General features: G+C 40.3%; 6 protein-coding genes across 10 annotated transcripts in view; 3 read left to right on the top strand and 3 right to left on the bottom strand.

Annotated features, from left to right (window-relative positions):
* Positions 1–343: 343 nt before the first annotated feature.
* Positions 344–69,692, bottom strand: raph1a (Ras association (RalGDS/AF-6) and pleckstrin homology domains 1a). Of its 3 annotated transcripts, XM_041951149.1 has the most exons (20): positions 69,511–69,692; positions 51,203–51,267; positions 39,541–39,675; positions 39,189–39,297; positions 38,932–39,071; positions 38,427–38,678; positions 36,601–36,753; positions 36,149–36,325; positions 30,976–31,050; positions 22,970–23,047; positions 16,159–16,233; positions 15,066–15,150; positions 12,532–12,653; positions 12,313–12,378; positions 10,747–10,890; positions 10,527–10,637; positions 10,074–10,172; positions 9,757–9,877; positions 9,399–9,529; positions 344–5,196 (listed from the first exon to the last, which is right to left on the bottom strand). In XM_041951149.1, exons 3-20 carry the CDS (start codon positions 39,673–39,675, stop codon positions 2,815–2,817), a joined length of 4,455 nt encoding a protein of 1,484 aa, XP_041807083.1. In that variant the 5' UTR covers positions 51,203–51,267; positions 69,511–69,692; the 3' UTR covers positions 344–2,814. The 3 variants fall into 3 exon arrangements, with proteins under 3 accessions (XP_041807083.1, XP_041807085.1, XP_041807084.1); XM_041951151.1 differs by lacking the exon at positions 30,976–31,050; XM_041951150.1 differs by lacking the exon at positions 51,203–51,267.
* A 3,814-nt stretch (positions 69,693–73,506) lies between these two features.
* Positions 73,507–80,352, top strand: LOC121616290. The gene is made up of 5 exons (XM_041951015.1): positions 73,507–73,690; positions 75,474–75,607; positions 77,928–78,090; positions 78,208–78,362; positions 78,478–80,352. The coding sequence occupies exons 1-5, from the start codon at positions 73,624–73,626 to the stop codon at positions 78,568–78,570; spliced, it is 612 nt and encodes a 203-aa protein (XP_041806949.1). The 5' UTR covers positions 73,507–73,623; the 3' UTR covers positions 78,571–80,352.
* Positions 80,353–84,431: 4,079 nt separating this feature from the next.
* On the top strand, positions 84,432–88,857 carry cd28 (CD28 molecule). The gene is made up of 5 exons (XM_041951329.1): positions 84,432–84,674; positions 85,977–86,221; positions 87,444–87,600; positions 87,706–87,866; positions 88,253–88,857. Exons 1-5 carry the CDS (start codon positions 84,602–84,604, stop codon positions 88,352–88,354), a joined length of 738 nt encoding a protein of 245 aa, XP_041807263.1. The 5' UTR covers positions 84,432–84,601; the 3' UTR covers positions 88,355–88,857.
* Positions 88,858–96,887: 8,030 nt separating this feature from the next.
* Positions 96,888–104,568, top strand: LOC121616071. 3 transcript variants are annotated; one of them, XM_041950692.1, is made up of 7 exons: positions 96,888–96,934; positions 97,086–97,192; positions 97,506–97,626; positions 98,733–98,944; positions 99,182–99,306; positions 101,013–101,096; positions 102,214–104,568. In XM_041950692.1, exons 1-7 carry the CDS (start codon positions 96,921–96,923, stop codon positions 102,517–102,519), a joined length of 969 nt encoding a protein of 322 aa, XP_041806626.1. In that variant the 5' UTR covers positions 96,888–96,920; the 3' UTR covers positions 102,520–104,568. The 3 variants fall into 3 exon arrangements, with proteins under 3 accessions (XP_041806626.1, XP_041806629.1, XP_041806627.1); XM_041950695.1 differs by having other exon boundaries at positions 96,891–96,934; positions 101,013–102,348; XM_041950693.1 differs by lacking the exons at positions 96,888–96,934; positions 97,086–97,192 and having other exon boundaries at positions 98,738–98,944.
* Positions 104,569–109,530: 4,962 nt separating this feature from the next.
* LOC121616475 (trace amine-associated receptor 13c-like) lies at positions 109,531–110,692 on the bottom strand. The gene is made up of 2 exons (XM_041951253.1): positions 110,520–110,692; positions 109,531–110,341 (listed from the first exon to the last, which is right to left on the bottom strand). The coding sequence occupies exons 1-2, from the start codon at positions 110,690–110,692 to the stop codon at positions 109,531–109,533; spliced, it is 984 nt and encodes a 327-aa protein (XP_041807187.1).
* A 10,753-nt stretch (positions 110,693–121,445) lies between these two features.
* Positions 121,446–121,896, bottom strand: part of LOC121616511 (trace amine-associated receptor 13c-like) — a 1,162-nt gene continuing 711 nt past the window's right edge. The window contains exon 2 of the mRNA XM_041951309.1: positions 121,446–121,896. This exon is cut by the window's right edge and continues 360 nt beyond it. Coding sequence (XP_041807243.1) covers positions 121,446–121,896 — 451 coding nt within the window.

The raw sequence follows: 121,896 nt of genomic DNA, 5'->3' as shown, positions 1-121,896 counted from the left end.
AAAAACAGACCCAAGATCAGCTGGACATTAAGTGTATAAAGCAATGATAAGAAAATGTATTTAGGAAGCCTTTATTATCTGATCTGGACACAGATAAAACGGGGATGCTTGTCTAGAGCAGTAGATTAGCTAACTTAATTGACTAGGTCACTAGTCACTATTTTGATGTAGCCGAACCACTGAAAAATACTATCATTACTACCTAACTGACTGACAACATTTTTTCCAAAAACCACCACCATACTTGTCAGAAATTATATACTGACTCGCTAGCTAGTTCTCAGAGTGACTCAGGGTGGATCTATTAGGCATCTGTCTCTAAGTGCTTGTAACTGCCTCCTGCAACCAGGGTCTGTTTTTTTTTTTTTCTTTAAGAGTGCTCTTCCTTCTTTGTGTGGGAAATCTCCAAGCACTTTAGGTGGATGTCAGTACACTCAGGAAGAAAGTCGTGAAAAATGTGCATCACAATTTCCCAGAGCCTAGGTTGACATGTTTAAAAAAATAATTTTGTCCAAACATGAATCCAAAGCCCAAAGGTCTTCAGTTCACCATCATAGATGACAAATGAAACCAGTAAATGTTAAGATTTGAGACTAAATGACATTTTGCTTAAAAACATTACTTAAATAATTCTTAAACTAAACTGCAGATTCATTCCTGTCAATTGACTAATTAGTCAATCAACTAATGACTTCAACTCCAAATATCGGTTTAACATTACTTGGAAAAAAAAATTTGGAAAAAAACTCATTCATTCCTTACAATACCTACATATCACAGCAGAGGAGGCTGGAGATTACAGTTTAAACAACAAACAATTGTTCACATGGCAGAAACCGAAGTGAAACACTGAAAATTACCACTTGTAAGAAACAAAAAATTATAACTGGATATGGGGTTGCAACTGACTCCTGACAGGAGAATCGTGTAACTACCTGTTCTAACATGAGCTGTCATGACTATTTTCAGAATCACTGTTCCATTAATGAGAAATGAAGGCCTAACAAGAGGTATGTTCTCAAGCCTGACTGCTACTTAAGCCTAGTACTCTCAGCCATGTCAGCTGATGCTTGTTTTCCAACATCAGCTCCTCCCAGGCTTCCTTTTTGATCAAACTTGGATTTTCTGGCTGCAGTATCTGACAAAGATGGCAGTATGTGAATGGTAAACACCAACTCCTGGTTTCAAAATGGCAGAAGTTTAATTGCCGACATCATAGAAATTACCTGCTTTCTGCAGGGTATGATGCTACCACACACCTGTGAGCAGTTTGAGAGTTCAGTTTTTCAGGCACTTGTTCCCAGGATACCTTGGGCTTTTCTGATCATATAAGATGCTACCATATGTGGACACACACCTGTCATAACTAACTAGGAAAGTGACCGACTAGTTACTAAGATGACAAACAAGTGACTGATTGATGATCCCCTTCTTTTAGACAGAGTTCATTGTAGCTGACTAGCTGCTTGGTTTACTTGCAAACAATGACTGGCTGCAAAAATGACTGACTGATGGATTAGCAGAATAGTTTTTAGAGTTTGTTGAAAAAGGGTGGTAATCAAGTCTGCTACCAAAATGTGTCCAACTTGGTTTATTGTTGCTGACTGACTCATTCTGAAAATGAGCTCAGATTAAAGGAGGTTCTGGTTGAGTCTCTGTGGGTCAGGCCTGAAAATGCAAAACCGATCTATATTAACAATTTGAATTTTGGATGTTTTATTTGGAAAGATGGAATGAAGGACACATGGGTTTAAATGTGCAAACCTCATGTTCTTTGAGACATCTAACTTTACAGAAGTAACAGAAGATGTCTGGACCACCAAGTGTATAGGTCCCTCTTATGAGATCATTGTCATAATAATTTGTGATGCAATCTGATTTCAAACTGCTTAGCATTTCAAAATGTCTGTAATCTGAAAACAGATTACTGTCTGATTTCCAAAATGAGTAATGAGAGCTATTTGTTATGTATTTAAGTATTCTTTTTTATCCCTTGGAGTCACCAACCAATCAGCCATGAAGCTCTTAAGTTTAAAGAAATATGATTTGATAAAATGATCCAAATACAATCTCAGTAAAACAAGCTGTATACCAGTTTGGTTACCCAGATCAACACTTAGACAATACAGACCCATGTCCAGTCAAACTCCTTCTCTTTTGACACTTCTTTAAAACTTAAAATAATTATAATAATAACAACATATCTTTCCAGTATTAAATAATCTTAATATAAAACACACACAAAAAAGTTTGACATAAATGGCATTGCTCCAACCCCCTATTTCACAACATACATTTCTTTACACATCATTCCATTTTTGCATCACTTGTTCTTCCATTGATATCTCCTTCACTTCATCAGTAACTCTACTTCCATTGCCGCAGCTCCATGCAGTACCAGTTATTTTGCAGCAAATTGTCTCTGTTGCTGTTGTCGTTCAAGTCTCGTCCTCTGTATATTTCAATGCAAAGCTGCACAGACATTGTGAAAAAAGCTTGATAGGTGAATTTTTCTGGCTTGCTTGTATACAGATATATATACATATATATATTTTTATCATGTCATTGGATTAAACATGTACTTGTATGATAGCAAAGACGAGGGTGATAATAATAATGAGGATAGTAGGAACAATCATATTCTGATATTAAGAGTCGGAAAGACAGCTTGCTACTACTCAGAATCCAAGGGTGGATGGTTTAGGATGAGGAGAGATGGACAAGCCAAGACAGACATTGATTACATCTCTGCAGGAATGATGAGACCTAAATAATGCGTTCAGTTCTTTAGGCTCCACCCAGTGTCCTTACTCCCTACCATTCACTGGTCAGTTTGGTGCTTTGGTCCCGTTTTGGAGGTGCGGGAGGTGGGCCTCGCCGCAGCGTTGCATAGCCTGAGATGTTAGCATGTTTGGTGGAGTGGGAGTGTGTGTGGTGGCGAGACAAAGTGTGGGAGTGTCCTCGGACACCCTGCTGCTGCTGCTGCAGGAGCTCAGGGGGAGGAGGTGGGAGGAGTGCCATGTCGTCCATGGTGCCCATAGGCTCCATCTTAGAGGAGGAGATGAGGTGGGAGGAGGTGAGCGAGCCATGGCGGGACACTGACTTCCTCTTAAGGGTGCGATTGAGGTCTTCCAGGAAGAGAGGCTTTAGTGCCAGGGAGCCTGGCCCCACTGATTTCGGGGAGGTGGGGGGGGCAGGAGAGGAGGAGGATGAATAAGAGGACAGGGAGGGAGGGGGGGTCTGAGACATGGGAGGTGGCGAGAGGGGCATTGAAGTTGTAATGTCATACTGGTTTGTGTTGCTGGTCCGCCGATTCAACATTGGAGGAGGGACTACCCCCTTTTTCAGTGAGCCTTGTTTCCATGACGACGATGACAAGGAGGAGGTTGCCGATTGTTGAGGTGGCTGCATCTGAGGCTGAGGATTCACCACGGCAACCTTTGGGGGGTGATGGAACTCTGATGGTTGGGGAGGAGGAGGGAACAGCTCAGAGTCACTGGGGGGAGGCGGGAAGTAGTCAGGTGATGAGTCAACGTGAGGAGGCTGGGAGGGAGGAGGGGGGGGGGGAGGGGATGGGAACTCCGATGGTTGATGGTGCTGGCCTGTTTGCAGCCCCTGCAGCGCCAATGGAAGGTTTGCCAAGTTCAATTTCCCCGGCTTAGGGAGCGGAGCAGGAAGCGCGGAGGAATCTTTTGATGGAGATCCAGTCACTGACGAGGAGCTGGATGAGGTACCTGTTTGAGGAGCTTGGCCAAATTTGTTAACCAGGCTCTCCACCTTCTTTGGCCTCTCATCCTGGGTCTCACCTGACGACCGGATGGAGGAAGCTCTCTGTGGGGTTGGCGGCGGCCCTCGCTTGGTGGAACCTGTGGACGAGGTGGAAGGCGACTTCTTTATTGGGGAGCCTGTCTTGGAGGAGGATGAAGAGGGAGGAGGAGGGAAATCTCCTAAGGAGCTGTCAGGGGGAGGTGGAGGGAACTCTGGGGACTGTGGAGCCACAATGGCTCCTGGCTGCCATTTTGGTTTGGCCTTGACTGCTGGAGGAGACTGAGGAGCACTGAACTTAGATCCTTCTATGGAGTTGGAGGCAGGCAGAGAGGAAGAGACAGAGTTTCCAGGGAACTGATTAACAATCTGTTTGACCAGAGAGGAGGTAGCCACCGCAATGGAGACCGAAGAAGAGGAGGAAGAGGGAGAGAGGGCAAGGTTTTTTGAGGAGAGGCTGTGTTGCTTTGGCAGAGTGGGAGGTGGCTGATTTGGGGAATGTCCTGTTGAGAAACTCTGCTGCTTTTTAACTGACCCATGGCTGCTATATGGCTGTGGTGGTGACACAGGTGAGAGGGCAATTGGAAGGGAAGAGGGACCCGAGGGTTTGGGGGCAGTTTGAGGGGGAAAACCACCAGTGAAGGTTTTGGGAGGTGCAGGAGGGGGTGCATTGGGGGACAGAGGCTGGAGGACTTGCAAGGAGGTAGGAGGAGAAAGCCCAGCTGGAGGTGGGGGAGGAGAATGATCTTCAGCCACTGGTGGGCTAAAGTCGTACACCATGTTGGGAAACTTCTGTGCCAAGAACTGCTGGAGCCCCTTGTTGGAGAGTTGAGGGCAGGAGCTGAGGATGGGTTCTGGAGGTGGGGGCAGAGGCAACCCATTGGTCTCCTGGCTCTCAGGTGGAGGAGGTGGGAGGTAGTAGGCCTCCTGCACTTCCTCCTCCAGTGGGGGTGGGGGTGGGAGAGCACAGGGGCTTGATGGACCAAATTTCAGTGCAGCCATAGCTGAGCCAGGAGCTGGCACTGTGGGTGGAGGAGGAGGGGGAGGAGACGGTGGCAGATGAGGGGAGGTGCTGTAAGCAGCTGGAAGGGTATTGTAGTTGGGTTTGGTAAACTGGGTAGGAAGGGCAGGTGGGGCAGCTCCAGCTGGTTGTGTCCTTGACTGGTTCTGGCTCTGCAGGCGCGCCAGTGTGCTGTACTTAATGTATGAGGAGGTAGGTGCTGTCTGATGGGCCACACTTGAGACAGGGTGAGCAGGCGGAGGTGGAGGAGGCGAGGGCGGTGATGGGGAGGAATCATCAGATGGGATGAGGCCGTCAGTGTAGCTGGTCCGGGAGGGTGGGGTCTGAGGCTGAGAGACAGGGTGGGGCTGTGGGGAGAGGGAAGGTATCTGGAGAGGGATAGGCCTACTGATAGGGTCGATCTTCATCATCTGGCGAGATAATGGAGAAGAGGGAGAGAAGAAAAAGAAAAAGAAGAAGAAGAAAGCAACAAGAGAACAAGGGAAACAAAGAGTGGGAGGGCAGGTACCATGAGAGGAAGAGGGAGCATAGAGGTAGTGAGAGAAGCAGTGGAGGTGAAGAGAAACAAGAGAAAGAGATGATGAGAGAGAAGAAGAGAGACAGAGTTACAACAAGGGACAAACAACTCTACCACTGTCTTCTCATACCAAACAACAATCCAAGACAAGATGCAAGAAATCAAAAAACCAACCAGTGCAGTCTGAGAACACACAGCTGCTGAAACTTCACATTGGATCATAGATCAAGGTCAACTACAACCAGAACATGTAACTTTCTCACCCACAGTCAAAACTAAGTTCTGTGTTCTCAGACAATTAAACAGACAATTACACTGTTGTTCCTCAGAAACTTCTGTGCTGGGTTGATCTTAAAGCAACGTCATCATGCATTCAATTTAGCTGCAGTGTAGCTACAGGTCATCTGAACCTGTGCTTGTTTTTTGCCAATTCTGGATTAACTGGACCGGTTCTAAACAGCAGAGTGACAGAGCAACAGCCCCTATCAGACTGCCTTTTAGTGGTATCAAACAGGCTCTTAACTGTTCTGTAAACTGTCAAACAAAGCACTGCATGAAAGGTTGTAAACACAGCGTCAAACTGGTTATCAGGTTATAATCTGGTTAAAAACTGTGTCAAATAGGTTGTAAACTGGATCTATGACAAAAGTGTCCCTAATTGTGCCCTAAATTTCAGTAATATTATTTGTTGGTTAGGACATTCCATCACACCACGAGGTTAGAACAAATCAACAGTTCAGCTGCAGCCATTTATGAGTCAAGTTCACCTCAAATGTGTCATGACATGACAAGAGAAGAAACTGCACACAGTACATACAGTCAAGACCAACATTATTCACACCCCTGGCAAATTCTGACTTAAAGTTACTTTTATTCAACCAGCAAGTTTTTTCTTGATTGGAAATAACACAGGCGTCTCCCAGAAGATAATAAGACGATGTACAAGAGGCATCATTGTGGAAAAAAAAAATCTTTTTTTTTTTTTACATTTGAACAAAAAGTGGTATGTCCAAAATTATTTATACCCTTCTCAATAATCAATAGAAAAGTCTTTATCGGCTATTACAGCAATCAAACGCTTCCTATAATTGCTAAGCAGCTTTTTGCATGTCTCCATTGGGACTTTTGCCCATTCATCTTTAGCGACAAGCTCAAACTATTTCAGGTTGGAGGGTCTCCTTGCCATCACCCTGATCTTCAACTCCCCCCGCAGATTCTCATTAGGATTCAAGTCAGGACTCTGGCTGGGCCACTGCAAAACGTTACTGTTATTGTACGCTAACCATTACTTCACCACTTTTGCTGTGTGTTTTGGGTCGTTGTCATGCTGAAAAGGCTACTTGCCAAGGCCAAGTTTATCTGCAGACTGCCTGATGTTGTTGTTGAGAATCTCATTATATTGCTCCTTCTTCATGGTGCCGTTTACTGTGATTAGGTTCCCTGGACCATTGGCTGAAAAACACCCCCAAAGCATTAGGTTCCCATCACCATGTTTGACAGTGGGGATGGTGTTCTTAGGGTTGAAGGCTTCTCCTTTTTTACGCCCAATGAAGGATACATCACTGTGGCCAAACAACTAAATTTTTGTTTCATCTGACCATAAAAAAAGAAGACCAGAAGTCTTCTTCTTTGTCCTGATGAGCATTTGCAAAGGCCAAGCGGGCTTTTGTGTGCCTTATCTGGAGAAGTGGCATCCTCCTTGGTCTGCATCCGTGGAACCCAGCAGTGTGCAGTGTCCATTGGACTGCCTCCGTAGAGATGTTGCCACCAGCAGAGCCCAGATTCACCAGGTTGGCCTTGGTGGTGATCCTTGGATCCCTTTTCACCTCTCTCACTATCAGCACAGCTGTCACTTTTGGCATCCGACCACGTCTTCTGAGATTTTCCTTGTATTTTTTAATAATGTCCACTGAAGCCACTGGAACCTGAAAACATTTAGATATGGCCTTATAGCTCTTTCCTGACTTGTGAGCAGCCACAATGCATAGCCGCAGGTCCTCAGTGAGCTCCTTTGTCGTAGCCATGACTGTCCACAAACCAACTGCAGAGAGCTGCTGTTTTTTACCTGTTGAGTTGATTAAAACAGCTGTTCCCAATGAATCAGGGTAATTAGGAAGCTTTAGAACAGCTTGGACTATTTAGAATGGTATAGAACTTTGGATTTTCTCATAGACTGTGATAGTTTGCAAAGGGTATGAATAATTTTAGACATACCACTTTTTGTTCAAATGTAAAAAAAAAAAATGATGCCTCTTGTACATTGTCTTATTATCCTCTGGGAGACGCCTGTGTCATTTCCAATCAAGATAAAACTTGCTGGTTGAATAAAAGTAACTTAAAGTCAAAATTTGCCAGGGGTATGAATAATTTTGGGCTTGACTGTATATCCATCAAATACAACAAAGTGATTTGACCACTATAAGTAAAGCGCAACACCAGTCCAGTGTTTAGTTGCTTGTTAACTATTTGCTTTGTTTTTTGCCATCTTTACATTTATACAGTTTAACACTGGTAAAAGTATTTTATAAATACATAATTTAACACAGGGGGCTTAAAAACAGTTGAACAGATAAACTCTTTCTGGATTAATATCCAGAACAACAAACGGCTGCGTGTACACAAGTAGACGGTAGCTGGTGGTGTTCTTGTGGACAATGTTCATCAATGACAACAGAGGAGGAATGCCTCTGTTGCTCAGAGTGGGACTTGCAGCCAGGAGATACGCGTCTGGATGTGTCAATAAACGTCTGTATCACAACACTGGAGGATTTCAGCGCAATGACAAACCGGGCTGTGGTGGAGACTTTTTTTCGTGTCCCTAAAGTGAACTGGAAGACCCAGCCAAAGCCTGCAGGACCAAATGGGCAACTTTCGATTGAGTAAGTAGCTTACACGCATGTATAGATTGTTTATTTGTCTTGGTTTTGTTTGCTTTACGCATAAGCCTGACTTCATGAGTGCAAACTTTTCTCCCTCCTCTGAATTTACTTTATTCTAATCAACTCTCTCTCAGAATAAAATGTCATTTTGTTCGGACAACTCGGAAATACGCAATAACGAACCATAGCTGTGCCAAACTACAGCTAAACTAGCCGACCACCACAGAGTTAGCCGTGTTGTGGCTGGCTGCTCGCAGCACGCAGCATTCGGAAAATGACATCATCCACATCAGAGGTAGTTGTCTAGAGACGTTGTTGATAACATGCCACCATGGGCTCAGAGGGGAATAGCACCAGCATATCATAACAAAATATTGGAATATGAACGAGTTTCGCCGCAGATTATGCATTATATAGAGGCTGCGCATGGATGCCCCGAGTACTCGCATTATACGGATATACACGCTGCTCCTCTGGGGCTAATTTCTTCAAAACGACTCCAAATGCCACCAAAGTTGTCTGGGTGAGTAAATGGTCATATTTAATGCAACAAATAAGGTCCAGGTTGTAAAAAACGAAAGTTATCCTTTAAAGGTTGCGCGACAAATATGAAACAAAAAAGAAATCAGGAAGGGGGCAAGGCATCTTTTTTAAATTGTTTTTTAGATATAACTGCACTGCTCTACAGCTAACATTTGGATTTGTTATATTCTGCAGAGTGAGAGAGGCAAAAGTTGGTTTTCGTTGTTCAAAGAAATTTGACCACCAATGAATTTGCAGAATCAGATGAGAGTTTGATGTGAATATAGCAGTGTTTATGCTCAATCATTTAATGCAACAGGAAATATTACCACAAAGATCAAGAATTATGTTAACCCAGGTCTGTTTTTTTTTTATCTAAAGCACTAGATGGTGAACACAGCTTGCACAAGTTACCGATGGGAATACAAACTGGGTCAAACCCAGGTCACTTCAAAGCATCAACACGAACAGCTTAGCATTTTAAAGGCTGCAGCCAAACTGTTACCATGCCTGTTACATCACTTCCTGTCTAACCTCCACTCCCTCCTCCTCCTGCACAAAGAGGAACTGGCATACGTCCCTTCACCTTTGACCGCTGGCAGGGAAGCAGAAGGGACATATGGAAAATGTAGTCCACAGGTAAACATGACAGTGACAGCAAAGGACTGGACAGTGTGTTTGTGTGTGTCCACACCTCTCCTTGCGTTCCTCTCCTCCAGGCATCAGAGAAGATGGAGCTCACAACACTCTGGGAGCGGGTGTGGCCTGATGATGTCATCTCTGATACACCACTGTCTGACTGGCTGGAGTGGTTGGACTGGGACTCTGTGGTGTGGACACGCATGCAGAAGTGTGTTTCATTTAACTTTTACTACTGATAATACATACTCTTCTTTTGACTAACTGACATTTACTGATGCATATTATTAATATTGAAACTCTACTGTGGTTCAATAGTCTGTTTTTGTATAACCTGTTAAAAATCTCTAGAAGTCAAACATTTGGTCTTTGAACTTGCCAGAGAATGATCTCAAACAAAACAGAGAGCAGACCTGGAAGGCTGGAGGAGCTTGATCCTGACTTGATTGAGGAAGATGAGAGGGAGGACCAATCATAGGCTGCCTCTGTCCTTCTCATTGCCTCCTGGAAATTGATGTACAGCTGCTTCCCATACTAACACACAAACGGACAGACAAACAGGTTTTGGCAAATATGCAACTACACAAAAATGACAACAAACACAATTACTGCATTGAAGCAACCACACTAAGCATAGTGCAGTATGGAGAGTGTTAGTGTATAAATGACACTGTTTCTACAGGATCAGACTTTAGCATATGATACAGGAGGCAACATTTCACGTTACTACCTTGGCAATGCGAATGCTGTTGATCCATTGTTGGAGGGTTCTGACATCATCACAGCATAGGTACTTGATGTACTGAGACTTCTTCTGGATCTGAGGGTGCTACACACACACACACACACACACACACACACACACACCAAAGACACAGTATTTCTCTACTGGATACTATGCTTGTTACTAGTGCTATTACTACTACTTTTTTAATTACTACTAGTGTTATTACTACAACTCCTGTCACTATTGCTGCTACAAACACGAAAATATATGTAGTCGTACTTATTATCTGGATTTAAAATCAAACCAATGCAGTATGCACACAACATTTATACAACATATTTTTCTCTTTTCTGTGAAATAGATGTGTTACTACTCTGTTACACCACAAGGTGGCATTGGAAGTCTACGATGCCACAAAACATGTGTATGTGTATATGAATGTGTGTGAGAGTGTACCTTAAGCACCATGCAGTAGTCTGTAGGAGCCTTGTATTTGCTCTTGTAGTCCTGACCATTGTATACATTAACATGATCCAATTGGAGAAAACACACCAGGTCTCTGGATGCCTACGATAACACACATATTGAATTTCAAGTATTAATTATTAATGATTAAGTAATTTTTTACTGTTTTTTTCTCTGTATTGCCCCCTCATCTTATTTTCGTGAAAAACACCTTGGCCTTTCCCTTGGGAACATAGTAGATGCCAGAAGCCCTCAGCAGAAAGTAGCGTTTCTTCCATGACTTCTTCCCATCCTCTTTCAGCCACAACACTCCCTCCATCTCAGGGACAGACACAGAGCTGCCACCAAAACACTCCTGGCACAGGCACACAGGCACACACACAGACACAAAGAAACAACAGATACATGTTAGTACTTGTTCAATTTCAACCTAAGTCTAATTTTCACCAGTTAAACAATGTACAGTATGCACGCATTTTGTTGACAGAGTTGTGCAACCACATAATGAAGAATTATTCACCACTATGACACAGGTGTGTTTTCTGGATCTTCTACTAATTCAGATAAACTCAGATAGTTTGATTTCACTGATTTTCTGAGATTCATATCAATAAAATGTATTTTTACATTGCTATTAAGCAAAATTTAGCATGACGGAATAACACTGAAACAGCAGTCTGTTGTTTGTGACAACAATATCTACACTGACAGTGAGCAGAGCCAAAAAATTGATCATTGGTCAATCTGGATGGCAGTTCCCAAGATATTGAATGTTGGGCTGATCGAGGTATACGACTGGGGTCACCAGAGTTAAGACTAGTGCTCAGAAACCATGAATTGCAACAACAAATTTAATTTAGGGAGCAGTGAGTTTTCAAGATGTTCTGCTCTGGAGCAAAGTATTGGACTGAGGGAGACAAAGGGGGAGGTTTGGTTTCAGAAATGGGGGGACAGAGAAAAAACAACAAACAAAACTACTCCTAGCCAAAATCATGTTCACTTTCCTTGCTGGAGGCTGATATTTGCATCTCTATTTCAAAGAGCACTGTGCTTTACTGCCTTTTTTGACTGATGTTCAATTCTAGCATCTTTTAAGGAGAATATTAGCTGTAATTAGATTATATGATTTGTTTTTTGCCCCAGGCAACATGCAGAGGTGGTGAAATGTTTTTTTTTTTTTTTAAAACCAGAGTAATATGGTCTTCAGTCTCCATAAGGCCCTCCAACAACCTCCAGCAATAAGATAGAGCAGTTGTATGTAGCCTGTGAGGCCATCCCAAGGGCAAAGAGAGTCTATATTAAACCACTCACTGCTGCTTGTTAAACTCTTTGCTCTTTAATTAGCTTATCAACATTTTTATCACTATCTTTGTGATCTCATCTGGAATATGGTGGCTGAATGAGAAAAAGAGATATTTTAGTAAGAAGATTGACTTGAACAATAAAAGTAACACGTGAGACTTTGAAAAGTGAGGTATAGTCGTGAAATTTTAGGATCAGTCACAGCACTGCCAGACTACCACTTGCCATCAGCCTCTGTCCATATACAGCAGGTTGGCTGTAGTGCACCATGTCCCGTAAAAATGATAGTAATCACTGATAAAGGGCCAAATATTGTATGTGAGGACCAGACAGAGAATGTTGCTAACAGAATTAAATGGACAGTCCATTATCTCTATGGATGGTATGCTTGCTCAAGGTGAAAGTTTATCATGTATGAAACCGTGTGTGCATGCCACAGACATATATGGAATATCCACAATGGCTGCAAACTAACCTCCAACAGAGCCTCTTTGTTTCTTTCGGCCATCTCACATGTTTCCTTCCGCCCCAACAAATAGTTCTGTAGCAGACAGGGAGCAGGTATAAGATAGAAGGAACAGAAGAGATAAACAGACAACTGGTTTTCAATTTAAAAACACATCTATTGTCTTAATTATGCAAGCTGACTTTTGGTAAAGCCTCCCATATGTTTATGAGTGTTCCTGCATCTCACCTGTGGGTTTTTGAACAGAGCATACTTCTCGATGCGTTCTGTAAACATCAGGCGGTTCTGGCTGTCTCTGGTCCAGTTCAGCAGGTTCTCCACCAGGTTCTCGTGATCCTCAAAAATCCGCTCTGCCCAGAGTGAATTCAATATTTCAGTTAGCTCTGGGTTAAGTCAGGTGATCCAGGGTAATATATGTGCAGTAAATCAGAGAAATAAACCTGTTATTTTCTCTTGGGACATACGGCAACACAATGAAATCAGCAGGTAAAGCCAAGTATACAGCAATGAATTAATGTACAATTTATGTTTCACATTTTACATTACAGTGTTCTGTAGTCAGTGTGTTTCTGTTCCATTGTATTATCAGCATAAATCATAACAATGCAGCACTCCGAAAGCTAAATAATAAGCAGATAGGTCATCTATCTTCCTGTCTCTGTCAGGTTGTCTTGGCATGAAAATGGTAAAATATAAAGATTTTTGTTCAATTTTTTCAAGACAAAGAAAGAAAGACTTTTTGTTTCACTAATTATGGAATGTCAATTAGCGTTAGCTATTATGGTAGCCATGACTCTAATTAACTGTTCAGAGGTGACTCGTGCCATGACATCAAAACATTGCATCACTCGCTGAATTCACCCATAATCTTCACGTGAAAGGCTTCAAACAGGTCTTCAAGGTTCTGCCTGTAGCTGGATTACAATTTGAGGTTAACCCAATGTTACCACAATGCTTTCTGTGATTTTTCAGCACAGACTCCAATTTGCTTGGGAACGGCAAAATTAAGAAGACTGTCACTACAGAGACTTTCCCCGCTCACAACCGTGCATAACCCAGAGGCAACATGTCTTGTGGCGGTCTGCTGCCCTCATTCCCTCTCCCGCTCTGTCTACCACCCCAGCTGCTCTCAGTGGCTTTCAGATGTTTTCTTCTGAGGACTGAAATGGACAAAACCATGTCAGCTGAATTTGTGGACTACTGTGTTGACCTCACTATCAAAAAGTGCCTTTTTTATTTGGGGCCAGATGCATTTAGTCAGTATGGGAAACTAATAATTAGAATAATAAAATTACCACTATTACTGTTACTGTAGCAGCAAATACTGCAGCTTCTACTACTACTACTATGAATACTGCCACAAGTAATAATAACGATTGTTATTAATGATTATTTTTATATTATTATCATGCACTATAATGTGATCCTATCATTTTCTGCAGGGTACAGTGTGAGTCTGCAGTGTGAGGTCAGAGGTCATGATCTGACAGGAAGTCAGTATCTTGCCAAAGGGCACTCAGCAGGGAGGTGGTGCTAGTGGCACTGGTGTGTGTGTGTGTGTGTGTGTGTGTGTGTGTGTGTGTGTGCAGGGGGGTGTTGTCAAAGGGGTTGTCTCCTTTCAGCAGCAGACACAACTTATTCCCTTAATTAACACGGGCCAATTTTAGACGCACATGGAGTAGATTTGTGGAATGAAGAAAGGTTTGTGTTTGGCAGAACATGGCAGAACGAGCTACACTTTACCGTTTCTCTCTCTCTTTCATAACGTTGCTGACTGGCTGTTCAGCAGAAGCCCTGAAGATGTAGGTTAGGTCACACGCATCATTGCACTGGACCTACATAGACTGTGTGTGGGTGTGAGTTTGTGTGTGTGTGTGTGTGTGTGTGTGTGTGTGTGCATGTGTGCACGTACGTGTTTGTCAAAGAGTGTTAAGTAGATTTGAAGCTTGGAGTACAGTGTGCTGGCAAACACACATCTTGACCCCCAAAGGAGGTGTGTGTGTGTGTGTGTGTGTGTGTGGGTGTGTGTGTGGTGGTGTGGGGGGGGGGGGGGGGGGGGGGTTGCATTTTTCTGGCTGAATATCTGTGCTTCGTGATAGTAACTGGTGGGGCACAATGTTACTGCCTCCAAGTACAAATGTATTCAATGACGGTTTTCTCTGAACACAACTGGAAAACCTGGAATGAGATACAATACTACAAGTCTGTGTCACACTAGTAATTAACTAAATCAGGCTGCATCACTCAAAAGGCTTTTCGGTCAAAGCTAACAAGTCATTAGAAATGCCTTCAGTCTGTTGCAATAAACCACGACCAATTTCAAAACATAAATGACTCAACAATACAAACACTGAAGTCACTGTAGCAGTTTAAGTTACAACAGCACTTCAAATATGGAAGCCCAATGTGTTATACTACATTTAAACTTAGATTTCTAAAGCTAGCTCATCCAATTACATCATCTATCAGATATTACTAATTCATTTAATTAGCTAAAATATGCTATCTGTTCAAAACCTGTGACACAAAACCATAAGCATCACCAGCTTGTGGGGTGTAAAACCCTTATTATATTATATTATATTATGTATAGATCTTGACTTGATAATCACATTGTGGTTGAACTTATGAAGAGCTGGCCTGGTCCAACTGCTTGCTGAGATCAGCCAATCAATATCAACCAGCAATAACTGTGTATGTACTAAGTATTTTCAGTAGTTAAGAGAACAACAGTGTGCGTGCGTGCGTGTGTATGCACTTACCCATCTGCAGCTCACTGATGGTTTCCACCAATGACCAGTCTGGACTGTAACCACAGTGAGATTTCTCGAGCAAACTGTCCAAAACCTGAAGAACAGGAGACACTATGAGCTCAACACTGCACTAGCAGCGATGCCCCAGTTAATGGTGCTAATACTGTTGCTAATGATGCTATTACCAACTATTTTGACTAATACTAGTACTACTACTTATTAAACTATTAACTACTATTTCAAATGCCAGAAGTACTGCGAACAACACAACTACTACCACTACATCTTATGACACTACTAGTATTACTGCCACTGATATTACTGCTGCTACTACTACTACTACTAATAATAATAATAATAATAATACAACTGCTGTTAACAATAAAAGTATAACTGCTGCTACTCCTAATTGCTTTTATTACTTTAGCTTTAGTTCTGATACTGCACCTACAGCTATGACAATGTTAATAAAAAAGGTGAATACTACTAATCTTACAAATGTTACAACCATTTCCTCAAATAAAACCAATAGTTTTTAAAGCTGGGTCCGATATCCGATTTCAGTCGCAGCCAGTGTATGTGTGTTAATATCTCAAGCAAGTAAGGTGCAACGCCAAAAGATGGCTACATTTCAAGTTTGTATGAGAACCTTGCAAGTCACTGTGTTTTCTACAACAGGTTCCTACAAATGTTTCACAATATAAGCCTTTTTATGAAATAAAGGGTTTCTCTATTGAATTGCTAGAGGGCTTTCAATTTGAAATGGATACAGGAAAGAGCATTTCCTGCACGTCTTAACTGTGTACTGTCTTAACCTTAGGTGGATCAAAAGGAGGTTTCGTACTTAAATATGACCAATTATACTTATTGAACAAACAGAATTAGAAATATGGCCTGCCTCTAATACAACACTGCTTCAAAGGCCCTGGTCACTATTCGAGGAAATATGATAATATTATTATTGAGAATATTACCGTATCTATATACGACTGACACAGTAACTACTACTTCTACTATGACAGGTACTGCTTTTCAACTAACTGCTTCTGCTGCATTACTATTACTGCATCCTTACTATAAGTGCAATGTGAGTCAGTCATACCTGTCTGACTGTCTGTCTCTCATCCACCATCATGGTTTTTGAGCTCTCGTCTGACAAATGGACACGAATTACCAACTAGGAGAAAAAAGTGAGAAGATGAGCATTTACATTTTTATTGTCACATTATGCATCAATGTCAAATTCTGATGCTAAAGTCATCATCAGGTCACCTTGGTTTGTGCATATTTTCTGCATATATCTAGAAAGTCCTCTTCATAAGTAAATGTTATTTTGTATGAAGGGTTGTAATGTTTTGTACATGGAGAACAAAACACTATATAATAGTTCCACCACACTGACAAATGAAAAGGCAGAATGAGACAAAGACACCTCTGAGTAAAAGCTAAATAAGAATATAAGAAATCACGTGTCATTGGTAAAAGAAATCAGAAACATAGCATGATGTTTGTGCAGATTTAAATAGGAACAGGTTCCTGTTTCAGTATCAAGTGCACAACAATGCCTATAAAAAGCTGGAATTATCAAAGCTATTCTTAAAACTTGAAAATAGAAATAGGAGGTTTGCCTTGGGTTAGCCCCATTGGATCACAGAATATCAGATGAAAATACTATGGACTGACAACACAGTTTACATCTATTCTAAACACTGAGCAGACTACAGAGGGATTAAAGAAAAATGGGCTCCCAAAAATATTTAGAACCTATTCGCACCATTGTGGTCCAGTAATGAACTAGGGTCACGTATACTTTTGCGGACTGAAAATTGAAGTGGATTTGGGGGAAAATTGGCAATAACAGTAGCCTTGTGGAAACTGTGCTAACACTGTGGGGATGTCAACTAAATGGATGTTTTAATCATTTAATGCTTCTTCTTTTGGAGCGAAAACTATTTCAAATAATACATTTAGTGTCGGGTTTATACTGTTTTATGAAGATTAAATTAAACTAGAAAATTCCCCCTGGGAAATTTTGAAAGGGACACGGGGTGCGTTCGAGCCGACAAAATTATCTACGTTTTAAAGTTTGAATGAAGTCTCTAGGAGAAACTATGGCGAAGCAGCGGACAATTGAAAAAGGCTGCAATTTGAGAAAACGGCAGATATCAGAGGTAGTCAGTCCCTGATTAATGAATTGCTCTCAGCTGCTTCTCTCCTCTGCTTCATGTCTCTGTTAACATGAATTAATGAACTGAATCAATAAACATGAATGGAGCTAATGCTAACGGAGCTAACAGAGCTAACACTAACGGAGCGAACAGCTAACGGTGCGAAAAGAGCTAACGGCGCTAACGCAACCAGAGCTAACTGTGCTAACAGAGCTAATAGAGCTAGCGGCGTTAACAAGGGGGCGGGGGGATGGGGTTTTCATTATGCATTTGTCTGTGTGTGTGTGTTTATGTATCTGTCGTTGTGTGTGACTGCGTATGTGTGTGTCTTCGTCTGTTTCTGTGGCTTTCTCCTTGTCTGTCTCTGTTGATCACCTCAGCTGTCTGTGTCTGCTTCTCTCCTCTGCTTCATGTCTCTGTTAACATGAATTAATGAACTGAATCAATAAGCATGAATGGAGTTAATGCTAACAGAGCTAACAGAGCAAACACTAACGGAGCTAACACTAACGGAGCTAACAGCTAACGGCGCGAATAGAGCTAACGGCGCTAGCGCTAACAGAGCTAACTGTGCTAACAGAGCTAACAGAGCTAACGGCGTTAACAAGGGGGCGGGGGGATGGGGTTTTCATTATGCATTTGTCTGTGTATGTGTGTTTATGTATCTGTCATTGTGTGTGACTGCGTATGTGTGTGTCTTCGTCTGTTTGTGTGTGTGTGTCTGCTTGAACTACACAAGCAGCCCAACCAGCTCCTACATGGAGATGTGTATGGTATATGTGTGTCTGAATGTGTGTGTGTGTGTGTGTGTGTGCGTGCGTGTGTGCCTGTGTAACTTCTGCCCACCTGCTGATAATTACCTCTGCACCTCTCCCACTGTTTACCTGTTCCTGTTCAGTTTTGACGTGCTGTTTTTAATCTCTTTTTAGCTGTTGGTTAGCCCTTTTGTGTGTGTGTTTGTGTGACTACTGTCTCAACCTTTTTGCGAAACTGCTTTCTGAAGCTGAGTTTAACTGTTTGTTGGACGGAGATTGTTTTCAAACAATGCCCTGTTTTGACTGAGCTCGTTAAGATAATCACTCTCAGGCTGGTTGTCCTGCAGATGTGTGTGCGTGGGTTATTGACCGGTGTGTGTGTAAATGACAGTTGCACCTGTTAAACTCTTCCCTTGAAAAGCGGCTTTTTCGCTGTCGGTTTCTTCCGAACAACTTGCGATTGTGTCAAAACCGTAGCTGCTATCAAAAAAACCGATTACACTGTGAGATGCGGACAAGTCTGGGCCAGATGTACGTGTGTTTATGTCCAGATATTCTTTAGAAAAATGACAAAATGGTCGACTTAAAAAGACTCTGCCACTCAGAGAACAGGAGTTTGTATTGTATGCAGTGAGATTTGGGTTCGGCGAACCTCCTGAACTAAATCCTCTGGTGAGAGAACCGTACCTCGTATCAGAGTGTACTATAGATCATCGGACTCCCGAGAACTTCCTGAGTCCGACCATCATCTCGTTTTATTCCTGACACAACAACTTTTCGTTTTATGGCGATCTAAAGACAGGAGGCATTTCTGCTTTGCTCACAAAACAGCTCTGAATTTTAACATGGGACTTAATGGGAGAACAGGAGGGCGCTGGCTGCACAAAACGTCTCACTATTTAAATTCAGTAAGTCTCTCGGCTTTTTCGAGGACATCACACGAAAGAGGACAAGTTTGTCTACAAACTGATCCCAAAATTATGCGTGTAGAGTGTAATTTGTGGCCGTAGCGACGAGAAAAAGAGAAGATTTCCAGATCGTTTTTAGACTCTGTGCCACTCTAGCACGCACTCTAGCACGAACATTCCGCGCAATACACACCCATTATAATCTCAAAATTTCCCGCCAAACGATCATGTCATTGAACAGTGACTGATCAAAAACTATAGGACCAATCAAAATGTGGATGAACACACCAATAGACCAGACTTGGGTCTACATTTTAAAGTTGAAATGAAGTCTCTCGGTGAATGTATGCCTGAGCTACAGATGTTTGAAAAACTCCAATTTCAATCTTGTTTTTTCGCCCGTCCCATTCATTTCTTATGGGAAATTTATCGCAGTTTTTCGCGTCTTACGACGCGAAAAACTGCGATAAATTTGAGAAAAGTAATAGCACACCGATCCCGAACAATACACACGTTTTGATATATAATTTGCGAGGGTTTTCTCAAAGCTGCGGGGCGAGTTTGAGGACGAAAACTTGGAGGAAGATGAAAAATAATAACTAGAAAATTCCCTCTGGGAAATTTTGAAAGGGACACGGGGTGTGTTCGAGCCGACAAAATTATCTACGTTTTAAAGTTTGAATGAAGTCTCTAGGACCAAGTATGCCCGAGCAGCGGACAATTGAAAAAGGCTGAAATTTGAGGAAATTTCCCCATTCATTTCTTATGGGAAATTTATCGCAGTTGTTTGCGTCTTACGTCGGCCTTCGATGGTCATAGCTCGAAAACCGTAAGAGATATCAAAATGTGCCGAGGGTCATTTTGAGCCGACAAAATTATCTACGTTTTAAAGTTTGAATGAAGTCTCTAGGAGAAACTATGGCGAAGCAGCGGACAATTGAAAAAGGCTGCAAATTGAGAAAACGGCAGATATCAGAGGTAGTCAGTCCCTGATTAATGAATTGCTCTCAGCTGTGTTTCTGTGGCTTTCTCCTCGTCTGTCTCTGTTGATCACCTCAGCTGTCTGTGTCTGCTTCTCTCCTCTGCTTCATGTCTCTGTTAACATGAATTAATGAACTGAATCAATAAACATGAATGGAGCTAATGCTAATGGAGCTAACAGAGCTAACACTAACTGAGCTAACAGCTAAAGGTGCGAATATAGCTAACGGCGCTAGCGCTAACAGAGCTAACTGTGCTAACAGAGCTAACAGAGCTAACGGCGTTAACAAGGGGGCGGGGGGATGGGGTTTTCATTATGCATTTGTCTGTGTGTGTGTTTATGTATCTGTCATTGTGTGTGACTGCGTATGTGTGTGTCTTCGTCTGTTTGTGTGTGTGTCTGCTTGAACTACACAAGCAGCCCAACCTGCTCCTACATGGAGATGTGTCTGGTATATGTGTGTCTGAATGTGTGTGTGTGTGTGTGTTGTTTGTGTGCGTGTGTAACTTCTGCCCCACCTGCTGATAATTACCTCTCTACCTCTCCCACTTTTTACCTGTTCCTGTTCAGTTTTGACGTGCTTGTTTTTAATCACTTTTTAGCTGTTGGTTAGCCCTGCTTGTGTGTGTGTTTGTGTGACTACTTTCTCAACCTTTTTGGCAAAGCGCTTGGTGAAGCTGAGTTTAACTGTTTGTTGGATGGAGATTGTTTTCAAACAATGCCCTTGTTTTGACTGAGCTCGTTAAGATAATCATTCTCAGGCTTGTTGTCCTGCAGATGTGTGTGCGTGGGTATTGACCGGTGTGTGTGTAAATGACAGTTGCACCTGTTAAACTCCTCCCTTGAAAAGCGGCTTTTTCGCTGTCGGTTTCTTCCGAACAACTTGCGATTGTGTCAAAACCGTAGCTGCTATCAAAAAACCGATTACACTGTGAGATGCGGACAAGTCTGGGCCAGATGTACGTGTGTTTATGTCCAGATATTCTTTAGAAAAATGACAAAATGGTCGACTTAAAAAGACTCTGCCACTCAGAGAACAGGAGTTTGTATTGTATGCAGTGAGATTTGGGTTCGGCGAACCTCCTGAACTAAATCCTCTGGTGAGAGAACCGTACCTCGTATCAGAGTGTACTATAGATCATCGGACTCCCGAGAACTTCCTGAGTCCGGCCATCTCCTCGTTTTATTCCTGACACAACAACTTTTCGTTTTATGGCGATCTAAAGACAGGAGGCATTTCTGCTTTGCTCACAAAAACAGCTCTGAATTTTAACATGGGACTTAATGGGAGAACAGGAGGGCGCTGGCTGCACAAAACGTCTCACTATTTAAATTCAGTAAGTCTCTCGGCTTTTTCGAGGACATCACACGAAAGAGGACAAGTTTGTCTACAAACTGAGCCCAAAATTATGCGTGTAGAGTGTAATTTGTGGCCGTAGCGACGAGAAAACGAGAAGATTTTCAGATCGTTTTTAGACTCTGTGCCACTCTAGCACGCACTCTAGCACGAACATTCCGCGCAATACACACCCATTATAATCTCAAAATTTCCCGCCAAACGATCACTGTCATTGAACAGTGACTGATCAAAAACTATAGGACCAATCAAAATGGATGAACACACCAATAGACCAGACTTGGGTCTACATTTTAAAGTTGAAATGAAGTCTCTCGGTGAATGTATGCCTGAGCTACAGATGTTTGAAAAACTCCAATTTCAATCTTGTTTTTTTCGGCCGTCCCATTCATTTCTTATGGGAAATTTATCGCAGTTTTCGCGTCTTACGACGCGAAAAACTGCGATAAATTTGAGAAAAGTAATAGCACACCGATCCCGAACAATACGCACGTTTTGATATATAATTTGCGAGGGTTTTCTCAAAGCTGTGGGACGAGTTTGAGGACGAAAACTTGGAGGAAGATGAAAAATAATAATAAGAAGAAGAAGAAGAAACGCGCGGGATAGTAATAAGTGACTCGGGGCTACGCCCCGAGTCACTGGCTCCTGCAGCTATTTCATAGCTGTAGGAGCCAGTGACTCGGGACGTTGCCCCGTGTCCCTAATAATAAGAAGAAGAAGAAACGCGCGGGATAGTAATAAGTGACTCGGGGCTACGCCCCGAGTCACTGGCTCCTGCAGCTATGAAATAGCTGTAGGAGCCAGTGACTCGGGACGTTGCCCCGTGTCCCTAATAATAATAAATATTGAAAGAAAGAAGAAAAACTAATATAACTGGTGAAACATAACTTTCGAACAGCGGTGTATAGACGTGATTATGGATTTAATATACACATATAATAATGGAATTTCATAGCGATTAATCTTTTCCAAGAACTGTTTTATGTACGCAGTATGTGTAAATTGCACACATAATCACAGCACATTGTGTTTTTAAGAACTCAGCTTTTAATGTGAAAAATAGTGTATCCACAGTTTTTGTGCATATGCATCATTTATACATCTGAACCTTTATATTTTAACACCACGAGACAATCAAATGAAAGTATATCTCATGTTCATAGTAAAAATGAATTTGAAGGTCCCATGAAGTGAAAACTTGCTTTTTCATTTTGTTTTTTGACCATATTATTATTCACTATCCCTTAACTGATATTGTTTTGTGTGTGTGGTCAATGTGTGTGCGAGAGAGAGAAGTAGAGAGAGAGCAGAAAGATCCATTGTCACTCTTTTAGAGCTTTTTGCAAGATCAACATCAGACAATAAGACTTAACAAACACAAAGACAGGTAGCTGGAATTCTGTCTCTGTGTGTAACAAATCCAGGTTGTTAATCCAGTCTCTCTCTCTGTGTGTCTCCCTCTCCCTCTCTCTGTGTGGGATTGGGACTTAACTTGCAATGGTCATTATGTTGAGTTCTCTGTGTGTGCGTATGCGTGTGAATGTGCTGACCCCAGCTGTTATTGACCAGCCCTTTTAATGTGGAGTAACACTGACCTGACCCAGAAAACTGAGTCCGCTGGACACGTGCCAGATACAGACATACACACCAATCAGCACATGCACAAAGTCAGACACACACCAACTACACGCACAGACAACCCATATTTCTGTACCCTCTTTATGTGTGTTCTTGGCTTACCTTTTTAACCTGGGCCTCTTTGATCTTCTCCAGGGCGACTCGGATATTGTCCGCCTTTAGCTTGGCAGCCTGCTCCTCCTGCAGGCACACACACACGCACACACACACACATATTGACGACAGCAACAGAAATGACACACCAGTGAGTCAATAAAAACCCAAAGGAATGACAGACACATTCCTGCAATACCTGCTCCCTCTCAGTACATATTAAGGACACATATGGTCATTAAAATCCACTCATCTTCTCACCTACCTGATTCCTCCAACAGGAATTCATTGTTTATTGTCAGCTGATTTCTCTCAAACAACTAACACGTCAGTGTCTGCTTTGCATCAAACAAAACTACAAAATCTGATTTTTAAACAAACAAAAAAAAAAAAGTCCAGAAAAGCCCAGTGTTTTTATTGGCAAGGTTCGGTGTATTCCCAGTCTAGTCAGATGACTGTGTGCCATTCGTCCTAACACATTACTCCTGTCACTTTAGGCTTCTTCCAGATGGATTTTTATGATTCTAATAGTTTCCTGATGGATTGAAGGAAGAGATAAAATGAAATGATGTGAAAGCAGAGATTATTGGGCCAAAACATCAGCCCAAGGTTGAACGCAACAAGACACAGGTGCACTGCCCAAGGAGCCCACGCTGTGAGGAATCATCAGACACGTCTGGTTGGCAGCACAAAAACTGCTCCTGCTCCTCCTCCTCTTCAAAATCATCATCACTTCTGTATTATTGTGACTGCAGGGGAATGAGGTTGGATTAATGCTACATGTTGGTAGACCGTTACTGTTTCTCTGAAGGAGGATTATCCAAATGTCCCGAAGACAACACAGACACTCCACCTGGAAGCAATGCCAGTTTTTCTCGGCCACTGCCAATGACAAACTAGAGGCTGGATGGAGACATGAGAGAGTGAAAAAGTCCAGTCTGTTTTCCTCTGACAACTCAGCAGTGAGGTGGTCAGTGGTCACAGCTTCTTATTCAGTCTGATTTGGCACAAACACCCGGCCTTTCAAAAACTAATCAGCTGTGAGGAAAATAAAGAGTTGATCAAGGCAGTAGATAGGGATAGATGGTGGATGGAGGAGCAGAGGTAGTCAGACAGCCTTAATTCCAGCAGAGCGGAGTGGAGACACAAACACAAGATCTGGAAGCAAGAATAAAGAGTAGAAATAGAAACACAGGTAGACATAAGCAGAGCAAAAATGATAGTGAATTTAGCAGAAATACTGACTATCTGACCAGCGGTTTAGACTTTGAGCTGCAGGTTAACTAATCTAGTTATCCACTGACTTACAGACTGACTGACTCGTGTCTTGACTGAGAGCCATATTTGCTCACTAATCAAATAGGAATAGCAGGATAGCAGATTAACTGATCGCCTGGATATTGATGCAACTGACTGTTTGGTTTAGTTACTACCTCATTAACTGATCGACTGACTCATTCCCTGACTAGCTGGCAAATCAAAGTGAAAGATGCTACCTTGTCCTGTCACATCCTCCCTGGCCGAGCGAGACAGAGGGAATGGGAGGGAGACAGAGGGATGTAGAGATGGATGGGGTGGGGGAGGGGCGCTGTTGCTGTGCCAACTTGCATGCAGAGGCACTGATCTCTTTATCTCAAGCTCTCATGCCCCCTCCTCGCAGTCTCTCTATTCCTCACTCACTCAATGAAACACAATCTTCCAAGTTTTCCACTTTTCTTATCAGATTTGTTTTTCTCCTTGGTTTTAGCCTTCTCGTGTTGTCCTTGTCTCACTCTCTAATTTACCTCTCCAACACTGTCCTCTTAGGATGCGGTCAGTTTTAGGGGGTGATCTTTCAAGTCACTTCCCATGAGTGTCTAAATGTCTGGGCATGCCTTAGTGGAGGTGCTCCACTTTAGCCAGTCAGCTTACACACACACAATCACACACGCATACACACACACACACACACGCACACGCACACACACAGGATGCACATTGTGAACGAGCGAGAGGGCAGAATGAAATGAAGATGATGGGAACGAGGAAGAGATTAGCAGCCGATCTCGGCATCCCCCCAAAACCCCTGAAGTGCTGAAGTGTACAGACACACACACACACATGCCAGACCCAAGCAGAGAACCTGACAGTATAAACTCAAAGACAGCTCCTTAATGACTAGCCTATGTTTTCACAGTTGGTGTTAACATCTGTATTTAAGGTTGACATTGCATTAATTAACTTGGGCTAAAATTATTGTAATGTATAGACTGTCACACAACAGGTAACGTTTATATCTAATTGAGCATTTTATTAAAAAGCAGTGGGGCATCAAACATACTTGAATGTAGAATTAAATGTGAATAAAAAGCAATTATGCTATTTAAATTTGCCAGCAGATCACATATGAAAATCTTGTATCTAAGTCACTGCATGTACAAAATAAGCTAATAAATGTGGGAAAATATACTGTCAGTTGCTTTGTATGCTGATAATACTTAATTTAATACGCTTAGTTTTAAACTTTGGGAAAATGCTCTGATATTCCATAAATCTAGCATTGTCCGTTAGCATTAGCACAAGTTAAAGTCCTTGTGATGCACAGACATTAAATGGTAAATGGACTGCATTTATAAAGTGCTTTTCTAGTCTGATGACCACTCAAAGCGCACATTAGACTTGTATAACACCTACTTGAGCTAAAATACAGCTAAAAGTAATATGTGGAGATGTGAATAAAAAAGTAAAAAAGAGGATTAAATCTGATGAAATATATTACATAATACATCATCTGTTAGTGCCTTTTAATATTTGAACTGTAAGATAAAAGTCAAAATTTTAATGACTGCAAAAAATATATAATAAAAAGTTATTGTTAGCATTTTACAATGTGAATAAGACAATGCAAGTAGCCAGGGAATGTTAAACCACCAGTCATATAACATTATTGTCTGTTGCATGAATTAGCATTAGCATTTTAATCCTAGCTGACATTATATTCTATGTTGTGTCATTCAGCTTTAGAGTGTGTTTTCACAATTCCTTATCAACAGTATATCACATGCCTGAAGCAGCTGGCTAGGGAGTGTCAGTTATCATTATCTTCATCATCACAGCCATCAGAATCATTATTGTCCCCCTCATCTTTGCCTTCAACAACATCATCATCACACTTACAAAGCATGTCAGGGTTACACGTTTGATTTCCACACACTCAAATGGAGGGTACTTTGTAACTGTGAGGTTATTCTCCCAACTCTCAGTGTTATCAAAGGTATGTTAATGGTTTACTTGAGACAAATTTCAAATCTTTAAAACAAAATCCAATCTAAAAAGGTCTCTACAGGTTGCTATTGTTGAATATCTTTTAATTTCCTACCAGTATTGTTTTCTACTGGCTTGTAATGATTTGTAATTGTGAGTAAATATGTCTAGAATCTTTATTTCTAGTTATGCAAATGGATAATGATCCTGGACGAAACTTTCACTTCTAAAACTTAAATTCATGACAAGATGTTATATGTATGTATGTAGATTTCTGAAGTATTTCCCCAATGTTGTTTTTAATTTATTCAGAAAATAAGATTCATGTTTTACATAGGATATGAAAAAAACAAGATAATACTTAATTTGCAGTGTAACAGCAGCAAAGGGGACAGGGTAATAGTAAGGAGCATCAGTAAAATAACAAAAATTCTGAATGTTGCTTAGTCTGTATGTTGGTCAAAAACACGGTTTAGCTGGCAACTCTTTTTGAGCAGAACATGAAAATCATTAATTAATTTAGACACTTTATCTATGAAACTAAATCCCTTAATTTTTTCCCTTAAAATTCCATTCATGTACACAATTAATCGTGATGTAATTAAAATATTTCAGTGGGATCATAGGTGGTAGTTAATTATTGATTACATTTATTGTAGGAGTTTCCTTCTACCCATTCAGAAATTGTACAGAGATTTTTTTAGTCTATGATGGTCAATGATGCTTTCATTTGCTCTCATCATATTACAACTTGATTGATTGGACATAAAATGCTCATTTTCTATATATCAGATATAAAGGATTTTTTCTGCAGTTTTCTTGTTGTACTGCCCACCACAGAAGACACAGTATTTTTCTTGCAGTCTAACGTTATTTCCAGTTTGCGGCATAAACGTTTTCTCTCCATCTCATAGATATTCAGTTGACCTACATTATAGAGCCACACTAAAATTAACTTCTGCCCAGGAAAGATCCTGCTGCCTTTGAAGTTAAAAGGAATGTGTCCCTCCTGAGCCGCCATAGGCTCAAAACAGGGTGAAGTGATGAGACTTATATAGATACAGTAGAAGTGGGCCAACAGTGTGTGTGTTATGTGTGTGTCTGTGTTAATGAGACAGTGTGTGGGTGGTTTGCATTTATTGCTGAGGCAGTGTGACACTGACACAGAAAGAGTTTGCTACATGGAACTACACACACACAATATTGTAAGCAAATAGCTTTGCTTACACTATACTACACTATATACATGCACACACACACACACACACACGCACACGCACACACACACATACACACACACACACACACACACAGACAGCTGTGCCCTGAAAGCCAAGTGTGTGATAATTACACCTTCAGCCTAACCACTGCTGTAGGAATTAGACTGGCCCCATAGCTCATAATCTGCCTAGAATCTCAGGGCCCTTCATGGCCCCACCCCACTCTAATCTGGTACCACAAATGAAAACAACATCAAGTTTTTCAGAGGCAGCTCAGAGCACTTTATGCCATAAATCATTGGAGTCAGAATTACTGCAGGAGAGAAACACTGAAAGTCTATGAGATGGGTTATCTGGGCTTGGTCCAGAGCAGTTAAGAGCTGAAGAGCTTGAAGCCAGTGACAGCTGCTCTCAGATAAATGGATCTTAAAAGTAAAGCATTAATCTGACTATAGTCACTTGACTTGGACCCACTGTGCCTAGAGTGATGTCTGGAGCCAGTGTTGCGCTGTTACAAAAAATCCAATACTGTCCAACTAAATGGTGCATCAGTTGGGAACAGCACAAACCGTGCAATTTTATTATTCAGGGATGTCTAATAGATTATTAACAATGGCAGCCTACAGGGATCCACTTGATCCAAAAGTCAATTTGACCCCCTGAAATTTAGGAAGATGAAGATTCTTCTCCAAACTGAAAGAGGCTGATAATATGAGAAGGAGCAGACTTAAATGTTTGTACGCTGCAATTACAAAGACAGCCCATTGCCAGCCAGCCGCTGTGAGTGTGTGTGTGTGTGTGCGCACATGTGCATATATGATGCTACAGGAAATCACCTCATCTCTGCACCAAAGAGGATTATCCCCACAGAGCTGGCACATGCATCTAGCATCCAATCAAACTGCCTTATGTGCTTTATCATCCAATCAAATCACGACATTGTTGATCCAATCAGAATAAAACCTCCTTCCTTACTTACACGCTCTATACACATACACACACTCACAGATAAACAAAACTTTGCCCTTCGCCATTAAGAAGACTACAGCTTTAGGTTAAGACCAGCAGAGACTAACATTACTGTCACTTATTCTCCACAGCCATTGATCCAAGGACATCCATCTACATTGTGTATTAAAGCATCAGAAACTGTTCAAATGTTATTTGGCTTGTCATGTTGCATATGAGTAATTTCTACGCCCAGAGCCCAGGAAAGGCTCTTCTCCACCAGTGTCCTGATCTGGGTTGAAAAACACCACCACCAACAACAATTAAAGTAGTAGCTAGTCCAATTATCTGCATTGATCGGCGTTAGCTAGCATCAGACTCATCTACTGAGCTCCATTTCAGCAACTGGCTGAGTTCCAAACACTCATTACCCAGCAGAGCAAACCAATGCTGTTTAACAGCTTCCACTCAGGTCACTGCTGCAAACTACACACTGCAGAATAATTCATTGGTATCCAGGATCCAGCACAGTGGCCAACAGTAAAACAAAGTTATGCCTCCCTTTAGGCCCAGCAATGCTGTTTAGAAATAAGTGCAATAAAAATCATCATGGACAAGGACTCGTGGCTTCCCATCACAGAAAATGAGCAGAACCGAGAAGTAGTGCATAATTTAATAATCTACTGTCATAACATTTCTTGTATAATTTTAATGGACATTAACAATAAGGGTGTGTCTAAATACATGTTTGTCTTTTGAACACAAAATGTGAGCAAAACCTGAGTACTTCACATACACACAGTAATGCAAAATAACATACTTGCAAATTTTTATGAAGGACAATATCTTCTCAACACTGATTACTGCAATTTCCAAATACAAACGCAGCTATTTTTACTCACATATAAAGTATTGTGATAGAAATCCTGTATAGTAAACATTCCCCAGATCTTCCCATGTATTGATCTTTGACTTTTGTTTGTAGAGGCCTTTTGTTGGTAGAGTTTAAATGGGCAATAATGCAGCTGTCAAATAAATGATGAAGGGAACAATCAATCACTCAATTGATTAGTGAATGAAAGCAGGCACAGAAGCACAGTTACACTTACCTTTACTTAGTTTCATAAAACATGACTAAATAACTCCAACATCATCGTTACTGTTATTATCATCCCAAACATTCCATTGGAAGCAAATGGTGTTGTTGAAGCAGTTTTACAGCACAATCACACAGGACGTGTGTTAGCAGCTGGCGGTTTGCCATCTGGATTAAAATGCACATGTTTCTGAAAAAAGTCTCAAAAGAAGTCAGGTGCCTCCCACTGACACTTTGTCTCTCTACTGTTCAATTAGGGGCAAGACTGCTGTGGCAACTATATGTACAACAGATCAGTCTGGCCTGTGTGATTTGATATGCAAATCACACATATATTAAGCCTGCAGTGGTCTGCAACAAAACTTAAATTTGGTATATTCTCATGGGCAAAGCGGTGGAGCGCAGTGACTGCTGGCATGCTAGCAGAACTTTGGCTAAAATGTTCTTCTTTATTTACAATGACTCCAGCGTGATCCCACCCTTGTAAGACTCTTCAGTCCTGTCAACCACTGGCACATCATAGCAATGAAACTGTCATACATCACGCACAGCGCACATGGAGTCAGGTATGGTTTGCTTTCACTCATGCCTTTTCTTATTCTTAAACAAAGCAAACCTTTATGCTTCATAGAAAAAAAGCAAAATGGTCTGTGAACTCTGGCTGCAGAAAGCAAATCCACACTGTCATCACTGTAACAAACGTCAATAGCAAACAAGAAGTGTGGCACATGCCTCTGCTTACACAATGAATACTTCTCCCCACAGATGCACAGGTGAATACAGTGATGGCCAGTATACACAAAGCTTTACAGAATGACGATTGATTAAACCATTTCGTGCCCAACTGTGAACAAAACAACATGCATGTAAAAAAAGCAAACATGTTTATATTCTCCATGTAATCAATACTGTCATGATTTGCTCTACAAAGGCCTTTTGTAACACTTTTTATTTATTTATTTTTTTACTATTAAGAAAACTATTATCACTAATTTTCATGCATTGTATTCAAGTCGCTGTTCCATTCTTTTTTTAGAGACTGTTTAGTCATTACGTGACCAATGCATCTGATATTTCCTGTGAATTTCTGATTTGATACATTCCACATCATGACAAAGCAGATGAACACAGATGGGTTGTTTTAATCAGGCTACAGTTACACTGGTTTCAAACAGTATACTGGTGCAGCTAAATTACCATGTAAGTGAGAGTTCTGTATTAATGCATGGGTCACCAAATTGTATTACAGCCTCTGTAAAGCTTTGGGATTACACACTGGCATACTGCTGCCAAACCGGACATGTCATGGCACTGTGCATCACACTGACACACACATACTGGTTTCTGAGAAGGAGATGGTGAAAGAGGGAGGTGGAAAGAAAAGAAGTCAACATCCATGGTGCCCAGGATGCCGCATCCCAAGAGAAACCACATGCATGCTCATTTACTCATACATAGACATACACTGGGGGACAGGGTGTTGCCATGCAAGAGGAGATTGGTGTCACCTTGGTCAGCAGGTGGGAAGGTTTTCCTGCTATGTTTCTCAGAATCAGAGAGGTTTCCCTGTCCAGATAGGAGTGCTTTAAAGAGAGAGACAGAGAGAGTCCTGGTGAATTAATCTGCTGATTGACTGGAAGTGGCAGTTTAGCAGAAAGCTGTGTGATGAAGCAGAGCTCAGCAGCAGAAACACATCAACATCACTGATTAAGTGGTCAGAAATTGAAACCTGTGAAGGAGAACGGTACACATAATAAAGAGATTCTAGGTATGATGGGATGGAAAGGAAATATTAGGACACACACTAAAAACATCACATAAAGTAACTTAAAAGTTCACTTTCACCTTAGAGGAAATCACCTTAAGGAGGAAATTAGGCCTCTAATATGTCCATCACATCTGTGACCTTGAAATGAAATCAGGGCATTTTGGTCAAAAGGTCTGCTTCAGGTCACCTGGTCAGCCTTGCAACAAGTTTGTGGACATTTGTGGAAACTTTCATTGATCAAGACCATGTTTGTGGAAACCTGGAGTTTGGGTTTGCTCACTGCAATTTTGGCAAGATACTGGGTCCAGATTAGGGTGGAGGGTGGAGGAGCAGAGGTGGGACAGCCAGATGGCAAGCACCACAGCAGAGTGTGATAAGCCGAGTCTCTTTGTCAATCAAGCAAATACATTTGTAAACATACATTGTAAACCTTATTGAAGAACTGTTAGAACTGCCTCTGCCTCTTAATCTATCAATTTCAGCTTAGTTGATTTTTCTTGGAACTGATATCTAGAGGACATGAGAGGAACTACTTGAACTGTTTTACCGTGTAACTGTGGTGCTTGTCACTTGCTTAAAACTTCTTTCTTCTCTCCCTGTATAATGGTTGAATGTTGAATGTTTCGAAAAGTTAGGACCATACCAACAACAATCCTTTTGAAGGATGTTTCGTTAATACTGGAACTGCCATGTAATCAAACAAATTACTATTGGTTTTAAAAAGTTTAAATTTGGCTATGTGTTCATATTTAGGCACAGCGATTGTTTCCTCTCTGGTAGAAGAGTGTGACCAGAAACTGTACTGGGAAACTGGGAAAATGCTGTTTAGGAAATAAAATGTACGCGGATGAAACCAGTGGAGAGACATTTAAGGTGTCCCAGTGACATCTGTTGTCTTATTGTACATGAGACATAAACCAGAGTGCATTTCTTTGGGAAAATAAAGGCTAAATAATTCAAATAAAAACAAGTTTGCAGCTACTACTGGTAGGAGAGTGGAGGGCTAGACAGCAAAACAAGGATCACATACAGGATTTTAACTCCAGGCCAGCGGGATACCAAGCAGATTTATATTCATTATTTATTTGATAAATAATTTACCGCATTACTTATATTTACTGACAATGTGAATTCCACAGACATGGGCCAAATCTGAGGCTCATTGAGCAGAGTATAATCACACAAATTTACATGCAGTAGTGCTGTGAGTCACCAGTTCGCCCGATGCAGGCTCCTACTAAGTAGACAGGGGTCTAGTACAGAGCCACAGTGGGTTCTGCCCTTTATGTTGGGGTAAAAGAGAAATTGAGAGAAACAGGAAGTTGTTTGTGGTGGAAAGTAGGGCTGTGGTTGTAAGGGTGGTGAAGAGTCAGAGGCATCTTGTTCAGCTTTGTAAAACCTTGGTCCAATGCCAGGTTGCTTATCTGATCTGATAACCCACATATATATTTACCAGTATTTTTTGTTTTGGAATAAAAAGATCCATTTCCTCATTTTGTTCCAACCAGAAATACTGTTAATATCTGGCACTTATTCAGTGTTTTAGAATGACAGAGAGAAAAAAAAATCTACAGTAGATTTGAAAAGAGAAATACTATCTTGTTCTCATCTTTCACAATCTTGTGAGAGAGTGTTTATGTGTGTGTGTGAGTCAATCACTAGAAACCATTTTATAGAAAGCATTAGTGCTCTCTTGATAAGCGCAGATTAAAAATAATATTTAGGTCAAACACACACGCGCATGCATGCATGCACGCACGCACACAATTACAGTCAGCTTTTCCCTTTGGCCAAGACCTGACCAACAACATCCAAGTGTGCACATGTGTGTGCGTTGGTCCCCTCCAGGACACTGAGCTGCTGGTAGAGCTGCTACATAGGAAGACTTTGCTAGTTTACGTATGTATCTTCCTGATACACACTGCTTGTGGTTGCACTTTCAGATAATGTGTGTAGACTTGACACGCAGGCTATATTGTTAAATATTTTGTTCAATCAAAACAGTTTCACTGGGAAACTGCTGTATATAATTTACCTGCAAGTCAAGTAGTGTGTAGATTTATGTTCTAAGTATGGCCTGTTCCTCCTGAAAAATCTGACCTTATTTTCATTTATGACGGATGAGTAACTATGTGGACTTCAATGAGTATATGCAGTAGTGGGGCTGGAAGTTAGAGGATAACCCACAATATGATCCTATAGTCAAATTTTCGCACATCATAGATGGTATCGGTGCACAGGCAATTCTAAAAAATAAGGGTTCGATATTGTATATAACTGTTGTTTTTTTTTTTTTTTTTAAAGATATACCTAAAAACAGGAAAGGTATTTTTCAAAAAGACACTAGAGGCCTTATACCTTAATGCTGGGAGTTCCTTGTCAAAATAATCTGAACCATCATGCAAAAAGAAGAAAAGAATTTGGACTGTTTTTGCTAATTGAAGTTGTGCATCAACTCATTACCTCTATTTGTGGTTGTTGCTGCTTGCTCATCCCACCTCAGGAGTGGGTAATGGTAGGGGTAATGATATTGTGGATAAAAAGTACAAGTATCAAGCTAGCATTTGTGACACAGCACTACTCTGATTAGAGCACTTATATCTGATAATCAATACTCAATTTACCCTTCATTTCTTCAGACATTTCAGTGGGGATTTAGTGAGTTATAAAATGTTGTTATTCAACTGTGAGCATGTCAAGGAGAGAAAGACTCTGTGATTCAAAGTGCAGTCGTCCCATTTTCTAATGAACAGAACTCATGGGAGCAGCTCTTGGCATGTCGTCTCCTCTCATCTGTCTCTTTTTGTTTTCCCTCTCCTTCTCTGTCTCTGCATTTGTGTTCTTTTCCTTCTTTCTTTTTCTTTTTAGCTGTGTTCTCTCTATGTTTGCCCTTTAGTTTCCATTCTCGCCTTTGCTTTGTTCTTTTACTATTTATATTCATTTGGTGACTCACTCTGGCCTCTCATCTCATTATTCTAATTTTACTCATTCCGTCACTCTCTTAGATTTGTTGTAGTATCTGTATATGCACTGGCTAAATTGGAGCAGTAACCCAGTTTCCTACTCACTGAACAAGGTTTGTGTTTGCAGAGTAGCTCCTAGGGTTCCTTCTTTCGGTTGAGCAAGGCACTAACGTTAACAAGGTTTCTGGTTAAATTTCCTCTGCAGCCACCAGTGTCAGAAATGAAAGCTGTGGTAAGGTATGAAAACCAGTCTCTGTAATTGCTATGAGCTGGTTTTTTTTGCCATTTTATCCTTCTCATATTTTGCAATTACAATACAAATTGTTCACATTCGACAATGCAGGTGATGCCAGGAACATTATGACCACGCTTTTCTTTTCAGTATATTCTGGGACAGAAAAACTGAGCGGTTTTGATCTTAAAAGAAGCGAGTACACAGCCTGAAGCAGCAGAAACTGTCAGCACCACAAAGCCAGCAGCAGGAGAAAATGCCAACCAACACAAACCACTGCTGCAGCGAAACCTAAAACAACCTACATACACTATTAAAACTCAACAGAAAGGGAGGGTGGACTGTTGGAGAAGACTTGTTCCTGATTTGCAATTCTGAGAAAGAATAAGACTGATTTAGTAACACTTTTTGGTTGTTGCAGGGAAAATTAAACTTGAAACCTGAAAAGACACTTAGGGTCAATGATATATCTCTTTGGAAACACAAATTGTTAAAAAAAATCTTCTGATTAAACTCATAATATTTTACAATAATAGAGTTTTTCATTTATAAATTGTGCTTGCCGCATTGCAGCAAGCAGCTGAATGATGACTGAAAATCAACTAGCAATGAACATGTGCTTTTATTCCTGTGTGCGCTGTGACTGTCACATGGTAATGCACTTTTAAATACAGAAAATGTCTGCACTGCATTCCAAACACACAAAAAGTCATTTTGACAAAAAAAAAAAAAACATCAAAAACATCAAAAACAACAGGCGGTAAAATAAAAGTCATATAAAGCATAGTATGATCCTTACCCTCTGAGTCACCCATTCTAAAACTGTATGTGTGCTAATCATTTTTCCTGTATTTTAAATGCAGCTGACATCTGAAACAGATAATCCCTTCATAATAATATTGAAACAATAGCAGACTCAGCATAATCCTGGCCAGTGGACAGGTTTTAGTGTGATAAATGCAGCCAGAGCACCATCAGTCCCGCTGCCAAACACCTGAAACATGAAACTGGCACTGAGGTAGACTGTGAAAGGATCCTTGTGTCAGCATTATGAGAATGAATCCCTTGAGTTTTTTGTGTTTAATGACCACCTTGGCTAGCTAACCATAGCATCCGCTTAGGTAACAAGTTCATATTTCTGACTAGCGCATTAGCTAATGTGTGTTACAGAAGCATGCTTTAGCACACCATCAGCATGCTTGCTAAGTGAGGCTGCTGGTTAGGTAAAACCTCCCATTCTGAAGGTTACGATCAGAGGAGTGCTTTTACTCAGTCAACAATCACTGCTGGGGTGGACATAATAATAGAAATACCTCTCAGTACAATGCAGTACAGTTCAACAGCACCACAGACTGCATCCTCCAAAATGTTCATGCAGTTGAATTAAAACCTCTCTATAACACCTTCAACAAAAACCGAACATTTTAACCCTCATAAAGAGAAACAATAATAAGACTTTATTATATTATAGATATTTTCTTTAGTTCTTGGTAGTATTGTATTAGAATAAATATGGATTTATTTTACAATGCCTCACAAAGACCTCTATTCATATGACTAATTAGTGGCATCTTAATGTTAAACATATCTAAGCAAAAGCACAGTGTATTTATTTTTAATTTCCTTTGCCCCACACTGCCTGAAAGAAGCAAGGTGAAGGCCAGCCAAACATAAAAATCATTCATGAATTCTTTTGTTCATAAAAAGTGGGTATGTACCTCTGTGTTGTGATGACCTTGACTAGCTCCAGCTGTGGCAGTAGCTGAAGACTGCTGACCGTCTGATTCATTGGAGCGAAGAACACTGTCCAATGAATCCATGGAAGAAGCAGAATTAACCGAAACCCCGGATGCTGAGGTGACAGAGGAGCGTGAGGAGTGAACAATCGAACGCACCTAAAGTGGCACAACAGGAGAAAGAGAGGAGAAATCGAAGGCATGTCATTCCCAAACCTGAAGAAGGATAACAGTCAGGTGAAGACTTTATCGCTCCAAATCCTAGAGGCCCCAAGTGATTGATAGAATTTATATGAATTGACAACCTCAAAATATTGATTTTGCCCTATAGAGAGAGAATGTTTCAGGCTCTCTTGTGATGAAGATTTACCACATTTTAATCAGAAACTGTTCAAAGACAACAGAATAAAAAGGCTGACGTGACTTTAGTTTACCTCGTGTTCAGTGACTGTGCCAACTGATCCTGTGCGCCGATGCTGGCGCTGAGAGGATCCAGGCCGTCGCATTGTGGCTGATGTATAGGAGGAGGCGGAGCTAAGGGAGTGGGAGGAAGTCTGACGAGCTGCTTCATCCATACTGAGAGAGGCCTAATGGGTAAACAGATACACGGGACAGATATTAGAGGTTGGGCTCATAGATTGTAAGAACAGGAGTGACCACAGATGATTTTAGCAGGTGAGTTGCAGATTTCACACCATCAATCTGTGAAGTAGTAGTGCTTGTGCAATCTCACTTCGCAGTAAGTCTGATCAAGTCCATTTTGGTCTGAAGGCAATGGCGTCAAAAACTTTGAAAGAGAAGTCGAAACTTGCCATGTATTGATTCAAGCTTTTCTCTTTCGATTCTGACAACAAGTACCAATTTGACACTAGAGCTGTCTCTTTCCCAAATTAAGAATCTGTGTATCTCACTGTGTAGAACTCACTGGAATCATCTATATGTAAGGTAGCATGAAGTTGAACTGAAGTTGGCAGCCCACCAATGCTGAATGAATATAACTGACAGTCTCAGAGTCTCACTTTTATGCTCACACAAACAAATAAACTTTATTTAATTGTGATTTGGTCACAGTTGGCCAGTACCTAAACTTTGGTACTAATTCTAATGTAGTGGTGAATAACTGAATATCTTTCAATAGTTCTCAGACAACACACAAAATGTTGGTGTCGTTGTTGCTGTGTGATGCTTTGATGGCTGTTTTAACACTGTAATGTTTCAACACACCAGCAGTTTCAGGTTTTCAACCAGATAATTCTATGCAATACGACAAGACATACAGTATCTAAAGCAGGGATGTCAAAGTCAAAATACACCGAGGGCCAAAGAAACAGATTTGCTACAAGCCGAGGGCCGGACTGGTTCAATGTTTATTAAAACATATTTTAATGATTGCACATAGCCTAAGATCTAACACAATGTATATTATTTAATGATTAAATGAACAATCCAATATTCTTTCATGGCTCTGTCAGTAATTTCAAGTGTAAACATTTTTCAACAGGCACACAGACAAAAACAAACTTCCTTCAAAGAAAAAAAGTCCTGTGAATTAAATGAATAAAGCAATATTTTCTTATGGCTCTGTCAGTAATTAAGGGAAAACATTTTCAACAGGCAAGTTGAGTTCAACTGAAAAATAAATCTAAATAAATAAAATAAATTAAAATACAAAAATCTATAGGACACAGAAAAAACAATACTTTCCTTTTTGGGGAGTGGGTAACTGAAAGTTAACATCTGTTCTGGCTGCTGATGAATAATGAAGCGGATGCCAGTTTGCCGAGCTGCAGTGAGTTCGCGGGCTACCGTTGCATTGTGGGGAATGTAGTATTGGTGTGTGCAAAACACCAGCGGGCGGCTGCAGGCAGTTCTAATGCTAATCAAATACCATTGGGAGGAAGCCCATTGTTAAACTACAAAAACACTGAAACATGTTTCTTTCTTTGCTGAGCACCAGTGCAAGGCTCTGCCTCCAGTTCTCCCTGACCTATTTCTACTGGTTTGCAGTATCAAGACAGCCCACTGTGTCCCTTCATGCTAGATTTCTCAAGACTTCCCTTTGCCTGATGAGGTAATGGTTGGTTTACCTTACAGTCAGAAATGTTGTCCGTTATGTTGGAAAACTGAAGTTGTGTTTTCTTGAGGCATATGAGTTTTTGTTTAAATAAATGATGGTTATAAAAACACCACAACACACAGTGTATATAATGATAAGGTATGTCCAGAAATGTCAAGCACACACACTTATAGTTAATTTTACCTTCTCCAGCTGGGCAGTGATGTCATCAAGACTGAAGTTAGAGGCCAGCGCCGGTCTCCCATGTTGCCCGGCGGGAGCTCTGATAGTGCCAGCTGGTGATGCTCTTGTGCTGCTGCTGCTGCTGCTTGCTCCACTGCTGCCTCCGCCCCCACAAACACTATTACTGTTGCTTCCACCACCACCACCACCACCACTGCTGCTCCCTGCTGGCTGCTGTCTGCTACTGCGGCCTGCAGGAGGCTTCTGACGGACCTGGAGGCAGAAAGGAGTGCTTATAGACCTACTGAAAACTGGCTGACCATACAGAATAAAATGTGGTATATGTGCAATTTGAGAATTAAAAAAACATTTCCTGTTTTTTTGTCGAAAGAAAATATCACCTGAAACAGTTAAGCCACTTTAAATTATTAAAACGCACACTATGAAAACAAGAGTTTACAGTAAGACATGGAAATTTGCGGGTAATACAATATGGTACATAAGATGCAGATACTGATGTGTGTACCTTAGTGTCGGTCAACCCTAGGCGAGCCATGCTGCCAGCGCTGTTCGGTTTGGTGTTGATGGTGCTGAGTTCCTGTTCGATCGAGCAGAGGTCAGCCATGAGAGCGTCAAGGTCCACGTTCTCCCCCTGATTCAATGCCTCTGCAGACACAGAGATATCAGAATGTGAGACAAGACCATAACAAGTCAGGGGAGGAGATGTGTGTGTTTTAGACTAATCAAATTGCAAGGGAATTGAAGTGTCTGTGTGTGTTTGACCGTTGATGTTGTAGATGGAGAATCTGTAGGAGAAGTTGGCCATGTTAGTCTCTTGTCTGAGGGGAGCTTTCTGCTGAGGGGGTTGCTCTGGGCGTCCATCATCCAGACTCTGGATAGACAAGAAGGAGAAAATGAATTTGTGCAACACCTCTTACACATTTTGGCATGTTTGCATTGTGGTACAGTGTGGCAGACATCCTTTCCTCCCTGTAAGTTTCAGCAGACGGGACAGATTTAAGGATAACAACACTGGCTTGCTCAATGGCACATTTTAGCAGTGCATCCACTGTCAGAAATTCTGTGATGCATTCTATATCTACTTGGCAGATCTGGAACTCACTGCTGTGTGTACCTGTGTGAGTTTGTCCAGCTCTCCCAGCCAGGCTCCAAACATCTTATCCAGGTCCTGGTCCTCCTTATCGCTGTCCTCTTCCTCCTCCTCCTCTTCCTCCCTGACTTCCACCTCCTCATCTGACAACTGATCCATCTAAGGAGGGGACAGAAGGAGGAAGAGAAGAAGAGAAGAGAAAAGAGAAGGAAAAGAAATATAAGGAGAAAGAGATGCTGGTTAAGCTTTCCGCAGAGTGATCTCTCAGCTACATCTAGTGTCCAACAGCGTGCACTACAACATCTTACATTTGATTTCATGTTCGCTCTCATTCTGTTTCTCAAGTAAACAGCAGAAAGTGCTTCAGCTCCTGGATCATCATGCCATAATAAAGTCAAGGGTAACATCACCCTGACAACACTAGATCCAAATACTCCAGATTTTGGTTGGCTTCTTGAAACCTTTCTAAAGCTTCTTGGTAATAGCATTACAACAAATTGGAGAGATGTACTTAAAATCCATAAATAACAATAACAGCCTGTTTGTGACACATGATAGCTTAGTAAAATGTAATAAATTGACAGAAACTGACAACAGGAATTTAACAGTTGAAGTAACAAACGACAGCTGTAGTTAGTAAATGAGACAAGCTGCAGACTGAACTATGTATGAACCATGTAACACTTCCAGGGTATAAAAAACTATTGAAAACTACTCCCCATTTGTTCAAAATGCTATCAACATTCCCGATCCCCAACTGATCGTTCCTAATCATTTTGGTGACCCTCTGACCTTTCCTCAAGCATCACTGGCAGGTAACCTTATTCACAACAAATAGCAAAATCAAAAGGTCAATATGAAATTTACAGAGCACGTTTATTCCCCCAGGGAGTGAACGTCTATGACTGGCAATTTGTTAGTATATCTTAAGTTCCATCCATCCAAATTTTGCAGCCATATTGGCTTTGTACTGAGCACAAAGTAATGTTGAACATAACACACACTTTTTATTTAAAAAATCCAGATAAGTCAAGATTAGTCAAGACTGTTGCCATTATTTGCATTTACTAAAAGTAATAATCAGAAACATGATTTATAAGAAAGGAATACAAGAAGTATGGCAAGGAAATTCAGGGGAAAGGTTATGAAAAACTAAGACAGCGTGTGTGTTAGATGAGAAGATCAGTACCACTGTGATCTGTACGTTACAAACAGTATGAAGCTACAGCCAGGAGGCTGTCAGCATAGCTCAGAATAAAGACTACATACACATGTCTTGTCATCACATTGAGGATCTTTTTAACCTTCGGACAGAGGCATGCTTGCCATGTTTGCTTTCTTGTTGCTAAGCTAGGATAACCATCTCCTGGCTATAGTTTCCTATCTGACAGACAGATATGATAGTGGTATCGTTTTTCAATTAACTCTGTGCAAGACAGCGAATACAAGTATTTCCCAAAATGTCTATTTCTTTCCTGCATTAAATATTTTCAGATGTCTTTGCATATGCCAAATGTATGACAATAAATGACCTGGAATCTTAATTTATCAACCCCCCACTTCTCTCCCTGTGAATAAAATGCACCCTGGATTTGGGTGCATATACTGTCAATAAATTTATTCAATTGGTTGAGTGACTTAGGAAGACCTGCCAGCCTCTCCACTCATTAATGTGCACTTGACAGTTTGCTTGTGAGTCATATTAGAGAGTCGAGCAATGTTGTGGTTTGGAAATGTGCTCTGAATATCAGTGGGCAAGAATGTTTACATTTCCAAAAAAACATGGTTGCTACTGATCTGATCAATAATCTAATCAATATCATCCCCTCTCTTCTGCCCCTCCTCTCCTCCTTCCTAATCTCCGCTCAATCATTTCTTTTCCATCTCACCTCCCTTCCATAGCTCTACTTCTCTTTGCTCTCCTCCTCCGCCACTCTATATTCCCTTCTCTCTTTACTTCTTCCTTTTCCTGTCCTCCAGATCTCCACCCAGGCGACCCCAGAGTATCGCCCAGGGAACAGTGTGCTATTCCTGGGTAACCGTTTTGTTGTCGCCCCCCTGTCCCTCTGTGGGGAGAGACAGCTAGCCAACACACACACACACACACACACACACAAGATTAGAGAGCAGACTGTCACACACCCACATACAAACACATTGAAACACACACACACACACACACACACACACACACACACACACACACACACACACAGAGAGAGAGGAGCAGCGCTACAATTAGATCCCTGTGGTTAGCAAGGTCTGTCATTTAGACTAGAGGATAAGGCAAGTGTGTGTGTGTGTGTGTGTGTGTGACTGCTGAGGGACTAGAGGAGCGTTGTGAAAACTCTCACAGCTGCGCTCTTGTACAACAATCTGCTGTTTCCACACAGGCGAATGTTAGATGCGGGCCAATAAATGAACCTTTTCTCTTTGCAGGCACCATTTGAATGAAAAGAAAATTCCCTTCATGTTGCACCTGAACTCCGTTGGCTTTATCTCAGGGGGACAGGACACATGGATGCTCCGACCTGCAAAAACTGCTTGACACAACTGATTCTAATCAGACCCGTTGATAAAACTGTCAATCCATGTCTCATCTCCACAGTGCTGATCATGGCTGTGTAGGAATAGCTATTAATTTCATCTTATTATTTATATATTGAAAAAAGTTCTCTTATCAAGATATCATGATTCAGAGTTGCCATGTCTTAATGAATGATAAGTCCAATTTGACCAAAATGTGTCACAGCGTGAAAGTTGACCAAAGTAATAAGCACGATGTGAAAGTGGTTTTTTACAGTGGTAAACCTCCAGAGGGTTACCACCAACTGTTTCAGTTCATCCTTTTAGTTATTATGTCCTCTCATGGCTTGCAATGACCTTATTTCTACTTCCACCAAACAGCAGACAGACAGTGTGAACACTGTGAAGCATTTAGCAGCTTAACAGCCAGACATTTCCCTCGGGAGTTGGTGCAGATTTGCATTTGTCAAATAGACAGAAAGACGGCTGCAAAGAAATACTGAGGCTGCTCAAGGGGGTGCTAGATGCGCAACATGTTTGTCTAAACAACTTAATGTCATGTCAATATTGCATGGCCAAAAAAATTACTACTATTTTTAAAGAACACAATTCATTGAAGTTACTGGATTTTGTTCTAAGAAAAACAAAAGAAAGTAAATATTTGACTCACTGGAATAAACATGGGTTTAAATGTTAAACATGTGCTTCTGAATATTTAAACATACAGTTGTTATAACATATCAAGTCATATCAGGTGTGCATGCTCAGACCAAATAAGCCAAAGTACACATGCATATGCACGCCTTTTCTGAGGGTTGTCCAGCATCATTCTGGGACAGAATAGAAAAGACAACAGAGCTGAATGTTCTCCAGCAGGACAGACTGTACAGTGTTTAGAGTAGGTGTTTTTGGATTTAAAAGGCCATACTGCAGATTTGGCATGTTTAAGTCAATTTGCACCACATCTTAGCATTTTTCAAATCATATCATAGGTTTGCTGTTTTGCTTTCCTACTGTTCCTTAAAGGTACAGTGATCCCTCCCTATAACGCGGTTTACTTTTCACGGTTTCGCTACTTCACGGATTTGCATCGTGCATTGTGCTCTGCATTCTGATTGGCGAAAAAGTCACTCCGCTTCTTCTCTACCTGTGCGTCAATAACGTTGCAGTTTAATCTGTACATGTATGTAAAACAGCTTGCCAAATTTACATTACGTACGTGCAAATTCTCTTGCAATTTCGAGTTTTGCCTATCACTATGTTCTTCTCCTGAACAAACACACCTGCACCGCGGGCTTCAAAAGAAGAAAACACTGCAGAGCAGAGTCAGGATGCAGCGGCTCAGTCTGAAGAGCAGTGAAATACACCTGAGTCACTATTTGTCCAACTGTACTTTGTATTTTTTTCATAATCATTTTAAATTTTCTCCCGTTTAATCCAATTACTCGGGTCGCGGTGGGCGGTGCTAATCTCCGCAATTTGAAGCCTTCTGTTCACATTGATGATTAAAATTATTATTTGACAGTACAGTACAGAAGTTATTTGTTGAAAAAAAACGTTTCTAAAGTACTTTTATTTGTGAAACAAATGCTTGAGCCTGTAAAATGGTTTGTTCTTTCTTTTCAATGTATAATAGAGTATTTAATTGTATAATAATTGTAAAAAAATAAATAAATAAATAAAGGTTTCTACTTCACGGATTTTGCCTATCACGGGTTCTTTTTGGAACGTAACCCCCGCGAAAAACAAGGGTATACTGTAATGATTCCTTTTTTCAGTGTGGTATGAAAATGGTGGTATGAGTTTCAGAGAAAAGAGAGAGGGCCAACAGTATTTATTTGACCTTGTCTTGGTGTCTTCATGGAAGCTATGGTGTCTGGAGAAAAGCAAAATAAATGGATCTGTCAGAAAATCATCATTGGTCATCTCTGTATTGGGTTGGTTACTGTTCAGCTATAGAATTTTGGCTCTCTGGTGTCAGACTGCAGTTGAATGCACCACCAGAAAGTCTTAAAACCAGCACTCTGTCAAACTCTGTTCTGTGTCAAACAGAGCTGAGACAGCAAGTCGTAGTGATGGGCTAAAAGTGCTGTGCGTGTGTGTGTCCAAAGTAAACAGTAATTACTTTGCTGCTGCAGCCACACTCCTCCTGACTGTCAGCCTGAAACCATGCAATCATACTCCCATGCTTCATTCCTCCTACTTCTCTTCATTTTTTCTTTCCCTTAATTTCTCTCCCTTCTTCCTGTATGTTTTTCCTCCCCCTTGTCTTATTCCTTACTCTATTCACCCTTCTCCCTCCTATCCTTTACTTTATGTAGCCACTATATTTAATTAGAGTGAGTGAGACAGTCAATACAAAATTTATTACTGCAGTTTCTATTATATCCTTTAGCAACGATAGAGCATAAACTCAAGAGGAGAGGAGAAAAAACTAATCTGCTGGCAACTGTTTCCCCTCCCTCTTGACTCTACCTGTACCTGCTGCTTTAGTGCCCTTGAGCACACACTACATCTATATGGGGCAGCTCCCAGTTTCGCACAGCACAACACAACACAGAGCCTAAACTGGTCTGCTGCTAAAATAAAACAACAACAGTAAAGGCTTTAAGTTCCTTCAACTGTATTCAGTGTGGCCTGTTCCCACGGCTCTATATCAGGACACACACACTCACACTCTAAAAACACACACACACACGCGCGCACACACACACACACGCACACACACGCACACACACAGACACATACACACACACACACAGCTTTTTTTAAAGCCAAGCTATAAATCAGATTCAGAGAAATGAGTAAATCCAGACAGTATGTTGAGATGTTTCTCTCTCTCTCTCACCCTCACACACACACACACACACACAAACACATAGAGAAAGAGACACACTCTAAACTTCCTTATCTTAACAGTCAGAAGTTCATTTATCTTTTTTTACCCATTTTATTTTAGGGTGTTTTTCATTTTTGAATTATTTTTTCTGCCAAACTTTTCCTTGCTATGAAGGAAATCACATTTGACACTGGAGAACAAACCAAATCGATAGAAGAAATGGTTCTACTACAACACATTTTGTTTAATTTCCTCGCAGACTTCAAGTTTTAATGTCATCTTTCATGCTTAACTAGATGCTGTACATAAAACACACACAGAGCCTGTGCATGTGTGTGCGCTTGTGTCTCACCAGGGTATATAATCAGCCCCAGGATCCACACTGTGACATCAATTACAGGAGCTAGTCTGTGTGTGTGAGTGTGTGGGTGTGTGTGCATGTGTGTGTGCATGTGTGTGAGGGGCCTGAAGGGCTGCCAAGTCAGACAGTGATTCTGCAGTGAAACTGTTTGATGCTTGCTAGTCTCTCTTTCACACAGGACTTTCACTCAAGACCTGAGCTTCATCTACCTGATCCAAAACAAGAACAACGATAACCACACTTTGAGCATACTGTGAGGAACAGTAATTATTACACACAAGTTCTCACAAACTCTGCCATGTGACATGTTAAAGTTTTCAGGGAGGGCTATTCTTTTGAATAGCATTTGATTGTAACTGATTGACTGGTGTAGTCTGACTTATTTTCAATTTAAGTAATGTAATATTAATGCAAAAAACTTTTCATTAAAACAAATGTATATTAAGTCACCATCTATCACCAAATCAGAGAGCACAATGGTGAGTGATCGCATTCATGTGGTGTTGGAATAATCAGAAAAATAAGTTCCTGACTGGGAAAATTCAATGCCCCCTCAAGTCGGAACAATAACTCGGAAAGTTATGGTATGCGACTTGATGACTTTGACCCTATATATGTAGGAACAAGACAGACAGAATTTGCTGTCCACATAGGGTGATTAGTTAGAAAAGTTAACATTGAACTTATCTTCTGTGTTGCACCCATGAGTTAAAAGCTCATTAACACACAGAAACTGGAAGAACAACTTTGCAGCTCGGGGATCGGGATCTTCCGAGGAGCACGTGAATGCACTGAAATCAATGGCCCACTGGAGAGAGCCTTGAATGATTACGCTGAGACCTATTTTGAGACCAATTTTTGTAAAATAATCAACGAAATGCAACTTGATTTTTTTTTTATTGAAGATGTATGGCATTATAACTGTTATGATGCACAAAAGACATTTTTCAGTTAAATACAACTGTTCTGTCAAACGTCTACTTTATGATGCCTATATTCAGGGGGGCACAGAACTGGTAAAGCAGCCATGCATTCCCAACAAAAATCTGAAATGTTTAACGTCCAGTTGTTTCAAAACACACCTTTGCGGCAGGTGTGTAACTGAACTCGGCCTGGATTAAAGAATGGACAAAGTCATGAATGAGGTCACTTTGGGTGGACACTTTAAATAGTTTGAACTGTGAAATTGTTACAATCGAAATAAAACTTAACAGAAGACGATAGCAGCAACTGTCATTGGTCATTAATACACGTTTCTCGTCTACCTGCATTTCTTGTTAACCCATTTGACCCAGTGAACTAACCTATTGTGAGAGGTGTCCAAAAAACAATAGACCTTAAGTGGATACTTTGGCAATCCGCCACTTACAAAGAAATGTCAAACTGAACCCGAGCAAAAGGAAGGCTCCAAGATGTGCCGAGGCTTGAAGCTAACGATGAGCGCACCAGAACATATGAAAGATATGTTGTTCACATCCACATTTAGAACAAAACAGCTGTAATTAACACAGGCTCAAATAATTTCAATCATCCATTATGTTATTTGATAAACATGGTAATAGCAAGGAGCATACAAATGTGGCACAAGCTATTGCTAAGAAACGAGCTAGTCATGCTGAAAAGTCCAGGTGCCCGCTTACTACATAGTGAAACAAGTTGAGAGAAAAACTGCAAGCTCTGGGTGATGTTTTCTCCAAACATTTCATGAGGCTAAACACACACAAGCTACGTCTTCCTATGAGGAGGACTTGCTTTTACCAAGACGAACTGTGTTACAGTGCCTCCACTGGTGTCTGGTATCACCCCCATCGTCGTCATCATCATCACAGAGAATGTCACGAATTATAATTATTATTCCAATCTAACTTTGGGGGCAGCTTTGTTAAAGATGTCACACTTGTTAAATTTGTTAACCTCTTTGACCCACCTGTCAGGCTCCACATTCTTCCAAACACGATTCAAACTCAAAGGGATTTAATTTCTATGGTCAATGGTAGGAAGGAAAATGACTGCTTTGATCAGCTGTAACGTCAGGTATACTGTTATTTAGTGACACAAAACCACCAGCATGCTTTTTTCACAGACTTTGTATCTTATGTTCATGTTCTCGTTCATGACTGAGCATTAACTTGGCATAACAGAACAGAAACATTTCACTTGTAACACACAAGAAGAAGGAAGGAGAGAGGCAGATGAAGCACAGGGCGAGCGAGGAGCCGCCTGCTGATCCAGCACAGCAACAATGATATCACTTCCCCTGAGACCAACAGGAGGGATTACATCATTTCCTCTTTGTTTCCCTGCCTCATATCGACATCTGCCTCTGTCTCTCACAACAAGGAAGGGAGATTAATACAGAGAAAGAGTGGGAGGTAGAGACAGACTGTGCGTTCGGAGTTTACTCTGCCCACCTACGCTATGCAGTCTCTGACTCTAAATGCTTCGTACTACTGTAACCTGCCTGCTGACCTACACTGCTATAGGTGTATTTTCAAGGGTTCGCCACAGTGTGTTTCCCATTTTCCAACTTTCACAGTGGACAGAGGGGTACAACTAAGCCAGCTGAATTAATACACACAGGGATAGGCTTAACACTGGGTGCACACACACACACACACACACCCACACACACACACAGACACCCACACACACACGCAGACACCCACACAAAGACACACACACACAAACACAGTGGTGTGTTCCAGTGTTAGGGACAGAACAAATGAGTTCTATTTTTGCTTCAGAAGAAACAAACAAGAGGCAGCAGGAAGTTGATTCTTCTGTAGCTGAATGGATTTACCATGGGTATGGTGTGGGAGAGTCACCCTTGCTGCTAACTGGCCCTGTAAACAAGCAGGCTGGAAGATGAGGTGACCGAACATGCGTGGCAGAGATTTACGTGCTGCCACACGTAATGGCTGGAATGTGGAGGCACAGCTGGTGGTGCCACAGGATGGCTAAAGCTGTCCCCGGAATAAAAACGGTTTAGTTAGCAAGACATGATCAGAGATGGACATGACAGTTGCTCTTATTTCTTGGCCTAAAGGCCTGGTCACACTAACATTTAAAAAGAGCTAAATTCCAGGCCGATTCAGCTGATTAAAATGAAGAGGCCATCATATGTGGATCTGCTCACAGTGAATCTGCTTTGTCACTGACAAATGGCAAACTGTCTGACCTGTGAGGGAACAAAGCTGCAGAGCTGGGCATTCCAAAATGGAGGAAGCTATTGTAGCGTATTAGCTTTATATCACCATGCATTTTTATTTAACTTCCCCTGTCAGAGTGTAAACTGCATCACAAAAAAGAGGGTTTTAACAGCTATGAGACAGGAATTGATTGCACACAACTTTCAACGTGTCCATAAACTGTGACCTTATTGTTCATTAGCAACTGAGCTCATGAGCTTGCTAACTGGCAGTTACCATGCTAGCAAGCTTGGACAGCTTTTGACACAATTGTCCTGGTTTGCAAGTGTGTTAGCATCTAGCTCACCGGTTACAGTAAATCACCAACTAGCCTGGAAAGCAGACATCAACAACATCACCAACTTTCAAAGACCGGCTATTTTGGGAGAACCCATAGATGAACTCTGTTGTTTTTTGACGGGACCATGCCTTCAGGGTAGTGTAAGAGGAAAGGTAAAGGAAGGACCAAATAAAAAATACACTGGACCCCTCAGTTTCATTTTAAGTGTGATATTATATTTGCATTACCAGAAAAATTAGGGCATCCTTATCCCTGGAGACAATGGCTGTACCAAACTTCATGGCGATCCACCATGAAGTATTTCACTCTGTAGTGACATTGAAATCCTTGAAGCAACTGTAATATAACAGCATGACTAAAAATACTGTAATGAGTATTGTTCTTAAAAACATGTATGTGTGGTGTTCCACTAATGCCTTTGGCTTCAATCACATTCAGTTTTTATCATGATTTGACTTTATTCTATTCTACCTATTTTACCTAGCTATGTGTTTTTAATAAACATGTAGCCCCAAATAATAAATGTAGAAACACAAGGTACTCACAAATGTGCAAAACCATACACTGTGAGCATACAGCATACACTGTACTGTGTATATTTGTATTTATATATGCACCTTGATATGATCATCAGTACAGCAAAAGTGGTGCAGTATGTGCAGCTTTGCATGCAGCTAAACTCCCTCCAAAACAGACTGATAACAGGGCAGCATCCCACACATACAACCACACACACACACACACGCGCGCGCGCGCACACACACACACACACACACACACACACACACACACACGCACACACACACACACACACACACACACAGCGCAGCTGTCGGTAGAAGTTTGGGGCTCAGTATCTTGCCGATGGACACCTCAACTTGCAAACTGGAGGAGCTGCTCTAACCGCCCCACAGGTTGTATTGCAGGACAAATGCTTTGCAAAAATCTACACAAAAAAGCCATAATGTACTTTACATTCAAAGCAATAATTCAGTCACCAACTGATGCCTTTTTTTAAAAATAATGGTGCCTAAAAAAAAAAAAAAAATAGTCTCTTTCTGTTACGCTTAAGTAATCTTAGAAATTTAACGCTGCTAAAACTGCAGTCTAGCATTGTAATAATTTCTAACCGATACCCTTGGGACCACTTGGCACAAGCTAACTGGCGAGCACGAGGTCAGGGTATCTAATGCTAACAGTAAGCCGTTGTTGGTTTTAGGGACAGCAAAGAAACTTCACTGTTAAGAAAAATATTTAATCCCAACACATAAAGGGTATCATGTCACTTTCCACTATTTATACCAAACCCCTACAGGCTGCTGCATAAAATGACATGGCTTCTCTCATAGGTTACCAGGAATTAGCCTGCACTGACCACAGATTTATAATTCTGGCACTCAATGGTTGGCTGTGGGTAAACGTGGGAGACTGTTTCCACAGAGACATTCAGGTTTCCACAAAGCTCAACAGGGATGAAACACAAGTGTAAAGAATTCAGAAGCCAGCAAGAGGCTGAGGGTGATTGATTCTAACATTCACAACAAGAACATTTATTTTGGAAACCTCTACATAGCCTCCGAACCATCAGTTGGGTGCTGGCCTGCTTTTTTTTTTTTCAACTGGTTTGATATTTATGGACTAAAAGAGAATAAGTGACACACAGGACATTAATAGAAAAATATCACATGTTGTACTTTGGGTATGCCTCAAGTATGAACACAGTGGGATAATAACAAATGTTGCACAATGTGCCTCAACCAGATGTCAGCAAAAACCTTTCCAGAAACCAAAAACCAGTTTAAATAATATCATAGTCCAGACATTGTATACATATTTTACATGATTGGTGAGCATCTCATTACAACATATGGACATTAATCTGCTTTTATAAAAGTCTTCACTGGTTTCAGTCTTTCCATATGATTTTGGAATCACGCTGCAGGGATTTGCACCCATTCAGCTACAAGAACATTAGCAAGGTCAGCGACTCATGTTGGGTGATAAAGCCTGGCTTTAGTGTCCCTTACAGTTTATCTCAAAGATGTTGGATGGGGTTGATGTCAGGGTTCTGTGCAGGCCAGTCAAATTCTTTAACACTAAACTTCTTTATGGACCTGGCTTTGTGCACAGGGGCATTTTCATGTTGAAACAGGAAATAGCTCCTCCAAACTGTTGGGACAAAGTTGCAAGAACACCAGTCTAAAATATAATTTGATGTATCATAAAGATTAATCTTCATTGGAACTGAGGAGCCAAGTGCAAACCAACTCAAACAGCCCCAGACAAGAAGTACTCAAAGTGTCCACATACCTTTGGGCATACAGTGAGACAGAAAAACTGTTTGGCATGTACAAAGTGCACGATTCTGTAAAGTGAATACTATCAAAGAATCAAGCGCAGACCAGCACAGAACAAAACATTCCACGTGAAAGTGAGATATGAAATAATAAGAGCTGTTTAATGCTGTTTACCTTTGCTCTGCTAACACTGCTCAGTCCAGCTCCAACACAGCACAGAGTGGATGAAATTAATCAGCCTGCAGAGACAGACAGAGAGACAATGCTTTATTATACATGATTGTATTTCTGTTGGATGGACATGGAAGCAGACACAAGGTCTTCCTTCCTGCTGACAGCACTGCATGAAAACCACATTGGGCTTCTGACAATTGGCTTTGGTTCGGATGATTTCTAAATATTTTGGGATTGTCGGTAGCCATGGTTTTCAAGGGAACCCTTTGTCATTTTGGAAAATACACGTTTGGTGTTTTACTCAGATTCAGATGAGAATGTAAGTAAAGGTTCCACCTTTGTGGCTGCTGAGATCCATCCATTGCCTAGTTTAGCACAAAGACTGGAAGCTGGTCAAATTCTTAGCCTAGCTACATCAAAGGTGAAAGGTGAAAACTTCCAACAACTCTGAACACACACACACACGCACGCACGCGCACACACACACACACACACACACACACACACACACACACACACACACACACACACACACACACACACCTGGCAGCTGTCTACACACCAAGTGTAATGTCAGCAGGTGGCACCAGTGTATGCGTTTCTATCATGCTGAGCAGGCTGGATGTGTGTGACCTAAAAATAACTGACAGGCAACAACATTTAAATACACTGCAGCAGTCTCTTTCTCTCTTTGCCAATGTGCTGTGTCCCACATGACCCACTGCTCTGTTTCACAGCCACTCTCTGAGCCCCTTGCCTTTTACTCCATTTACTCCTTGCTTATTTTCCTTCAGTGAGCCTCTCTTGGTCTGTATTAGCTGACTCAGCTGAAATCAGTGACATTTCACTAAATCATCACAGATCACACAGTATTAGAAGTTCATCAGATTCAATCATGCTGAAATCATGTCTGACCTTTTTTGGGAAATCATACACAAACACAGTGAGTGAAGAAAGAGTGTGTGTAAAAGTTTAATATGTTTGCCTCTGACTGAGTGTTCTGGGAGTTGCAGTGTGCATGATTTCATCTGTCACATGGATGCGTACGAGTATGCATCTGTCCTCCTTCCACAAACCAGCCGTGCAATACAAATGCACGATAATGTCAAGAAGAAATCACATGCACAGAAGAAAATGACACTGTTTCAAACACACACACACACACACACACACACACACACACACACACACACACAATCCAATCCTTGCTTGCATAAGATCATTAGCTGCTCTCATATGATCAGTAGCTGATGGCTGAAACAACAAGAACACTGTTATTTGGACAAACACACACTTATCTGCTCTCTACCAGTGTGCTGCTCATGGGTGCATCAGAACATCAATTGACCTTCCCAGCATAGATCATCTAACCAGTCTGGGGATTCAAAACAATACCTGTCCAGTGACAAGCCAACATTCAGAACCTGGACAGCTGACTGCAATGTCCATTCCTATTTTAATAACAATGCTGACATTATTTAAAGATTTGTTATTGTCAACAAATGTCATACAAAGACCTGATGTAGCTTATGGTCATAGACCTTCATTGTTTTCCAGAAACTACTACGTAACATAAAGTGTTGAGTGCTCAGCCTGAGGGGCTTTCCTAGGTAATGAAAAGAACATAGATGGATACAAAGAATACAATATGTCTAAGTGCACAGACATGCAAGCCAAACACACTTCCACTGAAGGCTGAAGACAGGGGTTGACCGTTGAAGGCTTTAAACAAAAACAGTATTGGATAAAACACAACAAATTTGACAATAACAACAAATAATAATAAAAAAAAAAGATGAGAAAAAAGGTGTTCAGGTAGTAAAAAATGATTTAGCAAAGCAACAAGAAAACTGGGCTCAGAAAAGGGACTAGCAGATCACCAGTGAAAGAACAGCATTAAGTACCCATGGGAAATATGATACAGAAATTAGTTCAATAAATATATAACACCCACTAGAGTCTATAAGATGACAGTAAAAGAGTAAAATACACACATTAGACCAAGAGTGAATTAATCGCTAACTACAACGTTGCTTTAACTACATTAGCCTCATACTGCTAGTACAGTAGCTTAATTTACACAAAAATTATATCAGAAAATGATATTAAACACATCAAAACTAAAAGAAAAACTGTCACAAAATAGCTGTAAAAAGTGGAGTATCAACAGATAATGGTCCAACAGGGCGTTTATGGCGCTGATGGTGCCTGTTACAGATGTGACAAAATGGTGGATGTAAGAATTAAACTGTCATGGGTCTGTGGCAGCAGGGGTTGCTGTAGCAACAGAATGTTTAACTGAAAGCAGGGCAGCAGAACAATTTACAATCCACATGATCTGCTGTACTTAATGTGATCCTCCTTGAAGTGGTTAAGTTCAGACGGACTGATGTGGTTGTGGCATACAACTTTACACTTCCATCTCATTCGGGGAATTAAAAGCTGATTTAAAACAGTTCCTCAACCCACTGTTTTGCAATTGCTTTCTTCACAGGAAAGTATTAGGAAGTATTGTTTCAAAACAGGTTGTGGTTGACCATCTGCCCTGCAGAAATAACTGTGAAGAGATTGGGCTTGGGGTGTGCTTAATGACTTTGATTGTGGGTTAATCACAACCTCTGAGTGCTAGAAATAGCATTCCTTTGCAGTTAGTCTCTGCTAATGAGTTTCATTGACTAACAGTTTCCCCAATAGCTTTGTGGATCATATTTCCTGCAAATATTTAATATAATTTAAATTACTCTGGAGTCGTTCATTGTGTTCTGTCATCCAGTGGGTTATCAGCTACATATTTTGACCTCTCTGTTGGTATTTAAGAACGCCAAAAAGAAAAAGTGAGGTGCACTAGCATTCACTTGAAAAATCTATTCTACTGAGAATGGCAACTCAAGACCCCATTTCAGGTTGACTTTGCCCCCTTCACAATTTCAAAATTTCAAACCCCCTTTCCAGTAACGATACATTTTTTCATTAGTGGTTACATGCCAACCCATGCTTTAATCTCTAATAGTGGCTCAGAAATGGCTCATATTTGACTTGCTTGACTTTTTACCAGCCATCACTGAAAGCAGAGCCGATCAGTAATGTAGGATTTAGGAGCTAAGCCATGTAGTGCCTTTATAAGTGATTAAAAGAATCTTAAAATCAATCCTGAACTTCAGTGGCAGACAGTGCAGTGAGGCTATAACAGGAGCGAGAGAGATCCTGGGCCAGTCCTTGTTAAGAGCCGAGCTGCTGCACTTCGTACAAGTTGAACATGTGTCAGCTTGACGAAAGTAAGTGAAAAGGGCATTGCAGAAGTCAAGCAGTGACAAAATAAAGACATGACTGATATGCTCTAAATCATGTTGTACAAATGAGGAGGGCATTTGAAAACATGTCTTTTTGCAGGAAATTAACTCCATACTGGAACCAGAGGACATTTGGAATTTTTGTCTAAAAAAACTTTGTAAACTATTACATCTTAGAAATTCTGGCAATTCTTTTATTGTCAATCGACCAATCAATTAATCAGCTAATTGCTGCAGCTCGAATCTCTTCACTTCTGAGACAGCCTTTCAGGGTACATATATTCAGTTTGTCCTGGGAAATATTACAGTTTTGAAACCTATTTTTATCAATATCCTTTCTATCATCCTACTAAGTCACCTTCAACTTACAGAATTAAGCATCTTGAGTTGGTTTTCTTATTCTGCTTAATATCTTTTTACTTCTGAGGTCATCTTCTTCTCGTAAATAAAAATATGTTTGTAATATGTTTGCTGAGGCTTTGTGATGCTGGAGCTCTGGTTCTCCTTCCCAGCAGATTTATGACTCATCTGTTGCCCAACAGGCCGCATTAAAGGGTATTATGAAACAACATGGCCTGCCAAAACAGAGGCTTTAAAATCTCGGACTGAAAACAATAGCTTTACCTCTCCATTATTTCACTCATAATGAGACTTGGAAATCTGATTTAAGAGGGCTGCACAGTTAACAGTGTGTATAATGTCATGATTACAGTTTCCACAATAAATTATCAGAATAATTGGCAAACTTGGAAACATTTAATTAATACAATAAAGACATTGTTACAACATTTCTAATACATTGCTTAATCATTTTGATTCTTCAAAGCATCAAGACAAATAATCCTGATGGCAGGAGGTCTCATTTTATTGTGATAGTTCAGTACTACTATGCAGCATCTTATCATGTGACCGCAACGTGTCAGTTAGAGGTTGACTTTGTCGATACTGTACTTAGTGTTATAGATCCAGGTAAAGTCCAGAGAGGTTTTGGGTTAAAAACAGTAGAGAGTGTTGTGTTGGCCATTGCACTTCAGATCTAATGTTCATTTACACACTTCATCACATACTATTATTCAAAACAAAAATGAAAACGTACAAAGTCTGTACTCAACAGTAAATGTGTTTTTAAACATAATGTTTAAAATACATATAAATGTATTTTTAAAAATACTGAAGCTGTAATGGTGAGTGCAAGTTTAAACTAGTCACCTTGCAGTCTGATGCTCAAACTGGGACTGTTCACTGAACACCACATGTGAGTTCATTTGAGCCTGGATGATATGTGTGTGTGTTCGTGGGCTTGGATTGCTTTCTGCAGACCATCGCCCTCAGAATTTTTGCATTGTGAGAACATTTTGAATGTAACTCATTCGTTTTAGCACTACTTGAAGGTTAAGATTTGGTTTTAAAGTTAAGATACAGAATTAGGTTCAGATTAGGATTGTGGCTGTGCTATGTGCTACAAAACACAAGTCCCTGTAATGTAAATCATGAAATTTACATTACGGGGTGAAGAACTTTAGAGTGAAGACTTGGGTTAAGGTTTGCTTATGGTTTACTTTAGGTTAGGGTTAAGGTGGGGTTAGAGTTAGGAAAGTAGTGGTTATGGTTAGGGTTAGGGTAAATCTCCAGAAAATGAATGAAAGTCTATGGAATTGCCCCAAACATTATGGAAACATGACTCTGAGTGCTATGTGTGTGTGTGTGTGCGAGCAAGAGAGAGATATTTGCAACTGAGAAGCTTAAGGCATAGAGGGGTGGTACACAACCTCCCAACACACCAATTTAGAACAGCTTGTCTCCTGACAGCAGACAGTTTAGTCTACAGCAGCTGAAGGCTGTAGTCATACAGAGACAGGTTGACATTTTAAATATAGTTCCATTTTACTCCACAATGTATATCCGATGCCGGAACAGTCAATCACGGTTAACAGCATTCAAAACATCAGATGTTGTTACTGAAACAAGTTATATAAAAGGAACTCTTCTTCAGTGCCAGTATTAAACAGGTCAAGAGGGAATCAAACCCTCAACCCTGTCAGAGTCAGTGCCTTGCTGCTGAGCTGTAAGAAGTAATTATACACTGGTCTGCCTAGTAACCAGCTAACACACATACAACCCACCAAACACAGAGCTACTGACTGCACTGACAGAAACACACCCTCGGGTTAAATCTGCAGCCTGCTTTTTTTTTCTTTTTTTATTCTAATGGTGCACAAGGTGAAAGCACTAGAGGGCAGGAATAATAGCACAAAATAGAACTGGTACTGGTCTGCTGGTAGTGCAGAGTGAAGTTCAGAGACAATGCTCTAAATCAAAATTTTAAAAATCTAGCTTCATTTTAAAAAAGGATGAAAAATAAGACCTGCTACTAACTGAGCTGGACTTAGATGACACTGCAGTTTCACAAGAACGATTTTGTAACTGCTGGGCGTAAAAACATCTCCAAACATCAGCTTTTCAGGAAATAAGTAGGCATCACGTTGCAAGCAACTAGTTTAACGTGCTGTGGCATTTCCTCTATATCCAATCTGGCATAGCAAGTCCCTGGAACTTTTGCTGACAAACCAAATTTGTGCTCAATATTTCCTCAGTTGTCAGTCTATGTGCAAAATTTTCTTCTCTCCATCTGCTGACAAGGAAGCCGGAAATGTTTAAAATAAATATACTAAAATACCCCACAGGGATCGCTTAAATAATGTATTATAAGCACAAGCATCTTGTGTTTAAATTAACTATTAGTCGATTGCTGAAAATTGATTGGCAACAATTTTAATAATCAAGAATCATTTAAGTTACTTTTTTTAAGGAAAACTGCTGAATGGTTCACTGGTTCCTGCTTCAAAAAATGTGAACATGTGCTGGTTTTCTTTATCTTCTATGATAGCAAACTGCATAACTTTGTGTTTTGTACTGTTGATCGGACAAAACAAGCATTTGAATATCTGAATAATTGACTGGGACGTTGATCACATTTTTTTTCCTGACTAAATGATGAATTGATATAATAACAACAATAATAGTCGATAACATATGTAACCTTAACATTTGCACAACCTGGGTAAGGACAGGGAACTTCACACCTCACTCCATTGTCCTCAACAATGCCATAATATCAAGGATGAGTGTGGTTACCCCCTCCTGTGACAACGGCGACACAGTTGGAAGCACACTATACCACCTGGATGTGCATCTCACCCTGAAATCTGATGGATGGCTGCTGAAAAAACTTTGTTGAGTCTTGCAGTGACAACACAGTGTCTGGTTTCAGAATGACCAACTTGCATTAAGAGGTTTCCTCATAACCACCATTCAGACACGACTAGCATGAATGGAAGAACACACAAGAGCACACACACCCACACAAATGCACATACATAGGTCTAGTACTGCTGCAGTGGATTCGGTCGCACTGCAGAACTGTCAGGAAGAATCACAGCACTCTGCTTTGCTGCTCTGACACACACACACACACACACACACACACACACACACACACACACACACTGAACGTGGTTTCATACATTCGATACAAGGTCACTGAGCTACTGGGTTAAACTATTGCTAAAACGAGGAAGGGGAAGAAGAGCAGGAAGGAGAAAGTGACAGTAAGGTTGACTGCATCTGTGTCTGTATTCAGTACACACTGCACACATGAGAACAAAAGGCAAAGAAGGACCCTGTATATATATCTGAATCAGTCAATTAAGCCCCAGTCCCCATAAATTTTGAAACTGATTCAGAAAACTCAAAATTAACTTTATACTGATTTTTTTAATTCTGAAGAATCCACTCTTTTCCAGACTTACAGAAAGACATGGAGCTGGTTACTGAAGACTTGTTGTGGCATTCTGTTCAGTGACAATGTGACCAACACAATCAAAATCACCACTAAAAACACGAAGAGCAAAACAATAAAGGGTTGAAGACCAATGAAAAGACAGCAGGTATTATAAAGTCTACTGCTCTACTTCTGACTAAATCTAGCAACTACTACTGTCAAATGTACTGTATGATAACTAACGGTTCAACTGGCTGAAGCTTAACATACAGGCACTTGGCTGACTGACCCTTAGTTAGCTAGTTAGCTAACATTTTAACCAAGATGCTACACCCACAGCTGAAGGTGAGATTTCAGTGTTTCACTATGTTCTGAAGAAATTCTCAAGAGTAAAGTCAATTGGAAAACCTCCCTCTTTTCCCTAAACTGAATATTTTCCACTACAATTTATGCTCTTAGTCTTTAATTTAATCTTGATGGTGATGTTAAAAGAATAGTTCAACATTTTTGGCTTTTCACTTTCTTGCCAACACGAGAAGATTGATGCCACTCATGTCTGCCCACTGGCCATAATGGAGACCAAATGAGATACGGTTTTTCTTGATTATGTTAGTTCAAAATGATCAGTATAGTATGGTCAGAATCATTATCCATACTTTGTTTTATCAATCTGCATCAAGTATCCACACTTTGTTTCGAACACCCAGTACACTGCCGACATTAAATAACCACCACCAAAAAACCTCCACAACAGACCAATTTTAGCTCCCATTACATGACAGTGGTTAAAGAGCAGAATTTCCCTTCAACATACACACAGTGACACCCAAACTAAAGGCCTCACAGTATGAAAAAGTCAAACTTTCCACTTCTGTCTGTCCTCACTTGAACTGGTTCCTGCCAGAAACAACATCGGCAGTAGGAACCATTAACAACCTTTTCAACGTGACACAGAAAAAGGAAGAGAGTGAACAAATAATGACAGAAAGTGTGCTCTGTCTGAGTATTTGTGTATTTTTCAAGAACATGTCTGAATTTGTGTGGGAATGTTGTATTCACTATGTTGACTTTTTGTTCCTTTTGGAAGCCATGCAGAAGGACACACGCTGCAATGTTCAGTAAGTGATCTCCTCTGAGCTTTGTTAGCAGTGCAAGTCAGGGAGGAATAGATGAGTAAGAAAACTTCACTGATGAAAAACCTGCTCAGACACATATAGCCATAGATAGAAATGACACACACCTGTACAGAGCTAATCATATAATGACAGAGCAGAGAATGAGCGACTGAGTCTGACTCAGCTAAAAACCATCAGACCAACTCCAGTTCTAACAGGTCCTGAGCTAAGACTGTCCCGGGCCCAGCTTCACCTCACTGCCATAAAGAATTAAAGTGTCGACATTTGCACCTAAGAAACTTTGCTAACGCCTCTCACACACCAACACTATCAGTCTGTTTGCTTGCAGTGTGAGTTTACTGTATAACATGGATAATGCTGACCAGAAGTGTCAATATATCTACTGATGGGCAAGCTGGAGAAAGTACATCACAGCTTCCATAACGTAAGATTACAGATTTTCTTCAGTCTAACTGTTTTCTCAGTTAGAAGAAAAAATGCCATGAATGCAGTACATCTGTTTTTTAACAAAGTTGACGGCGTCTTGGGCAGATTGTTCCTCACTGAAAAACACCTACACAGTAATTGCTGAAGTAGGTGAGCATATTGACTTTCCATCCCTACATTTTTCCAAACCAGTCAATCACAAACTAACCATACTTGACTCTTGTGCAATTTCTCCCAAATAACAGTAGATTATGTACATTTTTTTTCAGTATCTCAGTGGTCTACAGTGCAGATGCTGCCACGAGTGGTCTGAACCATGACCTCTGTCACAGCTGATCCCGTCTTGCAGCCTGGCCATGCTTTGTCTCCACTCAGACAGCAGAGAGAGCCTCACAATACAAATCCACATCCACACTGTTCTGATTCACTCAGAGAAAAAAGTCGGCAGACAGAAAGAGGGCTCGCATACTTTCCATGTCTACTGGAGAGCTGTCTGGATATAGGAGGTAGCTGTGGTTTGGTCTGGACCCGGTTCACGTGCGAGTGTGTTTTCGCGAATAAAAGACCCAGCACAGAAAAACAGTAGCTGTTCCAGGCGTTCTCCAAGCCATAACATTAACACACATATCCAACCACACACACACACACAGGTTCAGTGCCTGTACTTTTCTCTCCTCTCTTAGTATGAGCAATGGAAAACAGACAGGCTTACAGTATCAACAGCTTCTTCAAGCCAACGCACACCCACACATACACACACGTACAACTTACTGTGTCAACAGTTACTTCAAACCAGGCTGACCAACCATCCGACAAACCCCAAACACACTCTCACTATGTTTCGCCCTCTCACACATATACACAGACTGCCACACACACACGCACACTTTATAAAAACACCATCTCCTTCAAACATCAATAGCACACACATTAAAGGTCACATGGCAGAGCTCAGGCTTTAACTAGCGCTGCTTCTGTGGGTTGTTTTACTGCTTTGTGTGAATGTAGAGCTAACAAGCTAACAAATGGCTAACTTTGTCCTTTCCATCTGTAATTATGCTACCAGTGGATTGATGGACATGTACGTGTTTGGCGCTTCTTTTTGCTGCCTTTTTGACAGAATTTGTATTGATATGTCTTTTTAAGAACCACACAGATTCAGTTTTTTAAGACAGACGCTGACATGGTTGAGAGTTAAAACATTTGATAATTTTATATTGATCATACTTGTTTTTTAATAAAAACACAACAGAAGCAAACCATGAAATAAATAGATGTAATTACAACACGGCACTCTTAAATATTTAATTCTGATTGGTCAATCACCAAAAGTCAGCTGTGTTTATTTCTAGATAGACGACCGCCTGCTCAGGAATTCCTAACAGTCATTGACTAAAAGAGCAATCCGTTAATGTACCAAGCTCATTAACAAATCGCCAGCTGATTTGAGTGGGAAAATATGGAGCATTTTCTGGACATTACTTTTAATTTGTTTGGACAAACACTTGATGTGTGGCTGGAGAATGACATGTCCCCAGCAAAGAACAACGCTGGACAGACAGGAGAAGCAATATTAAGGCACAAGAGACTTACTATGTAAAGAACAAAGTATTTAATAAGAATATTTCAATCATTCAGATCTAGGGTGTGTTATTTTAGTGTTCCCTTTATTTTTTTGAGCAACGTGTATATTGTGTATGTATATAAATAAACATACAAAATACAACGTTCTTAAAACTGGAATTCATTCGATTTCTTGTAAATTTTTGTAACAACGATACAAGGTAATGAGTAAGACAATTACAACTGGAGGAATAACTATATAACAGTGACACTTCTAAATTACTGTTAAGACATTGTCATTTCTATGCTGCACTTTCTTATTACTTATTGGCAGATGTATATCCCAATATCAGTATATCTAATAATAAGCTAATAAGCCAATAGCAACTGATATAAACTTTCCAACAGTATATAAATTAGCTCCACCTCAACCAGTTACAGCACTAAAATTCTTTAACGTGTAATAATAACAACATGTAGCAATTCTGCTTTCATGAATACTTTTAGCTGTTACACTTCTTAATAATACTAATGTTCCTTTACTAAAAAACCTTTACTGGATTATTTTCACATTGTGCTATTACGACCTTGACCTGCTATTTTTTAACTACCATGTGTATGTTTTTACTCTGTGCGCATTCTGTGTTCTTCTTTGTGAGCCACGTCAAATACCAATTTCAATTGCCTTCTGACAGCCAATAAAGTTTTCTTAAATTTGAATCTTCAGCACAAAATCTTCCTTCACTTCGCAGGCAGAATGTTATTGGAAAGAGTACACTTTAAAAACAAGGGGAACAGAGTGAGCCTCCATTCCACGCAGTCAAAATGATAGTCCTGATTTCCAGCTGCACAGCCGGCCCCTAGATCTCCATGAGGGCCGAGGTACATAGACACAGAAAGACAAAGCGAGAGAGGGAAAGAGCAAAAAAGTGCCTTGGCGAGAGTAATGTTGCTGAGGAAAAACACGAAAGGGAAAAATAAAAGAATAGAAAAAAAACAGAAGAAGAAATGAGATTAAATTTTCCAAGAAAGAGGGCTGTGCAGTACCACAGCAACAGCAGCCAGAATGACTCGACATCTGTCTGGAATTAAAGAGAGACAGACAGTGCTGATGTTGGTTGAAAACTGTATTTGACCTTCAGTGTTTTCTTCAAGCTGGAGATGAAGGGAATCTGGACAAAATCCTGTCCAAAGCTTCCTGCCACAACAGATCAGCTAAAACACTAAAGGAAAGTACAAAAATCAATGTAAAGCTGTGATGTTGTTATATTTAGAAGCTATATTTCTCACTGCAGAATTATCAGCTGTCAAATACATCTTTTCGACATTGTATTGCCTGAACCAGCTGGACTCCGTACCTGAAGATAAATGACATGACTCAGGACACCCTTCTCATGTGAATGCTGAAACGCTGGGAATCAAATCTCAATCAATTTTTGGTACCAAGTGAAATGTGTACGTTGAGCATCAAACATAGTCAAATATCAAAGTAACCAGCTTTGAATATTGGGTTAGATTTGTAATCTTGTTTACGCACTCTTCGATCAGATCCTCCATCCTCCTGATTTAAATCAAAAAATTTTGGGGGCAAACTTCTTGTACAGCAGCTACAACATTTAATGCAAGAAGTCTACTTTTGTTAAATTAAAAAAAGAAAAAACAAGCTTACATTTCTCAAAGTAAGAGAGTGAATGCGCTGTCTGAGTGACTGTACCTAAACTCTTTTTAATCTTTGGATCGATTTGCTTAGATCCTGTGTTTTTGCTACTTGTATTAACGGCTGACTGAATTTGTCTAGTGGCGACTGCACCCACCAGCAAACACAACTTTTGGTTTGTTTTCCCAGATTTCCTTCTTCTTTGACAACATCACTGGAACTATTGCAGGAATGTCCTTCAGACCAACACCAGCTTTCTAAATGGTATCCCTGACCTCTGAACCCTGAGGGGTTTGTAAGGGTTTCCCCGCTACACATACACAGAAATAGTTTTACAGAACCAGTGAAATCATGTAGTCAGTTTCTTGAAAATGTACAAACATTTTTAGAAACCATATCCTGAACACACCATCAGGGCCTCTTACTGTCCTGCTGTTTGTCCATGGGCTTACAGAGCAGTTAACTAAGAGGAGACAGAGGAAACTTGAGTGCTGTTACCTCATCTGGATACTCCATTAATAGTGTGTTTGTCGCTATGTATGTGTCTGACTCCCACACACACACACACACACACACACACACACACACACACACACACAAGATGAGTCATTGCATTCTGCTGCCAATTGCCTGTTTTAACAACAAACAGCAGAAAAACCATTTATTGTTATCAGAACACACAAACACACATGCACACACAGCTCAACATTAATAAGAGATAGAAGGGGACACAAGACTCAGGCACAACTCTTAATGCCAAAATTTGCAACACACACATGCACATGAAGTCATGTTTCCACTGTTTTTTGAGACATCACATACATTTACATTCATTTCCTTGACACTAACCAGAACCAGAACGCTTACTTGCCTAACCTTAACCCTCACCCTAACCATAAACTAAACCTTAACCCAAGTCTCATCCTAAAACTTAATGATTTACATTTAGAGGACTTGTGTTTGTTCCTCATAAGGAAGGCAAGTCCCCACAATGTGACTGTGTAAACAGACTTATTACATGAGTAATACATGGCCACTGTGTGTACACACACACACACACACACACACACACACACACACACACACACAAACTGGTATCAGTTCAGTCTGAACAGAAAGCGCAGACAAGTTGTGTGTTTGAAATAATACTGTGTGACCTTAAATGTCATCCAACAATAATACAATAGCTTTCCCACTATCACATGCTTTGTACTTAAGCATTTTTTTAATAATACGTTAATTTTTATGCTCCATTACTACACAGCCAAAAACCTTTCACTGGTGTCCTGATCAATGTTTTAGCTGATCTGATTTTCATATAATAGTACTCAGATGTCCTCTAATGGCTTTTGACTTTATGGGAAAAAAACACTGAGGATTTTGTTCAGCTTCGACACAAGCTTCCCTTTAAGATTTAATCTAATATCTAATGTCAAACAATGAAACTAGGGCATTTTATTACATTTGAATATGGCCGTTAATCTACCTGGGCTGGTCAGCTGGTTCAGGCTTGTGAGCACCATCAAGGTGCTTTTGTTTCTGTGCCACCCACACTGATGGCTCTGAAACTCTCAGCCAGAGAAGCTCAACAACACAAAGCTCTTGAGCACCTAAACTATCCAGGAGCCAGAATTTCACTAGCAAGTGGTTGCAGTTCAGGATAAATCTGTACAGGGAAATTAATTACCATCACCATTAGAGTGCTTGTTGAACAGGGTCCTAAAGCCCCAACTGCTGCAGTGAAGGCTACCATCAATATGCAGAATAAATTGGTTGGACATATATCAGAAACACCTCTCGATGCAATAATAACACATAACTCAAGTACAATTCAACAAAAACAGCCACTAAAAGAACCAGAAAGTTAAAGAAAGTGGCCCCGATCAGGAACAGGTGGCGTTTGATTACAGGACAAGGGGAAAAGGAGGGGAGATGGAGTGAGCCAGAGGAATTGTGAATCGCGTGTAATCATGTAATTGCATTGTGAAGGAGAGATGGCAATATCACTAATCTTTCTCCAGAATGACTCACCCCACCTTTAACAAGCACACCTAGGGAACTGGCAACTGAGTGTATTTGCACAGCAATCTCTGCTGGTGGCACCTCAAAGAAAGACTCAGACTTGTGAGAAAGGGGAAGGTAATATGCAGTCAAATTCACAAATACAGACATCATCACTGAAGTGTAGGTAGCATTTAGGCTAGCCTTTAGCTGAACCTCCATGTTGAAAGTAGCCCTACTCGCCATCCTACATTAGGCTAGTTAGTCATGAAGCCATGCATGTATCTGCCCAGAATGTCTTGCAACCCGCAATATTGCATTGAATAAACAGATAACCACTCTACGTCCCTGTCAACCAGACAAGCTAGTCATCAGACAAAACCATGAATGAAGAACACACTCTATATGCACGTGACACGCACACACACGCGCACACACACACACACGCACACACACACGCACACACACACACAATTTCCAGTTTCCAGCTCCACTCCTGATGCTGTTCAATGTGAGAGAGTCTCTGCAGGTTTAGCACTAATACAACAACAGTCTCACAACAGACTACTACACAGTAGTGCTGCATCACACTATACACTATGCAACAGCTTGAAATGCTGAACTATAGGTTAGTGCTATTTACTTACATGTGAAATGATGCTTGTGGTAAGTTCACATATCGAGACTTGTTTGTTTAATCCACTCCATCACTGGACGTGTGGAATATGTAAAAGTATTAATTTCAAACTTGGTTTCTAACAGTGATGGTTGTTTCTTGCATCAAACTGACAGCTATGTAGGGGCCAAATATTTAATCTCAAACATCTGAGCTTTCTTGAATGCAAGGATGCAAAATGAAAAGCAACTGCAGTAAATAAGAAAGTGAGGTCTGGAGTGTCCCTCTGTTGCTCCTTCACACTCTCTGTCTGTCTTACCCCTGGGACGAAGAGGAATTTCCTGAGAAAAGGAGGGATGACTTTTCCATACACATGGCAAGAGAGACACAGAAAAGACAGAAAGGGAGAAGAAAACATCAGATGGTGACCTGGGTTGACCTCTTGCAGCCACTGGTGAGGATATTCTGACAAACTGCACCAGAGCAGCTGATACAGATGTAAACAGTGCATTGAGTCTGATGTTTACAAGATGACTGCAGAGGTGCCAGAGGAAGCACACAAGGCCCACATGGTCTCCTTATGCTTGCAGGCCAGCTCTTTGAATGGAAATGCAGATGTACAAATCCCACAACAGACATGTATTCTAGTGTCCCTGAGCAAGACACTGTAGAGTGTTCTACTGGAAAAATGACAAAAACATTCTGCTCAAAAATGTCAGTATTCATACTAATAACACTTGATTATTGAGTGTTTTCCCACATTCAAACAGGATTCAAACTCGTTCTGAGCTGCCAGTGGTGTTAGAGAAAAAATCAGTACCCTATCAGCGTATTGGATTCATAGATATTGGGAGGAGTCAAGGACCAAACAAGGGGAGCACATCCTATTGTTTTTTTCATTATCAGCATTATTTTCTGTTTATGTATTTATTTCAACAATTTGTGTCTCTCCTTTTCAGCTGTATTATGCTTGTGAAATTAACAATGATCATCTATTTAACTTTTACCCCGGCTTTATATTCATTAGCAATTACATTTCCATGATGGTATACATAACTGAACTTGTATCATCTTGCAATCTGCTTTCAGTGGAGGGCTGTATGAGGGAGGACAGTGAGACAAAGCCCTTTGATTGATATTAATTTAAATGTATACATGAATAGAATGTTGTGGGGATTCAGGGTGAATGTAAGGGAAGTGGTATTTCGATTTTCGATATCTTTTATCATTTTTTATGTTGGTTGCCCTTTTATCCTTTTTTTCCTTCTATTTCTTTGTCTTCTACCTTGCATATAATATTATATATGAACTATCTGATTGGCATTTGATGCATCATTTGGAAGTACAGAGCAGAAACACCATGGGGTGAGTGCTAACCAACACCGAAAGATACTGAATCAGGAAACCAGGACCCTGCAGGTCTCAGATGTGAAGCTCAGGCTGACTGGCTGGTTGGATACAGTCAGAGCAGCCTTTAGTTGAAGTAGGGCAGTGGGATTTTTATACTCCAGTTAACCCTCAACACTACCGGGAGATACTGAATTCTGCTCCACTTAGCTGCACGCAAGTGTGTTATAGAGGTGGGCTGTCTCGAGCCTGTCCGAATGATTACACTTCAGTTCTGATGGGCCTGGTTACACACTCAGGGTTGAGACAGAATGTTCCATCACGAGCAATTGGAGGTAAATTTGGTTCAAACAACATTTTAAACATTTGAAGAAACATTGAGTTGAAAATTTTTGCTTTGTTTAAATATCACACTTGAAATTGGCACGCAGTTCAGTGTGAGGGCCATCAATGTGGTTATTTTATTACTATCAGTGCACTGGTAGAAAAAATACACAAGTCCTGGTATTTAACCAACTATTTTCCGTATCCATTTTTGCATATTAAAGTCTGCAGTGAGGTCGAAGCCTATCTCACTTTGCTCTGTAAAAAGGGCCTTTCAATACAAATTCTCACCACTGTCTTGTAATGTGTCTGTACCACAGCATGTGAAAAACTGTCAGATGCTGAAAGCTGCCCTCAAATCTCTGGTTACTTACTTATTCACTGGTCAGATCATTCCTGATCATTGGTTCCTTTTCACACGTTTTTGACAGTTGCTTGTCTTCTTGTCAGTCTTCTTGCACTTCTTAAGTAGCACCGTGGTTTGTGGAGCTAGCAGCAATGTTACTTTCACTTCCAACCATGCTTGTTGTTGCTGTAAGGTAATGATGTTATTACCTCAACAAGCTAGAATACTGCCATTATCACAAAGTTATTTTTTTTATCATATTAAAAAGTATAAAAGTATCATATTTTGTGAATGATATGATATAGCGGTGCCTATCCCATATCATACTGGCATCAGTATTAGATTTAGATTTTTAACAACACCCAGCCCTCCAGTGGGTTATGCCACATTCAGACGGGCTCGCTGCATCAGAAACAGCTTCCTCATTCATTTCAATGAGATTCAGACAGAAAAGCCAATCCTGGCTCAACTTTTGCCAAATCACAGTCTGACGTTGTCTGGCAACAAAATATATTGGCCCATCAATCAGGACTTCTTGGTTTGTGTTGCACTCTCTCACCAGTGCAGCACCTCCACTGCTGCACTGGTATTATCAATGCATAAAAATCCTTGCTGACCCATGACTTTGAGGGTTAGGGTTGGCTCATTGAATGCAAAATCTCTAATCACAGTTTATGGGTGCAAACTTCACAATGGTCCCATGCATCACTGACACCTTTAATCTTTGCTTTAAGATAAACATGTCCACTTTTACACCTAAATGTATCCATTTCAAGGCCCTTATGTAAATATAACCATTTCTAAAGTAATCTTAGAAATCCTAATGTTCAGTATAGCAGCTAATCATAATATTTCTAACATTAACCCTGTTGGAGAGACACATTTTGAGACAGAGACAGGTGTACCAGCAGGGAGACATGACGGTCAGTCAAGTTTAACTTCCAATCAGTCAGTGAAACAGCTTGCAGGAGGACTAGACGGTGAGACAGGCTGACCAGCAGGAAGACAGTCAGACAGACAGATGGCAGGCCTGCATGTCTGATGATGCTGAATTTTAAATGACTTTTAAATGAGGCTTTGGGCAAAACTCTGACCTGCCTGCTTATTAAAGAGACTAATTAAAAAAATACGAGCATCACACACTGAAGTCAAATTTACAGGGTCACATCACTGCAATAAATGATGTTGAATAAAGTAGTCATTTTAAAGTGGGCTGTGTGGCAGCTGCGGGAAACACGCCCATGGCTGTGTAATGCTATATGAATGCCACGCCTTGCTTGTGTCAGCTCCGCACGCCTGGCCTCCGAGCTGCAGCACTCAACGCAAATATTCCGGCTGGAGAGGCGCTGTCAGCCGGGCTGCTGCTCCCCGGCGAACCTGCGCATCCAGGCCGGGAGTCTGTGCTCTGCAGGCCCTGCGGCGTTTAATGCAGCGCCGAAAACAGACACATGCACAATGAATCACGCCGCTTACGGTCAGGGATCAACAAAGATTCTGCATATGCAGCCACCACAGAAGAGCGTTTAACAAGCTGAAGTGAATCAAAGCCCCTTTTCTGTGGAGCTAGTCGTTTTCTCTATCACCCCCACCCCTTATCCTTTCTCTTCATACACATGCAGCCACTAACGGGATTAATTGGCTTTTATACCAGTGGATGTTAATTAGCGGCTGCGCTCTCCGTTTCTCACACAATAACGATCCAATGTCGTCTTTTATCTGCCAAGAGTGTAATTCCAAAGATGAGACAGCGAGGGGGGAGAAAGCAGGGTGAATGTGGTGGGATAGAGATGCGTTTAGGTGAAGGGGAATTGAGCTACTTACAGTGAGGATCCAGGGAGGTTTCTGGGAGAAAAAACGCAGACACCAGCAAGGAGACAGAGGAGGGCTGTCCGGTGGAAACACCCGCGATGTGAAGGTCGAGGCCTCGTCGGGATTTCTGCCGGTTTAGTCCCCGTTTTCACCGACTCCCCTTTCCCAGATATCCCAGATTTCCCCGATTTCCCCTGCTGCCACACAGAATCCCGACACCACTAGCGTTAAGTTAGAGGCAGGCAAAGTGGGAAACTTCCGGCCGTTACTTTCACAATAAACCCTCGCAGCAGAATTTAACCAGCAACGGTCATTTGACAAAAAGAAAAAATAATAATAATAATGAAGAAAAATAACTTTTTCAAAAGAAACGCTTTCTCTGCACGATGAAACAAAAGCAACTTTATTTATTTCATTTTTATTGTACATTTATAATATACAAACATATCATATAAATACAATATAGCAAAATCCCAATATTAATAACACAGTGTTGCAAAACGTTTCCATTCCCTTTGCCATCACCAATCCAGCTCAGCTTCTGTTGTTCTGTAGGGTTCTCTGCAAAACAGCATTTGTCTCTACACCACAGTCTTATTGTCAAATTCTCATTAATATCCTTTACTGATGTTATATTTCATTGATTGATTGAATAGGCTTACGGTCTTACCTAACCTGTACTGCTGAGTACTGAATTGCCATTAGCATTTTCAGATGAACACTGCTTAATAGAGCCAAGTCCCCGCCACAATGACGGGAATCCCAGGCCTATATTAGCAAAACAAAACAAAACAATTAATAGTGTATTAAAAAATCCTTTTAGGGGAACAACTATTGTGACCGTTGTACACAGTGCAAGTAAAGCAAGTAGGCTATAATCAGAAGGAAATGTCGGTTTTTAACTTGTTGTTCGGTTTTATTGTTTATTATGAAGATGACATTATCTCACTTCCGGTGTTAGAGTCTGGTTTGACACACACACTAAGCTCCACACCGGATCCCAAAAAAGTCAGCGGGAGCGCGTTTCCATGCCCTGCGCGTTCCCGGTGCCTTCCTTCCTGTCCTGCCCAACGCAGAAATCACCATGAACCAATGAGTCCCGCTGAGGTATTCCATTCTATTCTATTCTATTCTATTCATAAGTCTTATTGTGTATTACGTTCTTATATTAAAGTTAAAATGAGCTCTCTCTCTCTCTCTCTCTCTCTCTCTCTCTCTCTCTCTCAGCACCTTGTTCAGTTTTTATGCTGCTATTAAAACAAGAGTCTGACCTCTAGTGGTCTGACACTGCCTGTGTACGTAGCAGTGAATTAGTGGTAAATTAGAAAACTGAACGTCATTCACTGACATGCAACATAAGCAGGATCTGTTCAAATCTAAGCATTAAGTATAAAACGCAGGGATTTTGAAATCAGGCAATTCTGGAATATCAAATCTAAATATTTTAAAATGTAAAACCAAGAAAAAAAAAACTACAATACATCTACGCCATCTCTGCATCTATGAATTTACAATTTTTTTCATGTCATAAGCAGGACACCACATGTCTCCGACTTCACTGAAAAGTCACTGTATGTGCACTCGAAGTTTCAAGCCTCTACATTCCGCTTGTGTGAGCTGCGTATTGAACCACAATTGGCTTCCAAAATAATTGTGATGTCACAAAATCCTGCTCGTATGTACATGTGCTAAACTGACGTTTGAGGTGACACAAAGAAAGTTTGTTCCTTCCACAGGTGAAAGTGAAACCAGCCTTCCAGCATTTGTCTCTGCAGAGACATCATTCTGCACAGAGAAGCTGAGAAGACAACCAAGTGATAGAACGATAAGCAAAACACATTTTTAATGGGGGAGCAGGACTTGAATCACAGTGCAATGCATTGAATCACATGTCATATGTCATTTTCTGAGTGAGTCTACATTCAAATAAAGTGTTGGACAGAAATTCCATTAATTTACATATTACTCATGACTGCTGTACTGATGTTGTGTTCTGTGCATGCCAGCAGTGTAAAAACTGTATACGTGTGTGAGTGTGTGAAGGGTATCCTATAGTAGACCAAGGCAGACAGCAGAGGGGAAGGAAGAGGAGGTGGTACAAGCTGCAGCCATAAACCACAAAGTCACAGTGTGTTGTATGTGTATGTGATGTATGTGTGTGTGTGTGTGTGTGTGTGTTTGCTGCATATTGCTATTGCACTGAGTAGGTGGGGAAAATAGTCATTGCTTCCAAAACCTTGTGGCTGTTGACCTTTACACTTTAAATGTAAAAAAGTACTTCAAATTTAAAACCTAACTCAAAAACATTATTTTTCCATCATTTCAAAACCCAACTTCAAGTGTGAGGAGCCGCAGATTTCACATGCAGTGAGACAAGCAGGCATGCGCAGAGTCAAATCTGGAGGTGCAGTCAGTTGGGAAATCCCCTGTTGGCTAACAGAAGATATGTGATGGAAAAAGGACCTCAGCTTTTCCATCCACTTGTTCTCTGTTGAACAGAAAACCTTTAAATCATAAAAAAAACCATTTCGTCTGCATGATGTATATCAGTGCTTTGACAAGGCAATAGATCAGCCCAAACTTAGGGTCCCAGTCTAGACATGTCAGAGACATGTTTTGGGTCACCAATTAGGATGCTAGCAATGCTATGATATGTGAATTCATTTTCCTAAATTCCCCTCTCTCTCTTCTCACAAACCTGGACAGGAAAATGTGTTCACACTCTTCTAAGGTAATGTTGAGTCTGGCTTCTGTGATTCCTCACTCTCGTTTGAATGCGTAGTGCCGAAATGAAATTGCAGAGTGGAGACGTTTCATGTGGGGAGGTGCTCAGTAATGAGAGCTTAAAAATGAACAAACTGGACAGACATCTCCAGAAGAAGCATTCTCAGCCTTTTGTGCAAAGAAGAGACTTTCAAGGAAATGTTTTGACAATGGAAAAGAAACACAGTCATGTGTTTGTTGTAGCATTTAAATGATATATTTCATGTGTTGATCTTCTAGTGTTGCGGCTGACATTACCTTGCTAGTCCGTCCGTGATCTGCAGGCTTATTCCTAATGTGGATTAGACAGCACAGTGCATATATTTATTTGAGGGACAAATGTTGTCAATACTTAAAGTGTATTGTGCAGTAACTCTTCAAAGAGCAACTTCCCTTCAGCTAAAAGTCTTGTTTTTTTGCTGACCTCTTCGGATGGACGTCACCTTGCTGCAGTGATGCAGATGTGTACTTAAGTCGCGATCAAAACACACCAGCATCACTGATGGGTATCATCAGAGGTAAAATGCATATGAAACTTCCAACCAGGAGAATTCAGTGAAAGCTTTTTTTTCAAATTGAGTTTTGCATTAAGTTACTCTTTAAACCTTTGACCTTTTAGATTTTTCTTATTGTCATGGGCACCTACATAAACAGAGTTTTCCAACAGTTTGATCATAAAAACTGGGATAGTTGTGTGTTATTAGAGATCGGATAGAGGTGGTGGGTCCTCTGATCCAACCATCAAGGAGGCTGACTAAACACTGCATCACTTCAGCTGCTACTTCTGAAAGATGTTTTCAAAGAAAGTAACCCTCTTGTAGCACAAGCTAAAGAGGTAATTGGAAGAATTAATGGATAGAGATCAGACATTGGTGTGACTTGAATTAAGGTTTGGTTAAGGTCTCCAGGAAATGAATGTCTATGTAATGTCCCCAAAAATGATGGAAACACAACTGTGTGTGTATTTATGTGTGCATGTGTCTCCTTGTCTTCAAGGTTGTATTTAATGTATTGTATCAGACTGTATTTGTATGTTTTGCATGCACATATGTATTAAGATGTTGATGTGCATACAGTATGTTTGTGCTTGTATATAAACATGTAAGTGTTCATATATGTGTGAATGTGTTTTGAGGCTTAGGTGTTAGTGTGTGTGTGTGTGTGTGTGCATGTGGGTACATCGTTTGTGGCATGGTTTCACAGCTTCACACAGGAAGCGCTCCTATCAAACAGTAACACATTTCTCTTCACTCATGTCTCTGTAATATTGAAGACAGATGGCATTTTTTTAGTTCCTCAGTCTTTTTGCAGCGAGGATAGTGACAAACGCCGATAATTATTAGCAGCCAATCAGGAGGCAAGATGAGAGCCTGGGTCCTGGTGATGGTGATGGTGTGTTTGAGCAATGGAAAGGTCACAGGGTGCTCAGGTAAGACGACACAACGTTAGTGAAATTGCTTCAGAATTAAAGCTGTTAAAACTGAAACTGTTGAGACAGAGAAATTCTAACCAACATTGCAACTTTCAGAATGACTGCGAGGGCTTTCATATGCTCTGTCAAATCTGAACTCAGATCCTGATGCCTGGAAAAAGGACTTTGGTAAAATAAATACCACCCATAAATTTTAAGCAAACACACAACAAAGTAACACCTTGATTAGACTTGGGATTTGTGGAATTAGGATTATGTCCTTGCCTTTAGATAAACAACATGTTATCAAAATTTAGAACACGGCACTTTTAAATACTCAATTCTGATTGGTCAATCGCCAGAGTTCAGCTGTGTTTATTTCTAGATAGATGACCGCCTGCTCAGGAATTCCTGTCATAGACTAAAGGGGCTATCCGTTAATGTAACAAGCTCATTAACAAATCGCCAGTTGATTTGAGTGGGAAAATATGGGGGATTTTGCGGACATTACTTTTAAATTGTTTGGAGAGGACAAAACACTTGATGTGTGGCTGGAGAATGACATGTCCCCAGCATAGAACAACGCTGGACCGACAGGAGAAGCAATATTAAGGCACAAGAGACTTGAGGACGCAGAGATTGACCAGATTGAAGCGGATAGACACAAAAAAAACCACCAAGAAAATCACAGCATGAGCGATTGACCTGCTAAAAGACTGCTGAGTGGAGACAAAACTGGAGACAGATTTTTTAATGTATGACACTGAACATTGAAATCAGCTGCTGCTGGACTTTTATCCATCAGTACGAAATAATAGCGGTAAACCAAACCCTGTCGCCAGCTACGTCTCTGTCAGTTCTGGTATATACCATCACTTTTTTTGACATGACTACCTTCAGATAGAAGAACAGAAGAATAGAAAAACTTCTATGTCATCCTGTCGGGGTTTATTTCTCCATAGCAACCTGCTCACTATACATTATCCCTTACATAACATGAGTCTTTCTCCAAGGAAATTAGCTATCAGGGAGACCAAGAGATCAGGATGTGTCTTCAGCCTGTTTTCGCTGTCATAGGCTGCAATCACTCTCCTTACCTCTTTTGTTACCCAAAATTGTCCATTGTAAACATCTACCACAGTGTAGATTACCTTGATCAGTTCTGACCTCCTCTACTTACTTTAGGTATATGGACACAGTTTTCTTGTGAAATGAGGCTGTAAATTTCAGGTTATCTCAGTTTAAGATTTTCCTCCAAGTGATCTGGAATAATCTTGCAAAGCTTGCTGGTTGTTCTCAAATGATCTGGTTGCCTGTCTGAAGTGATTATCTGAGGGCTTGTGGCTATTACCTCATCGAACTTCATCAGACAGACTTGATGAGGATTATGATGTTATCATAAGTGATAAACAAGAAAGAAAGGACAGAAGTCTAAAAATCTGACCCAAGTTGACTTGTAATAAAATGGAATTAGCCTTTAATGCCTTTAATTGCTTACGTTTTTAAATTCTCTGCCATGCTGTTGAGGGCAAAATGGAAAAGAAAGACTTTCCTGTACTTCCAACTCAAAGTCTACACACACCACATCATTTTAAATGAAGAACATCAAATCAACAGTTGCACATTGTGGCCAATGGGCAGTGGCTTTGCAGATTATAAGCTTTTGTTTGAGTGTTTTCTTAAAGAAAAGCAGAAAGCATATGGAAATAACTTACCCTCTTCTCTCTTAACGTGAAACTTTGCCAATTTACTTACAGCTGTGATATCTTTCTCTGTGCTTCATGTTTCTTTTGTCTGTCAGTTGGGGTGATTATCACGGTGCCAAAACTGAGAAAAGCATCCATCTCCTGTCCACCCACCATGGCTAACAGCTCAGAGCTCAAATACCTGCTCCTCTTCAATGACAGCTGCATCAGCCAAATAAGTCTGAGTAAGGTCAGTCAGTGTGTGTGTTTATTTGTGAAATATTACAAAGGTCTGCAGCCTGTGGGTTTCAGTGGTTCAAAGATTTTTTTTAAATTCCAAGGAAGAAATGACACCACATAAAGTTTGATTTATCTTTGTAACATTTAAGTATCATGTAAACTTTTGCTTTACATGTCAAGGTTCATGTCATGTTCATTGCTTCATGGGTTCTAGCACATGTGAAATGAAAGAAGTGCATAGCTCTGCCACATTAGGAAACCACAGCATCTCACCTCTGCTCCAGGTCTGCACTGCACTGAAATTTCATGCAAGAGCCTTGCTAGGACTACAGACTATAGTCTAAGAAATGATTCATGGGGTGTGAATATATCCTAAAAACAAGAGCTTTATTCATTGTTACATCTACATGTTTAGGTTAGTTGATAATTCATCTTAAGAAGTTGGTCAAAATGAAAATAAAGAAAACTGTTTTAACTCAGTAATATATTGATATTTAATAAACATTTTTCTCTTAACAACAGAAAAGTATTAAGTTAGTTCAGCTTGTGTATCTAGTGAGTATCCTTTAGATATAATTTGCCTGGACCTTTTTTTTTTGCTGCCAGACCTCCCATCCTACAAGGGGGAGAAACAGAGTTGGCGTGGAATATAATTTAAGGCTAAGCTACTTGGTGAATAACATGAATAACATTAGTATTTTGCTTTGTTGTATTCAAAACAGCTAACAATTGTATCAGCAAACAGTGCAAAAAATCACTTCTACATACACCGAAAGCTCGTCCTCAGCTATTTCAGCGACTGAAGTTGGTAGAGTTTTAGCTAGCTTGTGCAAGTAGGGCCCTGGTCTTTATGTTATGTATTGCAGCAGCAGCCAAATGACATTAATCAGCATGGAACTGCAGTGCGAGTTGTAACACTGCAAAGGTAAGGGAATACATGTTTTGCTGTGTCCTAATTTAAAATTAGCCCTGATTAAAGCCCTAACTTTGATTCAGGTTTGGTCAGCAGCATCTGCATGGGTTTGATATCCATGCATCAACCCGTAACATATGTTGGTTACTGCACTTATTTCCATTTTAAATTGTTATATGTTGATGTTTGAGCCCTAGAGTTATTTTTTTTTAGGTTAAAGTTGGTTACTTGAGCCACAGTTGAAGAATATTCTGTAACATTATCCAAGTGCAATCTCCAAATGCTGGGTGTAATGCCATAGAAAAAGGCTTATTTAAGTAACAATTAGCTAATTTAATCTTATTACTTAACATTAGTACACAAAAATATGCTAATATTGTGCATTATTGTCATCTGCTTATATGCCAGTTTGTACAACTGAACCATCTTGAAACATTTCAAAGGCAATTTCTTTGATGTGTTTTTTTCCATTCAATAATCTGCTGCATAATGTGTGAGGTTGGCAGCTGGCACATTTGGTTAAGTTGGCAATCAATAAAATGGGTGTGTAGTCACCACAATTTCTGTTTGAAATGTTTCATTGCCTTAATTTCACATTTTTGGTCAATACACAAAGTACACAGTTTGCCAGACATTTGGAAAGATTTATTCGTCAGCGAAATGTTCAGACAGCACATCAATACAATCAAAACATAGTTTAAAATCTCTACATTTATTTCATGAGGATTCATTATCAGATCAAGTTCACACTTTAGTTAAAAAAGTTCTCTTTCTCTTACAATGTAGGCTAGTTTGCTGTTAACATTCACATTCTGAGAAAGTATAGAGAGAATAGAAGTTCATTAATGCAGTTTTATGCAAGAAGATTTTTCTTCCTATCTGACTTAATGTCTTCATTTGGAACTCCCAAACACACTTTTAGTTTGGGTTAAAACTCATTTGGATGGTTTTATTTCAAAGTATTGTTGAAAGTGTTGTTTTAAAATGTGTTCATGGTTTAGAAATTCATTTTGAAATAAGATGCCGCTGGTTTTATAATAAATCAGAAAACTGGAATTGCAATGTGTCATGTGCTCTGTGGTGGATTTCTTTAGCAGTCTCACACACATGTATGCACATATGCTGTATAGATTGTGAAGCCCCTTAGGGCAAATTTGTGATACTGGGCAACATGAATAAAATTTGACTTTTGACTACAGTACATCACAGCTGTGTTCAACTTCAGTCTATGGGCAATGCATGCAGTGACCCAACACTAGATGGCAGCACAAACCTGGGTTTTGTTTTAGCTAGGGTGTAGTTACTCTTTAAAGTAAAGAACTTAAAATGACTCTTGAAAGAGTTTGAATTTTGCTGCAGTGATGCAGGCCTCAGGATGTAAATTGAAGTCCCAGATGTAATGTTTGTGTGGTTACAGGGCAGCAGCCTTGGAAGGATGCACTTAGATTCTACACATAGTTTGTTCTCCAGTCACTTTGAAGTCACCGCCTACAATAGTGGAGTGTACATCTGCAAGAGGGAGGTGATTTATCCTCCACCATTCAGCATGGATTGTCACACCACTGAAGTTGTAGTGGCAGGTGAGATGTAAGGCCAAAGCTCACATGTACACTCACATCACATTATATCATATTTATATATACAGTGTGTAATGTGTTCAAATATAATATAGAAATTCTGCTCTGATCAATTCGTAGAAAAGTCTCTTCCGACAAACAATGACACTGTCCCGGTAGCCAATCAGAGCTGTCCAGTCAGGTCTCCATTCATCCCAGACATGGTGATGTGGGTGGGATGTGGTGTTTCATTGGTCTACAGCCTGTCAATCACCTTCATAATCATTGTTATATGGGTAAGAATGAAAACATGGATTGACTTCACTCACTCATGCACACATTATGAAAACAATTTACCACTATAAGTAAAATACTTGATATGTAAGTAAGGTACTCTCTTTTTCTGCCCAGTCTCCTCAGAGGAAGCTGAAGAGAGATGAGGAGGATACAAGCGTGTATGCCAACACCAGACCTGGAGAGTTCAGCAAACCCTGTAAAGTTTAACAACAGCTTATGGCAATTCTAAAGAAATATTGCTGCACTTAGTGTTTGTAATGTATTGTGACTGTAGTCAAAATTTGGAAAACAAAGACTTGTAGTTAGAGAGCTGGTCATAATGGTGATTTAATTTACAAACATTTTCTTATATTGTTATTATTTTCAATTGTTTCACTAAAACATCCTGTCTATTTGACAATCCTATTCTCTTTCATGAACTCTTTAGTCTGTGATTGACAGAGAGAAGTTAAAACAGTTAAATGTAAAGTGTTCTTATTATCACTGTCATGACAATTATTTCTAGGATTCATGAAGAAGATTAAGTTTATTTTGAGTAGGTATGGATTTCATCATCTGGTTATCTGGTTAGAGGGGACATGAGTAATTCTCCTTCATGTTGAATCAAATTGCATCTTGAATAGTTCAGAAATGTCTCAGGCATGAGAAAATTTACTTAGAAATGATGTCAAGAAATATTTTTGATGATTAAAATGCAAAGCGGGTGTGATAATGTGCTACTTATCATGATTCAGAATAACTGTTTTCATGCCTCTGCAGGAAATGAACAAATGTCAAGCCCGGCTCTCAGCAAAGACATACCTGAATGAATGAATATTGCTGACCTTTCTTGTCAGTGGCTACTATTGCCACTACTATAGAAATCAACCTATATTTGAATATACACCTCGAATATGCTGTCAATTGCAGATGATGACTATTTTATGAGTTTAATTTAGATTTTCAACACACACCAAACTTCCAGTTAACAATGGTTTGATCTCTGAACAACATCTACAGCTACATCTGTTGCCTTGTTTTGTCGTTTACTTACTTTAGTGATGGATACTCTTCTGTACACACTGTAATACCAATTACTGTAAATACTGTGAGAAAACCCCTGTAATTGTCCTCCTGACACTGCAGAAAAAAAATCTTCAAGGTGTGTTAGACAGAAAGTTTATGCCTCCCATGAGAGGTAGAGTAAGAAAGCTGTAATGGTTTTTACCATGTCAAAATAATTACTTTCAATAATGATTCTTTGTTGAAGGAGTTCTTTTTTATAATGGCATGCTGGGTGGCCCAATACTTGGACAGTGACAGACAAACTACAATGTGAGTGACAGCACAGAATATGAGATGTTTCCCTGAGACGAAAGCAGGGTCTCACACCTAATATCACCTCCGAATGTCACAGAGAGTTGAATTAAATGTAGAACAGAGAAACAGACACTGTTTCATTGCATCTGGAGGCATAAACATGTACAAGTTGTTTGGAAAGGAATAATCAACACAATTTCCAACATCATCGCAAAGAAATGCCTGTACGCCCTGAGTTTGTATTCTTAGTCTTAATCCAGAATCTTTGGCACCGAGAACTCATGAAATTGATAAACTTTGGCTAATACATGCGAGGCGTCTTATTGCTCACCATTGGAAAGGTGTTTGTTGTCCATCCTTAAACCTTTGAATTAATGACTTTTCTTCTGCTTAGCGATTGAAAGGCTCACATATGCAATCAAACAAAAAATCTCTTCTCATCTCTAATAAAAAATCTGATTTATTTCTTACATTTTTGGAATCAAGTAGCAGTAAATGCTTTAATCTCATGTGTAATTTACAGTTACGTATGGCTTGTGGACTGTCTTTGGGTGTGCTGTAGGAAAATGAAGTATTTCTTCGTCCAGTTCAAAGCTGCACCAGCGGGAATGAAACTTTGGAGTTCAGACGGAGATAATGATCTTTATTTTACTTCATGTTAATCCATATTAAATTACCTTTAATAGACGAGCACATGCTTTGGACATTGCATTTTTGGTGTTTATTGGATATTGTGCACACTACACTGAGATCAGCCTCATGTGATGAATTTTCCGCATGTACCGACAGACTTGCTGACTAGCTTCTAATTATATTTTTGCACTTCATATGAAACCATACTGAAACAATGAGAGCAGCAAAATCAAACCACTGTTTTCCGGGTGACTGAAGGCTGTAGTGCTGACTCCAACTTCTCTTAGTAAGCTCTGTGAGAATGGGGCTTAACCCCACAGTGTTTCCAGGCAAAACACAGATGTGATGTCAGGTTGACACCAAATGTCACAACATCAGCATTTTCAGAATTAGCTATTTTCCACTGCGAATTATCATTGCATATGAAATGTGCTGGGCATGACGCAGTGCATACAATATGAAACAGCAAAAACGATCCTAATATTCCAATGAAGAGCTGTAATTAAGTAACAGAAACTGTTCAATATAAAACTTCAGAAGAACCATCGGATTCAAACATATGAAATTAGCTTTGATTGCATCACACACACTCTGAGGAGCTCAGTGAATCTGAAATTGATTCAACAACACTGCTGGTGAAAAGCAGGAAATTAAATTCTGGGGGTGATATTTTAGTCCCTACTCGCGAGGTAGTACTTTCCAGATGTACAGGAACTTTTAGGGTTGAACTTGCAACATTTCTTCAAGTAGCTTTTCAGCCACCATTTTTTTTTTTTAAAAATTTCAGCTGCAAACCAACCTATTAGTTTTTTTTTTTTTTTTTTTTTTTTGCTGTGCTTCAACACATCAACATGGAGTTGCAGAACAAAGAACTGGACTGGACTAACTTTCCTACTCTTTGCAGGTCTTCAGACTGCAGTGGAAATGCAGACACCAGTGGCCTGAAGGAATCTTTCAGTTCCTTTAGAAGTAGTTCCTGAGTACCAAAATTTCTGGTACTTTTGGTGGAAATGCAGGCAGTGTCTGTATTAAAATAACACACATTCCCTCTGATCTATCAGTAAATGAAGATCTGATGCGAAGAGAAAAATCTGTTCACAGTGTTAATGTGTGTTTAAATAGAGGCCATTGTCTTAAAAGAAGGCTTTACTTGACAATAATAACAAAAAATGTAAACGTTAAAAGTTCAATGGTGTCTCACTTTGAGACATAGGATCCCCTGCCCATCCTGAACCTGGTCCATGAGCAGCATTACCAGATTTAGCCAGGGTAAATATACACATGAGCATTCTCATTCATAAGATGCCCATTTTTTAGTCACTCAAACACAGTCATTATTTTTTATCCATCAATGTATTTTTTATTACCTGTGCAACTAAAGACTAATAAGACAACTCAGTACCCTTTTCCAAAGGCTACAGTAGATTCAAGGTCATCCCAGATATGTCATGTGACATTACTGTGGCGTGGCCCCTTTCCTTTCTTTAAGTATTTAAAAGGAAGATAATGTGACTTCAAGTTATATTTTCATGTTGGTCACAACCTGTTGATGAATCCATGACATTTGTCATCTACAATGAGTGACTGTGGTTGAGTGGCAGTTGTTTCTACTGTACATCCCACTCAAAGCATTGTGTAATCACTCTGCTCCTACACAGCTTCTCTGCTCCTGCCGAGGGAACATCACATTCTGCTTGATTGCAATTGTGGGGAAGGATGCCCTTCAGTGGTGTATTAGGCCATTAGACAGGCAAGGAGGGAGGAATATTGATTTAGATTTGCTCTCAGGACTATTGCTAAAGCAAAGACATATCTGTTTGTGTTGGAAATGTTTGAACTCAAACAGAATTACTGCCTCACAGTTGTATCCTGTATGCTACATTTGTGTCTATGTCTGTCCAGAGTCATATACTATAAGTAGTGAAGGACTTTAGTTGAAGGTATTAACTGCATTTTTTGGTGAACTGGAAGTTGTCACTATATTGGCATGTAAGCTTCCAGTGAATAATTTTCTTGTGAGAAACATGCAGTCTTCACTTAGAGACTATTTTTACAGAGGAGTATAGGTGACCAATAGAGAGCAGCAGCAATCACCTGAAGCTCAATATGATGAATTATCAATCTTTGAATTGCAAAACCTGCATGCTTCACACACATCTTCAACCTGGCAGCACAGAAGATCATCACAAGAAGGTCACCACCGTTTAAAGGTGGACACCCAAGATTAACATCACCAATTCAGTATCTGACCAAATGTGAAACATGGTCACATTCTGCCCCTCTGTTCCTGAGTTTTGGTGCTGATTAATGATCAAAAAAGTGTTTGTGGAGAACATTGGGATCACACTGAAGATGACCTTTGAACGTTGACCGTGGATATAAAATTGTAATTTCATTTTATCCTATGAGACATTTTTGTCATAATAAGTGTATGATTTTTTGAGTTATGGTCAAAAATGTGTTTTTTGTTGTCACAGTGATGTTCGATCACTAAAGTCTAATAAGCTAATCAAGTTCATCCTTGAGTCCAGCTGAATGTTTGCACCAAATTTGAAAAATTCCACGGAGGCATTCCTGAGATATCATCAAGAGTGGGATGTGGAAAAACCTGAAAAAACAAAAAAATCTTCAGCTTCAGAGTTTTAGCAGGAGAGACTCCTGACTCTGAGTTTCTGTCTCAACTTAAATGCATACAGTATATTCTATATTTGCTAAAACTGCAAGAATAAAGTGGTGTGCTGTGGTGGAATCATCACTGTGCAGCCTTTGGGAGGATTGTGCATGATTCACAAACACTTTCAAAGTTTAATACATACGAAAGGCAACAATTGTTAGTACAAAAAACTATTGTAGTTGTTCTGTCAAAACCCCTTAAAATAAAAATGAATCTTATTACATACTCACGTCTTCCATTGTATTTTCCGCAGTAATCTAGATCTTGCAAAATTCATAGTTGGGTGATCGACAGAAATTTAAAGTAAATTTCAAACCTGCTAAATTTTCCACGTGAACAAGTCATTTGCATCTCAATACATGTCTTCCCACCCTACATGGTTAAAAGACATATCAACTGTCACTGTCAAAAATCTCTCTGGTCCTCTGGGTTCTTTTAATGAAGCAATAGGAGAAGATGTTGAGTCCCAAAAAATCAGTTTTATTCTAACATCAATAGAATGTGCAAGATTACAGAGCTCTGGGTCTCGACTTAGCCTTTCCCCGATCCACAACAGAGTTGGGTCAGTTCACGAAGTCTGACCCTCTACCTCTCCCTGACCCAGTATTTTTACAGACAGAACACGAGGAAATGCTGAAACAGTCGTTGGCTCCTCCTCGTTGCCGTCGGGCGCTCTCTCTCCTCTGCTTGGTCATCTTCAAGAATCCAACGTCAGCAACCTGTTTGCAAGGACAAATCTAGAGAGACAACCTTATCCCTGACGCCAACCTGTTCTATCTTAGGTCGCGGGCCCCAAGATGTCTCCCATGCCAGGCCTCTATCTCAAAACCTCCTGTTCTAGGTCACACTGGCCTTAGATATATTTTGCACACAAAGAATCACTCCACATCTAAATCACTTCTTTGAATAATAAAGGAAAAACTCAACATATCAGGATCCAACTATCATTAATGTAAGCATATGCATGTAATCTAACTATTAGCAGAATATATGTGTGTAATCAAACTTATCAAAGTATAGGAATATGACCCAAATATCCATCACAACCTATTTTAAGCAGTTCTTGTACCAGCAAATCTTCTCATTGTTGAAACATCTGAACAGGGCAAAAGAACAATACAAACACTCACAAGTTTGAATGAAAGATCTTGTGTGGATGGACATGGCAAAGTGATTTTCTTTTTGATTTATTGAATGTTTATCAGGTTTTTGCACATTTATTTCCTTTATGTGGCTTTAACTGTTTTATGACTCTGTACATACACAACAATGCACTATTAATGTTGAATTTTTCAGCTTTTTTCCACTGCGTCTTTCTTTTTTTTTTTTAAAAAAAGGGGCCATTAACACTGAGATGAACTACCTTATTAAAATCACTGAAATGCGCTCTTCTCAGCCTTCCTGCAGAACCGCAGCAGTTTAAATTTGCCGTCTGTCTTTACTGGCAGTCAGCATCATTTCCTGTGCTGATTTCCATGACAGCTGAGGGAAATACACCTCACACTATAAAGGAAAGTTCAACTGTTTTTGCTGTATTTTAATTCAATTTGTTCAGTGCGGTGTGAGGGTGTGAGCTTTTCGTGAAATCAAAGCGTCTGGGGCTTTCTGTGTAACTGTGAGAGACACTGTAGGATGTTCCTGGCTCACTGTATGATGGAATGGATTGTGCTGACTGTCCTCAGCCTTTGCCTGCCGGTGTGGAGTGGTGAGTATGAACAGACATGCTGATGTGATGATATTGATGTCCAGTACAGGGATTGGTAACACTTTTTACACAGTGTTGAATGCATGTTAAACAAACCATTATTCGCTAGTTTTGCTGGACCTCTATATACTCTGGGCCTCAGCCTAAGGTGACACTACTTCTTATCTTCAGCCTCACAGTCAGCTGAAGATGAACTATCCTTAGCCACAGCCTGATAAACACTGGAAGGGGTTACTTTCTAATGAAATCTCACAAACAATATGTGACAACAGGATTCATTCTTATTGTCTTATTTTGAGAGAAACACATTCGATGACAGTGCTGTACAAACACTATTGTCACACTGATGTGTTCTGTAGTGGAGCAGACCAGTTATATGACGGCAGCAGTCTCCTTTCTATAACCAGTTTTACGTGTAAAATGTAAGTGGATGTGTTGTCAATTAGAAATTCACTCCTTTTATTTTAATCAGAAAGCTAAGAATAGTGAATGATGTACGTAGACAGTAGACTCATACAGTACATTGGTTAAAGAATATAACATTTTGGGGAAAAAAAACTCTCACATGTACAGTAAATATGTAGCTGGAGCCAAGCAGCTTAGTTTAGTACAAAGACTGGAAACAGGGAGAAACAGCTTGCCCTGCTATTTTACTAGCAGTCGTATGGAAGAGTTGATATTATTTTTTTGTCTCTGTGTGTTGAGTGGAAAGACTAGCCAGAACCCGTTTACCTGGCTCGTTAGCTAGCTAGCCACTGGAGAGTATACACCTGGTTTTGTACTGGGAGCGTTTGTGAACCCTGCAGCTTCACCGTGAGGACGGGACTTCTGCAGAGCTGCTCTCTGCACTGTGTTTTGTTCTTTTAGATCTCCATGCTTTAAACATGGAGGAAGTGACATGTGGGTGTGGAGCGTTTCAGGATTTTGTAAGTTGCCTTTTACAGAGTAATAAAAAGTAATGTAAAAAGTAATTAAATTATTTCTGCTGTTAAATAATGAGTAAAGTCCAGTAATTGCATTTTTATAATATGCAATAATTGATTGATTATATATTTCAAGTAGCAGTCAAAAGACATTAACAGTTGATGAAAATGTTCCATTGCGCACCTCTGCCTGTAAACTTCAGAGTTGGCTATGAAAGGTTTGTTGCTTGCTCCTTCCCAGAAAGCAGCAGCTGTAGTAAGTTTGTTCTCCCTTAAGCTGCCATCAGCTATCATTCAGCACATAATCACAAGGTCAAAACTGGCAGGACACATACTAGTCTTAGCTGTTGCCGCCTAACCTTCCCTTTTTTTCTGCCAGCTGTGAAGGTGATCCAGCCCTATAGAGTGGTGAGCACCAACGGTACGGCACAAGTCCAGTGCTTCGTCCAACCCCAACCTTCCTACCACCAGATCCAAGTACACTACGACCAAAGCCTGCCAAGCCCTGGCCCTGAGGAGCTCCGTGTGACTCTGGTGAAAGGCCTCCACGGCACCCAGGCACTCTGCTCTTCTATCCCCAACTTCATAGGAGAGCCAGAGACAGGTGTGGAGAAAGAGGGAGAGGTAAGTTTGTGGATAGATGGATCTCAAATTAAACTAATCTAATATAACTTTAAAGGACTTGAATTCATATTTTCCTTGATCAGCTTTTTATTGCAACAGATGGTACACCTTTTTTGTCAAAGTTAAAACAATTTTGCATATTCCATTGGAGAGATTGTCCGTATTTGTGTTTTGGAAGTGGCCAAGACTCCGTAATAGAAACTTTTAGGTTACTTAACACTATGCGCTAATAAGTCTTTGTCAACTTTTGAATCAGAATCTGATGAAAGTTTGGTGGTTGCTTCTCCTGCCAGGCCACTGTCAATGAAATCTTTGTGTTGAACTGTAAATAAATAATACATGATGATGTTTTTCCCTGAACTTTACCTATGATTGTTGCTTATTTATTAATGAATATACCAAATACTTGGCATAATGAAACCTTGTTTTCACATGCAGACTCTATATCTCCCATAACTTTGACAGAACATGTGGAATGCTGTTATCTAATAAAATAGACACGATAATATGATCGAGCCATCACTTAATAATAATAATAGTAATAATAGCATATGGATAGGATTAGAAACATTTTCACTGGACTGGCTACTTGACCCCACCATGATAATAACAGACCCCAACAGTTTGAGATGAGATTTCTAAGAATAATCAATTAAACTTTTTATACAGTTTTGGCAAAATGAGAAAGGCTAAGTAGAACCAGTGTTACTGAAGTTTGGATCAATAGATCCACCCATCGGATTTGAAATATTTATGAATTAAGAGCAAAATGTAATGAAAAAAAAGTGAAAAATGCCTTTATCAGTAGGGTATAGCATTAAAAAGTCCAGGCACTCAAGTGGATGGTTAAGAATGAGTCTTTGATAATTATGAGCTACTACATTATAAAAATACAATAAAGCACATCAGTGCACATCCCTTTCCTTGACACAGACAAAGCTCAAACAACTGGATTTTTTCATGCCACATTCTATCCCTGGACGAGGGCTTGCATTTTCCCCCTTCCCCCTCCAAGAGCACCAGTGGGTGTAGGGAACACAGGAGGCATGACTGTTGTGAAAAATTGGTATTTTTGGCATCGTTTGAAAAAATTTCTATACAACCCATTTTGTAGTCTCCTTCCTGTTCTTGAAAATAATACAATCATATGTCATGACTCAAACTAACAAGAACATTTGCTAACTGTTGAAATGAAACTCAGGTTTGTTTTTGTGTTTTACAGGTGAAGTGCACTGCTGTGATGAGAGAGGGCGCTGTGGAGGTGACAGTGACTGGCCTGAAAGCTACAGACACAGATATGTATCGATGTGAGATAGAGATCTTTTACCCGCCACCTTTTCTACGGCTCACTGGCAACGGCACACTCATTCATGTCCTCGGTGAGATGTCCACACTGCATGTTGACCCACTGAGTTCACAATTCACACGTGTGTCTGTCCTCCTTTCAGTCTTACTTTCTCTTCATTCATTCCCTTTGTCCACAGAAAGCTCTGACTGTCCTGTGCAGGCAGCTCACAGACAGACTGCACGCCAGGGTGATGAAGAAGAGGATGATGATGTCGATGAGATGTCAAACGTCAGTGTTCCTGTGGGTGTACTGATGTTTCTGGTCATGTTTGTCCTCGTCATCATTACCGCCTTCCAGGTAACAGTATTAGTATTTAATTTTTATTCATGTTTTGACTGGGAATCAACATGTTTTTATTCTTTAACATGAGTAAATGTTGATCGCACAGTAATGAGTGTTTAGACTAGTTCCCAATTTGCAATTCTGTCTGCCACTAGGCACAATCTCACAAAAAAATGAAGACTGACTGGTGATCCAGTCTGGCTGGAACTGTTTCTGTCTGCTTTCATGCCTCCATTATAGATAATAAATAATACATAATAGATAATCAGCTCACACATTTTCTCCTAATGTTGTCTTCTACTCCCCCTCCACCCTGACGGCAGCCCATGCTGAGAACTAATAAAAGGTAATTGTCCTCAGTTGTTTACTGCATTAAAAAGTTGTGTGCTTTCCATTTGCAGATTCTCCAGTGTGAACGAGGGAAGAGGGAGGTTGTTATACCTGTGCCTGGTGTGCTTCACAAAGTGGATGCTACTGGATTTTCATGTGAAAACATTGCATGAAAAGCACACAACCATGTCTTCCCAGCCTCTCAAATGTCATCTTGGGGCCATCATGTCCAAATCAGCCTTGTATCTGCTGAGAAGCATTAGGAACCCATCGATTCTGAAGGGAGTTTGAGGATCAGTATGTGTCTTAAATATCACCTCTACTATGTTAGAGGGTTTTTTGTTTTTTTTTACCACAACTATAGAAAAACACCAAAATGACATTGAGTGTCTGTGTATATTTTACTTATTAAGTATAAAGATAATGTTTACATTGTTGTAAACAAAAACTTATATTAAAAAGCTAAAGCTTTTGTATAGAGTCGACTTGAGTTGTGGAGGCACCTGTGAGTGCTCATCCTAACTACAGCTAGCAAGGCTTGTAAAGCTAATACTGTGTACAAATTTGTTTGATTAAAAACTGAATCACTTGAATTGTATTGAAAGTTACAGTACAGTAGTATATTTTGTTGCCATTGCAATATTAAGCAAATATTCAAGTTGGATATTTGCTTAAAATAAAGCTTCTTGACTTTGAATTGTAGTGTTATGTATTACAGTTGATTATTTCTAAAATCATAAATACATCAGCTCAGGGATGAAGCTCCAAAATCCAATCCATTTTCTAACACATATAATACACTGATAACAAATAAATAAAAATGTTTCTATCTGTAAATCAAACAGATACAGAACAGACATATGTTTGTATATATATATAAACACACATGCATATAAATGCACGTGTATATATGTATATGTTTATGTATAAATATATATATATACACTTGTGTGTGCATATATATATACACATATATACGTATATATGTATATATGTAAATGAAATTCAAACTTGTAAATTTATTGTACTTTTTTGACATAACAGCAGTAGCAGACCCCTCTAATATATACTAATACTAGTACTATTACAAGTACTGCTACTAATAATAAATTTGAATACATTTATTTCTCAACATGTGTGTGAAATAAACCATGAATTGCTTTTGGAGAGTGGAATAGTGATTAAAGATACTTTCACCACCCATGTCGTCACCAGTAAGTCCTGCTAAAATGACCACTATTTCTAATGTGAACCAACCTGAAAAATTAGCTTTTGGAGACACAGCTAGTGAGACTTGGACAGTTAGTGTCACAGATAAAAATGATTCCCATCCGCTGTAAGTCTCCTCATCTTTAAAATCTCATGTCTTTTGGGAGGCAAGTTTTCATGGTTCTTAAAAAGAGCGATGAGGAGCTGAGTCTGTTGTTCAAGTTTAACACCACTACTGGTCACTACCTGGAGCATCTCCTAAACAGGCCTGGGTCAGTTGAATGTGGACGCTGGAGTTCACTGCCTAGCCTCCTGGATGTGTCCAGGGACCAAGTAGGCGAAACACTGTTGAAGGGATGTATCCACCTGATGACCCCCAGAGACGTGTTAGGAATCACTGCTCTTTGGCATGTATGGAGGCAGATTAGGGGTCCAAGGTTCTTCACTGAGAATGAATCCTCTTTTTGAGCACAAGTATCTTGTGTTTGAATTAACTTAACGTTGATGATTTTGATTATACTGTTATACAGAACCAATGAAGTATTGCAGCTGTGGCACAGAGGGGCATTTGATTCCTTCATGCCTTAGAGAGCCGGTGAGAGCCGATGAGCTGCTGGCAGTGATCAGGAGAATGAAGTCATGGAAGATCTTCTGAGTCACCAAGGTGGGTAGAAAACTACAGCTGAGATGGAAAATATTGTTCACACCACGACTAGTGTGGGGCGTAGTCAGTGTTGTCTGATGAGGAACTCATGATTAGTGAAAAAGTTTCCAATATGTCAATTAAAAGGAAAAAATCAAGAAAGCAAATCAAACAATGAACAAGCTACAAAAGTGTCAAAGACAAATTGGACATGTTCTTCCTCTCAATCAGAGCACAGTTTAATGGACACACAAGGAAGTGATAGTGATCTAACTGGAAACAGGAGAGACCAGAGGTAGTGCAGTCAGGTTCCCATCGAGGCCAACACAGTTGGATCCAAAGAGCTTGTGACTAATACTGTGCTCTTCTGCCTGCTAAAGTCTGCCCAGCTCCATCCCACCACCTGTCCACCACCAATTGTCCTCAAAGTGATTCTACTCACCTGCCTGCCCGCTCCTTCCTTGATCTGCATGGATTGCCTCTCCAGTGAACAATATTCCTTTTGTTACAATAAATCCTTTTTAATCATATCCACCTGAAGCTGCGTCTGGCATTTGGAGTCCACTTTTTTCACTCAGTTCTTAACATTCTCTGCATAGCCTCACTATTAACCAATTAATCAAATAGAACTATGAACATTGTGGTGGGTGCAACAAACAATATTATGGTGCAGAAATTAAATGACTGCCAATTGGGCAGCAGAATAAAACATCATCAAGCAGACAACATAGATGCACAAACATTATAAATAACAGCAGCTGCAGCCACAAACACACATATTAAAACATAGAGCTCAGCAGGCTTAACACATCGTGCAACATTGTGTGTGCATGCACACAATGATACAGGATGTGTTCTAAAAAATTGAAATGTCATCTGCATACAACTGAATTTTGTATTTATTTTTGATATGTCCGAGTGGCAGTGTGTATACACACAATAATAAGGGGGCAATAATGGAGCCATGGGTATAGGAGCCAAAGCATCCTAGATGTGATTTGCACTATGGAATAGGCTTTTATTTCATTTCTATAAGTTAGTTGCCTACTGCCATATCCTACTTTGCACATTGAAATTCAGTTTAATGGTATTTCACATTGTTCTACTTTCTCAGTCTCTAATTAACGTTTAGATTGATAACTTTGGATATATTTGTACTAAGCATGTTTTATTTCGGTAGAGGAGCCAAGGTAACTCTTTTATTTTGCTTAGAGCTCATGTTCATTTTTTAAGTACTGGCCCTTTAAGGGACTCAGAGACGGGCTGCGCTGTCTGTGACGGAAGGCAGTGAGCAGTGAGGGTGAATTTGGACTAAGAGCATACAGTTTTCTTACCGTAACTGAAGTATTATTTCGTGGCAGATAGCCAAGTTATGGTTTAGTTGAGGAAATATCATTTACTCTTGTAAAGAGATTTTGCCTGTGGAAGAATAAACATTAATCTGTCATCTTTACATCGGAGTGCAGCAGAGTTTTTCCTTGCTAGTAACGAGCGTACTTCAGTATGAGTAACATAAACAAATCAGCGGATTGCCGGCCCTCACAATGGGGAACACCACACATCAGAGGGGCCATAGGGGGCGAGGCTTCACCAACCACTATTTAAAAACTTCAGTTTGATATATAAAATTTGAAGGAGTCTAGGCTAGTACCTCTGATGCTAACCCACTTTTCAAGGCGATCCAGTAGAATAAAATTTTAAATCAATCAGCTCCAAGTAAAAGATTTTGACTTAAATCAGGACAACTTTGGTGCTATGACACAAAACTGCCATGGTCTGCGTTTTGTCACTTCCTGTGTTATGTTGAAGGTTTACCTAATGTGTCCTCTTTTGCTTTACTTTCTGTGTTTTCCCTCCTTAGTGATTGTTTGATTTGATTTGTTTCACCTGTGTCTTACCCCTGGGTAATTAAGTCTGTGTTTTCCCCCCCAGTCTTTGTCAGGTCGTCACCTTTGTTCCTTGCGTCAAGCCTGTGTATCTATGTGATTGTTCTCTAGTGATTCCTGTGATTTTGAACTTTTGCCTTGTTTTCTCACCTGGACCTTTTGTTTGTTTCTTGATTTTTGGATTTGGTTTCTTCTAGTGGATTTGTTCTCCTGTTTGGACTTTTTGCTTTGGACTTACCATTTATCAGCTTGTTCCCTCCTGTAAGCCCTTTCGCTATTTTCTTTTGTTAATAAAGTTGTTGAACTGCACCAGCCCCAACGCGTGTCTGCATTTGGGTTTTATCCTTGTTCTCCTACGACCCCAACCTTGTCAAAAACTGGAATTTGCAGAGGACATCATGATTAATCATAAAAGAAATCGACTCAGATTGAACAACCTTCTCTAATTTTTTTCTTAGAAATGGTAATTTAGAGATGGGTTTAAAATTTTTAAAATACGAACGGTCAATGTTGGGATTTTTAAGAAGCACTACTGCATGTTTAAGGCAAGAGGGAAGACAGCCAGTGGACAGACAGCTATCTAAAATAGTTAAAATCATGGGAGCAACATTGTAAGAATGTCCTTCAGAAAGTTGTCAGGAAATACATCTAAAGGACTCGATGAAGACTTTAAGTTTGCATAGGTACATAGTGAAAGGGCTTCGAAATGACCAAGAAAAGATTCAATGATGAGTGAAAAGAAGTCTGGGGTTATATCAGTTTGCTGCTGTGATGTTGGAGCAATAGGAGGACCTGGCTTCCTTTCCTGCTTTTTGATAAGTGGACATTGGTTCTTCATAACTTCAGTACATTAGCAGAGGGAACATTTTCCATTTCCATTCTGGTTATCTGTTTTTCGCTTTATTTCTTTGGTGTGGTTATTTAGTCAGGGTGTAAAGTGAGTTGGTTTGACTCATCTGATTTTTGTACTTTACAGGTATGGTTGAACTTTACAGGTATTGCTGAAGATATCTTTTCATATATTTGTTTTTTTGTATATTGCAAAGTGCAGTGGTGAAGACCCTATGAAAGTTGTCAGAAGAGTTTGTATTAAGGAAACAAGAAGAAACATAATTAGACAGTGTGGGAGTAGGGCGTGGAAAGGGGGCCTTCAAAATAATACCTTTGTGGTCAGAAACACATGAACTAGCCTCACAGAAACCCACACTTTCAAGAATAAAACCCAAGGAGAGAACAATGTCCAGGGTTTGTCCCTTTAAGTGAGTAGGACCCTCAACTGACAGGATTAAAAGACTTCATGATGTTTTTAAAATTCATAGTAAAAGAGGGATCAGGCAGCACTGCTATTGGCTACTAGCAATGGGAATTGCCTTAACAGGTGATACTGGATAACATCAGAATTTAAAACTTTTATTAATGTTTGTGGAAATTATTTGGGACCCTCACTTACTTGTACTACACAAGAAACTTACTGAGCATGTTCATGTTCCCTAGAAGATGAACCATTTTGACATACAGTGACCCCAGGACCTTTCCATGAGTGCCACATTCTGGACAAACTTACGTTTTTTGCCACACTATTAGTGTAGCAAAATTATCAATATGCTGTTTGTTTTATTTGTTCATGCAACTTGTTAAATGCAGTACAACACTGCAGACTCTAGAGGCTGCTAGTCTGTCGTCAGATGAGCCCTTTTGAGAAATGTTACAAAATGCACAGTTGACGCACATTTCACAGACAGTGAAAGCCCCAGAAACATAAACCACAGACACATAGACAGACAGTAACAAATTGTAAAATTGAGAAGTTTTCATTTTGCTGTGATTATCACACAGTTGATTCCAGAGAACAGCACCAATATGCATTCTTTCATGCATTCTGTTTTTTTTCTCTGGGTTATCAAGCAAAGAGCAGTGGTCTCTAACCTATTTGAGATAAAAGTATGAACCACTTTCTCAGAATCAGCTTGAGATGAAAACAGTTAAAATTTTCATAATTTTTTTCAGCTGATGAATTGCCCTAGTTATGTTACTGATGTAACAGAGACTCTCTGTGTAAATGAATTTCCTGTCTCTGGTTTTTAGGACATACCACAAGTATGTCAACATCAGGGTCATGTTGTGTTCAATCAAAACTAGTTTGTGTTGTCGGATCATGTCAGTAATCCAACGTTGGTCCAAACGGCCAAACTTGAACGTGGAGTGAATAACTGGCTCTCACAGAGTTGTGGTATTGTTTAGATATAGAAATAATGGCACACATTTCAGACCGTCTCAGAAAAGACATTGATACTGTCAGCTGTTGGCATGAAATGGGACAGACAGAGCTACAGGGAGTTCAAACCCTGGCTCCCCTCTCTCTTCCAGTGGGTGCGAATGTCAGATTGTCTTCAGAGAGGAAATGGTTGGACACAGCTCTTCTGATCACATGTTGGACAGGAGAGGTAGGAGGGGTCTCTGAAGGTATTTGACCATCCAACAGGCACTTCTGAAGAAGCAGACTGGCACATGTAGTGTTAGTTAACTGTTAAATAAATTCTGGATATCTGGAAATGAAAATGTTCAGTACAATTTACCAGCTTGTTTCTAGGACACATCAGAAGAGAGTAAAATGACACATGAATCTATAACAGGGGTTCTAAGTTTTGCATTTGATTTTTATTCAAGGTCAGAGGCCAGGGATGAATAGGGCTTTACTATTCTGAAATGAAGGCTTCTAGGAAATATTCTTATATATGATGCACATTAGAAATGGCCCTCATGATTTTGTGTCATATATTGTGTTTCTGCACCAACTTGCTGTATAACCTGGATAGGCACAGTTCTAAATGATTTTTTTTTATCTCAATGCAGCTTTTAAAATTCTTTGTGCTAAGTGCTAGCATTAAAATGCTCACAGTGTTAATGTCAACATGCTGATGTTCAGCAGTTACAGTGTTTATCATGATCGCCATCTCAGTTTAGTGCTTTTAACCAAAGTGCTGCCTCTTGTTCTCACACACACTGTGCAGGTGAGACCATCAGGGGGAATATGGAGTTCAGTCTTTTCCAAAGACACTTCGACTTCAATGTGGACTGAATCAACAACCCAGTGATTAGTGGATGACACCCATTGAGCCACACCATGAGCATCGCTGAAAAAAGTAGCCATTGCTCCCTGAGCACTGCTGAATGTTGTGGGCTGATACAAAACCTTAAGGAAACAGGCAAGATGATTTTGCTGTGTGGCTAATGTTGAATTTGTTTTATTTGACTTGCCTCATTATAGAAAATGAATAGAGTATTTGTGCTAAAACAGTGAAATAAAAAGTAAAAAAACAAACAAAAAAAAACCGTCTTTCTGACAAAACAGCTCTTCATCTCATTTTATCTCAAATCAGGAGCAGGCCTCAGATGGACCAATCAGATGACAGATTCATGCTAGTGCTGACTGTGTCTGTGGTTTTACTGCTCTCACACACTTACGCACAAAGATTTCACAGAACCAACTCTGAAAAACAGGATGTGAAATAACACTGCTGAGAGTTCATTTTCTTTCAAAGAAACTTTTTGCTGATGAAGATAATGGACAAACGCATACAGATATAAGACACAAAGCAGTGAGTGACTGCATAAATGACAATGAATCAAGATTTTTTTTCCACAGAGGTGTGATTGACTTGGAGTTACATTGTGTTGTTTAAGTGTTCCCTTTATTTTTTTGAGAAGTGTATATAGGTGTAGTACCAGCAGGGGGCGATAATGACAGGGGCGAAGGACAAATGCAGTATAGTAAAAAAGTCTGCTAGCATAAGTTGGGGAATAGTGGGGGATCACACACAGGACTTTCACACAGGAAAGCAGGGTTTGAAACTGGTAGTCACTGTTGATTGTTTTTAAGGAAGTCATTATTGTAATCCATATTATTTTCCTTAACCTTACCAAGTAGTTTTGGTACCTAAACCTAACCAAAGTGTGACTGTCACTTAAAATATTTCTCACTGTGTTTTATTTTGAAGGTCTAACCAGACATTACATTTATTTATTATTGCGAAGTTGACTGTGGAATGAGAACATCCTTTTCACAAAATGTGACGACAATAAACAAGACATTGGTCTTTTACATGCTTTGGCCTGATACCAGAAATTGAATAATTAGTGTCACATATAGTTTTCTTCAAGGTTCAATTGCTTACTCTCTAAATTCTTAAAATTACATCTACTCCTTCTACGTCATTAAAAAAAAAAAAAAATCCAGAATCTATGAATATTGAAAAAATTTTTTCAGCACAGAACCTAAGATGTGTCCTACTTTGCTGAAAAGTCATTCTCAGTGTTTGGAACCCGGAGGTTTCAAGTTTCCACATCACACAGTAAGTGTGATTAGTAAGTTATGTATTGGGCCACAATTAGCCTCCAAACTCATTGTTGTCACAAAATCTTGCTCATACATACACATCTTAAACTGTGATTAAAGGTGAGCACTGAGAAACTTTCCTCCTTCTGCAGATACATTAAAAAATTTGTTTTTGGTGCTTTGTGTTTTGTTTTATATGTAGCTTAGGTGGTACCTCTTATGTTTCCAGAATGGCCTCATCAGTCATTAAAAATGTAAACCCTTTGTGTTCATTTAGGTCAGTTTTGTCATTCAGTTTATTTTTATAGATACACACACACACATCATCATCAAAGTACCTGAACTATTTAAGGATTTTATAATGACGTGCTAATTATAGGTCTTAAACTCATTTTTTCCTCCAAAGGCCTGCTGCATACAATTAGGTGCACTCTGATGAAAAATTCAAATGGCAAAGATAAAAAGCTTACCACTGAAGGAACAAATATATAATGTTTCCAGCTGTACAGGAAGTGGTGTCATTTGGTGTCATTATTACACTTCTTTTTGATCTATAAAATAAGAAAATGCACGGCATTGCATGACAGGAAAAATGTGCCACCCACACAAACTACAGAAACAACAACAGTTTGAGTAACAGTTGATAGCTGGAGACAGACAGAGGCATGGCCCTACGCAGGTACCACATAAACACATATTTTGGTTAGATCAGCATGTAGCCCAACCTCAAAAGTTCCCTTTTCCTGTTTAATGAAGAAGCTCAGCATCAGAATGAGCTGTTTGTGACTGATGGTGGTTAACTCTGCTTTCTTTGTGATTTTGTGATCCAGTTTTTACCACAGTGCGAGAAGGAACAGAAGCACTGAGATGAGGGCTTGCAGCTTCAACATCATCATCTTCACAATGTATCTAAACTTCATCCTCTACCCAACCCATGGTAGGACTCTTTTTTTTGCTGGATTACAATAATAACAATATTTCGAATAGCAATTATTCACCTAACGATCAAATGAAACTCATCGCATGCCTTTTCTTTATACAAACTGAGCTGTTTCAACATTAGTTGTTGAAAAAGAATTTGAAGAACATCGACCTCTCTTTGATTTCTTGAACAGGCTGATTTCACTTCTAAAATTACACCTGAAATGATGCTCTGATGAAAATTAATAAACAAAAGAAAACCAAGTTAAATGTTAACGTTTAAGCTTGATTAAATGTTTTCAGTAGCTGACTCCGTTTTCATTCATCAGGGTTTGAGGTGATTCAGCCACAGAATCGGACTGTAAACTCAGATGGGGTAGCTTCTATCAGCTGTGAACACACCGCAAATGTCACCTCTGTTGAAGATGTTCAGCTCAACAGCATATCACTGTATGTATCCTGCCGTCATTAAGGTAGTCGTATCTGTGTGATTCAGGATGGGGGTTGAGGCCTTTCCACTTTGAAATGCATGCTGCTTGTTATTTCTACAGTTCGAACTTATTATCTCTGATTCTCATTTCATTGTACTTTCTCTCCCCAAGTGTGAGTGTTTTATCTGTCTGTGTGTAAACTTATCACAAGAACGGTAATGATTACTGTCCTCCTATTCAGAGGCCAAGGAGAGAAATGTTTATGCTGTATTTGTGAGGTGGTCTGACCAGCTGCCAAAACAAATACCAGATGTATTGCACCACCTTTTCTACACGAACAAACTAACTAACTAGGACCAACTAAATTAGTAAACAGGTGCAAGAACAAAAAATCTAAATGCCTCTGTGACTGTCTCTAATTTTCAACATTATGGGAAATACACTTTATCTGTCTCTGCCAAATGATGATGAGAAAATTGACGATACTCTCCTGTCAGTGCTAAGCCAAACCCTTTGGCCTGGTATCAGCAGTGGCGGAAAAGGTACTCTGAACCTTGGTACTCTGAAAAAGTTAAATTAGAAATCCTATGATCAAAAAATATAAATATACTCCATTACAAAGTAAAAGTTCTGAATTGAAAATGTCCCTAATTGAAAAGAAAAAAAGTATTATGAGCAAAATGTAAAAAGTATCAAAAGTAAAAGTATTCATAATGAAGAATAGCTCCTTTTTTAATCAGTAACCAATACATGTAAGAGTGTTTTCATGGTGAAGTATGTCAATATGGAGCCAGTTTTAAATGCTGGTAATACTGGTGTATATTAGTGGTGTAGTAGTGCATCACATCATATAAGCTTGTCAGATGTTTTTTTGTGTAAAAAATAACTTGTAACTTTGAGTGTTAAATAAATGTAGTGGAGCTAAAAGTGCAATATTTCCCTCTGAAATGTAATGGAGTAGTCATCTCACCAAAATCCTGGCAAGAACATAGAACTATATTTCCCAATGTACTTAATTTGTCCTTTTACTCATCCATTAAGCCAGTGAGGAGTAAAGGCTTGCTCTTACTGGCAGAGACATGGTTGATCTTGTCTTATCTTAGACGTATCTTTGTTTGATCTCAGAACAGGCAAACCCAGACGAACTCTGCTCTGCCAGAAGGGAATGAACGACTGTAAGAACATTATCATGCATGAAGAGAACTCCAACAAGTGCCTTTTCATCATACTCAACATTGGGCCAGAGGCCTTGAACATGAAATACGAGTGTGAGTTTACAGTGAAAAAAGATGATCTCGATTACACCGAGACAGGAACACCAACCATACTGCTGCCAGGTATGTTCAATCCTTTGAAGGATTTGTGGTGCCTTAACCAATGATGAAATGTAGCTTCACATTCTATAAACAGCTACTGTCTAAATAAGATGAATTAAATATTTCTTTGTATTTTATTCTGAATATTCACTTCCTGGCTATAATATGAAATTCAGAATTCTCTCAGTTCACTGCTAATGCGTTGACATTTAACTGGGAACTATGCACAGTGACACTGTCTCACTATGTTTTGATTAGGTGAAAAGGAAGCAGTCTGTGCACCCCCTCCTCAGTCTCATCAGCTCAGGTGGATCCTGACTGGTGTGCTGGCTCTGATGTTCCTGTATGGCTGTGTCATCACCTCCTTCTACATCAGACTGAGGGTAACTATCTGTCTGACCTAATGTGTGTTTGACAGTGGTGGAATGTAATGTACTTTTATTCAAGTACTGCACTTAAGTCTAAAGTCAAGGTACTTGTACTCTTCTTACACTAAATGACCTATTCAAAAAAGCCCTCTTTGGTTAAATGGAAAATGAGTTGTCACAAAGCTGAAAATCGGCTGAGCTCATGAGAAGTTGATTTTTTACAGATACACAGTTCTACCAGGACAGTGACACTACAAACATGATCTTATAGAACATGATGCATTGCTTTAGATGAAACTATCTAAGTCTATATAAAGTACTTAAAAGTAGCTCAAACTTTAACATGTACAGCACTAAAGTGCAACATACACATTAAAGGATAACTTTCGTTTTTTACCTTATTTGTTGCATACGCGCCGCTCCTCTGGGGCTAATTTCTTCAAAACGACTCCAAATGCCACCAAAGTTGTCTGTGTGAGTAAATGGTCGTATTTAATGCTACAAATAAGGTCCAGGTTGTAAAAATCAAAAGTTATCCTTTAATGCAGGAGTAATATTAATACAGAAACATCAGACATAATAGTCAAGCACTGACAGTACCTTTACTTTTGTTATTTTACATACTTACTTAAGCAAGGTTTTGAATGAAGGACTTTTACTTGTAATGCAGTATTTTGACAGTGTGGTGTTAGTAACTCTCAGTAAAGGACTTGAATACTTCCTCCACCGCTACTGACACTGCTTCTCTCTTTTTAAATATCTTGGCATCAGTTTTTCTGTCTGTCTCTGTGTAATTGTCTCACCCTTGATGTGCCTTTAGTCCATAAAAGTACCATACAACAACTTCATGAAAAGCACCTGACAAATTCATGATAACACGTCAGGAAACTGGGAAGGCTGTGGTGTTGGAGACCACAAGTGTTGCTTCACAGGCTTTTCCAACTCAATCATCAAAGTAAAATGGGCTGACCCACTCCCCAGCATTTCATTGTTTACCTCCTGCAGTTCACTGGTACTCATCATATGGCAACAGCTCTCTCCAGATGTCCTTGCTCATTGCTCACATTGCTCACGTTGCATGTTATAGTTTTTATTTATGTGTATAAAAAATTATGTTCAATAATTTCAGGGCAATACTACAAGGGCAATCAGTGGCAGTGGCACTCCAAAAAATCATAATAAATCTCAATCCTGTGGCCTCAGTTTAACATGTGATTTCTGAAATTGGTGCAAATTGGTAAACAAACCTTCATCGGAGCTTGATTTCAGGGCAGTAATTTATGTGTTAGGATGACATATTATTAATACTTGGTTTCCCATATTTTGGTAAACAAGGCTTCCACAGAGCCTAATTTGGGGGCAATTTGTGGTAATTTGGCTGTCACGTAGTCAAAATAAAACAACTAAATTCTCATTTGTCATTTATAAACTCTTACTTTGTCACTGTTGTTTTTTCTCTATTCACTGTAGTTTGTTTTGAGATGAATGAAAGCTTCAACTATTGAACTATTAGCTTTGTATGGCTTGTGACTCAAATTTTTAGAAATCCTCCATGACCTTGTCTGTAATCAGAGTTATAGAAAAGCATGGGTTGTCTGCAACATTGCATAAAATAATGCTTCTCCAGTACTATTGGAGGCTGGTTTTTACTCTTTGAGCTACATGTGATTAAGAAAAGAAAACCCCAAGAAATGTGTTACTTTTCTGTTTCTGTGTTTTAGTTCAACAACAGAGATCCCAAGAACTCCACCTACGTAGTAATGAGGAAAGCTCCTCTGCCAAGGAATCCACCTTTCGACATTATTGTGGGTAGCTGATTCATCTTTTCTCACTATTGGCCTCATGCTGAATATAATGAGAGAGAATACATGGACATCCCAGGAGACAATTTCAAACAATTTCAGCTTCAAAGGAATTATCATTGTCTCAACCTTTTTGCTCTATTTGCCTTTTTATCTCAAAGTCTCTTTTTTTATGAGTTGGAAACCGTTGTAGTACTGATGATAAACAGCAGGGTGAGACAAAGTCTGTCTAAAGTGACCATGCTGTCTGCTACTGTACATTTGTTTCTCTCTGATTTTTACAGTTGCATGTACATGATATTATTATATGTGCAAGTAATTATCAGTCTTAACCTTTTTCATTCAGTGCTTCTGTAGAGGTTTTTATTGGACTTTTATAGCTGTAACCCACAGAATACAATCCACAAATGTGGACCATGATCAGAAAATATTTCACTGTTGACAAACATTTTATTTATTTATTTTTTTTTTACCTGCGTTGTATAAAAGCCATACCCACAAAAGTACAGAGCTATTTGCTTATACGCATAACTTACTCTGAAAACATGTACTTTAATGCATGAATAGCAGCTATACTGTATATATATATATATATATATAGACAACTATCATATAAATAAAACCAGCATCTGTGGGCCAAGTTAAACACAACTTTATTCAAGTTGTATTTAAATACTCTTATATTAAGTGCATTAATATGCAGTACTTGTATACTTGTGCTTTAATTTATTCACTATAAACTGTTTAACTTTTTAACACCAAAACATGTACAAGTACTATAAGTTTAAGCATATTTTGGTAAGTTTACATTAAAGTATGCTATAAGTACACTGGCAGTGCACAGTGCACTGCAGTATTGTGAAGTGGAATTTATGGAAGTGTGACTCTCTGTAATACAAATATCTATTATACTAAGTAAAATGTAAATAAATGCAACAGTAGTGATTTTTAATTTATTGTGACTCACTTTTAGTAGACTGTTTGAATAAACCAGAATTTTATTTATTTTTTAAATTTAGTTTTAATCAAGTAGTGTTTAATTGTTGTTTTTTGGAAGAGAAGCTGCTGGCGGCTTTCCACCGCTCCTCCACTGAGAGTGTACTGCTGTACTGTATCTCAGTGTGGTACGCCGGCTGCTCAGCAACAGACAGGAGAGCTCATCAGAGGGTCATCAACGATGATGGGCTGCCATCTGTCCTCCCTGGAAGGAATCTCCAGCTCCTGCAGCCTCTCTGAGTTAAGAACATTAGAAAGGTCTCTTCTCATCTCGGACGCCACCTGTCTGATCTGTGCCCTCTGGCAGGTGCTACTGGATCATCAAAGCACGAAAAACCAGACTTCAGAACAGCTTATTTCCACGGGCCATACACGTACTTATATACTAATACTCCAACAAGCAGTGAATGACCCCTCATGTGCAATATGATGACTGCCGTGCCTGTCTGCCTGTCTAGTGCATTAAGTACATTCATACTAGGGCAATAACTACATTTATTGTAATAAATACACATACTTAGTTAGTGCAGTTATAGTGTGAATGATCAATTTTTGTGAAGTCCATACTGTATATACATGTATATGATATATATATATATATTATACCATCTCCAGTAGTGGATTTTAACTAAAGACATTTGTCATGTCAATTTATCATACAACCATATTTTTGCTCTATGTGTGACCTGAAATGATCAGTGAACTTTGTGTGTTATCTACTGTACATTCTCCTTTAAAATTAAGTGTTTCATATCAGACCTTGGATGAGGCCTTTATGATATAAAGGCCTTGTGCCTTTATATCATGCTATCTTGAATGAAAATTCCTTCCTCTCGCTTGGTGTTATGACAAACTGGAAATAGCATTCATACAAGACAGGATAAAATACCAGTCTTGAACCTTGTTCAGGCTCAGACCTCCAACATCAAACTCTGGTGCATGAGCTCTGTTCTCTCAGCTGAAACTTGGTTAGTTCTGTAAACCTCTTCTTATTCATTATTTAAATTACACAAAGACAAATTTGTCCCATCATCTTTTATAGAAGGGCTTCTCTCTCAATGAGAATTTCCACCACAACATTGACTCAAGTGCAGTACCTTTTACTCCACTTCATTTCAGAGGCAAATAATGTACATTTTAGTCATCACAATTTTTCAAACCCTTCCCCTCCAGTGAAATGCATGCATCATCAAATATGGTGATTCTGAATTTTAATGTTTCTGATAAATTAAAGGATTGAGTGTACCTTTAAGGGTTGAGACAATTCTCCTATGTCTTGGATAACCTGTTTTTCTGAGGACCTGAAAAGTTGACAAATAACAAAAACATGAAGAACATAATGTTAAGTTTATTAAATGATAAACATGAAAAAAGAAAGAAGAAATACAAATATATCTCAAATATATGTATACATAATCATAGAGGTTTCAGGGAAAACAGTCTCAGAATGATTCAGAATCTTATTATACTTTTCCTTAAGTAGAGATTTCACTTCCAAGAGAAAAGGTGAAAACTTTTGCATATAGAATAATGAAGTTGATCATATATTCAAGAGCACCATCATCTGGATCATTATAGTCACACACAATATCTCTGGGGTTAGACAGAGTTAGCAACCTCAAAAACTCTAAATCTGTCCAGGTGTTTTTGAGAAATTTCACAGTCAAAAAATATGTGAGAGATTGTTTCTTTACCAAGTTTACAAAAGACACAAGAGATATCAATGTACTATGTGAACTTCCTTGGTCCAAATCCAGAATTTATGAGAGAAAAGCCTAGTCCCTGTCCAGTTTATGTTGTCAAGCTTAGACCTCCAGTAAAACTTATCCAGGAACGCTTTTATTCTTCCTTTGAAAAGTTTGGTGAATATGCTTGTTCATCATTAGGCTGTGATGCAATGTTGTCACCATAGCTTACATGGCTTTTCACAAGTTGAATTAATCCATTTGGGAGAGCTAAAGAACCAACTGTGTACACAACTGTGTACAAAATCACTCATAAGACAGAAAATTACCAAATTAATCAAAAACATTTGAAATATAATTGGTATATCTCATTGGAATCATTTAGGGAAGAATAAGGATTTGTTTCAAACATTGAAGTAGCCTGTTTGATGTGACTTATCATGCTCCTTGTAGAATAAATAATTCTGGAAATGAAATGACTGTATGTGAAACTCGTTGCACCTGTCATAATTGTGATCCTGGCATAAGAACAAATCCCTTGAAGCCAAATATTAGAAATAGCTTTGTTTTTCCACAGATCTGCTGCAGTACGAATTGGACAAAATTAAAGAAAGAGGAGGAATGTCACATAAGTCACGTGGCCCTCAAACTGACAGGAAGTGATACACAAATATGCAAAAGCTGTGTCACATGTACAAATGGATCCAGAAAAGTGTGTGTGTTTAAACATGACTTTACATGTATTATTGTGTTGAAACATATTGTGTTTGTGACGTGAAATTATAATACCTTATACCAGGAATCACCAACTATATTTGTTGGAGGGCCTGGAAAGACACCTTGGGGGCTGGACACTCAAATAAAATGAAATAAAAATCAGATTTTGGCCTAACATTATTATTTGAACTTATTGTTTTTATATATTTTATTTTATTGTCGCCTCCGGAGACAAAAGAAAGTTAGCCACAAACACAACAACACAGGAAGTGGACCTTGCAAAATAAGTGCACCGGAAATACAAACCACAACAATCAACCACCAGAAGTGATAGAGACATTTTGCCTCAAGTCAATCCAAGTAAAACTTTATTGATGAAGCACTTCAAAAACAAACAAGGCTGAAACAAAGCCTTGATTGTGGGGCTGTCATATCAATCACTGGCTTCAACGCTTCAATCTCGCTGAGCACATGTTGGGGTCTTGTCCTGAGGACTGTGGCACATTAAAGACGCTGGATGTGTCTGTGCTCACCATGTTCGGTATAACCTCCACCTGCGAGGCTGCTTCTCCAAGATGAACTCATAAAAACACAAGAGACGAAGCGACTGTCAAACCAGTCTTTAGAGGACTCTTTGCCCATAAGTCTGACAGCTGCCAGCCTGATGTGAAGAAGCTGGTGTCAGAGGGGAAATGTAATTTCACCCATTAAGCAGTGTGAGCAGCCTGTTTCAGCCTACAGCCACTTGATGTTTTGTTCTATGTACCAAACATTATCGGTGACCTGTGATTTGCTCTGATACCAGGTCAGTATGTACCTGCTATTTTACATTATGCCAGTTGGTTTTTCTCCTTTTTTTGTCCTGAGAAGTCTACTAGTTGAAGCTTGTTGTTGAGACTTTGGAATAAAAACCAAATGTTAAGCAAGGACATGGGGAATAGTTATGTATTAAAAGAAATGCGAAATACTAAATGTTAAACATTGCAGCGAGCTTGTCCTAATTCCAGAATGTAAAGAGAGTCATAAATGGTGGGATTACTGATAGTTCAGTTGCTTTAATAGTGATTTTATAATAGGGAAATGAATCAAAGGGAAAATAATAGATATTTTCCCTTTGATCCTCACAGTTTTGGAATCCAGTGGATTGGACGGTTCGGTGGGCCGGATTCAACCTGCGGGTAAGAGTAAGTTATGCACATTTATGCGAATTTCTGTAGATAAGACTTTACACAACACAAATAATGAAATATTTGTGGATCATGGTGCACATTTGTGGATTGTCTTCTAAAGGTTACAGCTATTAAAGTCCAGTAAAAACGTCCATTTGCTTCCAATGTCCAACTTAATAAAAGCTATATAATGCTTACACAATGATTTAATGTACATTCCTATAGTTTAGCCCAACAGTATTAAAAATGTGTGATCTTTTTATGTTTTTTTGGTTTACTTCTCTGACTAGTACTTGCCAAAATAATGACATTTGAGTTTTTCAAATAACTGACGACATGCCAGGACAAAGTGAACAGTTACAGTTACAGCAGCTTACCAGCAGCCCTGCCAGGAGTCTTTGTCAGCAAGCTTTGGGTCCCTTGTGTGGATGAGCAAATGACACTTTGTCGTCTGACTGCTGCAATGACAAAGGCAAATATATTTGTCTTTGCACATTAAGAAAAATGCAAGCAAAACTCTACACAACTGCACTTTACCATGAGAGGACAATCCTCTTCAGTGCCTCAACTGCCGCTCCCTTCCTGTCACACCCAAAAACCTTGCAAAGTGATTTTTTTTTCAAATGATACGTGAATCCATATCCCTTACATTTGCACTCTGAACAATAATTTAACTTACTTCAACTAACGTTACTTATTTTCCAAAGTGAATTTAATGTATTTCATTTTACCCTGGATAATTTGCATTGTATTTTAGGTCACCAGTGTTCATGTACTTGCACATGACAGCGTAATTACTGTTATTAATATATTTACTTTCATACATTTTTACTAGCCATTGGTTGCCCCAAGGGATAGTTAGGTGGGCATCTGTCCAGAGTCTTAATAGCACCCTTGGGCTTCACTGGTATCGAGGGCATGGTGGGGAAATCTCGATCCACTTCAGAAAAACAAGGCAATTCATGCACGGGCCTCCTTCTGAGTAGGACGTGCTTCAAAGCAGAAAGAAAGAAAGACCTGCCCAGCCTACTACATATGTAAGTGAAGCTCAGAGTGTAGATTCCATTTAAATGAAATAGTGGGAGGAAGGATGGACGATCATAAATAAATAGATAATTCATTAAAATCAAGATGGACTCTCTAGCCAATTCCCTTTCTGTTTTGTGTGTTTTGTCTTGATGTCGGCCTGATGTGTTTGGTTTTCTTAATGTCTGTGTCAGGGTTATTTTATGCCTAGCAAAAGAAGACCTCAAAAGTTAAAAAAATGTTGACTTGACATGGTCATTTAGCTCAAATAATACAGATTTGAGGCCTACAAGTGCATGCATGTTTAGTCATATCGTATTTGCATGCATTGCATTCTAGGTGTAACACTGACAATGCAGAACAGAGGGAGACACTGGCATTCTCACAACTGTTGTATCTGCACATACAGTACCTCAAATACTGTTAAGGTACAAGACAACATCAGCTGCCATTCATTACTTTGAGGATTTTTAATGTCTCAATACATTTACTCCAAATCTATTGGATGTGGAGTAATTGGAACCACATGTTGTGGTTAAAACCTGATTTTAGTTATCTTTTGGGTACAGCTAGAGCATTTAAATAATAACAGCAGACTTTCTAAACCGGCGATGGAAAAATGATATATCACAGGATTTAGACAGGAGGTAGAGAAGAGGATTCAGGCAATATATTCTGAAAAACAAATTAAGTTTTCTTAACCTATGAGAGCAGGCTGCAATATGAGCAGAAGCCAATCCACAAAAAAAAAAAAAAAAAAAAAAAAAAAAACACACACACACATACTCTTTGGAAAACAGAGGAGAGTAATGACATTTTCAAGTTCAACAGTTCCTGACTAACAATCATATACTCTGCAGCAGGAATTAGTCCTCTCAACATAAATAAATACAGATAGCTCCTCTCATGGTCATTTTGTGAGACAAGAATGAACAACAAAGAGTTAGCTCAATATTCAGAGTCTAGAGGCTGTGAATGACTGTGGTGACGGGACGATGAGAAGGTTGTTTAGGTGATGGATAATGTATAGCCGTTTGTAGTTGTTTTTCAAGATCCAGCTGAGTTTGGGGGTGAAGGATGGCAGGGTAGCTGCGGGGAGCAGGCTGCAGAAGATGGTGGAGATTTGTTTATTTGGGGCTGACAGGCGGTGAGCCACTGAGAGAACTGTTAAGGGTGCATGCTGTGGTTAGACGGGATGGTATGCAGCACGGGTCGGGATTCAGCAAAGAATAAGCATGACAATGGAAGCATGACAATTGAGCTTATGATCTAGTGTTCCCTGGTAAGTTCATTGGTTGAATTGCTGTGGGCATCTGGTGGCTTGAAATGCAAAGATAATGTGGCATGTATAGAATCTGTCACTGCTGGACTGCGCTGCTCAATCAAGGATAAGAAGATATATATATACATGTGCACATTATGTATTAGGCTGTATATTTATTGCTTACAAATGTGTTTAATATTGATATTATACCTAAAATCCAATTTCATTGGCTACACGAAGCGTCATCATGATGACCACCAACATAAATAGTCCTTCCTCAACTTCCTTTCCTAAAACAAACTTCTTTCTTAAAGTATGCAGAATCATATAAATATGCCAAAAATACCAATACAAAGATATCCTACAGATTTAATTTCACTGGGCAAAAAATGTTAAAAGGAGATTCTCACTACCGTTTACATTTGCACTATTACATTCCCAATGTTTCATTGTTTAGTTTGTACAATTTTTACTTAGTTTGTACAGTTTTTATCTAGATTGTACAGTTTTTACTGACTTAATTTGTACAGTTTTTATTTAGATTGTACAGTTTTTACTTACTTAGTTTGTACAGTTTTTATTTAGATTGTACAGTTTTTTATTTATCTCTTTTCTAATATATGTCCTGTCAGAAAGGGTTGAAGAGTAACACAATTTCGATTCTCTGTTTGTCCTGTACATACTGCAGAATTGACAATAAAGCTGACTTTGACTTTGACTTTGACTCATCAGGTAGCTTGGATAGTTATAAAAATACAGTTGTCACAGGGCTGACCCTGCATACCTGTTGTGGCCTTAACGGATGGTTCTCTGATACTGCTTCACTGCCAGTGTCCACAGCAGATGTGCTTCTAATACTCACCCTGACCTTATTATTATTATTATTATTATTGCAGTAGCATTATCATTTTTATTATTATTACATTAGTAGCAGGAGCAGTAGTATTAGTATTAGTCTACATTTGTTTCAACCTTTGTTGTCCTGTATTCATTCTTTTGTTTCCCTAATGTTGTCCTGTTAATATTCTCTCTTAAATATTAAAAATTTAAAAAGATGATTCAAGATGATCTTCATTTACAGTGTGTATTTGTAGCTGTGACATGTTTCCCCTTTTTCAGAATGATAAGATTAACTGCAAATGTTTGTCTTTGGTTTTGAAAAAAAAAAGGTAAAGCGGTTCAAGTTCAAATAACACAGTGTGTGAATCAGGATCTATGATTAAAAACATTAATGGTGCTTGTACAAAATATTAAACACAATTTCAATACTGTAACAAAACAAGGGACAGAAATGATGGGAAAGCAACAATGAACCTCAGATGCTCATGGAAACTGACTCATTCAGCTACTAGGGCAACATATTCTTGTCACAAAACATGACAGGTATCCCTATTTTAGATTTCTCACAGATATAGATGTTGTAATTCACTGAGCCAATAACAGAAAATATTCAGAAATATTATATAGTATAATATTATATATATATAGTCAGAAATATTTTATCAGCATTCATGTCACATTAGTTACCTAACAACACTGCAATATAATATGCTGGCCTCATTATATGCTACATTTACTTTCTACAGTATGTTGGAATCACAGGAGTCAGCCTCCAGTATCTTAAGTGTAACAATGAGTTTGATAGATTTTCTGAACCAGGGGTAAAAAAAGGCGTAGATCACAGGATTTAGACAGGAGTTAAAATAAAAGAGAGATATTACAAAGGCAGCAGATGAAGCATTGAGCATGGTGTCCTGGCCTGTAAGTGCAACACAAAAATATGGGCAGACACATACTAGAAACACAACTACAACAACACCAAGAGTAGTGGCTGCTTTCATCTCAGATTTCTTAGCAGTTACTTTCACCGAAAACTGGACAGCTACAATGTGGGACCTCATGGCCCGAGCCTGAGACACAGCCACCACAAATACTCTCATATACAGAACTACAATGACAGTGACAGGACCAATAAAGGACAAAAACAGATCAACAAGTCCGGCAACATAATCAATAATAATCACACACTCTCCAAAGCAGGAGTTATACCTGCCTGGTTGTTCCAGATTATCCTTCAGCAGCAAACTGTGACAGAAAATAGAACACATCCAACACAGAGAAACACACATTTGAACTCTTTTTTGGGTGACTTTGGTGGGGTAGTGTAGAGGGTCACAAATAGCCACATAGCGGTCAGCTGATATGAGCACCATGGTTCCTATTGAGGCAGAGGTAACAATATAGTTTAAAATGTTATACACTGCACACATGAAGTCACCCAAAAGCCAGCAGCCTTCTATGAGGACAATTTGAAACAACATGAGGAAGCCCACGAAGAAATCAGAGACAGCCAGAGAGAGGAGGAGGAGGTTGGTGGGGGTATGGAGCTGCCTGGAGAGATAAGTGGGCAATATACTTATTGTTATTTGTAGTATCAATTATCATTCCAGCAGACAAAAGCCATGACTCAAATACAAAAACATTATTTCAAAAATTATCACAGTCTCAGAGTCCACCATTTCTTTCTGTACAGCTAACAGTGTCATTCACTGATGAAATGTTTGCCTACTTGAAGTGTGAGATGGAGATGATGACCAGCAGGTTGAGAGCCACAGTGAGAAGAGAGATGGAGGACAGTATGATGTAAGTGAGCATGGATACAGAGTGAGGATGCATAGTCTTCCTGCAGGAAGAGTTGAGGAGCTGTGGAAAGCAGAGTTCAGCTTCTTCAATGGTTTTCATCATCAGAAAGACGAGAAGCTGCTGAGCTCTTTCAGCTTTCTGCCTGAAGCTCTGTGGCACAGAAGTGATTTATCTCTTTTCTTTCTCCACATCCCTCCTCCCTCTTTTCCTCTGGTGACATTTGTTTTCAGCAGCACTGTCCAAACTTGGTTTGTTGTTTTTCTCGGCTTGTCTAGGTTGGTGTTGGTATGTATGGGATGGCTTGGATGTGTCCTCACACAGTGCACACTGAATTTATTGGGAATTACTAGAATTAGGCAGTTTTTGAGGTATAGCATACATGAGGAGGTATAGCATGTGTCTGGCTACTACCCCGAAGTGTAACACAAAATCATTCAATACTTTAAGGAAAGACTTCACTTTCTACTGAGGAAACAGGTCCTATGAAAAGTGCTGACAGTTTGTTGGACATAGAGATTTTTATTTCTATTTCTGGAGATGTTGCTCTTTGATTTTTTTTTGAACATCCCATTTTAATGATGTAAGTGCCAAAAACAAAATTTAATCTTGCTTTTCATGCTCTCTGAGATAAATATCTCAATTACCTCTTTAAAATGCCTCAAAATATACTTATCTATTTGCAATGTAGGTAAAAAGACCCTTTAATTAATGCTTATAACCTGGCTGGCCTGCTGTTTAGGATCAAATGTGTACTGTATATTACTGCAGAAATAATCTTGTGTCTTCATCAGAGACACACACCACCATCATGGCACCCCACTGTTACATGCATGCACGCTCACATGACTGGACACAAGGGGAAGGTCCTTACTATGGCTGTGGTGACATCTGCCCGCTGTCATGTGGACAGTCATTATCGACCTTCTTTATTTTATGGTAAAAACCCCTGTGTGGGGTAGTGACAGGGGTCAGTGTCAGTACAGAGGATGAGGGATGGCTGAGTGACTCCAGAGGCTGGCTGTCAAGACATGGTTGCATGGCCTCACTTACCGAACAACTCCGCCGTGTGACTAAGCGTTTGGAGAGTCCTCTACAGCTCACCAACACCGAACCAGAGGCCGGACCAGCTGTCACCCACGCCCCCGTCTCCATCCCAGTCCTGGGACTTCCACGCCTCGCTCCACCTGAAAAGTTCTCGGGAGACTCTGAATCCTGCCCATCCTTCCTGGTGCAATGCGACCTCCATTTTAAACATTATTCCGGTGCGTATCCCTCCGAGCAAGCCAAAGTCATGATATCGCATCTCACAAGGAGGGCAGCTGCTTGGGCAACGGCAGAATGGATATGAATCAGTTGTTGGTCAAGATGGCAAAGTATTTTCAAGACTTTAACAAACATTTTTGATTATGAGTCCCCAGCTCGAGAATGCTCATGAGCCCTGCTCTGCCTGACACAAGGACGCCGCCGGGTGGGAGACTACGCGATTGACTTCCACAGGTTGGCAACGGATAGTGGGTGGAACGGACCAGCATTGAATGACGCTTTGGTCAACGGCCTCTCCGACTCCATCAAGGATCAGCTTGCTCCGTTGGATCTTGAAGCCATCATCTCTACGGCCATTCGCATAGACTCCCGGCTATGTGAAAGAGAGCGAGATCGGCGGAGGGAAACCCTCTTCGTCGCGGAGAGTTGGAGGAAGCCTCCCACACGCCCGGAGCAACAGTTTGCTCTGCTGCCACCGGCTCGTTTATCTGCACCCACACTGCCACCTGCTGGATCTCAGGAACCGATGCAGATCGGTCAGACCAAATTGAATCCAGAGGAGAGGTTGTGACGTGTTCGGGAAAACGCATGCTTCTATTGTGAGGAGCAGGGACATCAAGTGGCTCAGTGTCAGGTAAAAGATCAGGCAAAGTCACAGCCGAAGTACGAATGAAGGAGGTTTTCCGTATTCATTGGTTACCTAAAGACATTGTCTCTGATAGAGGGTTCATTTCCATGTTCTGGAGGGAATTTTGCAGGATGCTCGGGACCACAGTGAGTCTGACGTCTGGATATCACCCGCATTCCAATGGACAGACGCCTGAATCACCTCAATCAGGAGCTCGAGACATGCCTCCGGTGCCTGGTCTCACAGAATCAAACCACCTGGAGCAATCACTTGACTTGGGTGGAATACGCGCACAACACTCTTCCCACTGCATCCACAGGTATGTCCCCCTTTCAATGCGTCCACGGTTATCAAGCTCTCCCCTTCAAAATTAATGAACAAGGAGGTTGCCATCCCGTCTGCACATGCCCTGGTGAGACGCTGCTGGCGTATCTGGGCGACTGCCCGAAGAGTGTTACTGAAGAGCCAGATGCAAATGAAAGCAGTGGCGGATCGCCCCCACAGAGCAGCACCCCAGTACACCCCAGGCCAGAAGGTCTGGTTATCACAGTGTCATGACTTGTTATGCACTTCCTGTTGTATTGTGAAACCCTAACTCTCCCCTTGTTTCAGAACCTTGAGTTCCTGGTGCTCTTCCCGCCTGTCTGATAGTCTGCCCCGCCCTGATTGTCTCCACCTGTTCATTGTTACCTCATGTATATATAGTCTGCATCTCCCTTTGTTCTGTGCCAGATCGTCTTGTGCAATATGTGCCCTGTTGTAATTGCTACCCCAGTCCTAGTATTACCAGAGTCTTGTCTTGTCCTGTCCTCTTGCCTTTTTGAACCTCAGCACCTTTTGTCATTTGCCCTTCTGCCTAAGATGCCTTTTTTGCCTAAGTGCTTTTTGTTGTCCAATTTTTGGAAAGAACCTTTTGTTAATAAACCAGCCTGTGAGCTCACCTTTAGTTCGTGTCTGTGTCTGCCTGTGAGTCCTGAAAGCCTCGACAGCCCTACTGGCTTATCAGCAGTAGAGGCAGCAGTAGATAATTACTCTGGATACCTTGGTGGATTGTGTGTGTGATGCAGATAGAACCATCATGATGTATGAGGCCTCCGAGAGAAACAGATAAGTGTTTCTGTGTATTTTACTTTGCAGGTTAACATATTGTGTCTGTGTGTGTGGCGTGGAAATGTCCTACTCAGGCTCTGTATTCATGTTCATGCTTACAATTGCAAATAAGAGCATATCCTCTGCTGCTTGCTGTGGAAGTATACGGAATTGTTGCTGGTAATGCTGCTGTTAAAACAAACTGACACTGACCTGACTAAGGAAGCATGATGCATGCTGGGTATTTTAAGGTCTCTATATCAGCATATTTTCCCTTCTCCTGACACAAAAATGGCACCAAACAACATTGTGGCCTCACCTACTCAAATGCAATCTGCTCACTGGAGTGTTAATTTGATAAAGTTTCCCAACATCTGCATGATCATAACTAATGTTCACATTTTCTCACGCATTGAATATTGAAGTCCGACTTGTTTAGTCAGTGGATTCATTTTTATTCACATGCTTTTTGTGTCACTCTCCGGGAGATGTCTCTATGGAAACAAAACTATCACCCAGCATTCGTGACAATACAGTCACCACTAATGAGTGGAAACATTCCAGCTGTCATATACAAATATACCAAGATGAAACATAACAGATGAACTCCATGGCCACAGTTCCTTATTCCTTGCTGATGGTATCATACCATACTTGTGTGAACAAGTGATCAACACAACTAAGGTCTTTACGAGCCAACAGTTTTATTGGTGCAACCTGATTAACGCCCCAAATTCAGGGTTGCACGTAAGAGTCAAAGGAATGGATGAGATGTCAAGACACAGCTGCGTGCTGAGATGGTTGGTCCTAGAGGATAGTGGCTGTGCAGCATAGAAGGCCAAAGAATGCGGGTAGTAACATGGATTCACGGGTCAGGATTCAGCAAAGAATAAGCTGCAAGACATGATAATTGAGCTTATGATCTAGTGTTCCCTGGTAAGTTCTTTGGCTGAATTGCTGTGGGCATCTGGTGGCTTGAAATGCAAAGATAATGTGGCATGTATAGAATCTGTCACTGCTGGACTGCGCTGCTCGATCAAGGATAAGAAGATATATATATGTACCTATATCTTGCATGTGCACATTATATAAGATTTTTTATCGTTTACAATTGTGTTTAATATTGCTATTATACCTGAAACACTTGGACTGTTTTTGGCTTCTCTGGTTGCCAGGGTTCATGTGCCAGGTCTTTGAACACATCGCAGTCTGAATGGTTGAAAATTAGCTCCTGGTAAATGGTGAAAGGTGAGCGATTGCGATGCTTGTTTGTCTTGTGTGCGAAGATCGAGCAGAAAGGGAAATGAATGACTCCTGTGTGCTAAAATAATTTGTGTGGAAATGGGATGCGTTTGGGGAATGCGCTTTGTTCCTGAACTTAGTTATAAAAGTTCATGTAAATCATCCATCTAAACAAAATGTATCATTATGACTACCAACATATATTGTCCTTCCTCAACTTCACATCCTTTCCTTGAAAAACTCAATTTTTAAAGTATGCAGAATCATATAAATATGCCAAAAATACCAATACAAAGATATCCTAGAGATTAAATTTCACTGGGCAAAAAATGTTGAAAGGAGATTCTCATCAGGCTATTTTGTGTTGTACACAAAATAGCCTGGATAGTTATAAAAATACAGTTGTCACAGGGCTGACCCTGCATACCTGTTGTGGCCTTAACGGATGGTTCTCTGATACTGCTTCACTGCCAGTTGTCAGGCCGGGACTCAGATGCAAAGATTATAATTCACAGATCTTTATTATCTCAACCCAAGTTCAACTTTGATGAGTGTCAAATAAACAGGCTATGAAAGTTATACATGGCACAGGGCTCTATGAAAATCAGAACATAGAAAATAACAAACGAAGAACACAAAACGCTCACTATGAGGAATTCTATAAATACACTATGTAATGAAAAATAACAAAGAACAGAAAATGCTCACTGTGAGGAAAAACTAGAAAATACTGAGATGAAAATATAAGAAACGAACACTCCAAATGGAGGAAAACTCTAGGGACAAGGAATACAGGAATAACCAAACTAGATAAGAAAAACTATGAACACAAAAAACTCTCCTAAAGAGCGGAGGAACTAGAATCTAAATTACAAAATTAATCCAACAGATAATCACTGAATAAAGAGGAAAACAATTCGGCCATGATCTAAACAATGAAAAGAAACCAGAAACTAGATTATCAAAATTACAAACAAAAAACACTCACAAGGAGGAAACAAGAGCTTACGATACAAGGACTGTGGCTGTGGTAAGGACAAACGGGGAAGACAGGCTCGGGTGAATCGCCAACGGACAAAGACACACTGGCACAAGACAAGGGAGACGCAGACTATTTAACACATGGAGGGTAATCAGGAACAGGTGGAGACAATAGGTAATCAGGGCGGACACACTGCACGCATGAGGAAGGGCAAGTGCTCTGAAACGAGAGGAGAGTTAGGCCTTCAAAATAAAACAGGAAATGACAAGACAAAAACCCCATGATATGACAAACCTCACCGCGGTGTGACATTACCCCCCCCTCTAGGACTGGCTACCAGATGGTCCTAGAGGGGGGGACCATGGTGCTTTCCTTGACAGGTTTGACTTGGCTCACATGGAAAGTGGGGTGGACCCGAAGAGAGCGGGGAAGGCGGAGGCGGACAGCAGCAGGACCGATGACCTTGGTGACCGGGGACCATGGTGCTTTCCTTGACAGGTTTGACTTGGCTCACATGGAAAGTGGGGTGGACCCGAAGAGAGCGGGGAAGGCGGAGGCGGACAGCAGCAGGACCGATGACCTTGGTGACCAGGAATGGCCCAACGAATCTCGGAGCCAGTTTCTGGGAGGGCACCCGGAGACGGATATGGCCGAGAGCCAGACCTTCTGGCCCGGTTGGTAGTTGGGTGCTGGTCGACGCCTACGGCCTGCTGCTTCCTTGACCCAGTCCCCTTAGCGTATGAGGACCTGTCGAGCTGCTGCCCAGATGCGTCGGCACCTGGCGTGGGCGGAGGGGACTGAGACTTCTGGTTCCTGATCAGCGAATACTGGGGGGTCGTAACCATAAACACACTTAAATGGTGAAAAACCGGTAGCAGAAGTGGGAAGTGAATTATGTGCATACTCAACCCAGACCAGGTGTTTGCTCCATGTGGAGGGATTCTGGGACACCAGGCACCGGAGTCCGGTTTCCAGCTGCTGATTGAGACGCTCAGTCTGGCCATTCGCCTCCGGGTGATAGCCTGAAGTCAGGCTGGCTTTAGCCCCAATGAGACGACAGAACTCCCTCCAGAACCGTGAGACAAATTGGGGCCCCCGGTCTGAGACTATGTCTTTAGGAAAGCCGTGGATTTTAAATACGTGGTCAATCATGATTTCTGCAGTTTCTTTAGCTGAGGGTAACTTTGGTAAAGCAATAAATCCACAGGCCACAGGCTCGGGGTCGTAGTGTCAAGACAGGGCGTCCGGCTTGCCATTCTGGGACCCCGGCCTGTAAGAAAGAGAGAAAGAGAAACGATTAAGGAACAGCGCCCACCTGGCCTGGCGTTTAATCTTTTGGCATTTCTGATATACTCAAGATTCTTGTGATCTGTCCAAACTATGAATGGGTGCTCAGCCCCCTCCAACCAGTGCCTCCATTCCTCTAACGCCACTTTGACTGCCAGAAGTTCCAGGTTACCCACATCGTAGTTTTGTTCTGCTTTAGACAGACGTCGTGACAGGAAGGCGCATGGATGCAGCTTACCATCTCGCTCAGCATACTGTGAGAGGACAGCACCGATGCCTTCATTGGAAGCGTCCACTTCCACCACAAATTGTCGCTGGGGATCTGGCATGATAAGGATGGGTGCTGTGGTGAAGCTGTTTGAGTTTCTGGAAAGCCTTTTCTGCTTCGGGTGACCAGGAAAACTGGACCTTGGAGGTGAGAGCATGCAACAGAGCAGCCATTGCGCTGAAGCCTCGGATAAACCGCCTGTAAAAGTTAGCAAAATCTAGGAATTGCTGAACCCTTCGGCGGATATCGGGAGTAGGCCATTCGGCCACAGCGCTAACTTTAGCCGGGTCCATTTGCACTCTTTCAGGAGCTACAATGAAGCCCAGGAAGGAGATGGTTTCGGCATGGAACTCACTCTTTTCAGCTTTAACATATAGTTTATTGTCTAGAGGACGCCGTAACACTGCTGCTACGTGTCTCTGGTGAGTTTCTAGATCAGGGGAGTAGATCAGTATATCATCCAGATAAACATATACAAAGTGATCTAGAAAGTCTCTTAGCACGTCGTTGATCATGGCTTGGAAAACAGCTGGTGCGTTAGTAAGTTCGAAAGGCATGACTAAGTACTCATAATGTCCACTCGATGTGTTAAACCCTGTCTTCCACTCATCCCGCTCCCTGATTCTAACCAGATGGTAGGCGTTTCTGAGGTAAAGCTTCGTGAATATTTTGGCTTGCTGAAACTGGTCAAAAACTGAGGACATGAGTGGAAGAGGGTAATGGTTTTTGACCGTAATGTCATTTAGAGGACTATAATCAATGCATGGGCGAAGCGACCTGTCTTTCTTACCTACGAAGAAGAAACCTGCGAAGAGGAGGAGGGGCGAATCAGACCTGCCTTGAGAGGTTTCCATGTATTCAGTCATCGCCGCCGGTTCCGGCCCGGACACCGAGTATAGTCGGCCCTTCGGAATGGTGGAGCCCGGGAGCAGGTCTATGGCGCAGTCGTATGGTCTGTGAGGGGGTAGAGACAGGGCTTTTTCCTTGCTAAAAACCTCTTTGAGATAGTGGTAACAGGCGGGTACGGAGGTCAGGTTGGTCTTGGTGTCTGTGGTGACATGAAGAGACACATGATTAATCGTGGATACATTGTTATCTTGGTTTGGATGGCACTCATACTGGTTGTCACATTCATCACCCCAACCCATAATAGTCCCGTTTTCCAGTTTATGTGGGGGTTATGTTCATGCAACCAGGGATAACCGAGGATCAGAGTCTGTGAGGGAGAGTGAAACAGGTAAAAGTTCATAATTTCTTTATGACACTGGATGTGTGTTTCCAGGGGCTCCGTGGTGTGGGTGATGGTGAACAACTCCTTACCATCCAGAGCATGAGCCCGCACTGGGTTGGTCAGAGGCTCTGATTTGAGCCCCAACTTAGCTGCCAAGTCCCAGCCCATCAGACTTTCATCTGCCCCTGAATCTATGAGTGCTTTCAAGTGAGTGGTGATGGTGTTGTGTTTTACCTGGACCGACGTGAGTGTTCGAGGAGCAACCACCGCCAGGGGGGTGGGACTCATCGGCTTGGCTTTCTTGGATGGGCATGAAGCTATGAGGTGACCCGTCTCTCCACAGTAAAAGCACCGACCCTCGGTCAGTCGGCGTCGGCGCTCTTCGGGTGTCAACCTAGTTCGACCCAGTTGCATGGGTTTGCTACCTCCCTCGGTGCCCGAGTGCTGGGACGAGTCCGGAGACGAGTGACGGAAATCCAGCCGCATGGGATGAGGAATGTGGGAGCCTCTTTCCTCCGGCGTCCGGCTGCCTCTGCGTTGCTTGAGTTCCTGGACTCTGTTATCCGTGTGGATAGCCAGAGCTATCAGCGAGTCGAGGTCCGAGGGGAGGTCCAGGGGAACCAACATCTCCTGGATGGAGGTGGAGAGTCCTTTCAGGAACACATCGTATAATGCGGTGGAGTTCCACCCACTCTCTGCCGCCAGCGTGCGGAAGTGGATGGCGTAATCGCTGACGGAGCTGTGGCCTTGTTTGAGGCTACTCAGCTCTCGAGCCTTCTCCCGGCTGGTTGCCACCGGGTCAAAAGTTCTCGTCAGAGCCTCCTTAAAATCTTTTAGGGAGGAGCAGAATGGCGATTCTCGATCCCACTCTGCCGTAGCCCAAGCCCTTGCTCGCCCAGTCAGGTGTGAAATCATGAAAGCAATCTTAGATTGTTCTGTGGGAAACGCATAGGGAGAGTGTTCAAAATGAATAGAACAGTCAATCATGAATGCCTTGCACTGACCTGGTTCTCCGGAATAGCGTTCCGGTGGAGCAAGCTTGGGTCCAACTCCACCGACAGGGACACTCAGGGTCGGTGTCGCGGAGGGCTGTGGTGCTGCGGGGTTTCTGGTGGGTTGACGGAGGTTAATAATCAGGTCCTGAACCTGTGAGGACAGCTGACCTAGCTGTGACGCCATGGCTGCCTGGAACTCTTCCTGACAGGAAAGGCGAGATTCCTGGGCCTGAACCGCTGCGGTGAGCTGGCCGGTCTCTGCTGAGTCCATGCTGGCCAGTGTGTACTGTCAGGCCGGGACTCAGATCAGGACTCAGACGCAGAGATTATAATTCACAGATCTTTATTATCTCAACCCAAGTTCAACTTCGATGAGTGTCAAATAAACAGGCTATGAAAGTTATACTAGGCACAGGGCTCTAGCTATGAAAATCAGAACATAGAAAATAACAAACGAAGAACACAAAACGCTCACTATGAGGAATTCTATAAATACACTATGTAATGAAAAATAACAAAGAACAGAAAACGCTCACTGTGAGGAAAAACTAGAAAATACTGAGATGAAAATATAAGAAACGAACACTCCAAATGGAGGAAAACTCTAGGGACAAGGAATACAGGAATAACCAAACTAGATAAGAAAAACTATGAACACAAAAAACTCTCCTAAAGAGCGGAGGAACTAGAATCTAAATTACAAAATTAATCCAACAGATAATCACTGAATAAAGAGGAAAACAATTCGGCTATGATCTAAACAATGAAAAGAAACCAGAAACTAGATTATCAAAATTACAAACAAAAAACACTCACAAGGAGGAAACAAGAGCTTACGATACAAGGACTGTGGCTGTGGCAAGGACAAACGGGGAAGACAGGCTCGGGTGAATCGCCGACGGACAAAGACACACTGGCATAAGACAAGGGAGACGCAGACTATTTAACACATGGAGGGTAATCAGGAACAGGTGGAGACAATAGGTAATCAGGGCAGACACACTGCACACATGAGGAAGGGCAAGTGCTCTGAAACGAGAGGAGAGTTAGACCTTCAAAATAAAACAGGAAATGACAAGACAAAAACCCCATGACAAGACAGACCTCACCGCGGTGTGACACCAGTGTCCACAGCAGATGTGCTTCTAATACTCACCCGGACCTTATTATTATTATTATTATTATTATTATTATTATTATTATGACAGAAAAAGTATTATTGTTATTATTATTACATTAGTAGCAGTAGCAGTATTAGCATTAGTATTAGTCTACATTTGTTTCAACCTTTGTTGTCCTGCATTCATTCTTTTGTTTTCCTAATGTTGTCCTGTTAATATTCTCTCTTAAATATTAAAAATAATTTAAAAAGATGATTCAAGATGATCTTCATTTACAGTGTGTATTTGTAGCTGTGACATGTTTCCACTTTTTCAGAATGATAAGATTAAATGCAATTGTTTGCCTTTGGTTTTGAAAAAAAATAGATAAAGCGGTAAAGTTCAAACAACGCAGTGTGTGTGAATCAGGATCTATGATTAAAAACATTCATGGTGCTTGTATGTATCAGTTAAATGCACATAATATTAAACTCAATTTCAATACTGTAACAAAACAAGGGACAGAAATGATGGGAAATGAACAATGAACCTCAAATGCTCATGAAAACTGACTCAGCTACTAGGGCAAAACATTCTTGTCACAAAACATGACAGGTATCCCGATTTTAGATTTCTCACAGATTTAGATGTTGTAATTCACTGAGCCAATAACTGTCAGAAATATTTTATCTGCATTCATGTCACATTAGTTACCTAACAACACTGCAATATAATATGCTGGCCTCATTATATGCTACATTTACTTTCTACAGCATGTTGGAATCACAGGAGTCAGCCTCCAGTATCTTAAGTGTAACAATGAGTTTGATAGATTTCCTGAACCAGGGGTAAAAAAAGATCACAGGATTTAAACAGGAGTTAAAGTAGAAGAGAGATAATACAAAGGAAGAGGATGACACGTTGAGCATGGTGTCCTGGCCTGTAAGTGCAATACAAAAATATGGGCAGGCACATATAAGAAACACAACTACAACAACACCGAGAGTCCTGGCTGCTTTCATTTCAGATTTCTTAGCAGTTACTTTCACCGAAAACTTGACAGTGACAGCTGCAATGTGGGACCTCATGGCCCGAGCCTGAGACACAGCCACCACAAATACTCTCATATACAGAACTACAATGACAGTGACAGGACCAATAAAGGACAAAAACAGATCAACAAGTCCGGCAACATAATCAATAATAATCACACACTCT

Source organism: Chelmon rostratus, chromosome 13, assembly GCF_017976325.1.
Source record: "Chelmon rostratus isolate fCheRos1 chromosome 13, fCheRos1.pri, whole genome shotgun sequence".
NCBI lineage: Eukaryota > Metazoa > Chordata > Actinopteri > Chaetodontiformes > Chaetodontidae > Chelmon > Chelmon rostratus.
This window is presented reverse-complemented; position numbering and strand designations above follow the sequence as displayed.

What these genes read in the sequence shown, in the direction of transcription:
- raph1a (XM_041951149.1), bottom strand. Translation starts at nt 39,675, where the DNA reads ATGGATCAGTTGTCAGATGAGGAGGTGGAAGTCAGGGAGGAAGAGGAG. An exon ending in GCACAGTCACTGAACACGAG is followed by an intron (nt 36,326 to 36,600) that starts GTAAACTAAAGT and finishes GTGCCACTTTAG; the next exon opens with GTGCGTTCGATTGTTCACTC. An exon ending in AAGGTCATCACAACACAGAG is followed by an intron (nt 31,051 to 36,148) that starts GTACATACCCAC and finishes CTCTCTTTAAAG; the next exon opens with CACTCCTATCTGGACAGGGA.
- LOC121616475 (XM_041951253.1), bottom strand. Translation starts at nt 110,692, where the DNA reads ATGAAAACCATTGAAGAAGCTGAACTCTGCTTTCCACAGCTCCTCAAC. An exon ending in ATCTCCATCTCACACTTCAA is followed by an intron (nt 110,342 to 110,519) that starts GTAGGCAAACAT and finishes TTATCTCTCCAG; the next exon opens with GCAGCTCCATACCCCCACCA.
- LOC121616290 (XM_041951015.1), top strand. Translation starts at nt 73,624, where the DNA reads ATGAGAGCCTGGGTCCTGGTGATGGTGATGGTGTGTTTGAGCAATGGA. An exon ending in GCCAAATAAGTCTGAGTAAG is followed by an intron (nt 75,608 to 77,927) that starts GTCAGTCAGTGT and finishes GTGTGGTTACAG; the next exon opens with GGCAGCAGCCTTGGAAGGAT. An exon ending in TCATAATCATTGTTATATGG is followed by an intron (nt 78,363 to 78,477) that starts GTAAGAATGAAA and finishes TTTTCTGCCCAG; the next exon opens with TCTCCTCAGAGGAAGCTGAA.
- cd28 (XM_041951329.1), top strand. Translation starts at nt 84,602, where the DNA reads ATGTTCCTGGCTCACTGTATGATGGAATGGATTGTGCTGACTGTCCTC. An exon ending in TTGCCTGCCGGTGTGGAGTG is followed by an intron (nt 84,675 to 85,976) that starts GTGAGTATGAAC and finishes TTTTTCTGCCAG; the next exon opens with CTGTGAAGGTGATCCAGCCC. An exon ending in TCATCATTACCGCCTTCCAG is followed by an intron (nt 87,867 to 88,252) that starts GTAACAGTATTA and finishes TTCCATTTGCAG; the next exon opens with ATTCTCCAGTGTGAACGAGG.
- LOC121616071 (XM_041950692.1), top strand. An exon ending in CCTTCTACATCAGACTGAGG is followed by an intron (nt 99,307 to 101,012) that starts GTAACTATCTGT and finishes TCTGTGTTTTAG; the next exon opens with TTCAACAACAGAGATCCCAA. An exon ending in ATCCACCTTTCGACATTATT is followed by an intron (nt 101,097 to 102,213) that starts GTGGGTAGCTGA and finishes ACTGTATCTCAG; the next exon opens with TGTGGTACGCCGGCTGCTCA.